This window comes from Pseudorasbora parva, chromosome 5 (assembly GCF_024679245.1).
Source record: "Pseudorasbora parva isolate DD20220531a chromosome 5, ASM2467924v1, whole genome shotgun sequence".
NCBI lineage: Eukaryota > Metazoa > Chordata > Actinopteri > Cypriniformes > Gobionidae > Pseudorasbora > Pseudorasbora parva.
The window spans coordinates 44,439,004-44,583,182 of record NC_090176.1 but is presented as its reverse complement, the minus strand read 5'-3'; the positions used below and the strand labels follow the sequence as shown (position 1 = coordinate 44,583,182).

At 39.1% G+C, this 144,179-nt stretch overlaps 1 protein-coding gene and 1 long non-coding RNA gene across 4 annotated transcripts; one reads left to right on the top strand and one right to left on the bottom strand.

The window, feature by feature from the left end:
- Positions 1 to 33,920: 33,920 nt before the first annotated feature.
- Positions 33,921 to 91,223, bottom strand: LOC137076177 (uncharacterized). Of its 3 annotated transcripts, XR_010905225.1 has the most exons (6): positions 91,143 to 91,223; positions 90,335 to 90,459; positions 82,475 to 82,606; positions 60,338 to 60,441; positions 44,980 to 45,090; positions 38,443 to 38,883 (listed from the first exon to the last, which is right to left on the bottom strand). It is a non-coding gene; the product is annotated as an uncharacterized lncRNA (long non-coding RNA). The 3 variants fall into 3 exon arrangements; XR_010905224.1 differs by lacking the exons at positions 38,443 to 38,883; positions 82,475 to 82,606 and adding an exon at positions 33,921 to 34,134; XR_010905223.1 differs by lacking the exon at positions 82,475 to 82,606.
- A 5,467-nt stretch (positions 91,224 to 96,690) lies between these two features.
- On the top strand, positions 96,691 to 102,101 carry LOC137075877 (uncharacterized). Its single transcript, XM_067444828.1, has 6 exons — positions 96,691 to 96,746; positions 97,290 to 97,477; positions 100,099 to 100,248; positions 100,551 to 100,769; positions 101,498 to 101,641; positions 101,932 to 102,101. Exons 2-6 carry the CDS (start codon positions 97,315 to 97,317, stop codon positions 102,099 to 102,101), a joined length of 846 nt encoding a protein of 281 aa, XP_067300929.1. The 5' UTR covers positions 96,691 to 96,746; positions 97,290 to 97,314.
- The last annotated feature ends 42,078 nt before the right edge of the window (positions 102,102 to 144,179 follow it).

Sequence of the window (144,179 nt, the reverse complement as noted above, 5' to 3'; positions counted from 1 at the left end):
TGGTAAATAATGGTAGCCTGGTCCTGTCAGAATATTGTACATTTAATTTGTACAGAGTCTAGCTACTCCATTTACAAGCGTTAACTTCCTTAAAGGTGGGTACTCTGTTGAAGTTTAAAACTATTGGATCTGCCCAGAGCCACTCTGAATCTGCCATAACCAATCACTAAGGCCGGGGACACACTGCAAGCGTGCCGTGAGCGTCTCGGCTGCGTGGCGTGTCCGTTTTTATTTCGGCTCCCATGTTAACCGGTTAGCGCTTGCATACTGCCTGCACGGAAAACGCGTGCATGCTTCAAAGAGAAGAGACGCCTATTTTTCACACAACACGCGAGCGTGTTGGAAGCGTTTCTAGGCAAAATAGCATAGGAAAAGATGTTTATATGCCATTTTGACACGAATACATATTAATAAATGACATTTTCATGTTTGAAAGTCTGTAGGTTAACATAAATGCAGAGATAGGCCTAATTGTAATAATAAAAAACAACATAATTAGCGATTTTGAAATATTAAACCTGTCAATACAGAACGAAATATTCTGTAGCCTATTTTGCCGTCAATACCATAGATATGTATGGCCAATATGGCCAATAGGCAATATATTTATATTTAACATGAAGTATAGGGCTTCCCTGTACATTAATAGCTGCACCGCGTCAGACACGCTTCTGGTGTGCAATGACAGAAAATGCCAGGCAACCGCCCTGCGGCTGACACGCAGCAGAAACGCCACGCTCACACCACGCTTGCAGTGTGTCTCCGGCCTAATGTTTGGTAGTGACACGTCATCTCAAACCATAGACTGTAGTGCACAACATCAATGTCATCATTCTCAGCCACACTAAATCATCTTGCATCTCGCAAACCTCACTAAATCATCTTGCATGATTCATTTAAAGGGGTCATAAACTGGCTTTTTAAACTTTTTTATATTGTCAACTTATGTCCACATGGTTTTTACTTTCAAAAACATCATAATGAATAAGTAAAAGACTATTTTCTACCCTGGTTTTGAGCCTCTCTCCTGAACGCTTGGTTCTTCTGGGCATGCTGCACTGGAGATTAGTAAAGGCCCACGGCTAGGATTGGATAATATTTACATATTATAATGATCTTCAGCTCCTCTGTCAGTACATGTGTTAATTGCTTTGAAAGCGTGTGGGGAAACGCTCACAGGGCTTGCAAAATGTCTTTAACAAACAAACACAATGATTCATCTCTCATCCACCATTATTTGTCTTTAGTAAATCCTGACAGTAGTTCTTTAACGCCAAAAGAAGGTTTATGCTGGCACAATCTGTTAGTAAACCTGGCCCTACATTTTTTATAACGCTTACTTTTAAATTAAAATCTTTGCAACTGCATTGCAACACACTCAGATGTTTAATACAAGGAGCTGCTGACAGAAATGGCATTTAAGAAGGGACAGAGGGTACTTAAAGCTGAACAGAGTAGGAGTGTATTTTTTTAAGAGGTCTTTTAGGGGTATTGTAGCCTTTTCACAAAAACATCAGTGCCTCCACACATACACAATCAGCTGTTGTGTAGAAAAACTGCAGTGCGATTGAATCTGACAGTGATTGAATCTGACAGTGACTCGTAACAGACCAAAATATTGCGTAACCCGGCATTAGCATTATATATTTGAGAATGGTTAGCAAACATTTCATTCAACCCTGCTTGCATAACTTGAACCATAAATCCCCTGTACATCTTTTACTTTTGGTTTAGGGAGAAAAAAATGAAGCATCAATCAAGCTTACATCAGCTGACTCCAGGTTTATCTATATATAGGAATACAACGCCTATTACAACATCTCTATATATAAGGCCCATTCAGTATTATCAGCAACTTTATCGTGGCTCTCAGGAGCCAATTACCCTCCTCCATCCCCAGCTCCTCCAATCGTCCAGTCAAGTCTTGGCCTTCTGATATACAGTACCTCGTGTTCAGTCCATCCGCTCGCAAATGAGATGGTGCAACTGGCTTTTAAAGGGAATGGGTGATGAGACTCTCCCAAAGTGCCTCTCCCACGATTGGCTTAATCCACGTTACGACCATTAAGAGACTAAGTACAACCCTTTCAGACAATGCGCCTGGTGCGCTAGCTGACTATCGTTTTCTGTCATTAAACCAGCAAAAGGGGATATGGATATGCCCTAAGTGCACCTGCGCTATGCTCTTCAGACCCTGCGCTAAGATCGTTAAAATAGGGCCCTAAATAACTGTTGCTAAACTACATGCAATTGATTTTAAATATATTATCTGATGGAGAAATTGCTCTCTATTATGCTATGTTTACCACTTAACAAAATAGTGTTGTCTCTGAGGACAAAAATGTTACTCGCAGAAAACAAGCGATTCAAACAATAAGACTAATAGTTTAGCGCTGTATAACAATGATTTGTTTTCTGTTGATACATGTATATCCAAACAGTTGCATGTCTAATAAAATACATACTATACTAAAGTGTCTTTGGTGTTTCCATTGTTTCTTTGGAAATCAAGTGTAGCAAGGACACTCCGTAAAACTGTTTAAAATAGTTGATTTCTCTAGATTTAAACATTGTTGGAAACGTTTGGGATAATGCAAGTACACAGGTCAACAAAATATATAACATTGTTCTAGTGGTTTTTGTATTTTTTAATCAAATTTTCTTTTCTTTTTTCTTTTTTACATATTGTACCTTTAATGTAGCCTAGAAATTTAGACGCACCCAAGCCTCAGCAAATGTAATTTGCAGCCAAGGCCATCTAGCAACGTTCCTTTGGCTTGCAAGCTTAAAAAACCAAACTCTATTGAGCCCAATCACATTGTGCATAGAGTTGTCAGGCGGGCTTAACATAATGATGGCGGAGTTGTGGCGGTTCCGCGTGCTACTTGAAAACAAAGAAGCTGTCAAACAGCGCTCTTTCGAATTGGCTTTGGCCATGACTCTGGAAGACTTGGAGTTACGCTTTTCTTTGAGACAATAACAAAGAACTGCACTAAAGTTGGAAAACAAAAAAAAAAGGAAGATGTGTTCGGAGTTTTGCCGAGCGGATATGACGAAAGTTTAATCTATCAACTAGCTCCGCTTCACCTTCATTGCTCTGGTTGGTGGTAGCGCTATCCTATCGCGTGCAGAGGGAGTTTGAAAGACAACCGTTTATCCCGCCCCTCGGATTGAGCCCTGTCAATGGTGAGTTTCCAGACCAAACATCTTGATGTGGGTCTGGCTTGTCAGGCTACCTTTAATGATATCTGCAATGCATTATTGTTGGTTCTGTTCTGTTTACCCTATAAGGTGGGTTCTCCCTGCTCTTATCCCTGCATGGATGGGAAGGGAGTGATTGCCCAGAACAGAACCATACCACCAATCCCAACTGTATGCTAATAGTCAATCATCTTTTACGATAGTAGTCCAGGCAGAAAAATCAATTATGCAACCATAAGGGATGAGTTTCTCACTTGTTTTCATTTGCCTTGGTTGCTCTCTGCTTCTCAATGTCGACTCAATCAATCAAGAGTCAGAATCCTCATTTTCCAGGTTTTACTTTTCAACAGGTGGACAATGGAGCTTTACCTTACTGATTCACCTTGAACGCAGGTGAAACCTCTGTGGGATCGAGTGACACTTTCAGCCGTCTTCCATGTCTCTCTCTGTCCCAGCTGTCTGCTGAGACACATGATACTTCTTTTGGAGATTCTGAGTGGTTTAGTGAAGTGGTTTAAGTCTTGCACGCACAGATCACGTGAAGCATTGAATTTCAAGTGGGGACAGAGATTGCCTTGACTGTGACAACATCAGCAGGTCCTTTTGTCAGCACAGTGGAAGTTCAATAACCATTCAATAGCCTGAATTACTATTGATAAACAGATCTGCGGCGTGGTTTAGTGTTTTTAGTGGCTTTTTTTTGGTAGTGTTTGTGACTATACACTTTGATGTTCACTATAGAGATGTGGCCAAAGCCTAAATCCGAAATCGGAAAGGTACAGAAAATTAATAATGTATTCTACGGAACCCCTAAAGGGACATCATTAGGCTTGCTGCGTTAGTCAGTTACATTACAGTACATCAGATTTTAATTATAAAGTGAAGATAGTAAGGAGAGATGACTGAGGAGGATTTGGTGTGCGACAGATTCTGAGCATCATTGACAAATACTATATCTTATCTTGTAAAATGTGTGGTCAGTACCACCGCTCCTATACACTTCTCTATACACAGAATATGGGTGATCACGAATTTGAAAGTGAAAAGCGAGCACGCATTCAAAAACAATGCCCAGCATATTTATAGCAGCTCACTGATGCCCACAAATTATATACAATATACTGTAATTACCCAACTATAACTGTGAGAGAACATAAATGTCTCTATTTTTTCCTCTCATCTCATATTTCTTTCCATCACCTTGTCCCTTTAGGAGCTCTGTAGAATGCATAATACCCTCCAAAACACAATATCGGCTTCAGGCACATCCCTATAGTTCACTCAAACATGTAAATTATGTAACTTCAAACCTGTATGACTTGCATTCTTCTGTAAAACACAAAGGAAGATGTTTTGAAGCACCTCCAAACTGCTTTTTTTCTATCAAGGCTACCAATGCATTGTTGTACCTTCTTGTTGTATAGCTTTATGTGAGAAACACACTGAAATCTGTTTTTCATATTACTTGTGCTTGTTTAAAATGGCATTTTGCAAATAAAATTTGAGAGTCCAGTAACCCTTAAATGCATGAATGTTTAACCAATCATTATTACATTTTCGGGTCTTTAGCGACCGCCGACCGGGATCTATATCTAACACAGATGGATCTCCACCTGTCGTAATAATATGAAACTCTCCTGATATTAGAGTATCGATTACAGAATAATAAAACAAGCATATTTTGTTACCTTTTAGAGTTTGGAAGGGTTCAGTTTGAGCAGATGTTTTATACCATCATCACTGTCATCGTCAGAGCTCATTTCCCAGTACATTCAGCAAGTGGTTCATATTCGAACATATTCTCAAAACTATCCTTTTCAACATCTTCAAAATCAATATTTTAATCGCTGACAGCTTCTTCACCACATCCACCATCGAGTGACACTAATATCTGATTGCGTTCAATACTTGCTCTGCAGTAAATCACTGAGGCATTTCATTTTTTTGCTGATGATATTTCCTATTCTTTTGTTTTATTCTTACTATGCGGTAAATATGATTGAAACATCACTTCCTCATTGTATATCAGACATCTTGTGAAATAAATGTGATTTGCACTTTAGTCATCAAAAATTGTATTACTGTTGTGGAGAAAAAAAACATATACACTGTAACACACCTCAGTTTGTTAGCGACCCTATACAATTTTTGCAAAAAATGAATGGGAAAACAGGCATTCTTCTATAATTGTATTATTTTTCTTAGCATATTGTTTATAATAAATTGGAAGGTTGAACAAGTGAGAAGGAGGGTAATGAATGTGTATATAATGTATATTTATGTGGATATATGTATGTACGTATGTGGTCATTGACTAACCTAGAAATTAATTTGAGGTCGCAAGGTGGCAAAGAAGACCAGGCAGTCAGACGTTCCTCATGGCTGGCGAGCTGAACCTCCTGGCAGGCCTGGCACTGTGGGAAGGAACATAAACACAAAACTTGTCTCCCCTTCAACTTCACTTACACTACAAACTGTCACAAAGCTGGTAAACAACAAGACTCTAAGTGGCAATATGCTACTCCATAAACACTTCTCCTTCACTCGCTTCAACAAAGCTGCCGAAACGTCTGGCTTACATGCAGGGAACAATTCAAAAACATCATATTTTGGCAAGTGCGGCTGTGGTCTGTCAGCCATGATGCCAATGTAAAAAGAGAGAGAGAGAGAGAGAGAGAGAGAGAGAGAGAGAGAGAGAGAGAGAGAGAGTGAGAGAGAGAGAGAGAGAGAGAGAGAGAGAGAGAGAGAGAGAGAGAGAGAGAGAGAGAGAGAGAGAGAGAGATTGTGAAGAAAATAAATAATGGGGCTTTTGAGACTTTGCCCACGGGGTAAGTAAATATATAAATAAATCGCCTAATATTTTTTTATAATTTTTTATTTGTATTAAAGTCAAACAATTTAGCATAGCCTGAAGCTGTGAAAAAAACATGGTTGCTCAACCTCGTGGTCTTGTACTAATTAGCTACATCCTCAATGTGTTTCACAGAACATGGTGCTGCAGGCTGGGTGTTTCCAAGGATAGAAGAATACCGTTAAACAATGAATAATGATGTTTTACAAGCATTGAGGCAGAAAATACTGAGGTTTGCGTTTTGTCTGCTTAATTAGTCAGAATAAGTGAGAATTCAACACTTCTTAGTGCAGACATCATGCATGTGCAAACCCCTGTAGTGTGTTGTAATCTTAAAGGGACAGTTCACCTGAAAATAAAAATTATTTCATCATACTCACCCTCATGTTGTTTCAAACCTCAGTTATTTTCTTTCACAAAGGGAAATGTTGGGCAACTAAAATAAATAGTGATTTATACCGTCAAGCTCTGAAAAAGACAAAAAGCATAATAAAAATGTCATAAAACAGTTCATAATTCTTCTGAAGCCATAATTGTGTGGGTACAAAAGACAAAGCTCTCAAATCAATTCCATTTGGTATCAATAATGTTGCCATTTTTAAATACAATATTGCACAAAATGCCTGCTCATAGCATGAATGAGATTTTAAAGCTTTGGCAGGGGGTTATCAGGAAATAACAGATGGAAACGAGCAGTGCAGTTTGAGTTTTAAAGAAGAAAGAAAAATAATATAAGGTCATGGCAAAAGTGTTTCATTTTACGTGATCTATTTGGTTCTCAAAAGCGCCTGTCTATATGCAATGTACTAACTTTCAAAGGCACCACTTTTAGGACCAAATATGGATTTTAGGGAGAAATTAGACAATTATTATTTTGTTTTTTAACTTGTATGGCACAATACATGAAATAATCTTGAAATAACCTAAGAACAATTTTTTGAGTAAATTACAATCATCCAACATCATGTCATTATTGGCCGTACACTAAACGCAGACTCAGACTCATCATTCTTTAAAAATCATCTGCCTGTAATCATGTCATTTAGGAGTATTTAATTAATTCCTGCAGTTGAGACCAACCCCTGTGTCTTTTCTAAATTAGATTTCTACATGAAGTGCTTGTGAAGGTAAAGTTCTTCATTGTGTAATTCTTCCAATTTCCCCATTATCATCTAACAATAACGACATGAATGAAAAAGAATCAGTTTCACATTTGACATCCATCATTTTCGTAACATGTTGAGACTGTCCTCAGAATAGCATTGATTTCTAATGAACACCATAACATGCACTGTACAAAGTGCCAATACGGACAGCGCGAGGATTCAGAGAAAGATATTCCCTAGTGTACAATTCTAAACCCTTCTTTTGTTTCTTAAGAGCTTTCAGATTGTCTCATAAAACCAGAAGGATAGTAAATGTTCATGCACAGGCAATAGGTGTGGGAATACACTCCTGAAAGGGCCAACCCACAAGTTGCTAAACACTAAGCTTGTCTTTCTTAACCACAAATTATTGGTCAGGAAATTAGCAAAATTTAAGCAAATGCACTACTTAAAAACCTATTGCTGTCTTAGAAAAACGTCAAAAGACAGAATGAAGTTTTTTGGCAGAATATGCAAAGTTTGATTCAGAGTGGTTCAGTTGTTTGGAGTGATGAATCACAATGAAACATGAGTTGCATTGTGATGCTCAAGAGGCATGTGTTCGAAAATCTGCTGAGAAAAATAATAATAAATGTATCTCTACCACACTGAAGCATGGAGGAAGAGGTGTTATTGTGTGGGGAGCTGCTTTTTAGCTGCTGGTAATGGTGAAGCTGTTTCACTGTGAAAAGTCATTTAAAGATTTGGAGTGCAAGGGAATATTGCAGAATGGCTTGCTTCCCACAAAGTTGTTATCTAATGATTAGATGCTATTGTATAACAAGATAATGCTCCTGTCCAAATTGTAAACACAACCTTGAGAATAAGTTCAGAGTCCAGATTTGAACCTTAGAGTGAATACTAACCTAACATTAATTCAACTGAACTTGGATACATTTTTCAACAAATTAACAGTTTGAAGCAATTAACTCTTTACCGAGTAGACTCATAATTCATAAGAAAGAATTCCCTGCCATTGAAAAGTTTTATGACTTTATGTTTTTGTCACTGTTATACAAAGGGTGCGTTACGCATCTCCTGAACGATTACAGTATCTCCAGATCAAAACATGAAAAATAATGTGATCATCAACAATAAACAGCATATAAATCAAAACGGCATAATGTTACAAAGTGGTTATGACTGTAAAGTTTTGGGGGTGTTGATGGACTCAATCTACTCCAAATGTTTTGATCATCCTTCTAAATCTGATCCAGGCAAAGTCTTTGTCAAAAACACGACACAGATGCAAATTAATGTAGAATAAAACGGATTCTTTCATATGTTGCATGTTCAGATATTCGTACAACTAAATATTTTGGGGCCATTACATTTTTTCTGTAATAGCCCCCAATATATATATATATATATATATATATATATATATATATATATATATATATATATATATATATATATATATATATATATATATATATATATATATATATATATATATATATATTTCTAAAGTAACCGCATGTTTTTTCTTTAGGTTTTTTTATTCAGTGCTGTCTTTTCATTTCTGTATCTCAATGACATGTTCTGTCAATAAAATACATTACAAACAGTAAGTACTGTGTAAATTTGAATCTTTTCCATTCTCTTGCAATTCCACTCACAGATACACTAAGATGTAACTTACAATTGACAATAATTGTCATCAAAACTTTAGCCGTAGTTTCTATCAGAACATCCCTCCAGAGTAAACTGTTATATTGACAACATGACTAAACAATTCGACTGTCTTATCCGTACACAATGACACAAGGACTTGTCATTCTGATGGCACTGACATGTTCATTGACACAGATATTTACTTTTGAGAGATGAACTAAGGATTTTGAGCAAGAGAGTGGCTTTTGCAGGTTATCCATGGTGTTTTGCCAGTTGTACAAATTGTTTTGAGAAATGCACTTACTGTTTTGAAAATGGGAGTTTGATTTGAGAAATGTACCAAAGCGACTGAGAAAAAATGTAAATATAAAAGGATTCCTCTCTGGAGATAGTTTGGTCTTTCCGCTGTGTAATGTAAATAGCTGGTAGGGAAAGAGTTAACATGAGTGGAACAACATTGACTGTTCTTCCTGTAAAAAGCTGTCTTCAGGCCGGTAAAGGCTACTTGTTGATATTTGCAATTCTTGATAATCAAGTCTTGATAATTTCCTGACCTGAAGACTGTTAAAAGAACTCTACATATTGTTTAGCTTGGCCCATTTGTTTTTGCCCAGGAGTGTATATGAATCATGACACAGGAAAAATTCTTATTATATTACACCAGAAAATGTTTACATTTCACTTTAAAAAAGTAGAATACTGCAAGCAGCGATATGCAATGGAAAGCCAGATGATTGAAAACAGCAGAAATGGAAATGACCACATTACATACAATTTTAAAAAGTTGTCCCACACAGGACTCAAATCCATAATCTCTGTGTCTGGAGCCTGCTGTTTATCTTGTTGCGCCACTGGGAAAATGTTGGTACATTTACAGACACCAGAATTATTAATTACTGACAAACTGTTCAAAAGTAATGAGCAAAAAAAAAAAAAAACCTGACCTGTATGCGGCGCTCTTCCAAAATTCAGTCAGATCTGTGCGGGTCGGTCCAAAGATCATCTGATGAAAATTTGGAGAAAAAAATTGGAAAAAAGTGAAAAAACAGATATTCCAGAAAACGAAAGAGCTACATGGACACACAAATCGGATCTGAACAGTTGCCATACGCCGTGTGGACAGTCAAACAGCGACATGATCGCTTTATATGATGAACAGATTGAATTAAGGATTTTATTCTAAAGATGAACAAAAGTCTTACGGGTTTGAATCAACATGAGGGTGAGTAATTAATGACAGAATTTTCATTTTTGGGTGAACAATCACTTTAATATCTTATGCTATTAAGTTGTAAGGCTGTTTAAATATTTTACTATTTTATTAATGTTGCCCTAGAAACATAATTTCTGTGTCCGGTGACGTGAATTGATCCCAATAACTTTACAGAATAGAATTAGCTCATGACATGAATGTAGGCCAGAAGCATACTTCATGCAATACACCAAAGCAAACGTCAGTGCTTGGATGTTAAAGTCACATTCCAGTACAATCCGGCACACTTTTGAAGGGAACGGCTCCTGCAACAAGTTTAAATAAAGTATGTGCATTCACATATTTACATGGATTCTTTTTCAGGCAACTTTACATTGCAAAGACATCATCATAACGCAGGACCGAGCGCCACTATTTCTTTCAGGAAATGCTAATTTAGAGACGCTTGTCATCATATCAAGCGCTGTTGTGGAATCCTGCTGTCAGTTCCTCCTTGTCTTGACACATTGTGGAAGTTGATATCCATCTGACACTGTTTAATCAGAACACCAAGTGCTTGAGGGTACAGCCATAAACAACCCAACCGGCGAGTGAATGCCGTAAATGAGCTGTTATTTGGTTAGTTTTTTTTTTTTTAAATAAGGAAAACAGAACATTGGGTGTGCCTGCTCATGCCAGGTGTGATGCAAGTCATGCTACAATGCCTTTATTTGGATAAGAACTGCTGCAGCGTGTCTCTGAGGTTCATATCAGGATTCATAGCTACCACTGCAAAACAACAACATTTTATGGTCGTTGCTATGCAAGTGACTTCAAAGTAATGGTCTTTCAGCAAGTGAGCAGCTTTGAAAACCGCACACACACACACACACACACACACACACACACACACACACACACATATATATATAAATATACGTATACCTACAGTATATCAGCACATGGCTATTTTGAGGTTATTCTGTCTGATTACAAGAATTATGAATACCCTCTATAGCAACACAGCAAGAACTGTTCTATTGCCTTTTAAGGTCTCTTTTAAGGTCTAATAGCTTATGCAACACATCAGACCTGTGGAACCAGAGCAAAAGTGGAGCGAACATTTTCTTTGCCCCTCAGCTTCCTTTTCAAAATCCACCGAAGGCAACGATTTCCTCCAGAGAGAAAAGCTGAGACCGGTAGGATTTTTCAATAATGGCTCCTTAAACACAACAGAGACATCAACAGAAGCAAATGATATCATTATTCTCCATGAGTGAATCGTGCACACACACATTTTCCAGTTTATTTGTTTAGTCTACTCCGACTCATCTATATTGGCCGCATCCTACTTAACCTGGGGAAATGCAATCCCTCATCAGGCTTGCAGTCTATCTAGCTGCGGAAAGCTGACCTCGGCAGTCAAACTGAGTGTTTATCAATGACTCCCACCGGTTCTGTGCCCACAGGCAAAGAAGAAGCCGCCTCCGTCATCTGTCAATCAACTGCTTTATGAGAATAAAGTGGCCCGGAACGCTGCTGGAAAAGTACGCCTGACACCCCAGCACGGATGGTTGATCGACACAGAGTGTTCCTGCGCTCATTATTTCCGTCTTTAAAACATGAAAATTCCTGCCTGTGAAATTTATGAGCCAAACCGCACCTCTTTTGCACAAACAAAAATGTTTTCAGGTGCAGATTGAGAATCGATGCAGAGATCAGACGCACCATGCTTAAAAACTCATAACCCAAAATTGCTAATGAGTTCTCTTTAATACAGTATCTGAATAGTTTCACCTTAGCAAACAGACTTGAGGCTGTAACGTTTAAGATATCCAAAATTCATCAATATGTTGAATATCTTGGAATGAACTCCAGTATTTCTCATGGTATTCTTATATGCATCCACATTCATTTTAGAGCTCTTACTGCAAGTCAACAATTGTCTCATTTGTGTCTATTTTTATTCTTCCTAAGGAATTTCAGGAGACACATAACATTTTGCTCTTGGAAGGCAACCTGCATGACAGACTAACCTCAGGAATGAAAAAAATCATGGTGATGTTTGTTATATTCCAGTGAAGAAACTGCCCTTTCCTTTTAAAGGCAACTAATTACATAGGAAGTTTTGCATCAGTGGCCATACACCAAGTTTCCAGATTTTTTTCATTTGTTTACTGCACCAACAATCTAGTACTAATTAGAGGTTGAGTTCAAGACCAGAGATTGATTCCATACGGACCACAAATCATTTCTCATAAATTCTCATAATGTAACTGTAAACATACCGTGTTCAGAACAGACGTGAAGTGGCAGCATTCTTCTTTCATATACAAAGATAAATAGCAAATCAATAAATCACTGTTCAAACATTTGGGTTCAGTAAGATTTTCTGGTAACACTTTACAATAATGTTTATTGTGTTAAGATTAGATATGTTACAGGTTGAGTGTGTGTAAACAGCACAAAGATGAAGGAGAATCAAGGTAACAGTCTTTTAATGACAAAACTCACCAAAGAAAAGGGAGATTTCCAAGACAAAATCTGACCAAGGCGAAGCCTGTGGGATGAGGGAGCCCGGTGAAATCATTAGGCTGGAGGTTTTTGGTGGAGCCGAGGGAGGGAGGAACCAAGGTGAAGCCGGCAGGCTGTGGTGGATTGTTGGGTACTGAGGCTGGAGGCAATGCCAGGGGATTTTCTGCACCAGGTAGAGCTAGTGGCCTGAAGCACTGAAGCAGATCCTCCACACAGTTCAGTGCAGGAGATGAAGGAGGATAAAGGGTACCAAAGGAGGCAGGGCTGAGGAACTGACAGTTAGAGGAAGCGTAAGAGGGATCACAGGATATACAGGGCTGGATTGAACCAACTGGAACACTGGAGATTCAAGGATGGACGGAACCAGCAGGGAAACAGGAAGTTCAGTTTGGGGCACAACCACCAGGGTCTGGAAAAACAAGGGAATAAAATCCACAAGAGAATGTTCCAGCAACCATAGCGAACACATCCACCATGTGGGTTGTAGGCGGGGCTTGCCTCCCAGTCCTTGAACTCCACTAACACTTGGATGCACACAATGTAGCAGGCACATGCACCTGATCAGACACACCTCATGGTTAACGCTCCGGGGCGACAACTCCTTCTGTCCAGTCTGCAGGCTCGGGCTCGTCAATCACGGCAGGCTGAATTCCACGATTTGTGCTGGATTCTTGTATCTCCATCTTGCCGGATGTCTGAATATAGAGTGAGGCTAGACTGCACTCTGGACCTCTCCCGTCCCACTCCCATACAAAAAATCCTGTCCCATCCCAACCCCACAAAAAAACTAGGGAAAATTCTCGTCCCGTCCCAATCCCAGAAGAATGACTCTGGTTCATTTCTCGTTTTTTTCTTGTCCGGAATCTGTCAGTTACAGTAAAACATTCATTACTGATCACAGCATGCCCATGGCCAGTACAATACAATTCCAAAATGTTGTTTTTGTTTAAGATGGCTTTTAGCTCAATATAATAACGATGCACACACATTAAAGGTCCACTGAAGTGCCTTGAAACGCGCCGCATTATTCAATGTGTTGACGTAATTTCCCCTGAAACGGCTCTAGCTGTTAGCAGCTCCTCCCCTTTTTTGAAACAGCCAATAGCGTTTCGTTAATATACACTTTGACTAGAGGCGCAAGCGGCAAGAGCGGACCTTTCTGTTTGGTAAAGCCAGTTTCCTCTAACACTGTTTATCATCATAATCTCCTCCATATCGCTTTGATATCCAGCATTCTGTGCAGAATTAAAATGGGTCGATATGTTTGTTGTCTGCGCGGACTCGCGTATATGATCCGCACTGCGCTCTCGTGTCTGTAGTCTAAATTTAGACCAGAGCCGTTGGGGTGTGTGGACGCTGCTGCGGTAGGTGAACATTGTGACTTTATTCGCCTCAAATGAAAGCATATTTACACTGAATCATTTCCTATCACATATATAGTGTGCTATGTGCCTTTCACCATGTAGAAATTAGTAAATGTGTGTTAACAACTCATGACCGATTTCAGCCTTAGCTTCAGCAGTGTAGGGGGCGGGCTTTAGATTCTAGAGAGTATTTTGATTGGACAGAACATTTGACGAGAAAGTGAAGTCTGCGATGATGTCACCAAAATCTGAGATTCATTTTAACGGAAGTGGGAGACTGTAAATTTTGAATGCTTATATCTCCGAAATGCAAATTTTGCCATAGTTTTGGAACATACCAGCTTATTTATAACTTTAAGGCTAACACAATCATACTAAAAGCTAAAAAACTTAAATGTTGATTTCAGTGGACCTTTAAATGCCACGTAAATCATCTACGCAAACACAGGCACACGCACATGCTCACGCAGTCAATTTATTGCAGCTTTTTTTTTTTGTGTGTGGTTACTTTAGACTGCCCTAAAATGTCGGTGAGCACAACTGAGGTATCATTTTCCAACAGTAGTCGTTGCAGCGTAGCTTTCATGTCTGACTCAATTTTGATGATGATTTTCGCGGCTAAAAAGTGCATGGGGAATCCTCCTTTCTCTTATATTATTGGTTTCCCATCCCGTGGGATTCCTGTGACCCACGGGATTCCTGAAAAAATGTCAGCCTCTAGTCCTCAGCCAGGCCAATGGTGAACTGAGAGCAGTTGCTCACCAGCACCCACTCCATTAATGCGACAAAGTTTTCCCAGGGACCTTCTGCTGGAATGCATAGTTGAATGAACAGAGCAAGTGGTCTAAATAAGATGGAGGAAGTCCCGTGTGTGTTCTTTAAGCAGACGGTTTCCCTGCTCCGGGCAGAGAAGCTGGACGGCGGGTATAGGAAAAAAAAAAACGAAAGTCAAACAGGAAAAAAAACACAGCAAAAATATACCTGAACTGGTCTGTTCTTCTGTCATGGGTTGCGAGTGTAGACAGTCCGAAGACAAATCGTGGTAAAAGTATTTTAAAAAGCAGGTGAAAAGGGAGATATCCAAACTGCACACATCATAACATAAATGAGAACAGACTGAGAATGAGGGAGAACACACAGGGGCTGCGTCTGAAAACCTAGGCTGCGGACTCGATGCCTCGCTGCCTCATCAGACAATGACATGTAAGGCAGCGTTTTGTGCATGAAGGCACCTCACGAAACTAATTTCGAACAGAATTCTAAGGCAGTGTAACAGTCTAATGATCTACAGCTAAATAGAGAAGGCATTTGAGAACTAAACACATATTTAATTACTACAGTAGTGATTTCTTGCTAGAAATTACATCAGAAGTGTAATATGTTGGTAAAAATCGTACATTTACACACAAACTGACCCGCAAACGCAACTTCTGGATGCCATCTTTTTCCCCAGCTCAACTGTCACTGAATGGAAAGCATAGGATTGTGGGATATCAAAGGCAGCGAAGGACACGTGTGCTACCTTCAATAATCGATCAGATGACGGTATCTAAGGAGACAGGAAGTGAAGCAAACATTAGATTCGGACACAGCTTGATGCCTTCCTGCCTTCAAATGTGTCCTCCGAAGGCAGCATTTTCCAGGTTTTGGACGCAGCCAGGGACTATCATAAATACACAGGGACTAACAAGTTAAATAATGAGCAACAGGTGAACTAAACATAACAAAACATAATATTACATAACCATGACAAGTTAACTAAATCATAATGTATTTGGTAACAAATGTGTTGTTCATTGTTAGTTCATGCATTAACTAACCTTAAATAATGTAACCTTAACATGAACTACAATAAACAGTTGTGTTTCTATGAATTCATGATAACAAAAATTAACAAGTACTGTAACAAATGTATTGCTCATTGTTAGTTAACATTATTACACGGCTCTGTGAAATACTTGATTCTGATTGGTGAATCGCGCATTCCAGCGGTATGTTATTTCCAGATAACAACCGCTCATCCGGGCACTACGAGTTATCTTGACCGGTACTACTTCTATGCTTAACGCTGGCGCCATCTTGTGGCTTAAACAGCCGTGGGTTAACAATGGAAGACTTCAAGTCAGGTTTCCTTTATAACGTTTTTAATATAGATCTTTTTCTTACATAAACGCATCGATTCGAATCAGAAGGCTCTATTAACCCATCGGAGTCGTGGAGCACGTTATTTGACGGACAGCTGCATTTTTATGGACTTCAAACACAACTACAACTACTGCTGGGATTAACGTTAGCCTGGACTTTTTAAATATAACTCTGATTGTATTTGTCTGAAAGAAGAATGTCATATACACCTATGATAACTTGAGGGTGAGTAAATCATAGGCTTGGTTTCATTTTTGGGTGAACTAACCCTTTCAGCATTCATTTTCAACATTTAGCAAGGGCATATTTGTCACATGCCTGTCCTGTCTTGTGTGCACATGTGGGTTTTGTCATTCTGAGCATGTGCTCATGTAATTGTCTGATCCCTCCCCCTTGTTTTCTGATTAGTGTTGATTTCTCCCACCTGCCACCTGCTCCTTCTCAATTTCTTCCCCTTATAAGCTCCTTGTGTTTGTCAGTCTGTGTTGGATCCTTGTTTCATGTATACGTCTTCCGTTCCCCCAGTGACTTCTGTTGGTATGTTTTGAGTTTTAGTTTATGTTCTATTATGTGTTTTGCCCCCTCGTGGGTGTTTGTTTTGTATTTATGTTTTATTTTGTTAATAAATTATCACTTCTTCCTGCACTTGAGTCCTCGCACCATTTTCCCTTGTCTGTGACGTGACAATATTGCAAATCTTCAGCAATAGATAAAGGCTTAAAGCAGTTTGAAACTGTTTTTCTTCGCGGAAGCTTTGCGTAAGAGCTAATACAATATTTAATCTCAAAACAATATTTTGTGTCTAATAATTATTTTTTTGAGACTAGTAGCCGTGTAATAAGCGGGATAATGTACACCCAGCCGGTTGTTCTTGCAGAATAAACCCCTTCAGAGTGATGCAAGACCCTGATCACTCTGTCAGGGTTTATTCTGCGATAACAACCGGCTGGGTGTACATTATCCCTTACTTAATGCATTAAACAAACAATAACTAATGGAACCTTATTGTGAAGTGTTTCCAAATTTCCACAAGGCTGCATTCATTAGATTTTTTGGTTTAAATATATGTTAAGCAAAAAAAAAAAAAAAAAAAGAACTGCTGCTAAAATGTATATTTTTGTAACAATGTAAAAGTCTTATTAATTTAATAAAAAATGTATTTTTATTTTATAAAACTAAGTTTTTTTAAATTATTATTGTAAGGTTAATCAATAGTATGAGTCAATATGTTTTAAGGAATCCTAAAATTGTTATGATGAAATATTTGAAGTTCTGGAGCTTTTCTGGAAAGGAAATATAGAAACGAGAAACTTTAATAGAACACCGTTATTCTTGAATCCTCAAAAATTCATAAATTTCAATCAGTAAATTTAGGGGACAACAATATGGAAAATATAATCACCTCATGACCTGTCTTAATAAAAAGGTCATGAAGAAAGCTTTCAACATCTGTGCTCATTCTCTGCCAACAACACAAACGTGCTGTCTGTATTCCAGTGTTTTCTGCTGTATCCTTGGAGACAGACGTAAACCAACTTGAGAGTGTATTTATATTGACTGATTAATCACAGTGCAGTGGCCACAGCGGAACTGAAACTAAACTAGTCCTGTCTCATATAACCATCTTCTATGGGTCACCAGGAAGGGGGTACTAAAAACAGAGGTGTAAAATATCACAGCCACATAATTTCTCCGTTGTTTCCCAGATACACAGGCAATTAGGTACAATAATTCAACCCAATGATTTGTTTATTGGAACAGTTCACCTAAAAATGAAAATTCTGTCAGAACCACTATCGTCATAGATGATAGACAATTAGCATTTAGTTTAGATTGGCGACATGGTTCTGTTCTGGGAAAGAACTCCCTGCACGTCCAAAGAGGTACTGTAAACAGAAATGTACAACCTAATTCGGGAAGTCAGTTTGATTAAGGAGGAATCAGAAAGCCAATTCCTGACTGGATGAGAGGAGGAGCTGGGGATGGAGGAGGGTAAGTAGCTCTAGATGAACGCGATTGCTGCTGATAAGGATTTTTTTTTTCTTCTTAGATTCTTTAGAGCCTAAAGACTACAGCCAGTAGAGGGAGCTATTTCCACATATTTTTAACCCGCACAAAGGGGAGGGAACATTCAAAAGACAATGTTTCAATTTTTCAATGAATTCCTATGAAAGTTTAGCTTCCATAGGCATGATCTGAAAATGGCAGACTGGACACACGCTTTAAATGACTGCCGCGCTTACCTCAGCTCTGCACTCTTGTGATGAATGAAATCTGATTCCTGCTGCACTTGTCCTGTGACTTTCGTTCTGCTCACTTACACGTTATTGAAAAGACACGTTCAGTTTTTAATTGTAGTGTTTATTCTCTAACTGAATGAAATTATTGTATTACTATGAAAGCCAACAACATTAGGGGCGGTTCCGGTGCCACGGTTTGATATAACCAGTAGCGGTGGCTTTGGGAGTGGCCTCGTTGGGCAGCGAAGCAAGTGCATTCTGGGAGTTTTTGTCTTTCATCCCCATGAGACAAAAATACATTTGTTGTCTTTTCTTAGTCTAGAAGGCACCAAATTCAAAAATAATTTCACATTTCTACTACATAATGACGCAGTTTAAATACAAAGCTTAATGATAAATCTCTAAATTAACCCTTTAAACAACATAAAGGGGAAAATACACCAGTCTCATAAAAATATAATTTATTATGTAATATACTATAAAATATATAAAATTACTATATTTAAAGACTTGACATTATAGTTTGTTTAGGCTATTTTAAATGTAATTGATATTACTATTAAAGAGGCTATATGATGCTATTTAAAAGTTCAATATTTAGTTTCTAAACATGCTTTAATGTTCAAAAAAACATTATTTTTCACATACTGTACATCATTGAATTATTCCAGTCCATCTGAAACGCTCTGATTTCTACAAAGCCCCTCCTTCTGAAAAGCCCTGAGTGCCCTAATTGGACAGAAAACCCAGTGCGTTGTGATTAGCAAAACACCTCAAGCGCGTGTCAGAAATGTAACACACCTAACCATAATCACCTTCAGCTTTCCAACTTCTAAAGCAACTGTAACACAAGCAGTTCAAAATGTCGTCGGTTTTCACAAACCAGTCAGATTCTGAAAATGCGGACGTTCAAGCTGACCGATCGGAAACAACATCGGAACGCCACGACATGACGTCAACACTACAATTTACTGAAGCCTTGTCTTTCTTTTTTGCATACTTTTCCTTTTTATGGGTTAATTATCCCTTTAAAAGTCACTAGCATCCATGTCTATGCAAAACTGCAGACCATGATCTTTAGCACTCTTTGTTTTACAAGAGGCTTGCAGTCTCAACACAACAGAGATCTGTGTTAGCTACCCAGGCAGCATTTCTTTCTGTGCCCTCCCGTTTCCCTGGAGAGACGAGAGCAAAGTCCACTTTATCAGTGTCAAACTCACTGCAGCAAACAGAGCAAGAACACCAGCAATCTCTGCACCAACCACCACGGACACGAACAAGACGGAATCATCTGTGTATCTCCTCGCTGAATTTCCAGGCCGTTGCACTGAATGCCAAAGTTTAGATGCCAGAAGGCAAAACAGCATGTTAGTCTTGATTTAGGGGTTGCGGATTACTTTGGTTTTCATCTGCTGAATTCACATCGGGACAGCAAGGTTCTAACTGTTTACATCTGTCTCGGGTGATTTGATCACAAGTGGTCAGCTGAGACACATTACTGTTTAAATGTGGTATTACCGTGTTTTTAATGCATCTCCTGTGACCACTAATGATCAGATTTTGTCGAGTGGAGTGCTTAATTCATGCAAGAATATTGTAAAACCAACTTGTCACTTCAAGGGAAATTGGTGCAAAATAGCCAATCATTTGAGTCAATGATTCAGTCACATGATGTTTTTATTTATTTTTTAAACGAATTTTAATAAATGTGTTTCTGTCATAGTTTGAGATGAAACCACGTGTAGGCTATTCACCACAAGAGAGTTTTTGAAAAGTCTCACCAAGGCTGTATTTCTTTGTGTGTATCGGTTCGCGGTTATATTCATCGATCGGACGGGCCAAATAATGTTAATAAAAAATAACATTCCAATCAATCGCGGCTGGATGAGAGATGAATCGTGTTTGTTTAGTAAAGACATTTTGCGAGTCCTGTGGGCGTCTGGGCGATTCATTCCAGTTGTTGTTTCCCCAGTGATCACAGGGGAGCTGAAGCTCATTAAATATGCAAATCTTATCCAATCCTAGCCGTGGGCGTTTACTTCCAAGTTTTCAGTGCAGCATGCCCATTACAACTGAGTGCTTCTTGAGAGAGCCTCAAAACCAGGGCAGAAAATAGCTTACTTATTCATTATGATGTTTTAAATGTAACCATGCGAACACCATAAGTTGACCTCAGACAACAGTATAGAACTTCAATATTTTTGAGGAAACATTCTGCATTCTTTGATGAATAAAGTTAAAATAAACAGCATTGATTTTAAACAGAACTCTTTGGTAACATTATATAAATGTCTTTACTGTGTTTTTTGATACATTTAATACATAATTTCTGATTAAAGTATTAATTATTTAAACAAAAACTAAAAATCATACTTATCCCACATTTTTGATAGGCTGTGTATTCAAATTTTGACAAATTTTATTTGCATCTTGGTGTTTTTATCTAGCATCCACAAAAATATGTCAATGAAAAACCCAACTGGAATCCCAGCGCTATCAGTTCTAGCCAACTTGAATGTGAACTTGATTTCTAAGCTAAATTTTATTTTATTTAAGTGCCTGTATTAAACTGACTTCAGATGCATTAATCCAATTTATGTCACAGCATGCAGAATACTGAAGATGTTCTGTAAAGTCATTTTGACCTTGTTTTCTCAAAAGTAAGGCTATGGCCCTTAACTGTTGAATGGGAAACATCAGATATGATTCGCATTTAAAGTACACTACAAATACTATGTATTTCTAAATACCTGCCAGCACCTGAAATTAGTGTAGAATCACAAAAAGTCTGTGCACTGTAAAAAATAAATAAAAAATCAGGTCTCCAATTAAACATTTTCTAGTGACTGATCGCATCTAAATTTTTTAGTTTTCCAAATTGAATTTCTGTGACTTGATTTCACAGAAATTAAATTTGGCCAACTGAAAAATGTAGATGTGATCAGTCACTAGAAAATGTTTAATTGGAGACCTGATTTTTTTTTTACAGTGTGTGTACTATACCACCATTAACCTCAACACAAGTGCCGAGGTGCACTCCAAGGGCAGCTCTCTTGTGATTCTGTAGAAGAGGGAGAGTTCAGAATCACAGAAGCCCGGTATTGATTAATCTTGGTGCTGTAAAGCTCTGGGACATGTGGATCAGCTCTGAACTGGCAGTGAATCTGTAGCTGAGAGTGACGGGGCTTTGAAATAGGGGCCAAAGTGAAAGCACTAATCTTCTCACAGCAGGCCCTTCCCCTACAGGTCTGGCACCCTACAGTCAGGGAAGAAGCTCCTTTTCGCAGCACACAGAAACCCCTTTTTTGGCCAAAATGCACAAACCTCTCTCAAAATTTATAAACCTCTCTCAAAACTACCACACGATTTTGCCAGTGCAGAGCCAAATTATCCAGCCCAAATTATCCAGACCTTTTCTTCTGTGGAAAATAGTCAAAATTATGGTTATGATGTCCTTTATGCAATGGAGAAAGTGCGTCTCAAAAATTGGATTTTATATTGAGACATGTTTTATATTGTTTATCATCCACTTTGAGCCAGACCTGCCGATCAATCCTGACAGAAGTACAAAAATAATTGAAGAAATGGATGGAAAAAGCAGATAGCCATTTTTGTTTTTTATTCTTTTTTTAACTTAATGAACCGTTGACTTTGTGCCTGTAATGGGAAAGTCTTAAAGAGCTGTGTGTGATGATTCCTCTGGTTTCTGTTTAATAAACTCATACTGGGTTATGGACATAAAGTAAGATCCATGACCACACATAGTATGTGTATAATCTGAAAGAGTTATTCTTAAAACATGCTGACTTTTTGAATTAAGCTCAGTTCAGTTTTTCCATAAAAGCAGATTTATTGACATCTTTAGGGAAAACCAATACTAGGTTTTAATGTTGTCAAGACTTTGTGGCTTGAAATAAAGGGACAAACAATGTTTTATAAATTATTTGTATTATTATTTTGGTTTGCTTTTTTGCACAAAACTCCTTCATTTATACTTAACATAAAACACTTGACAATAAATAAATCTAAATGTGTAAATCAATAGTCAAATATTTCATATTTGATCTAATATAAGGTTATAGAATTGTATTATTTGTATTAGTAAGCAATGTAAACAAAAAGGTTAAACTAAGAAAAATAAATAAATGCAAAGTCAAATTATTTAATATTTAATCAAATATTAACGTATAGAATTGTGCCCCTTTTTGTCTGAAAAGGCAAGGGACATATTTCGAGAACTTTAGAAAACCAATACACGTTGTCTTATCTCAAGAACTTTTAATATAACTTCTCAGTAACTTTTAAATGCCCAAACACCACATAGTGGAAACACCATTGCTGCTGGTTCATTGCTATGAATTCCTCATAAAGAAGTTTCTGTCTTTGCACTTGGAAAACACTCCAATAAAAGAAAAGCAATGCATATTCCAGTCGAATCAAACAGAGCAGCATGTCTGTCTGAATGACCTTCAATCACTGCGCAATGAAAGATGCATGCTGCAAAACAAGCTCATGAAAAATCTTTCCTCTGTCGAGAATGCTGCATCCTGTTATTGCGAAGCAGAAGTCTTCTATAAAAGTCACTCTCAGTCTCACACACACCAACACAAGCACACACCTTTTGGCTGGTCTGTTCCTTTCTCCCCAAGTGACAAACAGGCATTGTGCAAGATTTGTTATTCTCTGGCATGTTCACACACACGCATGCTTCTGCTGCTGAATGTCTTACCCCTGTGTGATTCACAGCGGGGCACGCGGGAGGCGTCAGAGAAGCAGTGAAGCGTGTGGTGGCTGCTGCCCCAGATAGTGACGACAAAGCACCCTGAGTATTGGGCTGCAACGCTGCTCATTTGGAGACGAGCGATTAATTCAGTTCCAGCACAAAGGGAAAAACGTCTACACAACTTCCTCAATTTGTCTCCAGTGCCTCTGTGTGAACACACATCATCTTCATCTGCAGTACCTGTGCTGAGGATCTGCAGTGGAGAGGTTGGAGGTCCGATAAGAATTAATCTCTCAGATTTGTCTATATCAGCTGTTGAAAGCTCTGTCATCATTTACTTGATCTCGTGTAGATGCACAAGAAAAAGGTGAAGATTTTTTCCTCTGCAATGAAGCAATATGCTTTCAAGCTTCAAAAAGGTCCACAAATGTATCATAAAAGATATTTAGCACTGTATTTGAAGTCTACTGAGCCATATAGTTTTGTGTAAGGGAAAATACCAAAAATTGATGTTTAATGCTTCAACTGATTCAGACTAGCCCCCAGCCCCACACATAGAGTCTTTATTGGTGAAAATTGCCATTAAGAGATCATGTGTGTACAGGACCTTTTCAAAAACATCAGTAAAGTGGTTCCGGCAATTTACCACTTTCAGAAGCTGTAACATTACCAGTAAATTACTGGTATAATGCTATGTGTGAACAAAGAAATAATATATGGTATGAGAATGTTTTTATGTAGATGATGGATTACTCCGCGCTGCAAAAATGTGCTCTGTGATCATGCCCTTATGCCAGTCCCAATTGAACAGGTAGTGAAACTAAAGTGCTTCTTCTCATGTGGGCGAATGAAGACAACAGCGGAGCGCTTAAAGAGAATTTCCGTTGACTGACTTTACATAATATTACAGCCTTAAAGGAACACTACACCGATATATCCCAAGTAGCAGTGCTTCCCCATAATAAAGTCCCAAGTCAATATCTGCCTATAGGAAACCGCCTAGTCTTAATCTGCATCGCTATTTTTACTCCTCGTGAATACGCAGGCCACAAGAAGTAATTAGGTGATTTTTAGTTTTTTTTGATCACTTTTACTTGGAACATGCTAACTGGCAACATAGGATTCCAATCATTATGCTAAACTAAGCTAGTGGCAACCCTGTCAAATGAAAACAATGAGGCAAAAAGCCATTTGCCCACATATCTAAATTTATTTTGATTTGTTCCAGAAACATGGTCGAAAGTCTCTCCACATCCTGATAGCAATCACTAACTGAAGTGGTCTAAATGTATTCATATGTATAAATATAATCTGTGGAAGACCTAAAAATGTCCGTACAATCATTGCATTCAATCCGAAATTTGGAAGAGATGGAAACTCGGAGCGGTTCATGACTCGAATGTATGCGTTTCAAAGGCAACACAACGGCGAAATGAATTCTCAGCAGTCAGGTGGTACAGGTCAGTGCTCTTAACTTGTTTATGTTCAGTATTATTGTAATGTCATGTGTATTGATATATGAGGTAATTTAATGGCGTTTCTTGTCTCGTGACGCTTTGGAGGCATTGCAGACGCTCTGAAGGGAAATCTCAGGCTTTCAAAGCTAGCCTATTAATAGCCTCTCCGAAAATAACCTACCCTACCTTTAACGGAAAAAGCAGAGCTGTTTCTTGTGTGAACAGCATTTTTGTGTATTTAATGGTAAAGTCATTCTGGTAATTTTACGGTAATTTATTGGTATTAATATGTGAAAGTGGCCAGAGAGTTAGATGGAACTTGAGAATCAGATGAGATCAAATAGTGAATTAATAATTGTGTCTTTGTGCACATGAGCTAGAAAAGATCTGATTCAAAAAAGTGGAACAAAGGGAACATTGCTGCTGTCATAAACTCTCAAGAACATGGCAGATGTTAGCCAGATGTTAAGGTTTTCAGCCGATATTAACTAAAAATTCAATATGTATAGTGTTATTCTATCATTGTTTAGAATGTATTAATGTATTTTTCCGTGTAATTTTTTTTTAAATAATTAATTTTATGTTTTTGTCTTTTTTTTATTATTTAAAAAATATACATCTTAGTTAATGATAATAACCTTGATCTATACGACAAACTAAGTTATATCATATGATTTTATAGGCACTAGAATATAGAGGTTGAACAAATTTTATGATATGGACAATTTTTACTTTTTACAATACTTTTATGGTGCTTTTTTAATTTAGGGCTTGGCAACACTAGGCCTCATTCACTTTCATTATATTTACGTTATATTATATTTCATTATAACAACAACGAGAATATTCTTAAAAATTCACTTTTAGTGATAATAGAAGAAAAAGAACGTCCTTTAGGTTTGGAATGACCTGCATGCTGACAGAAACAAGAAAAAAAGCTACAGTGAGCACATAATAAGTTGTACAATATGTACAACTGTGGTGGTAAAAACCCTTAATTGCTGAATTTGTTCACCAACAACTGGCTAATGGTCCTCATGTAATTTGAGCTTGAGACCAATGCATTGAATCACGGAGAGAAAAAAGAACAGTTCACTCCAAAATTAAACTCACATTGTTCTAAACCTGTATGCTGTCATTTATTTCTGCAGAACACAAAAGGAGATTTCTGAAAGATTAAATAATAAGTAAATAAAAACAGAACTAATTACATTAGTGCTTCATTTATTATTTGAATTATAAACATTTTTTGAATTAATACATTGCTATTTGATTTTAAACAAAACGCACAAACAGTACATTGTGATTAACATATAAGCTCCTTATGAGACACTCGTAATGCTTATATGATTATACAAGTAGCTTAAGCTCATTAGTAACAAGACACAGGCATTAGAGGGTAACTCCTTTAAAGCATAAATAAGTCATCTAATCTATACAAAAGCATTACTTTGATTTCTGTTTTATAGATGAGTCAGAATATCTTTGGTGGAGGTGTGAGTGACTCATGGTCATTTCTCTCTCACAGCAACACCTCCATTATGGAGCGTATGTATCATTTGTAAGATTTAATGGACTGAAACAGATTCGGCCATTCCCTCGTTCAATTCAATTCTGTTCTCTAAAAAAGAATCATTTGTGAGATCTGTCGATGGTTATACTGCGACACATTTTCTGATTGCACCGGTCGTCAACCTCAATCATTCTCAATATAGAGACCAATACACACCACCACCCACACAGGAGAGCACATACATGTGCACCCCCTGGACCGACTGTTTAAAGAGCCAGACCCCGCGTCACCTTATGCCACCATCAAATCTGTGAAATCTCACTGCCGTTGTCAGTAACTGTAGGGAGAGAAATTAATTAACGGCATGCGTATTCACTCTGCAATGAGAAGCTTCAGCCTGACTGTGAGTAAAGTGATGTTTCAGCAGTTATCAATTCCTCTGAAAGATTCAAATGAGATTATGGTTGGGATTTATCATCAATCAAAACTATCACTTAGCCCAAAGATAGAGAGATTCTGCTGAATGAATAATGAATAATATGAAGATCGATAGACAGAGAGACAGACAGATAGATTGCTTCTGCTGGCTGACTGACTGACTGACTGACTGACTGAATGAATGAATGAATGAATGAATGAATGAATGAATGAATGAATGAATGAATGAATGAATGAATGAATGAGAGGCAGGTAGGAAGACAGACAGACTATGAGGATTGAATGAATGAATGAATGAATGAATGAATGAGTCAGGTAGGCAGATAAACAGACTATGCGGATTGAATGAATGAATTGAATGAATAAATGAATGAATGAATTAGACAGGTAGGCAGATAGACAGACTATGCGGATTGAATGAATGAATGAATGAATTAGGCAGGTAGGCAGATAGACAGACTATGCGGATTGAATGAACGAACGAACGAACGAACGAACGAACGAACGAACGAACGAACGAACGAACGAACGAACGAACGAATTACAAACAGATAGACTATATTTCCAAAAGTTCTGGGACACCTGCCTTTGCATGCACATGAACTTTAATGACAATAACAGCTTCAATTCTTCTGGGGAAGGCTTTCCACAAGGTTTAAAAGTGTTTATGGGATTTTTTGACCATTCTTCTAGAAGTGCATTTGTGTGCTCAGGCACTGATGTTGGACGAGAAGGCCTGGCTCAGAGTCTCCACTCTAATTCATCCCAAAGGTGATCTGTCGGGTTGAGGTCAGGACTCTGTGCAGGCCAGTCAAGTTCCTCCACACCAAACTCGCTCATCCATGTCTTTATGGACCTTGCTTTGTGCACGGGTGCACGGCCATGTTGGAACAGGAAGGGGTCATCCCCCAACTGTTCCCACAAAGTTGGGAGTATGAAATTGTCCAATAGGTCTTGGTATCCTGAAGCATCATTAGTTAATTTCACTGGAACTAAGGGGCCAGGGCCAAGCCCAACCACTGAAAAACAACCCCACACCATAATCCCCCTTCACCAAACTTTACACTTGGCACAGTGCAGTCAGACAAGTACCGTTCTACTGGCAACTGCCAAACTCAGACTCATCCATCAGATTACCAGACAGAGAAGCGTGATTCATCACTCCAGAGAACATTTCTCCACTGTTGTAGTCTGTTTTGCATTGCAGTGGTGATGTAAGGTTTGGATGCAGCTGCTCGGCCATGGAAACCCATTCCATGAAGTTCTCTACACACTGTTCTTGAGCTAATCTGAAGATCATATGAAGTTTGGAGGTCTGTAGCTATTGACTCTGCAGAAAGTTTCCGACTTTTGTGCACTGTGTGCCTCAGCATGTTCAGTGATTTTTATGTGGTCTACCTCTTCGTGGCTGAGTTGCTGTTGTTCCCAATTGCTTCCATTTTGTTATAATACCACTTACAGTTGACCGTGAAATATTCAGTAGTGAGGAAATTTCACAAATTGATTTATTGCACAGGTGACAACCTATCACGGTACCACGCTTGAATTCACTGAGCTCATGAGAGCGACCCATTCTATCACAAATGTTTGTAAAGCATCTGACGTGCTTGATTTTATACACCTGTTACTATGGAAGTGATTGAACACCTGAAATTAAAGATTTGGAGGGGTGTCGTGATAGATAGATAGATAGATAGATAGATAGATAGATAGATAGATAGATAGATAGATAGATAGATAGATAGATAGATAGATAGATAGATAGATAGATAGATAGATAGATAGATAGATAGATAGATAGATAGATAGACAGACAGACAGACAGACAGACAGAAAGACAGACAGACTGCCAGACAGATAGACAGACAGACAGATAGACAGACAGACAGACAGACAGATAGACTGCCAGACAGACAGACAGATAGATAGACAGACAGATAGACAGACAGATAGACAGATAGATAGATAGATAGATAGATAGATAGATAGATAGATAGATAGATAGATAGATAGATAGATAGATAGATAGATAGATAGATAGATAGATAGATAGATAGATAGATAGATAGATAGATAGATAGATAGATAGACAGACGGACAGACAGACAGATAGACTGCCAGACAGACAGACAGACAGATAGACAGACAGATAGACAGACAGATAGACAGATAGATAGACAGACAGACAGATAGACTGCCAGATAGACTGCCAGACAGACAGACAGACAGACAGACAGACAGACAGAGTATCATAAAGCAGTAATTTTTAATTTCCAATTCTTGTATCTCCATGAGAGCTTGTTTTGAATCTGTATGTATTAAAAGGTAAACACAGCAGCTCCAAAACAAAAAATAGTATTTCAGTCATATTTTGATACAGCTAAAATCAATATTCAACCTTGCACTACACACTAAATCTTTGACAGATCTATCTGGAGGATTCTAAGAGCATTTATGTGGTTTTATCTTATATATCTGACTTGCTGCACCCCTTTTTCTGCACCATTTACTATAGACATGAATGACATCTCTAGTCATGTGGGTTGTTGGTGGGAGGTGTGATTACTTTTCTAAGCGAATGATTTTAGCCTGACAGACTATTAACATGAGCAACTTACACTGAAGGAGGGAACGGAGCCATAGACCAGAATATGGTCTGGAGAGCAACCACCCAGAACGCCCAGCAACGGCAAAGCAGGCATATACAGTCTAGCATAGCAAGTCTTGCACTGGGAAAGCACCACTAATTTTGTTTTTAAAATCGAGTTGCATAAATATTATTTATTTATTACATTTATCTTTCATGTGTCTCTTGGAACTTTTCCATTTATAAGAGTTTTTATCTCTATTTAGAGTGTTTTTTTTATCTACTGGAGAGCTCTGCCTCAATGTTGACTCTCCCTGCTAAGATGAATTTGACTTTGATAGCTTTTATTCTCTCTTATCCAAGCAATGACCTTTTTCCTTAATCCGTTCCATGACACAAGATATGAATTTCAATATCAGTCCTATTATGTTTTGCTTCATTAATGCATTTGCCTTGGATAACCGCAAAAACGTTTTTTAATGGCTTCACACAGATTTGCTGCGAAACTAACTTCCATCTACTGATGTGACAGAATATGAGAGAGAGAGAGAGAGAGAGAGAGAGAGAGAGAGAGAGAGAGAGAGAGAGAGAGAGAGAGAGAGAGAGAGAGAGAGAGAGAGAGAGAGAGAGAGAGAGAGAGAGAGAGAGTGGGAGAGACTGAGAGAGAGAGAGAGAGAGAGAGAGAGAGAGAGAGAGAGAGAGAGGAGAGAGAGAGAGAGAGAGAGAGAGAGAGAGAGAGAGAGAGAGAGAGAGAGAGAGAGAGAGAGAGAGAGAATAAACAAACATTAAAACAGTACTTTTACACACTTCTCAAAAGTACTTATTACTTTATTATTATTACACGGCTCTGTGAAATACTTGATTCTGATTGGTCAATCACGCATTCCAGCGGTATGTTATTTTGAGGTAACAACCGCTCATCCGGGTACTACGAGTCATCTTGACCGGTACTACTTCTATGCTTAACGCTGGCGCCATCTTGTAGCTGTTAAATACTTAAACAGCCATGGCTACAAAAGGAAGACTTCAAGGCGGGTTTCCTTTATAAAGTTTTAAATATGGATATTTTTCTTACACCCGTGTGGAGCACGTTATTTGACGGAGAGCTGCATTTTTTATGGCCTTCAAAAACAGATAACGTTACAACTACTGCTGGGAATAACGTTAATCTGGACTTTTTAAATATAACTCCGATTGTATTTGTCTAAAAGAAGAATGTCATATACACCTATAATGACTTGAGGGTGAGTAAATCATAGGTTTGGTTTCATTTTTGGGTAAACTAACCCTTTCAGCATTCATTTCTACAGCTTTTCTTAAACTTCTGCGGGAACCAATCGAAGACCGGCTTATCCACCTGGTGTACGCTATTGACGGGTTTAACACTATGACTGATAAAGAAACGATGGGCTGCTGCCCGTTGATTGAACGTGGTCTGAATGGTTGAACGACTATCCAATTGCATACAGAATCATTCGAATAATGCTCGTTTATCACGCCTCTTCTGCAGTAGAAAATACAGAGCAAACTCCCCAGACTAATGTTCAATTTTAAATTGAGCTTGGTCTGGTGATAAGTAAAAAAAAAAGGCCATATTGTGAAATATTATTACAAGTTAAAAAAACTGTTGTATTTGAATACATTTTAAATGTAATTTATTACTGTGATGCAAAGCTGATTTTTCTGTACTCATTCTAATATACTGATTTTGTGCTCAAGAAATAATAATAATAATAACAACAACTACTACTACTACTAAGACCTTGTATTTATATTGAGCATGCACCACAAACCCAAAGTACTACAAAAGCAATGTAAAAAATGCAATATAATTTACAAACATACAAAGAATACAAAATATAATCAAATATACAAAATATAAATATAAATACAACATTTTTATCAATGTTTAAAATATTTGATCTGCTTTATATTTATATGGAAACCGCTCAAAGTTCAAAGAAACAGCATTTATTTGAAACAGATTCTTTTGTAACAATATAAAAATCTTTACTGTCACTTTCACGTTCAAATTAATTAATCTTTGCTGAATAAAAATATAAATTTGTTTAAAAAATAAATAAAAAACTCACTGAACCCACATTTTTGAACAGAAGTGTATAACAGATAGTTAGAAATAAGCATGTGCCTGGTCAAAAATCAAAAAAATATCCCTAGATATGTTTGATGTAGAGTAGTTTAATGTAGTTTTCAATGAATCGCCATCATGGTCAGGCTGAGATTTACCAAATGTGCGTGGCTTGCTTTTTTCCTTTGTAAAATCCTTCGTAAAAGTTCATAAAACTGTTCAACTCACAAAAGTGGAAAATCAATTACAAAAAACAGGCTCATTTTAACACTGAATTATGCCAATACACATAAAACAGCACTAGTCAAAAGCTTTCATTAGTCAAAGTGAGCAAAATTCTGTAAAATTCCCATCTGTAGGGAAGACCTAAGCACCCATGATGCTCTCTTCACTTGAACTTTTCTTTTCTGATAACTCTTTTTGAGATTTCTATTCTGAGAAAAGGGTGTCAGTGCAGGTAAATATCATTGTTTTATGATGAGTTTTGCCACGCTAACTGAGTCTGCAACAAGAGATTTAAAACGGATCTCTGTTACAGAAGGTCAGCTCATCTCTCAGCCTGCTGTAATCAGCTGCTGGGATGATAGGGCCTCTGTGGTTTATTTGCGATGCATGGTACAATTAGTCATGTTGACGATTATGTACGGTGTGTTCTTAGGGACATTAACTTGAAATGGATTAAATTATAGCCCTGCGTGGTTTTAATGTAATAGGGAGGAGATCGATACAGGTCTTAATTGCAGCAGGAGTAAATATCTGCCTGCTATGTGGCTTTATTTCTATTTAGAGATTCAATATGAGCCAAAGACCACATGCCGCTTTACCCATTTTCTTTTTGTTTATCATTATATCACGGGGTACGTATCTGAAATACTTCTTTTGTGCAATTAAATTTTAATGGATATTTTAATCGTGCTATATCACATTATAAGATTTCCAATTAAGGTCTAAAATTGCACAACACTGATAGCCTGACGTGATCATACTCAAGTCTAGTCAGAATATCTGACTAGACTAGAGTCTGAAACTGCTCTATTGGGCTGTGATTATGGGGCGTGTTTCAACTGAACCAGACCTCAACTGGATAGACCTACAACCAATCAGAGCAGTGGAGTGACACTTAACGTTAGTTGTCAAATGTCAAGAGAACTCAACTGCACTGTGTTGCCAAGTCTGCTTTTCCCCCCGGGTTGTTTTCCATGTCCGAGGGTTAAAGAGACCTCAATTATGTGATATCTAGACCCAGGAATGTGAATTTTAGCAGGCAACCTTGCCAAAATAACACACATTTTACCCCCCAAACTCTGGAGAGTTTTTTCTGGAGAACCCCAGCGAGGATCTATTGAGCTTATTTTGGGCTAGTAGTCGGCAGGTTTTGTTGTAAAAACTTGGCAACCCTGTTTGCACGCACGCTGGAATAAACAATCTTTGCCGGTGTTGTAAAAAATTTTTTTAAGGATACACAGAGTACTTACCCAACATGATCCTCATTTCTGAGAGAAATAGTGAAGGCAAATGCATATACAAACAAGTTCTCCATTTAGGATTAGAATAAATTCAACCCAAGCCCCTTTGATGACGTGCATGATTACGTTACTGTTGATCATCTGTCCATTATCGTCTAAAGCCCGCCCTGATGATTTCATTGGTCCGAAAAGTTTCTGTTCGGGCATAATTACTCCTCTACGGATCAAGTCCAGACTGAACTAATGTTGTGGGTGGGGCTGAATTCGGCTAGCATCCAGGCTACAACACTAGGAGAGTTTACATGGAGCACTGTAATCGGTTTAAAAGTCCAATCCAAATGAAAATGCTCCATATAAACATGCATGAAATCAATCAGAATAAAAATGCCCAAACTGAATTAAATTGTAATCGGTTTGAGAGGGGTGGGATAAACCTTCTCATGAACTGATCAAACGAAAAATTTAACCATGTAACCGACCTGACCCGATTACTTTTCAGTGTGCGTCCTTATATGACGTGATACAGCGCTTCACCACTGAATGCGCGCTGCGCTCACACGCAGGCTATAATGTTGAGAGGAAAGTTAATTTTTCTGAGGGGTAAACTTTTTATTTCGTAAGAAGTTATGAAGATAATGCTGGCATAATTACACAGACATAGCCCGGGCTACACCCTAACAGCGTTTGTCCCAGGCACTTTTTACTTCAACAGCGCCTGACAGAAGATTTTTTTGGGTGAGATGAGATGATTACACTTAACAACAAATAAATAGCTTTTATAAAACTGTATAAGTCCTGATGGCCATTGAGAGTTGCTATGGCATCCGTAAACACATTCCAGCTGCTGGAGAGGACAGAGTCGACATGATGCGTCAGACAAACTGCTCTGTGATGTTTGCGATTGAAAGTCAGCACATGTAAACCCCAGATTGGTTTAGATAACGTCTCATGTAAACAGTCCACTGAATCTTTCAATCGGAATTATTTTAATCGGAATGACAAAAAAGTGTGCATGTAAACAGGGGTACTGAGCTTACATAAAATCAGCAGTGCTGCCACAAATCAATGCCAAACCGCAGTAAATGAGAAGAATTTCTGCAGCAAACTCTATCTCTATCTATTTTTTTCCCTTTCAATATTTTTGACTAAAAAAGGGGGTTTGAATAAAATGTTGGAAATAGTGTTGTTTGCCAAATTATTTAAAGGATTTCTAATCCTGTAGAAAACACTGAAGTACTCCAGCAATATTTGTGCTTGCAGGGTTAAATTAATTTACAGTTCAACCTCCCCCCGCATCTTTCCTAACCTTGTTGTTTCTCTGTCTAGTGCACTCTCTTCCAAAGGCAAGGTGAATCCATCCCGCTGCACAGCATGAGGCTCTGACGACACCTGCGTGAGGGGCCTGCTAATGGGCCTCCGCCATCTCTGTCTTACCCAGAGGAAGTCCAGTCCACGGAGCCGAGAAAACCGCAGGGCAGGCAAGGGATGAGTACTGCGGTGAGTGGGAGGTTATCAATCAACCTTGCCGGCACGTTCTCTCTGCGCCTGGGCGGAGAACACACCTCGGGGTTCTACAAAGAAAGCCAGAGAAGGAAATAATTGATCTCACATAATATATTACGTCCAGATCTAGCATTGATTTGCCAAGGTTGAAATAAAATGTAAATTCAGAGATGCAAGATGTGTTGTTTTGACCTTCCATATGTAGGCAGACCTTAGCTGTTCTGAAACCTGTGAGCTGCCAAACTAGACAGGGTATTAAGGCATCACAAAGGTGGTTTCAAATGGTAGGCTTATGCTGCCTTCTGAGATACTTTTTTTTTTTTTATACCAAAATCAAGGGCAGCATCATATGTATTCTTCATGAATAAAGCAATGCCAGAATGGACTGCAACAAGCTCATTGAAAATAGTTCAGCCTAACAGAAAAAAATATATATTTTGCCAAATATCTTTTATGCTTATAAGAATACTGACATGACAAGTTCCTGCATACACTGCAAAGAATGTTTTGTCAGTTAAGAATGCAGAATGTAGAAATAGTTCTTCAATACCATGATATTTTATCAAAATTGATCCAATAAACGTTTTGCGAAGAAAAACTACCAATCAAATTTTCAGTTAGATTTTTAAATAAGAAATGAAGTTAATACTTTTATTTGCATTCAACTGATCAAAAATAACAATAAAGAAATGCATAATCCGGGTGTGACAGTAACTTTTTTGCTCACCAGCCCCTGTGGCTAGTGGTTTGGTTGACAAAAGTTACTAGCCACTCAGCATTTCTGCGGTCCACAATTTTGCTGTTTGGAAATTACATTTTATATTATTAAAGTTGACTTTGGCATGCTTAAATTACTTGAATTTGAGTCATTTTACTTTGTTTAAAATATTTAAAACCTTTTAAACTTTCAAATGCAGAGTGACAAATACTCAAATCAAGAGTACATTGTATATCAGCTCAGCTGGTATGTGCAGGGGGGCAAGGGGTGGGCAATATGAGCATAGGCTAATATGAGAAATTTAATATGATATGAGTTATTTTTATATATTTTTTGAACAAAGCAAATTACAAAAAAACTTAAAATAAAAAAATAAAAAAACATTTTTCAGATACAGTAGATTTATTTAATATGTATACATTTAAATATCATCTGTAGTTGTTTGATTAACATTAATGAATAGAATTCCTATTAATGATAGGAGGGAGATGATTCGATGTGGCGACCACTGAAGGGAACAGCCGAAAGAAAAAGAAGAAGAATGACAGACAGGTATTTAATGGCTGCTGAATGCATGGATGTAATATCCTGATACATATCGAGTTATTGCCCACCTATTTACGTACACTTAAGACATAACCGACTGTGTTCACGTGAGATATTCCACACGATGGGCATTTGACATCTGTGTGCGCGTGTATTTGACTATTCAGACGCAAGGAGAACTGATCATGCGTGCGACAGAGAGAGAACGCTTGTGTTGTGTGTCATTCAGTGCGATTCCGCCAATCCAGCCTTCACTAACTGCAAGTTAATCTACAAAGAATTGTAATTTTGTGATACGACAGTCTTGGCATTTAATTTGACTGTAGGCTAAAATTATATTCAACCTGCTAAAGTGGCTAGAGAGTGGGTGCCTTACCCCGACAGCCGAAATCTACCCGCATTTGGCAGGCATTAATGTAAAGCCCTGCGTATAATGTTACAAAAGATTTCTATTTTGAGGTTGATTGATCTTGAGCAGGAAATCATCATAATTAGAATGATTTCTGAAGGAACATTTGACACTGAAGACTGGAGTAATGATGCTGAAAATTCAGCTTTGGGTTAGGGTTATAATAACATCACTTGAAAAAAAAAGCATTTTAAAATTAATTTAAACAGAAACCATTTATTTTAAATTGTAAAAATATTTTTTACAATATTACTTGAATTTCAGCCTTGTTGAGTAGAGATTTGTTTAAAAAATATTGAAACATCTTACAGATTATTACAGATCGTTTTTTTTATATTATTTGTAATCTATCTCTTCCAGAAAACAGATAAAACATTGGACAAACTGTAACAACAGCAACACTATTGGCTATTTTAAAAGTTTATCCAATCCAATCCAAACCTCCTCTTTCACAAAGGAATACATGAACAGTGAACACAGAAGAAAAAACTCACTCATCGAGCAGTTTTTATGTTAACAAGGGCCTGCATTCAAAATTTCACAGTGAACGTTTCAAATCAGTCACTTATGAAGGATCATTTCAGTTAACATGCTGCCTTAGAAGGACAACAGCAAGGCAGCTCAGGTTCTGAAAAAGAGCTAAATGGACTGAACTGAAGTCATTTATTGCGAGTGTATTCATTCGGCTCCAGGCTGGAGGTGCACATTTGCATTGGCAGAGCCCCTAAGGGGGAATGGCAGGAAAGAGGAAGGTGAGCTTTGGCATCCTGTGTCTCTGGCATACAAGAGCTCCTTTCTGCTGGGTCAGCCTCTGCCTCAGCCTTTGAACAAACAACACACTGCCCCTGCGAATGCTGTCCACCCCTCTATACAGCCATATATAATAGAGGGCCCTCCCTGCCAGCCAAAGAGAAGAAACAAGAGAGAAATGACCCCTGTTCTTCTAAGATAGCGCTGAATCCCACTGCACTGACAGCTAAGTCAGGGATGTTTAAATGCACAGTTGCACAACAAAAGCAAAGGACAAAATGAAGGTCATGGTAAAACCGAGAGCAAACGTCAAGTCAGGTGCAAGGCACGCTGGGGCACAATGCCATGCCTGGAGCAAATTTGCTTGCCTCTTTGAATATGTAATTAACTACAACTGAAATGAGCATGCATAAAATAAATAAATAAATAAATATAAAGAGCAATTCAGCAGGAATTGAAAACTGTTGTAAGGAAGCAGATGAAATGGGCTTAGAAAGGCAGAATAATTTAATACCTGATATATTTCATGTGGTTGAATACTGCTTCCAGCGTATTTTTCTATAGACATAAAAAAAAAAAATCATGCATTTGCAGTAAATAATAATATTTTAAAAATATGTATTGTTTATATTTTAGGTTCCCAGATCTCAATCGATGAATGGAGAGACTATCTCATGTTTTTCCGTGGGTGCTCGAGCGCCTATAGATGCCCATGCCAACTTACCAAATCTATAACATTACAAATAATACAAATACTGTATATTAAGACATCATTTTTTACTAAAAGAGGACCTTATGGAAGACATTATTACTGCAATATTTGTATTGTAAAGCTGCAGAGAAGCAATGTGCATTGTGAAAAGTGCTTTATAAATAAAACATCTTGCATGACATGCAAAAAGTAAAAAGAAAAATCTCAGATCGATTGCTCCTCGAGGCAAACTGGATCCCCATGAGGAGATGAACTCTCTTGTTTGTTTCTAGACTCTAGACGTTTTGAATATTGCAAATGTAACCACTAGTTGCTAGGCAACAATAAATCTCATACATCCCAAAATTACCAAACTTCAGTTTATTCCTCACAGAAAGATGTTGCATACTTAGTCTGTTATGATGTTTTTGGAGCTTGACAGCTGTGATGATATGAACCCATCAAGCAATTTTGTGTTTAAAAGACGTATAATGGCCGCTCAAACACAGCCCTGATGTCTAAACAAGGTCAAATTTGGGCTGTTAGTGAGCATTTAACAGACATCTAACCACAGCCCAAGTATAGATTAATCATCTAAAACATGAACATGTCAAAGAAATTGAACCCTTGTGAAACACCTTGTGATCACTGCTGACTTTGCTTACATGATGGAATCATACATCTCGCAAGTTACTTTGGCAAAAAAAACAACATGTAATCAAATTCAAGGTTATTTTGGCTAGAAGGTGGTTACCATAGCCAGATTATATAAACAGCTCGGTTCTATAGCTAACCGAGACAGTGAAATGATGGCTTTTGTTTGCTGGGAACTGTCATTGTGAGCAAAACAACCATGTCAAGAAAAGGAAAAAATCTTCTTAACTGTTTCATGGACAATTATGCGTTTGAAACTTCAGTTATTTCAATACAATTTGAAAGAATAAATAATGTTTAAGTTGACTTTAAGTTGTTTAAAAAATGCAATACCATATAATTTTCCCTTCATTGGTTTCTGAGATTAGAATACAAGTGACTTTCTGGGCTGCCCTTTAAGAAGAAACAAGTGTCAAATATACACAATATCTATTGCAAGCCTCATCACAAAGTGTCTGACAGTCTTGATAGTCTTTTAAGTTAACAGGGCGTTTGTTGTCTAAGCAATAAACTGAATGCAAAAAAGTTATAAGTTACAGTTACAGTCATTAGTCCAATTGGTTAGAAAAATAATAGCTAACATTTTCTGAACAAGTTGCGTAGTTTTATTCAAATCCATAGCACAAATGTTACAGGATGAGCCGAAGTTTCACATCCATAAGAGATAAATATAAAGTGTGAGGGAACAGCAAGCTGATGTTCACACTGAGATCCTGAAGTACTGACAGAACACTTGACCTTGAAGTACACGATTGTCCTTGACCGAAGTTTGTTGGAGGCCTTTCAAGAGGCAGCTCACTTGATTGTGCTTCAGATGTTATATAACAGTGCAATTTAGTGCAGACGTCTGATTTTCGGTCCCCCGTTAGCACTACAGCATGACAGCAGACAGTGCCACTGGGTATACTGTCATGCTTCGATAACATTTAATAGCATTAGTGTGTTGATAAGTTGATAAAACAACTCCTGGCTTCTCCTGGCCTGGTGGGTGGAACTCAATGAGAATCTAATGTGACTCATAACAGATGCGTTTCTGAATTGCACAAAACCTGCCCAGGTCCAAAAAAAGAAAAAGAGAAAAAAGAAAATATATTTAGTATACAAAAAAATGAAGCCTATTTAAGGACATTACAGATTTTTGCATTATGATATTATCACAGCAATTAAGGACATTATCCCCAAACATTCTCATTACTAGAGTTTTATCATTCCATTGTTGTCAAGGGTGATTCTTATTATAGTCTTACAAAGATTTGAATTAATAATAAATTAAAAGCAGTCTAAAGGCTCAGTAGCAACTCATAATGTAATAACTGCACATAATGTAACAAGTATTACATTATTAATGTTCATAATGTAAATGTAATAATTAACTCAAAACAAAATCTTGAGCAGCAATAACAATTTTTGGAACAATTGTAATAGATTTTTTAAAACATAATTTTTTTTTATTCCATTACAGTACATTTTAAAGGGGTCATATAATGGTACATGCACTTTTACAAGCTGATTTTATGGAAATGTGAGTTGGCAGTGCCTGTACACAACCATCCTATAATGATAAAAATCCATCCAGTGTTTTTTTCTAAATCTTCTTATGTTTTCTCCTGTCTCAAATCAAGCTGTTTGACCGTGTGATGTCACACTGTCGGACGCCCCTCCCACGACTGTTGATAGACAGCAGCGTTTCACCTCAGACCGGCCCTTAGCGAGCTGTCATAGTCCGCCATTGTTGATACGTTGGAGCACAATGGCGTCTAAGCGATTGTGGCGTTCTGTTCTTGGGTATAATAATGAACACAGCAGTCATTCTGATGTTCCTAAATCCGAACCGCTGAAGACGCAGTGGCTAAGTTTGGTTTTCTTTAATGCTTTTACGTTTGCGAGAACCGCGAAGCATTTCTCACCAGGCCGCTTTATAACCGCGGGTCAGTATAAAGCAGGTTTTTCTAAGAAGCTGCTCCTGAATGGAGGATCTGTACCAACTCTTCGTGTTCCTGCTGCCCCTCCAGAAGAAGTGAGTGTAGTTTGAAACGCTTCACGATGAATGCGGCTAAAGTGGGTAAGTTAAATTACGGCATGCTTTCTATATATATGACGTTCTCAAAATTATTCATAATCCCACGTTTATAATGAACAACGTGTTATGGTTATTGTGTTACTACAAACTGTGTACGCTGGTTTAAAAGTTAACATGGATGTGGTAACACTAAGCTTTATTATGTAGATGGTTTATAACGGTGTCTGTTACTGTAAAAAAAAAAAAAAAAAACAGTGTTGTAACAGTCATTACAATGCATAGATAACGTTATGGATCACTGACATTACGTTAACCAACCATTCAGAAACGTCCTGTATAGCCTTAATTGTTGAATTTCGTTGGAGCCGTCATCTTGTCCCAGGTCTGACTCTGGTTCAAATTGAAACGGTTGCACAGATGTGTCCTCAGAGCTCCCGTCACCTTTCTTACACCTCTACTGTTGTCAAGGGCAACAGCTAAACATGCCGGCTCACAGAACAGAGGGGCGGGGTCATTATCATTTAAAGCCGTATGCACTGAAATGGCTTGGTGAAAACGCAGCTGTTTTTGACCAGGTAAAATAAGTGTTTTCTTACAATACTAATGATAATTTTTAATTAAAGTATATTACAAAGTTTTCATTTAGACACTAAAGAATCATATTAACTTGTACAAAAATGGCATTATATGACCCCTTTAAAAATCTAAATCCAGTCTTAACCCGCCTATTAAATTCACCAGATTACTGATACAAATATTTTACTCCATCTATAAAACATAATATAATATTCCAATTATTATATATATACAGTCCCTGACAAAAGTCTTGTCGCTTATCTATTTTCTAGAAATACCTGATATTAACCTGACTTTTAATTATTTAGAAATAGCTCGTATGAAAAGCTAAAACCCTCCCAAATGATGTTTAATGCACTGAAATAAATAATTTTCACAGAAAAAATATTTATCATTTAATCAAGACAGAAAGGTCAAATTTTGGCAAGACAAAAGTTTTGTCGCCTATACAGAAATTGAACAAATCTACTGCAAATACAAAAATATGTCAGCAAATTAAGTTGTGGTGCTGTGAGATCCAAATTTAATATCTTGTATGACTTCCATGAGCTTGAAGGACTGCATCCATGCGGTTTGGCAAGGATTCATACAATTTATTGATGAAGTCATCAGGAATAGCTAAGAAAGCAGTCTTGCATGCCTCCCAGAGTTCATCAATATTCTTTGGTTTCGTCTTCCATGCGTCCTCTTTCATCCTACCCCACATATGCTCAATGATGTTTATGTCTGGTGACTGGGCTGGCCAATCCTGGAGCATCTTGATCTTCTTCGCCTTGAGGAACTTTGATGTGGAGATGGAAGTATGCGATGGAGCATCGTCCTGCAGCAGAATTTGGCCTCGTTTATGGTTGGGAATATAAGAGGTAGCTAAGATTTCTTGGTATTTTAGACTATTGATGTTGCCTTCCACCCTGCAGATCTCTCCCACACCCCCATACTGGATGTAACCCCAGACCATGATTTTTCCACCACCAAATTTCACTGTTTTCTGGGTGAATCTCGGATCCATTCGGGCACCAGTAGGTCTCCTGCAATATTTGCGGCGACTGTGGTGTAATTCAACAGAAGATTCATCTGAAATATCCACCTTCTGCCACTTTTCCTGCGTCCATCCTTTTAGCAGGCCATTTCGAGACAGAATCCGACAAACTTTTCTGGTTGACACAGGGACTTCAGGTGACCAGGTCTCGTGGAGCTCTGCTGCAGTGGAAAATGGGCTGGCCTTGGATTTTCGAGCCAACAAACGGTCCTCTTGAGTAGTTGTCTTGCGGGATCTGCCTGACCTGGGCTTGTCAAAAACGTCTCCAGTCTCTTCAAATCTTTTTTTTATCCTCTGTACTTGACGCTGAGACACATTGAAGGTGTCTGCCACATCAGCAGTGGATCTGGTCTTCAGCCTCTTGATAATCAAAACTTTAGTCTCAGGGTGAATCTTAGGCATGTTTGCAGAGGTCTAGTTGCAGTTGATGTGAAGGTCTAGTGTACTGGGGTTCTTTTTATACACACTTGAGAACTAATTGATCCATTATTAGTCACAGGTGAAGCTCAAATGACAAGGTGACAACACTAATGTCTTTGCAAAAATTGACTCAATGGGCTTTACCAAGCTGTGAATATTAGAATACTTTTTGAAAGTTTAGTTTTTCACTGAAACATTATCACAAAAGCTGGTGGGATTAAAATGAGCCATTTCTTGTAAAAAAAATCTTCATTAGAATTATATTTCAGCGGCACTTTAGGTCAATTTGTACACAAGCGACAAGACTTTTGTCAGGGACTGTATATATATATATATATAGTATATACTGTATATAGAAGTGTCATGAGATTCACTCATACGAACTGATATCAACTATATATCAAAGAGGTTTATCAGTTTTTGGTCAAGAGTCCAACACTCTGTAAAGTCTCCTCCAGCCACCTCAACTTTACTGCACATGCCTACATTTTCATAATTTAATATAAGCAGAGAGATATATGAACCTTTTATTTTATCTGCTTCAAGAAAGAAAACTTCCTGGATGTAGCAAACATCAAACACAACTCAAGTCTGAACAAAGCAGAAGACAGGACAATTTAGAACTAACAAACACCAGTAAATACTAAAAGCGCATTAAGTTACAACAATAATGCTCACATTCGCACTCACGTGTGCTCAACTTGCAGCCTCGCACACACACACACACACACACATTCTCTCACACTCACAGACGCACTCACATCGCACACACACACACACGCTGTAAATGTTAAAATAATGGGTGCATTTTTTTTATTACTCTTTTTTTTTGTGATTCGCCTCCCTCCGCCATTATATAAGAAAAAAGCGTATATGACGAATGACGTCAGCAAAACGTCAGTAGGCTATAATCGATTATGGTCTATTACTGTATCGATGCAGTGCAATGATTCATTTCAACACGCCTAGTAATATGTCTTATATACAGGTCCTTCTCAAAAAATTTGCATATGTGATAAAAGTTCATTATTTTCCATAATGTAATGATAAAAATTTAACTTTCATATATTTTAGATTCATTGCACACCAACTGAAATATTTCAGGTCTTTTATTATTTTAATACTGATGATTTTGGCATACAGCTCATGAAAACCCAAAATTCCTATCTCAAAGTATTAGCATATCATGAAAAGGTACTCTAAACAAGCTATTAACCTAATCATCTGAATCAACTAATTAACTCTAAACACCAGCAAAAGATTCCTGAGGTTTTTAAAAACTCCCAGCCTGGTTCATTACTCAAAACCGCAATCATGGGTAAGACTGCCGACCCGACCCTGTCCAGAAGGCCATCATTGACACCCTCAAGCGAGAGGGTAAGACACAGAAAGAAATTTCTGAACGAATAGGCTGTTCCCAGAGTGCTGTATCAAGGCACCTCAGTGGGAAGTCTGTGGGAAGGAAAAAGTGTGGCAAAAAAAACGCTGCACAACGAGAAGAGGTGACCAGACCATGAGGAAGATTGGGGAGAAGGACCGATTCCAGACCTTGGGGGACCTGCGGAAGCAGTGGACTGAGTCTGGAGTAGAAACATCCAGAGCCACCGTGCACAGGCGTGGGCTACAGGTGCCGCATTCCCAGGTGCAAGCAGCACTGGACTGTTGCTCAAATTTTGCATGTTATTCGGAAATCAAGGTGCCAGAGTCTGGAGGAAGACTGGGGATAAGGAAATGCCAAAATGCCTGAAGTCCAGTGTCAAGTACCCACAGTCAGTGATGGTCTGGGGTGCCATGTCAGCTGCTTGTGTTGGTCCACTGTGTTTTATCAAGGGCAGGGTCAATGCAGCTAGCTATCAGGAGATTTTGGAGCACTTCATGCTTCCATCTGCTGAAAAGTTTTATGGAGATTAAGATTTCGTTTTTTAGCACGACCTGGCACCTGCTCACAGTGCCAAAACCACTGGTAAATGGTTTACTGACCATGGTATTACTGTGCTCAATTGGCCTGCCAACTCTCCTGACCTGAACCCCATAGAGAATCTGTGGGATATTGTGAAGAGAAAGTTGAGAGACGCAAGACCCAACACTCTGGATGAGCTTAAGGCCGCTATCGAAGCATCCTGGGCCTCGATAACACCTCAGCAGTGCCACAGGCTGATCGCCTCCATGCCACGCCGCATTGAAGCAGTCATTTCTGCAAAAGGATTCCCGACCAGGTATTGAGTGCATAGCTGAACATAATTATTTGAAGGTTGACTTTTTTTGTATTAAAAACACTGTTCTTTTATGGGTCGGATGAAATTTGCTAATTTTTTTGAGATAGGAATTTTGGGTTTTCATGAGCTGTATGCCAAAATCATCAGTATTAAAAAAAAAAAAAAAATGAAATATTTCAGTTGGTGTGCAATGAATCTAAAATATATGAAAGTTTAATTTTTACCATTACATTTTGGAAAATAATGAACTTTTATCACATATGCTAATTTATTGAGAAGGACCTGTACTCACAGCATTGTACTGGTATATGTAAAGGCAGTAGCAAGTTCATTATAATAATTTATACTATATTATATTATATTATATTATATTATATTATATTATATTATATTATATATATATATATATATATATATATATATATATATATATATATATATATATATATATATATATATATATAGTATATACTGTATGTCATGAGATTCACTCATACTAACTGAGAAAATGTAGTAATTAAATAATAAGTAGTAATATAAATAATAATAAGTGTAAATGTAATAAAAACCTATTTTCCACTTAGTAATGAAATTATACTGTGTCTGATGTTGGTCAATACAAAGATAAAAAAAAAGTAAAATACGACGGAACATACAATAGGAAATACAGTGCAATCCTTCTCATTTGTCACTCAAGCATATCTTTGAAGTGTCGTTTTAGACATCTTATAAAGTGCATTTGCTCAACCCTTCCTGCTGTTTGCCCATCATGCTGATGAGAGCGTACAGCAGAAGGAACAGACAGCTCTTTGAAAGATGCTGACAGTATAACAGAGCCAAATAAAGACAGACATACGGATCAAAACTCAATTACCTTCAAAGACGAGAGAGGCATGTTTGCAGGTGAGACCCATCACACATTCCAGTTTTTCGTTGCTTCATGTTGAAGTGGAGTTCTCTGACTCCTACTGATGACGGATCATAGCTTTAAATAGACAGAGAAAAGGTTGAGTGTCAGTCATCAAATATTCTTTTTTCATCACTGGGGATTCAAAAACATAACGAATACCTTTCAAAAATCGACAAAAAAACAGAATGAGAAACCGTAGAACTTCAAACCTCATTGACACTCTCCAGTTTTAACCAGACTTAACACTGTAAAAATCTCAAAATGACTTTAAAGTTGTTTAATATATGCTTACATCTTATTGTGCATGATTCATCTGTGCTGTGCACATTATTCCAAAAAAGCAACGCTTGTAATCTTTTGTCAAAGTAACTTCTGCTTTGTTTGGTTTTATTTAAGCCCTGTGTGCCTTTACGTTTCAGTTCATTGTCATTGTTATGTTGTGTTGTGTTGATTATTTTGTTCTTGAGTATTTGAATTTGGTTTTGAATAAAGACTGCTGCACTTAGATCCTCCTCCAGAAATGAAGCCAAGCCACGCTAACCCTGCGTCCCAATTCGCATACTATCTCTACTAAATAGTATTTGAAAATAGAATTAGTATGTCCCAAATCGTAGTATGTTTAAAAGATTATTCCAAAGATACCCGGATGGTTTACTATTTCCGGTCCAAATTCGAAGTATGGATCGTTGAGCACTCTAACGGCTGATATTGCCCACAACCCATTGCGAGTTGGATGAGGATTCGATTAGAACTACAAACGCGGATAAAAAGCGTTAAAAACTACAAACATGACAGATGTGCGAGTCCTATGGTTAAGAAAGAAGTTTAGATAAAGGGGTTTGAGTGACCAACTATCAATATTTAACATGTCAAAAATATATTTATTTAGTGTTGTCCACATTATATTTCACCTGCAGCAGCATTGTGAACTTTTGTAATGACACGTTTGGCCATTAACTTTTAAATGCATCATTATATTTCAACTGCATGAGGAGAGTCTGTGCATTAAAGACCCACGAATGGCAGATCAACGTGCGGCTACATTTCTCTCCGATACGGTAGGAGATTAAACTGAATGTGGAGGATTTGAACTGTGACGAATCTGACGATGCCTTACAGGGCAGATAAACGGTGACGGGATGCTCTTAACTAAGCGACAGAATCTGTTATAGATGGCGAAGTTGTATGTCCCGAAGCTTGCATACTTTTCTGCGATACACTCAAAAGTATATACTTTTTCATCACAAAAAAAGTACATACTTTTAGGACGTAGTATAAGTAGGCGAATTGGGACGCAGCATAAGTTTCTAGTATGCCTAAGACCTTTAGCTGTTTTAGTTGTGTTTCATTGGGGTTGGAGCTAAACTCTGCAGGACAGTGGCCCTCCAAAAGAAAGGATTGGACACCATTGGGCAGCCATTGCTATATAATAATATGCTATATAATGCTATACAATGCTATACAATATATAGCATTATATACGCTCACTCGAGCCTCGAGCCAGAGTGACTGGGTGTTAGGTGTATTGCTCAAGGGCACCTCAGTCGTGGGTATTGAGGGTGCTGTTCATTCAGGTTACAAGTCTGACTCTCTAACCATTATGTCACCTTTGCCCTAATAAAACACTAAAATGAAAAAGCAGAATATAGACTCACAAAATGGAAGGACTCTCTTTACCGGACTCTCTTCACTCTGTGTTTACTGTATGGGCGTTACTGATGTGATATCATTTCGCTGAGCTATCACCCACAGCAAGTGTATATTATAGGGGCGCTTGAGTTAAAAAGTATTTTGTCTCTCAGAAAGTAAGCTAATAGCACTTCAGCATCATGAGGAATCGGGCCTTTCTCGCACGTATCATGCTGTTTGACAGCCCTGCTGTGTCTGAGCTCTATATATGTGACATATGCTGGCAGTTTCGTCTCTCCCACCTTCTCTGTCAGCCCTCCCAGGCGCATCACTACAACTATTTCTGCATGCCATCTGCTAATTTGTTCACTATTCCCTGAGAGACTCTGACAATACGATTCCGTTTTCTTTCCCAGCTGAGTCTGTTCAATGTTCCCGTGTTGTTTTTAATTAGGCACACAGAACGCTGCTAAAGTGAAGGACTGAAACGCATTGACATGCTGTGTGGCATTAATCTGCATCCAGTTTAAGAAGAGTGTAAAGGCATGTCAACTTAGTCATAGACGGAGACACCTTCTTTCTACCCACTCATCTTATTTCATTATTTTACACCTCTTCTGCTTGAGGGAGCACATTAGTTAAATGAATATTTCACCCAAAAATGAAAATGTCATCATTCCCAAAAACCTGTATGACATTCTTATGCAAAACAAAAAGTGTAATGAGAAACACAACAAGTTTTCAATATCCTCAACACTTTTCAGTAAAATGAAAGTAAATGAAGACTATAAAATGACAAGAACTCATCATATCATCAACTCATCAAGGTGCCCTAGAATGATTTGAAACAAAATGTTAAATTGTTCTTTAAAATGTAAATGGAGGGTTTGTGTCTTATTTAAGGACAAAAATGGCCCAGATACAGTTTTACAGGTCCATTTACAACCATAGAAATTGTCCCTAGGATGTAATGCTCTGTTTTTACCTTATTTGGAAGTGTCGTGAATATTAATGTTGAGCTCTGCTCTGATTGGTTGTTTCACTCCACTGCTGCTCAATGACAGCTAACACATCTATAACCATCAGTCATGGCAATGATTTTACAATGATAGCTTCTCAACTTTGAATCATGAACTGAACTGGGTAGCGTGTAAATATGTTGTTTACAGTAACGTTACAGTTTGACAGTACAGTACTGATTTAAAAGTCAATTTATTTAGCCAAACAAAGTAATGTAGAAGCCACTCAAAATAGTCAGTGTCATGTTTACTACTCATCCACTGCCAAATTATCATACTTCAGTTCTCAAAAATGTATATTTATTTAACAAATTGACTAGAATCCTTGTCAAATGACTATCGTTTCAACTTAGGTGATGGTGAAGAAGGTGACGTTAGCCACAAGGCTCGAGTGAGCGTTCTCTAAGCAACTAAACAGTAGTGGTAAACGTAGTTAGTTTCTGAGTTATGTGTTAATGATGAAATATAGTTTCATTTAGATTTCAATCCGTCAAAAGGGATCGACATACAGTACGTATCAGCTGTTGTATTTTAAGACAACACTGGCAGGAAATAATATTAACCTTTGTCATATTAACTGTTATGTGAGCTACTTGGAGTTTCCAATTGTTACTTTAGCATCTTGCATTCGATCTAGACAACACAGGGGATATTATCGTAATGTTATCTTACTAAGAAACTTTCAATTTAATCCAAAATGGGTTCGACAGTCAATAAGTGGATAAAATTACTACTTACTGCTTGCAGAAATACGGTTGAAATCGGCTCTTTCTTCAGTATCAGACGCTGAGCGAATCCTGCTATATTGCCCCAGGTAAAAAAAACTCTCCGTGGTGGGCTGAGCAAACGAACAACTTTGAATTACTTTGTCGCGGTATCCAATTATAAATAAACATCAACCATGACTGTTGACATTGTTTATCTGTGGGAAGGCTATGAAAAGTCATCATGTCCCCTGCACAGCCTTGAACATGACATTTGTGTCCATGATCTGCTGTTTTCGCTGCTTGTTTATCTGCTGAACTCCCGACGGCTGTGTAGTTCCGCCTGACAATGAACATGGGCTGACATGCAAATGTTAGCGGCGTACATTAAGGATCTCAGCGATTGCGTCACAGTTGGTGTTATGTTGAAAATAGCCTGTTTTTCCGTGGTATTTTTCACAAACAAGATTTACATATAAAGGAGGTGGCATTGATGTTTAAGACTGTGATGTCCATGTACTAACTCTATGTATGTGATGTCCATGTACTAACTCTATGTATGTGATATCTATGTACTAACTCTATGTATGTGATGTCCATGTACTAACTCTATGTATGTGATGTCCATGTACTAACTCTATGTATGTGATGTCCATGTACTAACTCTATGTATGTGATGTCTATGTACTAACTCTATGTATGTGATGTCCATGTACTAACTCTATGTATGTGATGTCCATGTACTAACTCTATGTATGTGATGTCCATGTACTAACTCTATGTATGTGATGTCCATGTACTAACTCTATGTATGTGATGTCCATGTACTAACTCTATGTATGTGATATCTATGTACTAACTCTATGTAGGTGATGTCTATGTACTAACTCTATGTAGGTGATGTCCATGTACTAACTCTATGTAGGTGATGTCCATGTACTAACTCTATGTATGTGATGTCCATGTACTAACTCTATGTATGTGATGTCCATGTACTAACTCTATGTATGTAATGTGTCCATGTACTAACTCTATGTATGTGATGTCCATGTACTAACTCTATGTATGTGATGTCCATGTACTAACTCTATGTATGTGATGTCCATGTACTAACTCTATGTATGTGATATCTATGTACTAACTCTATGTAGGTGATGTCTATGTACTAACTCTATGTATGTGATGTCCATGTACTAACTCTATGTATGTGATGTCTATGTACTAACTCTATGTATGTGATGTCTATGTACTACATGTATGTGATGTCTATGTACTACATGTATGTGATGTCTATGTACTAACTCTATGTATGTGATGTCCATGTACTAACTCTATGTATGTGATGTCTATGTACTAACTCTATGTATGTGATGTCTATGTACTAACTCTATGTATGTGATGTCCATGTACTACATGTATGTGATGTCCATGTACGACATGTATGTGATGTCCATGTACTACATGTATGTGATGTCTATGTACTAACTCTATGTATGTGATGTCTATGTACTAACTCTATGTATGTGATGTCTATGTACTAACTCTATGTATGTGATGTCTATGTACTAACTCTATGTATGTGATGTCCATGTACTACATGTATGTGATGTCCATGTACTACATGTATGTGATGTCCATGTACGACATGTATGTGATGTCCATGTACTACATGTATGTGATGTCTATGTACTACATGTATGTGATGTCTATGTACTACATGTATGTGATGTCCATGTACTACATGTATGTGATGTCCATGTACTACATGTATGTGATGTCTATGTACTACATGTATGTGATGTCTATGTACTAACTCTATGTATGTGATGTCTATGTACTACATGTATGTGATGTCTATGTACTACATGTATGTGATGTCCATGTACTACATGTATGTGATGTCTATGTACTAACTCTATGTATGTGATGTCCATGTACTACATGTATGTGATGTCCATGTACTACATGTATGTGATGTCCATGTACTACATGTATGTAATGTCCATGTACTACATGTATGTGATGTCCATGTACTACATGTATGTGATGTCTATGTACTACATGTATGTGATGTCTATGTACTAACTCTATGTATGTGATGTCTATGTACTACATGTATGTGATGTCTATGTACTACATGTATGTGATGTCCATGTACTACATGTATGTGATGTCTATGTACTACATGTATGTGATGTCTATGTACTAACTCTATGTATGTGATGTCTATGTACTACATGTATGTGATGTCTATGTACTACATGTATGTGATGTCCATGTACTACATGTATGTGATGTCTATGTACTAACTCTATGTATGTGATGTCCATGTACTACATGTATGTGATGTCCATGTACTACATGTATGTGATGTCCATGTACTACATGTATGTGATGTCTATGTACTAACTCTATGTATGTGATGTCAATTTACTAACTTGTTATTTCACTATGGCAAGGTTAATAAAATGTTTCATTCTAGGGCACCTTTAAATCAAAATGGCCAGTTCTTGAAATTTTTTTATGGAATATTGTAGTATTTATTATAAATGATTTCTCTATGCAAAAAATTTTTTTTTAATTCATGTCCTCTCATAATCCATATCCATCCAATTTCAGATGGGCAAAATCAAGTCCCGATCTACATTTATTTCTTGTTGAAGAAGCCATTTTACTCAGATATATGTCACAATAGGGAAAAAGAGACTTCGGCTACTTCCATGGCGACTTTAAAGTATCATTTATAATATAATATTTAAGTCATTATTCACTGGAAAACTTGACACTGATTCCATTTCTCCTTCTTGAAAGTTCATGAAAGAAGAAATCACTCTTGCAATCACTCTGTATTGTTAAGGAATCATTTGATCCAGTTCGGATCCACAAAACTTAATGAATCTGACCAGTTCACAGCATTTCTTGGAAGATTGTCATGACTATTAGGAAAAACATCTTCAATTTTGGTCTGTTCCTCAGACAAAGCTACCGAAAGACTTCAGAGAACCTGTAATAAAAGAAACTTGAAAACTCCAGTACACATTGGAAAAGCATACCAAGCATAAAGGGTGTTTTTTTTACAGAAGAAAGAAATTTACACAGGTTTGGAACGGCATGAGGTGGTGTAAATGATGACAGCATTTTCATTTTTGATAGAACTATTGCTTAAACGCCAGAGACAATATTTTCCAAAAATAAAGATGAAAGAGGGATGCAGTCAGTCATTGTTTGTGCTTGTGTGTGTGTGTGTGTGTGTGTGTGTGTTTCAGGCAGGTAATGATGTAAGAAAATGCAAACAGCACTCAGAAGGCAGCTGTCCCAGAATATCCACACTGATTTGATGGATTATTGCTGTTGACTGTCTGAGGTTCAATCTTGGATTGAATGCGGACAGTTTGCTAGCAAAAGTTAGTTTGCTCAGTCTCTGAAAGTTTAGATATAAAAGGTAGAGAAGGATGCTGGGACAGTGTTCCATATCTACAGAATGAGTCACGTCTTGGTAAGTGAGAGATTGCCTGGGCATTTAGGGATTCAATTAGAGGCTTTCTGCAGTTGGGGTTAAGAGTAAATTACCTGAGAATAAAAGGGACAGTTCTAAGAAAGTTCTGCCATCATGTACTCACCTTCATGTTGTCCCATACAAACCATATGATTACCGTTCATCTGTGAAATGCATTTACACTGAGGTGGCAAACAGGAAGCAGAATAGCAATCCGGCATATATATACATTCAATGAAATTCATAGCTGCTGTAAATTAAGTTAAAAAAACAACAAAAACATTTGGACCCACTTTATATTAGGTGGCCTTAACTACTATACTAACATTGTAATTAATAATTTGATAATAAAAAATAATAAGAAATTACACTTATTGTGTACATACATATTTTTACATTGTACTTACATTTAAAAGATACCTGCATGTAATTACATCTGTAATACATTTCTGTAGTTACATTTGTAATTACACAATTGGCACTTCCATTACCCATAACCCTACTCTTAAACTGACCCATATCATCACAACTGTCCCTAACTCCACCCGTATCCCACCTCAATATCAGCAAAAGTATTTTGCAATACAATTTGAACACAGTAAGTACATTGTACTTATTTTTTGATGTAAGTACATAGTACTTAAGCCCACCTAATATAAAGTGGGGCCAAACATTTTACCTAAAATGAATGATAACACTTTAATTAAAGGGATAGTTCACCAAAAAAGTTTATTCTGTCATCACTTACTCATCCTCATGTTGTTCCAAAGCTGTATGAATTGACTTCCATTGTAATTTTCGCCCATACTATGCAAGTCAAGGACTACCATCAACTGTTTGGTTACCAACATTCTTCAAAATATATTCTATTTTGATGCAGCAGAAGAAAGAAATCTGATACCACTTTAGTATGGGGAACATATTCAATCAACTACGACTTTTGGCTCAATAAACTCTTATTTCGGCAATTAAACCAAATGTTCTCATTATATATTACAATAATCTTGTGTTTGAAACAATTATTATGTGGACTAAACATATGTGCAACTAAGGCCCTGTCCACACGAAGCCAGCGCTTTCCCAATCCGATCTTTTTTTTCCCTTGTTTCAAGAAATATCTGCGTCCACACGAGATTACAAAAACGGACTAAAAACGATGTAGTTTGCATGCCAGGCCAGTGTGTGGCGCTGTAATTCTGCCACAGAAATACACTAAAAACGGAGAAGAAGAGATGTGGCTAGGCAGTGGTCGGAGGTGAGGCAAAATCTCACAATAAAATAACAATAAATACATTTGCTACTTAACAGATGTGTTTTATTAATGCCTACACCTACCCCAACCCAAAACATACCCTTACAGGTATGCAGATACGGTAATTAAATGAGGCGATATTGATGTGCGCATGCCCAGTGCCCGTAGTTGTATCCCTTACCTCTTTCACCGTGCGGGACGTAGTGTGATGACATCACCGTTTCAGAAAATATACGGATTCGCTGTACACACGAAGACGGAAGATGATCGTTTTCAGATTTATCCGCTTTGGGACCCGGTTTAGAAAAATATCGGATGCATGCTTCTAAAACGCCGGATCCGTGTGGACGAAACGCTGATACGGTAAAAAATTTATACGTATACAGCTAAACGCGTCTCCGTGTGGACGGGGCCTAAATGAAAGCAAGAATGACTAGTTACAAGTGTGTTCAGTTTATATACCTTGCTTGTAAAAATAGTATCAAAGCAAATAAAAAACGGTAGATTTTCAGTTTACTTTTCTCAGAAATATGTTAATGTTAGAACTGAATTTTTTTTTAGTAATTCATTTTAAAAATATCTTCATATTTTCAACAGTAATATATATATGAAATAACTAGAAACATTTATTCAGTATAGAAATGTTCACAATTTAAATTGTATTCATGTGCAGACCTGGAAATAACTGAATTAATGAATAGACAATGGGGTTTTACTATTAGAATATATAATATATTTCCATATGAATTTCGAATAAGCATGTTATTATTAACAATGTTGGAAGATAAACTTCTATAGCCTATACAAATTAATAAAAAATAAATAAATAAAATCACCTAAGAAGTTCTCTGTTCTTGCCCATTTTTTGTTTGTTATGTGACCATGTTGAATCACAACTCAGTAAATGGCTCACTCTTCCAACTGTAATTCGACTTCAACATCCTGCAGGGCATGGATTATTCGATTCACATTCACTACACCCATGAACTGAAAGAGAGACGATTGTTAACGGCTGCAGTGAAAAGTTACAAACATACAATCTCCCCATCCTTGTTTTCTCCACCTTCTTCAACTTTACCATCTCCTATCAACTACTCCATTCTATTGTTTCATCCTCATTATCCTTCCTGTCACAGCTCTTATCGTGAACATCCTAAGCACAGGGATTTGGGGGTACGACCACTTGTAAAGGCAGGGTTTATGTGACTGTATGTGAGAGAGAGTGAAAAGGACACATGAACAGGGATCTAGTCCTTCTCTTCATGCACGTCTTTCATCTGGACCAGCTCAAGTAGAAATAGACTGCTCACCGAGGACTCCAGCTTAATGAATTATAGAAGCACAGAGCTATTCTACTCTGCCCTTTTAATAAACACTCGCACAGACATGCACAAGCCAATAAAAAATGTAATTGACCATAGTGACTCACACCCAGCCGTGTGAGCCCAACCAAGACATGGTAAAAACACAGTAAGTCACGACATTCTAGACTCGAGGACTAACATATGGGGGAAGCTCATTGGAAAGAGTTTGTTTGGGTGCTCCCTGGGACCTGAGGCACAGTACTTTTGTCGGTAACACTTTATTTTGATGGTCCACTCATTCTACTAACTGTAAGTAATTAACTTTGTAACTACATGTCAACTTATTCTAACCCGATATCTAACACCTAACACTAACCTACTACTGCCTGTTTACACCTGGTATTAAGATGCATTTTGGTCGACACTAAACACAGTTGTAAACGGAATCTAAAACATTTTGAGCTTGTCCACTTTCGACCAGTTCGAGAGGTAGTCGACAATGCATTTGACCGGATTGCTTTCATAGTGCAAATGCGGGACGATATATAACCATTTACACCTGGTGTTTATGTATTTTTTAAAATCAGAAATGGTGAGAGAACATTGTGCTTGGTACGTTTTTTCATCTTCAAATCAAATTTCTGTCTACAGCCGACAAAGTTTAAATCCCGGGCCATCTGGCTAGCGCTCTTCCAATAATGTTAACGCAGTAGGGGGAGAGAAGGCGGTCTTTTGTGGCTGTTCGAACACATTCAACCACATGAGTGTTCACACTATGAAAGCAATCCAGTCAAATGTGTTTACGACGACCTCTGAAAGTGGTCAAAAGTAGAAAAGCTAATTGTAAACCCAGTTTACACTTGTACTTAGCGTTGTCCAATCATTATCCGATGTGCAACCAAAACACATCTTAATGCCAGCTGTAAATAGGCCCTAAAAGTCTACTAATACTCTAATGAGAATAAGTGATGTAGTTAGACATGCAGTTGCAAAGTTACTTACACCCATAGTAGAAAGTCTAAAGTGGACCATCAAAATAAAGTTGAACCATTTTGTTCAATGCATTGTTTACAGGAAATTACTGTATTGATATTCCTCTAATAATATATTTTAGTGATACTTTCTAAACAATAAACCCTAGTTAATTTCAGATTGCAAAACTTGTCCTGCTATTTTAATGATATCAAAATTGTGCATCTTGTTAAAAAGAGGTGCGCTATAACAATTTTAATCTATAAAATGTTCATCTGGAAAACAATAAAACTTAAATACATTGAAGGAAAAACCCAAGTTATATCTTGAGACCAGAAGCATATACATTGGTCAGTAAACCACCACTTGGCAACCAAAACCGTAAAGCAAAACACTAAAAACCCTCAGAACACCTTAGCAACTATTTAGAAACTCCCTGGCAGAAAAACGGTCTGAAACAGAGAATAATGTGTGAAATTCATTATGACCACCACCAGAGTAAAAGCTTGGTGGCAATTGCTCTCCATCTGTTCTGTTCAAATGGACCTGGGGCAGAAGATCTGGCTCTTACAACTCCAAAACGACCCATCAATTTACAGCCAATGAGTAAGAACAATGACCACCAAGCTCATCAGAGATAAATCTTCCACGCGTGAGGCAGCGGCTTTCCATTTATTATGCCAAATTATCGGCTCATCTGGAATACAGCATTTTGTTGTCTGCGGGACAAATGATCTCAGACAATCCAGCCTTTGTTATTCGAGATGTTTTAATGAGTTTGGGTTCGGGCCTGCATCATAATTAAAAGTGCAGCCGGTACATCTGTCAGGCTATGCTAGGTTGACTCACAGGGACCTAACACATGCTAGAAACAGAGTGATGCTTGTTCTCTGAAAAACACATGATCTACATCTGTGTAAATGCAGTTCACTTCATTAAAACAAGTCTTACTTGCAACCAGTCACTGTTCATTTGCACCTCTTTAAAGAGGCTATAGTAAGCTTTTTTACATTAAATGTCTTTAGTGTGTAATGTTGCTGTTTGATCTCCAAAAGGAGTCATTTTCTGTTAGTTAGCGCTGTTTTCTTCTAGGAACATACATGTCACAATATTCCTCATTTAAAGGGATACTTCAGCGATTAGCATATGCCTTTGTACAGTGTTGGGGTAGTTACTCAAAAAATAGTAATTAGTTACTAGTTACTTCTGTGAATTGTAATGAGATTACTTTACTAGTTACTGCATTTGAAAAGTAACTTCACTACTTATTACTTTACTTTCCCGTTTCTTAATTTAGAGTACATGGACAGACATCATAGCCCTATCATCACTTAGCCTGTCAGCATAGTGTTTACTGTATAAATGTTTACAAAATGCCACGTAAAACCATATGAAAGAACAATATCCCTGTCTACACCAAGAAATACTGTATTTTCCGGACTATAAGTCGCTCCGGAGTATAAGTCGCATCAGTCAAAAAATGCGTCATGAAGAGGAAAAAAACATATATAAGTCGCACTGGACTATAAGTCGCATTAGGGCAGAGCGGGAGCCGCGCGCGCATGCGAGCACCCGCTCGCGTGCACTCGTGCCCGCTTCACTGCATAACCGAGCGAAAGAAAGAAAGTTTGAAGTGAGTGAGAAACTTGTAAGGGACTGGCGAAAAGCAGAGGTTACTTTAACTGTAATGAAGAAAGAAAAGAAAGCTACTTGCGGACTGTAAGCAAGATGGCCAGCCCAGAACTGAAAGGAACGAGTCCACAGATGCTTGAAATCTCTGCCGGGAGAGGCTCAGCCGCGCAAGACGAACGCTGTGTGAATCATTCTCCGCTGCAGTTTACTACATGCAGTTTGTAATTTGCAGAGTAAGATTTTCTTTATGGGGGCATTTTGTTTGTGTTCAGTCTTTCTAAGTTGTTGTATTTAAGATTTTACAACAGATAATATTTCAGATTTAAGATAATATTTCAGTTATTTTTTTCTGGGGTAGGCTACAGGTGCAGCATAGAGCGCCCTCTCGCCACTATATGTTTATTCTTGTCAGTCAGTATGAATTAAATTTGATGACTGAATTTACGAGGCAAGCTGACTGTTTAAATAAAAGCACTGATATAAAAATGCGCTGTTTATCTCTTAATCAGTGTAGGGCCATTCGCAGGTCGCATTTTTGCGGTTAAAATGTGTTATGCAGGTCTAGAGATGACATTTTTTAGTTTATTTTTTTACTTGGGTGCCGTGTTTATAAAGTCGCATCATGCATGCATGATACCATGCAAACGTATGAAAGAGATACAAGCGCAACAGTCAAACGGCCTGGTAATGTTTACATTAAAAACGAAAGAAGAGTAGCGCAATGGAAACACAATGGAAACGCAAAAAAAAAAAAAAAACATCCTGCAATGTGGCATTTAATTGCCCCTGTCTACGCAATTAAGGTTGCATTCGTTGCTATATTAACATGTAGGCTTCCATTCTTTTTTCTTTCCAAATTATTACTGGACCATAGAAAAATGAAAATGTTAATCTAAAGTGAAAGTAATGTGAAGATCGCCACTGTCCCCGTCTCCCTCTCCTCGCACCAGGAGCTACATCACTCAAATTGAGTTCTGGCAACGTTGCCCAGGCAAGCACACGCAGCGCATGCACGAAGCACGTAAACAGACCAAGACTTCACACACAGGCAAACACAACTCGGGTAACGCACGAAAGCGCATTCCTATAGTCTAGTAAAATAGTGTAGTTACGGATATTTTAAGTGTAATACTTTACTTCGTTACTCAAAAAAGTAATATCGTTACTGTAATCCGTTACTATGTAACTTGTTACCCCCAACACTGACTTTGTATCAGTAGAAACCCTGGAGTATATTCAAATTATTGTGCTCCCCCACTCATATCCCCCTGAGACAACAGATTTATGCATTTTATTTCTGGAAAAATTCCTCCGATGATGCAAATATCGTCAATTTGCATCATAGGAGGAATTTTTGGCTAACGGCTAAAGACTTCAGCCAGCAGAGGGAGCCATTTCCGCATGTTTTCAACCCGCAGATGGGGGATGGGAGAGCGCACTCACAGCGTTCAGCTCGCAGCTGCAGGTATTCATGTAAACGGAGCGGTGTGGAGCAAAGTAAGTCTTTCAACTTCTCAAATTGATTCCTATCAAAGTTAAGCTTCCAAAGGCATGAACTGAAAACACGCCAGACTGAACATGCGCTGTTAATCTATGCCGCGAGCGTGGTCGCGTTTACCTCAGCTCTCATCACAAGCTCATCCATGACGATGTAATCTGACTCCTGCAGCGTTTGTGCCATGACACCCTCAGAGGCTAAATCAGATTATATTGAACACACACCTTCAGTTTTTAATTGTAGTGTCTGTTCTCTAACTGAACTGATTTTATGAAGATGAACGCGGTCGCGGTGGGAAAGTGAAAGTGATTCAGTAATCCAGTAGCGGTGGCCTTGGGACGGGAGTGGCCTCGTAGGGCAGCGAAGCATTCTGGGAATTATTGTCTTTCATCCCCATGAGACAAAAATACATTTTCTGTCTTTTCTCAGTCTAGAAAGCACCAAATTAAAAAATAATTTCATATTTCTACTACATTAATTACCCAGTTTAAATACAGATTCATCTTCCCAGTGCTGAAGTACCCCTTTAAATAAGCCCACCTAAGGAGTATGCAAAAAAAGGTAAAAGGCTGTAGCATTTCTGAATCATGCTCAAAGAGCTCACAACACACTGGTCCAGCGGACAATTCCGACCACAGTAACACTTAAGTAGGAACACATATTCACTACTAACTATGCTTCAGTACACTCCTAATTTACTGTTTTTAATGATTAGTAAGGTCGTTTTTGTAGCGTTTAAGTTTAGGTATTGGGTAGAATTAATGGATGTAGTCATGCAGAATAAGGCATTAATATGTGCTTTATAAGTATGAATAAACTCACAATTTCCTAGTAATGTTCATGCTAATACACAACTAGTTAGTTAATAGTGAGAATTGAACCCTAAAATAAAATGTTACCCATCATAGAGACAGGAACTAAACAGTGTTACTGACAGACTGGCACCAAAGGTGCTGCAACAATGTCAAAAAGGTGAAAAATCTGTCTTTAAAAACTGATGCAAGAGAATGTTTCATTCCACCGAGAATCCCATTTCCTTGGCAGCTGAAAAGGGCCTGCAGATTTGAAATATTTCACTGTGTTCTTTCAGCCACCGTGCAAAGTTTACTGGGAAAGAATTATTAGATCCCAGGGCTACCAAGAGCATGAGAATGCTAACAGTGTACATGGGCCAAATGTAAATACAGTCACTAATTCAGGCCCCAGAATCCTCGGCGGCACCCACAGTTGACTGCTCCAGTTGTTCCTGCAACACATCTGCTGTGGTAAGGAGAAAAATGTGTCACACAACAAGGACTATGCCGGAGCTGGATGCAGCAGGACGGTAAATGAGGCCAACAATACTAACATTGTGACAAAATAATACTAACAATACTAACATTGCCCAACAATACTAACATTGTGACAAAATATACTCTTAATGAGCATGGCAACAAACAGCATAAGAGTACAGAATATGCATCATAAGAGGGATGGTATATCTATATACCCTATATGGCACAACCTTCTGTTTTCAGCTGATATTAGGAAGAATACGATGATACCTAAGTGATTTAGTCTTTCTGCTGTTATAGTTTTTTTTCACTGGCGCCAATATGAAAATAAAATTTAACCTTTCACTGAAATAAGTGTCCTGAGGAAATCACACCTTTCAAAAACCTGTCGGCTCCATTCTAAGTCAGCATATATGCATTAAATGGAATCTCATAAGTGGCTTATTTGGAAATCTAGCAACCCTGTGTTCCTCACATGAATTGCACAGGAGTCTAGACTCACAATTGATTTCAACAGGGTTTGACATTGGGCTCTATAATACCTTGATAATACCGTTTGCATTCCCATTCTTCTCAATGGCAGTTGCCCGACCTGGTTGTTGCATCATGGGCGGTCGTAAATGTCCTGTGATTAATCACTCTGGAGCTGCGGAAAAATAACATTGACACCGCTGATTAGTGAATGGAACCAGAAGAACATAAACAGTCCTAAACTCCTCTGGCTATCTTGCATCAAAGTCCATTTCATACTTGTAAAGGCTAAAAAGGCTTTAAAAAATGTACAACTAACATAATAAAATATTAGTGGTTTATTTATCCGGCTGTGGTGGACACCACTGTCTAATATTGTGTTTAATATCTGCCTCAAGTTTAAATGCACCTGTTGTTAACTGAACGAGACAGCTATGGCTTGCCAGTGTAGCTTTAGAGACCATTAGAGCCCACTAGTTTGTCTTTGATTACATTCTTTCAGTGAATAATAGCAATTCCGTCTAACAAGTTTAAACTACAGCAACTCAGTTGTCAACACATGAGTTTTCACTGCCGCAGGCTTCAAGAAGTTGGGCTGGGCTTCAAATCAAGGCTTTGAATAAATGCAGTGATCAAAGCCAGAAAGAAATGTTTAAACCAGATGCTTGTGGAATAGAAATGCGGCCTTATAACAGGTGCAAATGAGACTCATAAAACTTTACATGCAGGCATAGATTGAATTCCTGTTCATTATGCAGCTGGTGGTGGAGAAATGGCAGTATGGCTACATATTCACATCATAAAGATCTTCTCATTGTAGCATTGATAACCTCCTGGCACCCAGCAATTCATTTTTGTTTAGAGGGCATTATTATTATTATTTTATTATTATATTTATTGCTACACATGCAGCAGTCCTGGGTGTATTTTAAAGAGGTTAGGCCATGACAACTTCCTCGCTTGTTTTAAATATCTGACATGGCAATTTAGCAAAGGGCAAAAATTATCCATCTTTGTGAGGTCTTATGATGCTAGTGAATGGCTGATGCTCGTTTGATGCTTAAAAACTGCACACCGCGATCATGGCGGTAATCCATACGACAATGGTGAAGGAATAAATGTCTGCTGTAGAGAAACTATATAAAAATACTAATATTTGTAACTTTTTAACTATAAATCAATGCTTCCAGTCTACTGTCATATATTATTCACCTTTAAGTGCAAGGTATTTGACTTTTTTCCATAGAATATATCACTATAGTTTCATGCATGTAAAAAAAACAATAAATATATGTACAGCAAAACTATATATAGTGTGTGTGTGTGTGTGTGTTGTAACGTATATTATACAATGTTAAAATATGTAATATGTAAATATTATTATATTTGATGCATTTACTTATTTTATTATTTATATTTACATGTTTTCATACATTTTACATAAACTTTACACTGATGCCCAAGGAAATACTAAATACCAAAAGGTTTCAGTTTAGGGGGTCCCAGGTGGTTATACAGAGAAGGATTTTCACAACCATTGTTATTTCAAAGAAATAGACTATTGCATTATATATGAATGTCATTACAAATATTATGAAAAAAAAATCATAGTGCTTTTACCATGAATGAATAAACCAAGTAAAACCATATAGGATCTTGATTCCAATTCCTTTTAAACAACACCGCCACAGAGAAGCAAATGTCTCTTGAGAACAGCACTTTCACAGGCAAACAAGCTGATTCAACCCTGAGAGAAAGTGCATCCCCATCACTATGTTTATTTATTTATATTTTTTATTTTAAATAATTCCTCAGGCAGAAAAATCTGTTGAAAAGAGGAGCACAGAGACAGCTGGGCTCATGAGATGCCAGTGTGAGAGCAATATGTTTAGAAATGCAGAATTCAAAAGATTGTACATATTGTTCAGGGCAACATGCAAGTCTGATATTTATGATCAAACAGGATGTATGATTGTCATATTACAATTGTTACAACTGTTATACATTTTCTCATCAGACCAGGCCACCTTCTTACATTGCTCCGTTGCGCTATCAGAGGTGGACAGGGGTCAAAATGGGCACGCTGACTGGTCTGGGGCTATGTAGCCCCATACGCAACAAACTGTGATACACTGTGTATTCTGACACCTTTCTAACAAAACCAGCATTAACTTCTTGAGCAATTTGAGCTACAGTAGCCCTTCTGTTTGATCAGACCACACAGGCAAGCCTTCGCTCCCCATGTGCATCAATGAGCCTTGGCCGCCCATGACCCTGTCGCCAGATCACCACTGTTTCTTGGAACACTTTTAACAGACACTGACCTCTGCTCATCACGAACACCCCAGAAGAGCTGTAGTTTTGGAGATGATCTGACCCTACTATTAAATAAAGCCAAGCTGCTTGAATTTTTTCGCCAGGGGTGGCATAAAGTCATTCAAAAGCAATGTGACCGACTGATAGGGAGTATGCTTGACACATGCAAGCTGTAATATTGATTTCTGAAATCTTTCTAGGTTAAAACATTAATATTGTGGTTTAAAAAATGTATATAAATATAAACTCTATTTGCGTTATTCAAGGTCTGAATATATATAAGGCAATAAGGCTGGACACTGTGGGCAGGATTATCCAATGGGCCTAATGGGCATGGGCCATGGGCATGCATACTGCTTATGCAAACACTTTTTTGGTGTAAAAAAAAAACTACTGTCATTATTTAGCACGATGTGAATAACTGGCACTGAAAAGGTGTGGAAAGTTATTTTTGCAGGTGACTATTGCATAAGATTTGTAAGAATTTCCTTTCAAAGGCCAAATTTATGGGAGGACAGTGTTTAAAGGACAACTCCGGGGAATTTTTAAAGGGGGGGTGAAATGCTGTTTCATGCATACTGAGCTTTTTACACTGTTAAAGACTTGGATTCCCATCCTAAGCATAGACAAAGTTTCAAAAACTAATGTTGGACGTTTGATGAGTATTTCTGTGTCAAAAATACTCCTTCCGGTTTCTCACAAGTTTCAGAGAGTTTTTTTCGAGTATGGCTCGACTTGACGTTAATAAGAGCGGAAGGTCCTTGTATGGGCCGTACGGGCTCTTCTCCCGGTAGGGTGCGCGTACGTGACTAGAGAGAGAGTAAACACTCTCAACTGCAGATCCAGTCGTCCGTGAACACTTATGTCGGTTATAGTCCGCGCCGCGCTCCACTTTATTCCTATGGGTGACGTCGAGCGACTTCAACGCTTCAGCACAGCATTCCGGGAAGGCAGCGCTGCATTTGAACGCAGAAATGACGGGAAGCTTCACACCATCACTTCAGTCGCGTCTCAAAGTGGATTTCCACGCCACTGCTGTCACAGGACTTCACCAAATCATACCAAAGAAGTGTGTTTTTGACGGAGCGATCCCAGCGATAAAGGTTCGGTCCTGCTTTGGAAGCAGCTGGTGAGGAAAACTGCTTCAAATGTCTGTGCTGTTGGCTATCGTCGTGTGAGTAAACATCAGTAAACGACACGATCGCATGCTTCGTCATTCAAATGCGCTAACGGTTCCTCCATTGCTGTTCTCTGTATAACGTTACACTAGTCTGACGTGCAAAACCATTTTGCTTGCTAAGGTCTAACGTTAGTCGCATACAATAGTCCATAAACCGAATCATGTCCTCATAAACTTCTAGTAAAGACACACAAATGTTGACAGGCCACTAAATACAGTACATACCACAGAGACGGACGTCCTGATTTTGCTGTTTCTCCTGTTCAATTTATTTCTGCCTCAGATTTGATTCTGGATCATTATCTGTATTAGCTGAGATAGCCATGGGTTTCTCCACGCTTGAGGACGTCACCGCTTTGTTCGCGATCGTCATTCTTTAGCTCCGCCCACACAATACGCCTCCAGGCGCTCGTTTTTTTCCGGAAAGACTCGGTACAGCCTATATTTATTTTATAAATCTAATAAAAATAAAGACTTTTCAGAGATATGAAGGATGCAATACTACTCTATAGGTACTCAAGATTGACATGAGATTGACTGAAACTGAGTGTTTCACCCCCCCTTTAAGTTTATCTTGATCGTTATACCTTTTTGAGTACAGTCAATAGAAAAAAAACGACTCGGATTGGTGCTTGCAACATGGAGCTATTACAGTTAATGCCCAGAGCCCCCACAGCTAAAACGGCAGCTTTGGTGTGTGTGTGTGTGTGTGTGTGCTTGTTTTTGTGACATATCAGGACAAAAATGTGTATAATAACATGTGTATGACACAGGTATTACAGAAAATGGTGACATATCAGGACATTACCCCATGTCCCCACTTTTCAAAATGCTTATAAATCACACAGGAGGAGTTTTTTTGAAAAAGTAAAAATGCAGAATGTTTCCTGTGATGGGTAGGTTTAGGGGCAGGGGCAGTGTAAGGGGATAGACAATACGGTTTGTACAGTATAAAACCCATTACGCCTATGGAATGTCCCCACAATTCACAAAAACAAACATGTGTGTGTGTGTGTGTGTGTGTGTGTGTGTGTGTGTGTGTGTGTGTGTGTGTGTGTGTGTGTGTGTGTGTGTGTGTATATATATATATATATATATATATATATATATATATATATATATATATATATATATATATATATATAAAGAAAAACTCTAATCAATACTACTTATAATCAACACTATCAATGTTGATCAGTGGACATAGATAGCCAGTGATTCTTTCTTTTAAAAGGGCCCAGATCGTTTCAGTCTGACCTTCACAGTCTGGGTGACACATCAGCGATCCTGTCACAATGTAATACAGGCTTTAAAAATAACCTGTTATTGATGGATTGGATCACAGGGGTCATATCATGATTAATCAAATTCCCCTTGATCTTTTGAGATAAAAGAGCTTGATGTACCATGAACACATACTGTTAACGGCAGAAATCAAGACTTCCTCTCCAAAAGTCCTTTTATTGAAACTGAGCTATACAGAAAAACTGTGTGTCACAGATGTAGCCTGGATTGTTTTGTGAATCTGTCGCAATGCAGGCTTTGCAAGAGACTGTTTTTGAAGATGGGGCATGTTAACTAACTATATTTGACACAACATCAAACACACAAGCAAAAGTGGAGAAAACATCCAATGCTGTAATGTATTTCGCATGCAAAGGGAGTGAACACAGCCATTTAAATTCCCAACCTCATTGGAAATACGTGCCTGTGGCGACATTTCTACAATATGATATTACACTGATTCTTGCTCGTTTCGTGGTACTTTCAAAGACAAATGTGCAGTGAGTGATGCTAAAAGCATGTTTAGTTTAATCTAAAACAGATGAATGTGAATCTGGCAATGTTTTATTATGTTGGTTGTTGTGTGTAATGCAGAAGTTCAAAAAATGAAATGTCCAGTGAGTGGCACTAAAAGGTTAATGTTCTATGCAAATAATGTATCACACTAAACCCTAACATTTTAACAATCTTAACACATCGTCTGAAGTGTGTGGCGCAGGTGCACTTAGGGTATGTCCGAATCAACTTATACTTTAACAATGTTAAAAACAGTCAGCACACTACGTGCATGGTCCAAAAGGGTTGTAATCTCTTAATGAGTCATGGGTGTGTTTTGTGTCTCATCTCCCATTCCCTTTAAATTACTATTGTGACAAGTGTCCCGAGCGCTCATCAGCGTCGCCCTGGAAACAAGGCGGGAACACCTGCACCCGCTCATCACAGGCTGAGCCGTCACAGCTGCAACTCATCAGCGGGCGGCTTTATAAGCCTGCCCGCCGCCCAAAGAGGTGAGAGATGTCTCCAGAAGACTCGGCTAACTGTTGTCTCCATTCTCCCTCCAGAGAGCAGCGTGTGACGGCCAGCACTCACTCTGAGCACGGATCCAGATCACCGCGAGCACCGAGGACGCAAGAAGAGACCACACCGAGCACGGAGCACCGCACTCAACGCACTTTCACTTTCACTTTGTTCAATAAATCCACCCTTCGGGGAAATTCACCTGCCCTCCTGTGCCGTGTACTTCTTCACCCCGTCACACTGGTGGAGAATGCGGGCAAGAGTGTGAAGAAGTACCGACATCAGGTTCACGTGGAGTGGTTCCCGTTTCCCCGAGACTTTTTCCCTGGATTTATTTTTTCCCCACACTCATTGGTTTTTTCCCTCTGTTTCCCCAGGTGGCGCTCCTCCCTGCAACGATGGACGAACTGTTGAAACACCTCACCGAGGTGAGCATCCGCCAGCAGCAAATTATGGAGCATATGGCCTCTCGACAAGACACTACCGAGCGGGAGCTGCTCACACTGCGGGCGGCCGCGGCCCAACGCGCTCCGCTGCCTGACCCTCGCGCCCAAGCAACCCAACTCATGCCACGGATGACCGAGCACGACGATGTCGCCATATACCTGGAGATGTTTGAGACCATCGCTACCCGCGAGGCGTGGCCAGAGGATGAGTGGGCTCGCATCGTCGCCCCGCTGTTGACCGGGGATGCGCAGCGGGCGTACTTCGCGCTTCCCCCTGCGCAAAGCACTTCGTATGCGGTGCTAAAGAAAGAGATCCTGGGCCGTGTCGGGCTATCCGCGATCAGCGCTGCACAACTCTTCCATGACTGGTCCTATGACCCACGGCGCCCGCCCAGACTCCAAGCCGCGGATCTCTCCCGTCTGGCACAACACTGGTTGCTGGCCGAGGGTTCCACCGCCATCCAGGTAGCGGAGCGCGTCGTCATTGACCGCCTCCTGCGCGCGCTCCCGCGTCACCTCCGTCAAGCCGTGGGGATGCGGAAGCCCACCACCAAGGATGAGCTGGTCGAGGCTATTGAGCTGGCGGATGCCACCTTCCACCGGGAGGTCGGGGAGCGAGCGTCGCCTTTTCCCCGAAGGGTGGTCCAGGAGCGACGCACGCCGGAGGGTACCTCGCGACCAGTAGGCAGGCCGGCGGTTCCCGGGCCTCCGGACGAGCCCATGCCCACCGAAGCCCCGCGATCCCCTGGACGAGCATGGCTGGCAGGCTGCGCCGTGCACACAGAGAACGCGCCGCGGGCGGAGGTGAAGATTAACGGCCGTCCCTTCCTGGCTCTCCTGGACTCCGGCAGCGCCATCAGCCTCGTACAGGCGGCAATCCTGCCGCCGCGAGGAGATTCGAAGACCTCCGTCCCCATTGTGTGTGTGCACGGCGATACCCGAGAAGTCCCCGCACGTCGCGTGTCCATCGAGGCCGCCCCGGGCACCTGGGCCATCGAAGTCGGGATCGTCAAGGATCTGCCGGTCCCCGTGTTGCTCGGAAGGGACTGGCCGGGGTTCGACCGTCTCCTCACCGCCGCCACTCAGCCTGTCAGCCAGCCCGGGAGCCGCCCAAAGCGCCGGACCGCGCGGAGACCCAGACGGCGTCCTGTGCTGCTGGCTTCGGACAGCCCCCGAGATGGTGAGTCCACCCCCCAAGCTGCTAACCTATTCTATGATCTCTTCCAGCAGGTCTCGGGGGCCGGGGCGTTCGCCCGCGAGCAGCACGAGGACGACCGTCTGAAGCACTGCTGGGCTCAAGTACGGGTCGCGGAGGGGAAGGACCTACAGCCCGCGCCGCACCCTACGCCCCACTTCAGAATTGAACAAGGCCTGCTCTACTGTGTCGCTCAGCGAAGGGGGGAGGAAAAAAACCTGCTCGTCGTGCCCCGCAGCAAGACCGAGGCAGTGATGGAGATCGCCCACGCACACCCCATGGCAGGCCACCTCGGGGCTCAGAACACCATCCAACGGATCCGAGATCGCTTCCACTGGCCCGGCCTGGAGGCCGAGGTGAAGCGCTTCTGCCAAGCCTGCCCCACCTGCCAGCGGACATCGCCACGAGTTCCTCCCCCCAGCCCGCTGATTCCGCTGCCCATCATAGAGGTGCCCTTCGAGCGAATCGGAATGGATCTGGTGGGACCGCTGCCGAAGTCCGCCCGGGGGTTCGAACACATCCTCGTCATCGTGGACTATGCCACCCGCTACCCAGAGGCCATTCCCCTCCGGAAAGCCACCACCAAGGCCATCGCCCAGGAGCTCTTCCTTCTGTGTAGCCGGGTGGGCATCCCCGCCCAGATTCTGACTGACCAGGGCACCCCGTTCATGTCCCGGATGATGGCAGATCTCTGCAGGCTCCTGAAGGTCCAACAGCTCCGCACAACGGTGTACCACCCCCAGACCGACGGCCTCGTCGAGCGGTTCAACCAGACGCTCAAACAGATGCTGCGGCGGGTGGCCGCCGAAGACCCGCGGGACTGGGACAAGATGCTGCCCTACGTCCTCTTTGGCATCCGGGAAGTCCCTCAAGCGTCCACCGGCTTCACCCCGTTTGAGCTCCTCTTCGGCCGGCAGCCTCGCGGACTGCTCGACGTGGCCAAGGAGGCCTGGGAGCAACAACCGGGGGTACACCGTTCCACGATCGAACACGTGCGGCAGATGCGCGACAGGATCGACCGCGTGATGCCCATTGTCCGGGAGCACCTGGCCAAAGCCCAGCAGGCCCAACGGAGGCACTACGACCGGGCCGCCCAACCCAGAGAGTTCCAGCGCGGGGACCATGTCTTGGTCCTGGTCCCGACCGCCGCCTGTAAATTCTTGGCCACCTGGCAGGGTCCCTTCACGGTCGCCGAGAAGGTCGGGCCCGTCACCTACCGGGTCCGACAGCCTGGGAAGAGGAGAGCCGACCAGCTGTACCACATCAACCTCCTGAAGCGCTGGGTCGGGACCGGGCCCCAGCTCTCCGCGTTCACGGACTCCCCACCCGTGATGGTAGACATGGACCCCCAACTGTCGGCGGCCCAAAAGTCGGAGCTGCAACACCTGGTCAGTCAGTTTTCTGCGGTGTTCTCCCCTCGCCCCGGGCGGACTCACGTCTTGGAGCACGACGTCCGGACGGCCCCAGGAGTCGTCGTTCGGCAGCGGCCCTACCGTGTTCCGGAGGCTCGGCGACACGCCATTGAGGCAGAGGTACAGGAGATGTTGAGGTTAGGGGTCATCGAACCATCACGCAGCCCATGGTCCAGCCCGATTGTGATGGTCCCAAAGCCCGATGGCACCTTCCGCTTCTGCAACGACTTCCGCCGACTCAACGAGGTCTCGGAGTTTGACGGCTATCCCATGCCCCGCGTAGATGAGCTGCTGGACCGCCTGGGGAGGGCGCGGTACATCTCCACCCTCGACCTCACGAAAGGGTATGGGCAGGTACCCCTCTCCGCTCAGGCCAAGCCAAAGACAGCCTTTTCCACTCCGAGCGGCCACTGGCAATACCGCGTCCTCCCTTTCGGCCTGCACGGAGCCCCCGCCACCTTCCAGCGGCTCATGGACATCCTGCTCCGACCCCACCAAGCCTACGCGGCGGCCTACTTGGATGACGTGGTAGTACACTCCGAGACCTGGGAGGACCACCTGGACCGGCTGCGGAAGGTGCTGTCGGAGTTGCGTCGGGCTGGGCTGACCGCCAACCCCCGGAAATGCCACCTAGGACTCGCGGAGGCCAAGTACCTCGGCTACCAGGTGGGACGGGGCCTGATCCGACCCCAGGAGAAGAAGGTCTCGGCAATTCTCTCCGCTCCCCGTCCCGCCACGAAGACGCAGGTACGAGCCTTTTTGGGGTTGGCGGGTTACTATCGGTGCTTTATCCCTGACTTCTCCTCCTTAGCCTCTCCCCTGACAGACCTGACCAGGAAGGGGCTGCCAGAGAAGACCCAGTGGAGCACCGAGGCGGAGGCGGCGTTCCACCGCATCAAGTCGGCCCTCACCTCGGCACCGGTCCTACGAGCGCCCGACTTTAATAGCCCCTTCCTGCTACAAACGGACGCCTCCGACACCGGGTTGGGAGCCGTCCTCTCCCAGGTCACCGACGGCGAGGAACACCCGGTGATCTACATTAGACGAAAGCTGACCCCAGCAGAACAGCGCTACGCAACCGTGGAACGGGAGGCGTTGGCCGTCAAGTGGGCAGTCCTGGAGCTCCGGTATTACCTCCTGGGCCGCCACTTCACCCTGACCACTGACCACGCACCACTACAATGGATGGCCCGGGCCAAGGAGACGAATGCCAGGGTGACGCGGTGGTTCCTGGCGCTCCAGGACTTCAACTTCACCGTCCAACATCGTGCCGGGACGGCCAACGCCAATGCCGATGGTCTTTCCCGGATGTGGTCAGCTTTCGCAGGTCTGTCAGGCTCCACTCCCCAACCCCCCCCAGTTTCCCCGCTTCTCCGCAGGACCAGGACGTCGCTTAGGGGGGGGGAGTGTGACAAGTGTCCCGAGCGCTCATCAGCGTCGCCCTGGAAACAAGGCGGGAACACCTGCACCCGCTCATCACAGGCTGAGCCGTCACAGCTGCAACTCATCAGCGGGCGGCTTTATAAGCCTGCCCGCCGCCCAAAGAGGTGAGAGATGTCTCCAGAAGACTCGGCTAACTGTTGTCTCCATTCTCCCTCCAGAGAGCAGCGTGTGACGGCCAGCACTCACTCTGAGCACGGATCCAGATCACCGCGAGCACCGAGGACGCAAGAAGAGACCACACCGAGCACGGAGCACCGCACTCAACGCACTTTCACTTTCACTTTGTTCAATAAATCCACCCTTCGGGGAAATTCACCTGCCCTCCTGTGCCGTGTACTTCTTCACCCCGTCACACTATGTACATGGCGGAATTTGCGAGTGGAAAGACTAAACGCTTCTCCTAAGAGGAATCCTTTTATTTTTAAAGCTGCAGTCCGTAACTTTTTGCACTCTAGCGGTTAATAAACAGAACTGCATGCGTATTGCGGAAGAACATTGCAGCCGGAGCTACTTCTCTCTGTTTATGTCTATGGTGGATCACGCAGGGACTGTACTCCTCCACAGCGGAACCTACCAGTCTGGCCTGAAATAGTCCCTATATAAATACTTATTATAAATGTACCATAATGATTCAGGGTAAGACAAAAAGTGCAGTCGTTTTCAGTTGCCTCAAAATAGCAATGTGCCACCTAAAGAAACCAGCACGCCCATGGGTGAACAGATGGGTACATTTGCTATTTAAACAACATGGCACTGGACATGAAAATGATAACTGCATCAGGCTGAAACTAGCAAAAACCCTTTGTGTTGGGTGTATGATAGGGCCCATAGTGTTAACAAAAGCAACCAGAAAAGAAAAAAAACAGATTTGCTGAAGCAACCATGCCATTTTAGCTTGCTTCTACAAGTCTTTGAGCTCTTTTATCGTGACTCGTATTCACTGGACTCGTACACAAATGCTCCACATCACAAGTGCAGTGCTGTATCAGGTGAGCTACTAAGCATGTTGTTTACAAGTAATGCACTATGGTAAAATGGTTCTGAGGTGAAAACATAGCATTGAGCAAGTAACTGTGCAAAAGTAGCTTTATTAATCGATCTGCCCTCATTTTCATTATCTGTGTGAAAAGAATAAATATTGTTGGTGTTTGGGGCATAGAAGTGCCTGTAGTTGAAGAAACACTTACATAAGAAACAGACAATCACTTTTAACAACTCCCTCACGGTTGACTTGGCACCCTTTGTCGTATATTCTGAGGCACACAAAAAACATCTGCAATCTGCGCCTCTATTTTGAGTCTCTGTGGGAAGTTCTTTCTGGAGGAAAGGTTTACATTTAGCTAGTCAGTGATTCTTTCTTTTAACAAGAGCCCTGGTCGTTTCAGTCTGTCCTTCACAGTCTGGGTGGCACACTTCAGCAAAGATTGTTTTGTGATTTGTTTTCTGTCACAATGTTGTAGTGTTTTCCTTCCTCTGGTGTTCATTTCAATTGGAAACTGCAGCGAATTGTATGTGTAGGTATTCTGGGAGTTTTGGGAAGAAAAAAAAGTATTTACGTATCTATACGTAGAGCAATCACATTTATTTTCTAAAATCAAAATAAATACCTCATTCACATTCTCTTGCATTGTAACAAATCTTAATAAATATATTGTCTTTTGTCTATTTGGTATGTTGTGTATTTTTTATACATTTATTTTTATTCACCGTCTTGTCGCTGTCATTCTGTCTGTGCACTGCAAACTTCTGTCACCAAGCGAATTCTTTGTATGTGTAAGCATTGCCAATAAAGCTCATTCCATTCTTATTCTGATAAAACTGAACACCTTAATATGCAATAAATCAAGGTCATTACAACAGACACTCAAGTCTCAGTTAAAGGGGGGGTGAAACACTCAGTTTCAGTCAGTGTCATGTCAATCTTGAGTACCTATAGAGTAGCATTGCATCCTGCATATCTCCGAAAAGTCTTTATTTTTTTTATAATTATATAAGAAAGATGCGCTGTTCCGAGTCTTTCCGAAAAAAGCCGAGCGGGTGGGGGCGTGTCGTGTGAGCGGAGCTAAATAATGACGTGTGCGCGCTGCTGCTATTGTGTTGAGTCGAGTGCGTCGTAAAGCTGTGTCATCCCTAACAGCGGGAAAAAAACTTTATTCAAAATAAAAATATGGCTTTTAATCAGATACAGCCATACATCTATGATCCGGAATCAGACCCAGAGGCTGCAGTTGAACAGGAGCAGCAGCAAAAACGACTAGAGCAGGACGTCTCTATGTGGTACAAGTTATACACTAACTATATAATATGCTTAGCGACTTGTGTTATTTACATATTTATACTTGAATTATATCGTCGTATTTTTGTCTTTGAAGGTGTACATGTGGGAAGTGCAGTTGTGCACGTGTGTGTGTGTGTGTTTACGCGTGGTTTGTGTAGACGTTAGTAAGCGGACTGGTTTTGCACGGCAGGCTAAGTTAGTGTTTACATAGAAAGACACGGAATAGTAGCGCATTTGAATGAAGAAGCGCGCTTATTTAGTTCAACATATTTCCCCACTCTGCGTGTATTGTTGTTTGGAGTGCTTTTACAATACACAAACATAAAGTTACACATATAGTGGCCAGCTAAACAAATGTACACGCACTACACATCGCATGCTCCATTGATCAACTAACTATACGTGATCATGTTTGGGCTACTTGATGAGCATAGGCAAAAACACAGACATTTGAAGCAGTCTAACTCACCGCCTGCGGTTCTAACGTTGGGACCTTTATCGTTGGGACTGCTCCATCCTTCAGCTTTAGGCGATCGGGAAAATCCGGCGTCGAGCTGGGCCTTGTTTATGAAACAGTGGGCACCGAAATGCAGCGAACAGATATAAACATTCGCGCAACTCAGTTGCTGATCCGGAAAAGCAAATTACATCCACTGTTGCCTTAACGCGGGGTTTTTGGGGAATCTGTGCAGGACTGTCTTGGTCTGGCAACCAAAAACGCACTTTTTTGGTGACATTGTAATTGTGCACATCACCTGTGCAGCAGCCTACGAGCCAGCGCTTTGATGGGCGTAGCCTGTTACTTTCGCTCTCTCCCTCTCTCTCTCTCACGCGCTTCCGGTAGAATTGTCCGTACGGCCAATTAAAGGAAATTCCGCCCCCATTAACGTCAAAGGGGACGCATGATCGCAAAAAACTTGCCGAAACTTATGACTAACCGGAAGTAGTATTTTTGACAAAGAAATACTCCCATCAAACGTCCACCTTAACTTTTGAAACTTTGTCCATGTTTAGTATGGGATTCCAAGTCTTTAACAGTGTAAAAAGATCAGTATGCATGAAACAGCATTTCACCCCCCCTTTAAGCTCAAGTGCTCAACAATTAAACAAATATCATTCAAAAAGATATCTTTAATATAACAGATAAATAAAATAATGTCGGAGAAGTTTCGCTTCTTTGCCGTCTTCTGTGTGTCCATGGCATAAAATGAGGGCGTGGGGAAGGCAGAGACTTGAATATATAGGGGCGTGTTATTCTAAAGACGATCGTTTTCAGCTGCGGCATTTATCAAGGGCAAGTATTGCATACACCTGGATTGCAGAGGTGGGCACTGTTGTTGGCATAATCTTACGCCAACATATACGCCCGTTTCTACGTAAGATTGATAAATGAGTGCCATTGTGCACACAGACTGTGTCACTCATGGCCAGGATTAGGCTGGGACTAAAGGTTTTATTCCTCATATACTGTCTCTGTCTCTAAAGCCACAACCTCCCTTTACCGCTTCATCTTGATCCTTTCATTGATCCTGCTTCTTGGCAGGATGACACCACTCATGCAGGAAAGCAGAGAAGAAAAGTGGCATTACTCTGATCAAAGTTCAGAAGGATATTACTGTCCCCAAATGTATACATTTTATATCTGTCATTTCGATTAATTTCTTTGCAGCACGTCAGTCATATTAGGGGAAATCATGTACCTGTCATGACAACTCACTGAGTGTTTGGCATGGTAATAGATATGACAGTATTAATATGTTTGGTCTAGGCAGAATAGATCTGCTACACTGCTGCTGCTCCTTTAATTGCTGCTGCAGAGCAAGTACAAGACTTGCTACTGCCAATACATACACCACACACTGCTGTGAGCAAGTAAGACAGGCTGCTGCTGTACAATAATATAGCGTACATGAATTGCCCTAAGTAGATCTATACAGGTTGAGCTGGGAAAGGTGGAGGGTTTCTGAAAGTGTGCTGCACTGCTAAGGCAAATGTTACCTTCAAGTATTTGAAGATGATTACAAGCTGGACCACAAAACCACTCGCACGGGTATATTTGTGGCAATAGTCAACAATTCGTTGTATGGGTCAAAATTAACGATTTTTCTTTTATGTCAAAAATCATTAGGATATTATGTAAAGATCATGTTACATGAAGATATTTTGTAAATTTCATACTGTAAATATATCAAAAATGTATTATTAGTAGTAATATTCATTGCTAATTACTTAATTTGGACTTTAAAAGGCAATTTTCTATTGTTAATGAACAATAAGATATTAGTTATTTTAAATAACGGCCAACATACAAACAAAATTGATGAAATAATGTGCAAAATAAAGACTGACTGCTGAAAGCAGTCTGACTGCTGAAAAAAAATCAGCTGGAGTTGACTAATCAAGGCTGCAAATAGTGGAGAAAATTGTGTAGTAAAGACTATTGTCATCAAACGTCTCGGGAGATCTCTGCTCAGGCATGCTTAAGTGTTTTGTGAAAAATTAAAAAAATTATATTAAGCATACATTACATGCCTGATCGTTTTCAATTTGAAAAAAATAAAATTAATAAATAAAAGGGTGAAAGATGTGGCCAAAAGAGGATCCTGCTGGGACTAGCATCGACCTGTCTGCATTCGGCTGGAGAAAGACGAATGGAATCAATACCTCAGCATTTCCATGACTTTGTAAAATGAAGTGTCAGGGCTCCAGTGAGCCTATTTTGGGATGTTGATGGGATTGCTTTTGTAATTAGCCACGCCAGAGACCTTGACAGCCACGTCTGGGTATTCAGGGTGAATGAAACCTCATCAGCTGAAGGACGATAGCCTGTTCCCCCACGTCACTTCTCTGTTCAAAAACAGAGCAGCTAAAACCAGTCACCTCTTATTTGCTTTATCAAAAGCCAAAGCCTGTGCTTTACCAAAAGGTCTGTTAGTATTCACCTTGCTCGAGTGAAAAGCTGGTATTGTCCTGCTCCTGGTCTCCCTAGGATGCTGTTCAGAGTGGCGGTGATGGAATAAGAGGGGCAGAGTTTCACTGCCACATCTCTAGAGGTGTCCTAACTCATATCCATTACATTGATTGATGGCTTCTGTGGGGGACTCGTTTTCGCTCACGGTTGTGTGCTAAAAAGATTAAAAACAATAAATTTGTGAATGTTCCCTCCAAGGTTGGGACATATCATTCTTATACATTAGTAAGGTTACTGCAGATATAATTAAAGAGAAAGTTTCCTCACGCAGATGCTTTTTTGAGGACATTGTGCTGATTAATAACAGGGAAACATTTCAGTGTTGGCCAAATTAGTTTGGCAATAAAAAAATGAACAAGCTTCATAGCTAAAATGTTAGAGTTTGCAACAGGGATGATGTATTTTTGTTGGTCAACAATATAATTTTTCAATTTCCATTTTGTATTATTGCCAAAAATAAGCTCTATAACTGTCAAAATCCTGTGCTTTATGTATGTTTCTTATTTTGAAATTGGCCATTCATGAGTCCATGTTCTTTTGCAGTTTTTTTATTGCCTTTGTTGTTATTTTGTTTATGTTAATTAGTTTCAGGTGTTTTTATCTAATTGTTTTCTCAGTTATTTAACCATGTGCTCAGTCTTGCCTATGGTAAATTATTGTTTGTGTGTATGTGCCTTTAATAGTTAATGGTGGTACAGGTCAATGTCAAGAGCTACATTTCATGTCATGTGTTTCACGGTCAAAGTCACGGATGTCACGTTTTGAACCATTAAACGTGTTTTATCTGCATTTAGAGCCAAACTCTTGCTTGACTTTTGAGACCTTGTTACAGTGACCAACTAAAGTTTATGATTCCTACACGTTTTGTTCTTCATGATAATCTTCACAAATTAATACAACTTTATGTATTTTGAGGCCTACACACGAGTCAAAATACACAGAAGTAAAAATCTAAATGTAGACAAACAAAGTACACCAGACACATGAATTCAATGTCACAACTTTTCCAGAATTTATTTGCAAAATCTTTTACCTCAAAGTTTGAGTTAGATTAGTTTGCAGTAGTGTGATTATAAACACAATGAGGCTGTAAAAGTCAACTTGTGTGTAGATGAGATTACCTGTTTTATGTGATGATGTTTAATGTCCTAGATAACCTTTGTAATCTCATTTAGCCACTTGTTTAGCAACTGCCTTTTTCAAGAAAAGAAAAGAAAAGAAAAGAAAAGAAAAGAAAAGAAAAGAAAAGAAAAGAAAAGAAAAGAAAAGAAAAGAAAAAGGCAGCATTTTCCAGGTTTCGGACACAGCCACGTGCTGTAGGCTGCATGAAAAGAAGATAGAAACGCTTTGACTGATTAAAGGGTTAGTTTACCCAAAAATGAAATTTATGTCATTAATGACTCACCCTAATGTCGTTCCACACCCGTAAGACTTCCGTTCATCTTCGGAACACAGTTTAAGATATTTTATATTTAGTCCGAGAGCGTATCTAAGTGTATGCACACTATACTGTCCATCTGTCCATGTCCAGAAAGGGAATAAAAACATCGTAGTCAATATGTGACATCAGTTAGTTAGTTAGAATCTCTTGAAGCATTAAAAATACATTTTGGTGCAAAAATAACAAAATCTACGACTTTATTCAGCATTGTCTTCTCTTCTGCGTTTGTTTTCAAACCTCAAATAAAGATTCAAATGGTTATGAATCAGCGTATTGATTCATGATTCGAATCACCAATCTCATGTGATTTCAGCAGTTTGACAAATGATCCAAATCATGAATATGCTGATTCATGACCTTTTAATGTTATATGTTTCAACTAGACTATCTATACAAGTAGTTATGTCTCTTTGTATTATTTGTCCTGTTAATGACGTAATGCACGTCATTGACAAAATGCACAACCAAATGTTAGAATAGTTCGAATATTCATGTATTTTTTAGAGGGAATATTCGGATGTAATTTTTAAGCAATTTTGACAGCCCTACATTAGGGTGAGTCATTAATGACATAAATTTAATTGTTGGGTGAACTAACCCTTTAATGAAGACAATAAACACGACTGCAAGATATGGTGTGTTTGAGTTCTTCGAGCCTTCTCGGGTATTTTCATAATTATAAAGCATGCAGTGCTGATAGACATAGACTTCATCACTGTATAGAATACTATAAAATAATGCATTTTCTGCCTCGTTCTGTGATAACACACAAACACGCGACTGACGATATTAAGCGAGTTAAAACATGTTATTAAGCGTTGTCGGAAGTAGTAAATGCTATAAATGCTTCGCATTACTTATAAATGCTTCGCATTACTTTATAAATGCTTCGTATTACTTGTTTATGAAGAAGTTTGCAGCCTTCGTGCTTTCATAATTGCAAATGAGCCAAATCGCGATTGCGGTTCAATTTTAATTAATTGTGCAAGAATAAAACAAGAATGGCAGTCAAACCAAACAACAATCATGATAGTAAACTAACCATTATGATCTTAGGTAAGACAAGAATGTTTTTAATGTACTGGAACAATAGTAGATTTCGAACTAAAAATTAAACTCTTCTTTCTATTATTTCCCTCTCCACCATAGCTCTCAAATCTCATTTTCATTCCATGACAGTCATGTTGTTTTCCAATATATTACATGCAGAATCAATGTATGACATCTATGACATAAAACCCGGTGCGACGGATTTGACATGCAAGGTCATTAACCTCAATCTTCAAATGACAGCAGTTCTGGGATGCAGGACACGTTATGCAAATCTCTGCCTATAAAAAACATATAAAAATGTCTCAGGATGTTCTTTTTTGTCTACTGTCAAGGTGGAGTAACAGTTTGAGAAGCATATTGCCAAGTATATTTAGCTAAATAAGCTACCTGAACAACAACATATCTGGTTAAATGACAGAAATTCGAAAGTAACTATCACATCCTTGAGTATACGGTCATGAAAGTTTGCATTGCACAGCATCAGGAAAATCAGGCAGTTCCTTACGGAGCATGCAACACAGCTTCTTGTCCGAGCCCTGGTAATTTCTAGACTTGACTATTGCAATGCGCTTCTGGCTGGACTTCCATAATGTGCAATCAAACCGCTGCAAATGATCAAGAACGCTGCGGCATGTCACACCTCTCTTCATCTCTCTGCATTGGCTACCACTCGCTGCCCGGATCAAATTTGGATCAAATTCCGGCTCTGACTCTTCCTCTACGCACGACAGAATCACTCACTTTGTTCAAAAGCCAGGTAAAAACTCATCTCTTCTGTGAACACTTAATCTTATCATAAAAAATAAAAAATAAAAAAATTCTTCCACCTCTATTTTTCTAGACTTGACTATTGCAATGCGCTTCTGGCTGAACTTCCATAATGTGCAATCAAACCGCAGCAAATGATCAAGAAAGCTGCGGCACGTCTTGACTTCAATGAGCCCAAAAGGGCTCATGTCACACCTCTCTTCATCTCTCTGCATTGGCTATCACTTGCTGCCCGGATCAAATTCAAAGCTTTGACTCTTGCTTATGGTATTTTTCTCTTTTCCCTCCCTATTCTAGTTTTTGCTACTCTGAGTAATCTCCAAATCTTTGTATTTAGGGCACTTTTTGCATTTCTTCACCTCTTCATGAAAGATCGCTTCCTGTACTCCTTGGTTGTAAGCGTCTAAATGTATAAATGTAAATGTATACTTAGTTTGTCATTGTCACAGTAATGCAAGAATGCATGCAAAACCACAATGTCTTGACCAAGGCAAAGATACATGTACATGAAGGGTTCTAGCCTAAATTGGTCCAGATGTCAACAAAATTATCTGAAGAAGCTGAAATCTGCCTTTGCAAGCAAGGAAATACAAGGACCTTCATACTAGATTCTCAAATCCCTCATATTTCACTGTGCTTAAATGACAGATCAGACACTGAATCCTCTGCCCTGCATTTTACCTCAATTAATTCCAAATGTTCATGTAGCGCTAATATACTGACACATCTGTCTAAGCAAAAACATCAGGTTTCAAATGACTGAGAGATGAAGTGATGCTTCCTCTTTGCAACTGTTCAGGCTTGAGCAGGGTTTAACATGGCTACAAAAGATATGTCTTAATGCTTGGGATTTTACAAGCCTCTCTCAGCATGATCTCCCTGCTCAGACGTAAGGTTTAGATAAAATCTAAAGATGTTTCATGAGGTGTTTTATGGAGGACCACCCTGTGTGGTGTTTTCAATGTTCTGTTCTGTTGATGTTGGCACGGTATGCTGCATGTTACGCATGATAATGCGCATCAGCTTAAGTGTGATTTTGGGCCTGAGGTCAAGTTGAAGTGGAGGAGAGCCATCATTCTGGAGTAAGTAAAAACAAACTCAGAAAACCGTTTTCCCATTTACACAGCAGGAATTCTGATAATGCTCCAGCATCTAAGCCCGTCAGCACTGTGAATTTCAATGCATCAACAACAATCACAGCTTTACCGCAACAAAATGCTTCTAGCAGAGTTTGTTTTTTAGCCTCAAAGCAGACTGGAAAAAATTAGCAGCAAATGGATTTTTTGTTTCATATGGTAATAAAGAACAGTATTTAGCTTTCCTAGAAGTTTTATAAAAATGCAATAAATTCATATGTAGTTGAATATAAGCACTATACTATATAAATCACACTGTGCTTAACCTGGTATTGATATCATAATTATTTAAGACATAATATCAGCACCAAATAGAAAAACAATAATACATTTCAGACCCTGCCACCTCCTGTTAGACCAAACAGATAGTCCTGCCCATAGACCGTAAAAAAATATGGACGACTCGACATCATCCGTTTCCGCTTGGCAGATTTGAAGCTTTTAGGCGGCCTGCACGGCGCACTGGACATCTTGGGACCGAGTCTGCGCAGTAGCGATTTCGGGACCGGAGTTGCGCAGTAGAGCGCAGGAAGTAGAGCAGGAAGTACAGCAGTGATATCAAAAGCCCGCCCACACTCTCGCAGATGCTGAACTATTAATTATGTTGGTGTGAAATAAACAGTTATGGAAATGTAGAAATTAAAGCTAAAGCTCCAATCTGCTCACAAAAAGTTCGAAAAAAGTCAGTTAGTGCCTCAGTGACAACTTCACTCAGAGAAGCCGTCAGTCTCAGCTGTCAATCATGACGTCACACCCCCCGTTTTTATAGCATCAAATAACTAACTAAAACTAAACTTATTTTAAAAACGAACACTTGAAATGAAATCATCGTGATGATAACTGCCTTCAGTGACATAAACTAACTTTGGGGAAAAAATATTTGAAGTGAAATTTTATTATTTAGTTTGCCTCGCGTCCATTAGAAAACACAGAGGGGCGGCTATACTGGGACCGGTCACCGGGGGGTGATCGAGGCGCGAAAAAGTCAGTGAGAGGGAGACTGCAGGCTTGGTCCTGCCCCAAACTTATGTCATTGGTTAAACCAATGATTCTGGCTACATACAAAAATGTAGGCAGCTGACTTGATGCCTTACTGCCTTATCAGACAATGACTTGTAATGCAGCGGAAGCACACAAAGGCACCTCACAAAAAGAAAACACTTCTGAGGAAGCATAACAGTTTAACAATCTACAGCAAAATAAAAGTGAGCTTTGCTGAGAACTAAGTAGTAATTTCTCACTACAAATGACATCAGAAGTGGAAAAAACGCTGGTCAAAACCAAACATTTACACACACACAGACCAGCAACCGCAACTTTCAGACACTATCTTTCTTTTTCTAGCTCATCTGTCTTCGAATGGAATGCATAGGATTGTGGGAAATTAATAGCCTGGATGCCAGCTGAACTTAGCCACTCCCACACATTTTTTAGGTCGGGAGGTTCGGTCTGACCTCGATCCATAGAGGAGTAATTATCTCCAAACAGAAACTGTTTGGACCAATGAAATCATCAGCGGGGGCTTTAGACGATGATGGACACATGATCAACAGTAACGTAATCATGCACGTCATCAAAGGGGCTTGTATTATATTTGTTCGAATCCTAAACGGAGAGCTTGTTTGTATATGCATTCACCTTCACAACTGCTCTCAAAAATGATGATCATGTTGGCTAAGTATTAAATTCTTTAATTTTTTTACAACAACAGCAAAGATTGTTTATTCCAGCACGCGTGCAGACAGGGTTGCCAAGTTTTTACAACAAAACCTGCCAACTACTAGCCCTAAACAATAGCTTCTCGGGGGGGGGGGGGTTCTCCGGACAAAAATGGCGTTTGGGAGGTAAAATGTGTGTTATTTTGGCAAGGTTGCCTGCTAAAATTCGCACTCATGGGTCTATATATCACATAATAGTCGCTTAAACCCGCGGACATAGAAAACAACCCGCGGAAAAAACGCGGCAACACAGTGCAGTTGAGCTCTGTTGACATTTGACAATGCGTCGCTTCGTTGCTCTGATTGGTTGTAGGTCTATCCAATTGAGGTCTTTCCTGGTTCGGTTGAAACACGCCTCATAATAACAGCCCAATGGAGCAGTTTCAGACTCATATTCTGATTAGAATTGAGTATGACCACATCAGGCTAGGATATTAAGGCAGCAAAGGATACATTTATGCTGTCTTCAAAAATCGATCAGATGAAGGTCTCTTAGGAAACAGGAAGTAAAGCCAACATTGGATTCGGACGTGTCTGGATGCCTTCCTACCTTGAAATGTGTCCTCAGAAGGCAGCATTTTCCAATTTTCGGATGCAGCCATAGTCCCAGTCAGGCTGGTCAAATCAGGGAATTTGGCTGGTTAGCATGATCCACTTAGCACCTGCTGGTGGTACTACAGCACTATAATGGGCAAAAATTGTACTATTGCATCAATATTAGCCATTTTTTTGCAAGCATCCAAAATGAATCAAAATATACAAAGAAATTATAATTCACTTGGCTGCCACTAGTTGAGAAATAACAAGCTTAATCCTAAATACCCCCTGTGGTGAAAATCAAGTTTTGAATGTTGTTTATATGTCTATTTTAATATGCTTTAAAACAAACCATGTTCAAATTCATAAGTCAACAGCATTGATGAGTATTTTCTCCTAAAAACAGCAGTGAACTAAAGACAGTCTAAAAAAACACTGTTTGAAATCGGAAAGTCTATGGAAACAAACTACCTTGCAACCAATCACATCAACATGCAGACAGGCTTTAGCATATCATAGGACAACTATTTTCTGAAGTCTCAAGAGAATCTAATATGAATAATATGGTACATTTAGCAATATAGGTGAATTATGTATATCAGCATCCTTCGAAATGCTTTAAACATGATAGAACATCAGTGGAGAAATGCATATAGTTCAACATCGTAATATGGTGTATATCAGCATTATGATGAACTATATGCATTTCTCCACTGACAGCGAACGGGTTTGTGTAACATTAGCAACACATTATTAGCTGTTTGATGACAGTCAAGCCAAAGGATAATCAATTATTGTTATGTGTCAGACGTTGTAAAGAGTGATAGCATCGTGCAATTGTTTATTACAGTAAAGTTGACTGAGTGGTGTGAGTGAGTGGAAGCAGGAAGCTCAAGCTTTAAGACATACATTTTTGTTTTTTTTTCACAGGAAAAAACTTTAAATGTGTAATTATGGTGATTAAATATGAGTTTAAAGGGATACAATTACTGACTACAGGGGGACTTTAAGAAAAAATAAATTACACAACCTGAGAAAAAGAAACTGAGGAGCTGTTGAAAATCTAGAAAATATTTTAGTATTTCCACTTTATATGTTGGAAAGAAAAGACGTTTGTTGATGTGGGTGCACAGCACAAAATGGGATCAAGGTTCCACACAATTATCCCACATATCCAGGAATGTCTGGAAAATGCAGTACATTACAGATAATATGACAGATATGTTTATCACCTGATGGTAATTATGGGTCGTATATAGTCACGGTAAACCTCAGAAAATGCCTTGGCCTCCGGTTATTTTCCTAAACTAATATAAAATATTGAGCCCAATAAGAATCCTTTTATTCATCTTGGCCTGAGTTTGGGGAAGTCTGGTGTTTATTTGGGTTTTTGGACGCCTGTAGTATGTTGGTTTCTGAAGCATATCATTACAGTCAGGCAGAACAGGACTATTTCAGTTCGAATCATTTCTTGGGGATCAGCTGTAAGCCACAAAGGGTGTGTGCAGCTCACATACTAATTTTGCAAACAGAAAACAACAAAAACATTTTTTAACAAAGTATATAAAAAATTACATAAAATTAACTTAAGTCATTCATTTAAATGTCAAGTATTTCAGCTAAGGAAAATGTTGTATTTTTTTTACACGCATGATGAAATCTGTGATTAATTAAATTACAAGTGTGATATATTTTTTTACACAGTTTGATAAAAAATGTTTTTCAAGTAATCATTTTTTATTTAATCGGTTCAAATGATTATTTTGGCTCACTCACAAGGACAGTAGTCTTCTTTGATATGAGCAAAATCTGTGCAGAACTGATCACAGGCAATCATTAGGTTAGAAAGGGTATGGGATCTATTTACACTAAGTGTTAACTGCAACTAGATTTTATTTGCACTACGTGAAAATAACATTTTCTTAGTCATATGATATTTACACTGCAAATTATACTAGATGCTATTTACTAAGTGAAATAGGATACTAAGTGAAAATAGTAATATATATATATATATATATATATATATATATATATATATATATATATATATATATATATATATATATATATATATATATAATAGTAATATATGCGTTCGCTATATAAAACAGTGGGTAATGGTCATTAAGATGACTCGGCAGATTTGACTTTCTTTTTGCATGTTCTGCCGACAGGGTGACCAAGTTTCCCTCAGGACTTTCTTTCACTGCCTTCTAGGGCTGCAGCTATCGATTCTTTTTGTAATCGATTAATCTACCACTTAAATTAATATCTAATTTGTTTTCTTTTTAGAAAAATTAAGTTTTTGCTGAAATTGCATACATTAATAACTTTGAAACTAATTAAATGCACACAATTGCCATATTCAGGCATGTGATTGGCTAAGGACAAAAAAGCAGGAAAATATACCATATTTTATAATATAGACCAACCCCACCCCCGCCGCGCCGCGCCGAACAAACTGGTGGCGGATCAATACAGACAGTAAAGCAGGACCCATAACAACTTATTTGAACAAAAAAATACATTTTATTGTAATAACTTTTTTGTACAGTATGAAAAATAACTAATTATTTGGTGGATGCATTTTTACCCAATTTTAATAGCTAAATGTGCAACATGCACATTTTCATGTCAAAAGAAGGCCTCAATTTTTCTATGACTCTTTAGCCTTTGTAGAAAGCTTTTTTAGAGCCTCTACACGTTTCTTTTGGAATTTGCGCCTGGCATGATAAATTAATCTATAATGACGAAATGGGGGTGCAATTCACATTTATTCCACAAGGTGGCGATGTCTGATACACAATGATGAAGTGACGTTTCACTCATAGTTACCTCTGACAGAAAACGAAACAATAATTATAATCTGCAAAACTTGAAATGACTCAGTGATTTACTGCAGAGAGCAAGTACTAAACACAATCATATGTTAGTGTCACTGTCTCTTGATGATGGATGTGGTCAAGAAGCTGTCAGTGAGCAAAATATTGATTTTGAAGACATTGAAAATGAGTTGGAGAATATGCGTGAGATCGCGAATATGAGGCAGATGCTGAATATACTGGTAAATGAACTCTGACGAGGAAATATGATGATGGTATTAAACATCTGCTCAAACTGAATCCTTCCAAGCTCCAAAAGGTAACGAAATAGGTTTTATTTTATTCTTCTGTAGCTGTTACTCTAACATCAGGAGTTGTATATATTATCGCGACAGGTAGAGGTCTAACGCTATCCATGTTAAATATAGAACCGGGTCCCCAATATGTAAGAATGTTTGGCGAAACAGTCATGCATTTAAGGGTTAAGCTATGGAATGGCTTCAGATGACTTTGTCACCCAAACTGACGTGAAAAAATCGGGGGGCGCCGAAAAGCGCGCTGTTTGCATATATAGCTAGTGCTAGCAAATACAAGTAATGTTAGCTGTCAAGTTAATGTTAAATGCAGCTTAAACATCCTGCCATAGTGGAAAATCAATCAAAATCGATCATCTAATCAATCGACAACAAAGTCAAATTAGTAACTTATAGGTTATATATAGACACAAGCAATAGTATACCCAGATCATCAGATCCGGTGATGTTCTTGTCACGATACAGTCCTTGTTGCCCATCCCGCGATCGTGGTTTCGACCCGGGTTACCATGGTGACGGCTGTGAGATGACGGTCAACCCACCAATCCCCCCCCCCCCCCCCCCCTGCCCCCTTTTTTTTTTTTACAGATCTGCATGATTTACGTAGGTCACATTTTCGGGTCGGAAAATCCGGAAATCCGGATTAATCCGGAAAAATCACATCCCTGCATATTATATTAAATAAAAATCTATTTCAAATTACTTTAAAAAGGTAAACATAGTTCAATCTAAAACTAAACCTACAACCAATACATCTAAATAGTAGTAATATAAATAACAATAATGCCAATATAAATAATATAAATATTATATAAATTCTATATAATATAAATATTCTAATATTCTATAAATAATATAAATAACTAAACATTGTATTTATGTTGTGCAACTTAACTTTCATGTTTCAGCTTCAGCTCAGGCATGACATAAGCATTTACTGTCTTATTTACTTCTTTACTGAAGCAAAACATATTGGACAGGTTAACCTGATAACCGTCACGAGGACGAGGACGTGCTGAAGCTCTCTTTGCTTAAATTAGCTCAAAATTACTATCAGATGTAAGTAATTACATTCTTGGAACAAGAGATGTGCGGATCAGCTATCGTCACCGAATCAGCTGTTAGAAGCAAACCATCCACCCGCACCCGGTATTCACAACTTCAAATCCTCCGTGGTAAGCGCGATGCTATCGTTTACATTAACCAGGGTCGACAACCTATACATCACACGGAGGAATAACCGCTAGAACGTGATCAAACGCGAGATATGTTTAATTCAGTTACAGTACATCACACATGCTGATCTTTTGAGCTAATCATTCATCATTGTAACACAGCTTGTTTTAAGTTAGTAGCTATAAATATGATTAAAGTGTGATTAAATTACACAAATCAATGAAAGCACGCATGCTCTGAGCTCTGAAAGCACGAGCGCTGCTCATCACAAACGCGCGCGCGTTACAGCTTGTTCTGACGTTTGTTCCGCCTAGTATTGAGAACATCTAATGGTGCATTTCGAAGATATTATCAAGTAGGATATATAAAGTCTCATTAAAGATTTCACACACATCACAATGACGGTGATCCATGTGCAAAGCTGCAAACTCCATCGAGTTCATGTGTTTGGAGTCGCGCGTATCTCCTCAGCTGACGCGTGTAGAGCCGCAAATGAAACTTAAATGTTCAGCGTCGCATCCTGAAGCTCAACACGCAGTTGTCTTCATTTAAAAACAGCGATATTAAATGATATTACCAGTGCTGATGCCCGCCCGCTCTCTCTCTCTCTCGCATTGCGGTCTTTGATCTCGACATGAGCTGAAAACGAAAGTTAAAGAACGACACGCATTCATTGCGTTTTAGCGTGAAATGAGAGTTCCGCATCTTTATTAAAATCAACATAGTAACAATTTCTCTCATCCACCTGCAATTTTTGGGATGTTTACGCACCTGAACCGCGGATATAACCGCAATCCGCTCATACTCCGAGTCCTTACACAAAAAATGTCTTTCTGCAACATCTGTGTGTAGTTAAATGGACTAAGCGAAGCATCGAGGCAGGTGATTTTGCCTCGAGGATATTTTTGATTCGATTAACTCGAGTTACTCGATTAATCGTTTCAGCCCTACTGCCTTCCCTCATTCAAAAAACAACACTGTGGGCTGCACCTGCTCCAGACTGATGCTGGCTGGACAGGATTTACAATGAGTTTTCAAAATCACGATAATCTAACACGGTTTTAATGACAATTCAATTTTAAATGATAATCTGTACAATTTATCGTGGTTAATCCTGAAACCTGTAATCATCACATTCCTAATCCCAAACAAACGTAGCCCTAGCTGCAGAGAGATTTCGTAGTAAATCAAAGTAGTAAATCGTGCACATAAATTGTAACTAGTAAATTGTGCGCATGATTTATAAATCAAGGGAACGAATTTGTAAATTGTGTGCATAATTAATTTTTTTTTCATGCAGGTCATGTGCGGGGATCCATACAATAGAGCCAGTCGTTTCATTCATACACAAACGAATCCGTGTTTTTGAACGAATCGGTTGAATGAATGATTCAAATGACTCACTCATAAAGGCAATCACTTGCCACCACCTACTGGTGTAAATATGTAACATACAGAATCACTAAAAACACCAATACACAAACTGACAGTGACCTACACTGCCAAGCCAAAAAAAAACCCGTTCTGATTTAAATAGGCAAATGCTTAAGATTCTATGATTGGATCATTATTGCAGTGATTATTATGTTTCTAGCATGTTATATGTTTGGCAACAGTTCGTCAAAATTGATAGCTTTATATAGTGTAACTTTTCATTTCTTAAACAACTATGTAGGAAGACACAACACGGCCATATTCCAAGATGACAATGTCAATATTCATCAGGCTCAAATTGTACAATTATATTTGCCTATTTAAATCTAAACAGTTAATATTTTTATTTTATTTTTTTGGCCGGGCAGTGTATAATTATGATACATATTGAAGTACTATGGAATATTCATCAGCACATGGTATTAAATCATATACTTGCTTTCTGCAATTTTATTATAATAAATGTCTTTGGCATACAGATAGAATATAACCCTTCCTCCACCTAATGAGACTCAGAGAGCTGATCTAAATGTCACCCCACTGGTTAGCAATCTGTTCTCTATCTCAAGGCAGCCTGTGCACCTAAAGGGTCTGGTCTCATACACAGTGTCCTGAGGTGTGTGCTCCAGTACTGCTGAATTCAGTAGCACCTTACAGGACAGCTTTCATGCCGTGGGCAGTGGAAATCACACCAGAAAGGTGTTTCCATTGCATTGATGTGTCAAAAGAAGTATGTCCAAATTCACAGCACACATAAAAGTGGACGCAGATGATTTACTACTTCCGACAAGATTCTAAAGTGTGCATAGGATGGACACTTTATTATCCCATTATCCCATGAAGCCACGGGAGTGGATTTGTGAATGGTGGTGAAGCGACGCAAATGACACTGGTTGGCCACATGATAATGACAGCACGGTTAATATAGTACACCCAGATTGCATTCATACTATATAGAACGTCTTATACATATTTGTTTTTGGCCTTTCGTTGTATAGGACAGTAGAGATTCTGTGTGGGGTAGAGAGAGTGGAACGGAATCGGCAAAGGACCATTCGCAGGGAATCGAACTCAGGTCGCCAGAGGCGCAGTTGCACTATATGTCAGTGCACTAACCACGATTCTATTAGCACAGGACAGGTTATATATATTTTTTATTAATCATTATTTTTTTAGGATTATTATCGCCTAGAACATTTGTCTCTAGTTGTGAACTTGCCATTCCCATGACAATGTGTGGTACTGTTTGCATGTGTTAATTTTGTTTTAATAAAAAAAATATATATATATATATATATATATACACAAAAAAGTGTGATCAAGCCTGAAAAACAAAAGCAATTTCACAAGACCTTGAAATAGCTAATTCTTAAAAATGTTTATGGTTTATCTTTAACATTTTAACCCTAATTTTTATTCAAAGTAAATGTTTGTATATGTTTACCTAACAATATTTGCCTATCAGGAATAATAATAATACCGTAAGCCTTAAGAATTAGAACCAAACAACCCATTGACAAGTTTTATGAATATGTACATTACATTACATTTATGCATTGGGCTGATGCTTTTATCCAAAACGACTTACAGTCATTCATGCAGATTGTATATCCATATATTTTGATGTAAAGTTCAATATCAATAGTGCAAGTTATTTTAATTATTCTTATTTATTATTCATTAAACATGATAGCAATACATATTATAGGTCAACATAGTGTGCAGTGTTTATTTAGATGATCCACCCTGGTAAATTCAGATGTGTTTGTTGAAACTAAGTGGCTTCGGATGAATGCATTATGCAACTGATCACATTGAAGCCACCAGGAAACGTCAGAAATCACAGTCTTTTCACAACTCAGACAGCAGCATGTAAATATTGGCTGCTTTTGAGTTGGTAGTCACCTTTTAAGTGTTATGTAACAGAATGTCAGTTGATACAGAAATAGTCCACTGTTCCTCCCACAAAACATATGAAGGATGAGACTCATCTCTATCCTGACACTAGCTGCCATCTGTACCATGAAGCATGCATGCTAGTGATGAATAGTGTTCATTAAAGCCTTCAGCTCATGAGGTTTACTTTGAGGTCATGTTCCAACTAATTACAAAAAACACACTGACCTTCTCTGTCCACTTCTCCTACAACCTCTATGGTCATGCATAACGGCCTTGTTTGACTTGCACATACTGTGGTTTTCCTCCAGGCATGTTTTGCTGCTCATTGCCTTCTTGTCGAGCTGTTAAACCTGAGGGCATGGAGAAGTGTGAGGTTATGAGGAGGTATGCTATAGTCAAAGACACTCTGCTCGGCAGGAGTTCAGAAACACACATGGAAGCAGCTTCATGCTGGGAAGATTTTCTGTCTGTTTTCCAGGTGCGGTAAGTTAATCTTTCATTTTGTTGAAGCTGTCTGTTTTCCCTGTTGGTGCCTTTCTAAATTGTGCTAAGAATGAGGTTGGGGAAATTTTGAAATAAGAATTGACTCCTTTTCATTTCAGAAGAGGAATTTACTGTAATACAATTCAACACATTTTGTCTTTAACAAAACAGGTAAGAATAAAATAAACAACTTCTTAAAATCTTGCAATCCTGATTCGTGTTGTTTGACTTGGGAGTCAATAACCTTTTTGGTTTTATGTAACTTACCCCAACAGCCCTAGCTTTGATTGGGAATAATTGATATGATCCAATTAAATATAAATATAACATATATATATATATATTACATAAAAGGGGCCGTGATAATCAAAAGTATGTGATGTTTACGTGTGCTCTCTTCCGTGAATATATTACAATGTTCAGGATAATGCCGAGCTTGTCTCATACAAAGAAAAGAGTTTAATTCAAACTATAGTCTTACAAATCCAGATCTAAGAGTCTCAAACATACATTATATTCAAACTTTAATGACAGTGTAATTTAAAATTACCTCATCTGACGACATGAGCCCGGTGAATTGCAGAGCTGATAGACGTAATCCACATCGAGCACGAGGCACGCGCAGTAAATTTGTTGCTGGCAGTTCACCTAACGGCCACCGGTGGCGCTAATAACAAGGGATTCTGAATTCTACATAGCCCCTTATGATATATTCATACATAAATGCATATTTTTATAGAAATTAAAATATAAACACATAATATAAGTGCCATTTCAATCATTGGTAATTAAAATAAAATAAAAATCATTAAGCTGGTATTTGAGCTCAGATTATAAAAAATATATATTTTTTAATTTATCATCCTACTTGATGTCTTAACCAATTGATGTGTTTGTTACTGTATACCTCCTGAAATTCCAAGCTAATCAGACCAATGCATATTGAGATACAGGTATCCATGTGTTCACACTGGCTGCGTCCGAAAACCTAGGCTGCTGACTCGTTGTCTTGCTGCCTCATCAGACAATGACTTCTAAGGCAGCGTTTTGTACATCAAGGCACCTCACGAAACTAATTTCGGACTGACATCTGAGGCAGTGTAACAGTTTAATGATCTACAGCAAAATAGAGAGAGCTTTGGTGAGAACTAAACACATATTTAATTACTACAGTAGTGATTTCTTGCTAGAAATTACCTCAGAAGTGTAATATGTTGGTAAAAGTCGTACATGTACACACAAACTGACCCGTAAACGCAGGGGCGTAGCCATCTTTTCAGCAGTGAGGGGGACAGATTTTTTTTTTTGGACCAATATCATTTATCGCATCTCTTGCTTTTAATTGGGCAAGATATCAAATACACTGCTGAACAAGAACCACTAATTAATATCTATAATATTATTCTCCTATTTTTTATGCCAATTTTATGATTGGTTTATATACTACAAACACTTGTGCATTAAGACTCCATAGATTTTATGCAATTTATTCCTGTGATCAAAGCTGAATTTATCATCATTACTCCAGTCTTCAGTGTCACCTGATTCTTCACTAATCATTCTCATATGAGGATCTGCTGATCAACACACATTTATGATTATTAAGACTCCATAGATTTTATGCAATTTATTCCTGTGATCAAAGCTGAATTTATCATCATTATTCCAGTCTTCAGTGTCACCTGATTCTTCACTAATCATTCTCATATGAGGATCTGCTGATCAACACACATTTATGATTATTATCATTATCAGCCTTTTTCAGCAGGCCCAACGGAGGCACTTCGACCGGGCCGCCCAGTCCCGGGAAATTCCAGCGCGGGGATCACGTGTTGGTCCTGGTCCCCACGGCCGCCTGCAAGTTTCTGGCCACTTGGCAGGGCCCGTTTACAGTCACAGAGAGGGCCGGTCCCGTCACCTACCGGATCCGGCAGCCCGGGAAGAGGAAGGCCGACCAATTATATCATGTGAACCTCCTGAAACGCTGGGTCGGGACCGGGCCCCAACTCTCCGCGTTCGCCGATCCTCATGGACGTCTCATGGACGTCCTACTCCGGCCACACCAAGCGTACGCGGCGGCTTACCTAGATGATGTCGTGGTCCACTCAGAGACGTGGGAAGACCACCTAGATCGGCTGCTAGATGCTGGGCTGACTGCCAACCCTCGCAAGTGTCACCTAGGACTTGCTGAGGCCAAGTACCTGGGCTATCAGGTGGGATGGGGCTTGATCCGGCCCCAGGAAAGGAAGCTCACCGTGATTCTCTCCACACCTCGTCCAGTTACCAAGACACAGGTACAAGCCTTTTTGGGGTTGGCGGTTTACTACCGGTGCTTTATCCCTGAGTTCTTCTCCTTAGCCTCTCCCCTGACAGACCTGACCAGGAAGGGGCAGCCGGAGAAGGTCCCCTGGGGTGCCGAAAACGAGGCGGCGTTCCAGCGCATCAAGACGGCCCTCACCTCGGCACCAGTGCTCCGAGCCCCCGACTTCAATCGCCCCATCCTGTTACAGATGGACGCATCCGACATCGGGTTGGGAGCCGTCCTCTCCCAGGTCACTGACGGCGAGGAACACCCGGTGCTCTACATCAGCCGAAAGCTGACCCCAGCAGAACAACGCTATGCGACCGTGGAAAGGGAGGTGTTGGCCGTCAAGTGGGCAGTCCTGGAGCTCAGGTACTACCTCCTCGGCCACCACTTCACCCTGACCACCAATCATGCCCCACTACAGTGGATGGCCCGAGCTAAGGAGACGAATGCCTGGGTGACACGGTGGTTCCTGGCGCTCCAGGACTTCAACTTCACCGTACAACATCGAGCCGGGACGGCCAACGCCGATGGTCTTTCCCAGATGTGGGCAGCTTTCGCAGGTCTGTCAGGCTCCACTCCCCGCAAGTGTCCCGAGCGCTCATCAGCATTGCCCTGGAAACAAAGCCATCACACCTGTGCACGTTCATCACGGGCTGAGCCGCCACACCTGCACCCCATCAGCCAGCAGCTTCATAAGCCCGCCAAATGACCAGAGAGGTGAGAGATGTCTCCAGAAGACTCGGCTAACTGTTGTCTCCGTTTATTCCCCCAGAGAGCAGCGTGTGATGGCCAGCCTCACCACGGGAGGAGCACGGATCCACATCACCGCAAGCACCCAAAAGGGAGAGAGAGAGAGGCACGCCGAACACAGAGCACTCTTCACGCCGCACTTTCACTTTCATTGTCAAACCCCCTAATAAAAATCCACCCTTCGGGGATTCACCTGCCATCCTGTGTCGTGTGCTTCTTCACCCCGTCACAGTATATATACTGCCTTTACCTAACTTCACTTAATGTTGTTTTTCATTTGTATTATTTTTTTAAAGAAAGGGGATGTAATATTCACGTAAACTGAATATTTAAGACACTACGTAACAGCACGACAACAGGTTGCTGTGGGTGATGGGCTTGGCACCAGTTGTATGTAACAAGTGAATACGGCTGCACTTTGTCGAGTAAAAGATCCCAGTTTGTTCGGTACTCGTTGTATGTCTCCTCATTTAAAATTGCACACCCCCGTGCAACAAATACAAAACAAAACATAAGGCATGGACATACGGCAGCACTCGCATGCATTGAGCATAGTTTACAAAGAGAGAGCGTTTTGCACGTTTTACTTTTATTATCGCTGTTGTAGTGCATCATTGAGAAGCCAGCACGCGTATCCATCGACAGAAACATACATAAAGCATTATTTTCAAGTTACAAGACGGAAAGCGTGACAGACTCATCAAACCGTGACCGGTGGAGTGACAGCCGCGAATAACGCTGACGGAACGTGTGACAGGCTCATCTTACCGTGACCAGTGGAGTGACAGGCGCGAATAACGCTGACGGAACTCGTGACAGGCTCATCTAACCGTGACCAGTGGAGTGACAGGTGCGAATAACGCTGACAGGTTGCGAGGCAGCTGCTACTGGCGGTGACCGGTCAGGCATGTAAAGCAGTGACAGATTTAGTGACAGGCACGCAAAACAGTGACAGGTTGAGTGTCAGGCACGTAAAGCAGTGACAGGTATCATTTGCAGATGCCCCTGCAACAGTTTAGTGTGGCAGGGGCCACACTAAGTTCAAAAGTGTTAGTTCAAAAGTGCTCATATTTGGAGAAATACTGACATATTATCACGTTTGCAAAATATTTTGTCATACAGAATACCATTTCTATTCATTTCTCACTGAATTATTCGATATAAAAGAGTTAAAACGGTTAAAACATGCACTTAGCTCTCCTGTTAATGATATGCATCAGATATCAGTCGTCATGCGTTCATTCGTCCTCTGATCTGTCAATCTTATGATACTGCTCAACACCGCCCTCGCATGATGAGCTCCTCCTGTGTGAACATTTTCTCGCTCTGTGAAGAACGAGTCTATTCTACATTTCTATGCGTGAACTAAGAAGCTAATAAACACATGATAACTATGGAATAAGGTTTTTGTGTGATTTGTCATGGTAAATGGACTGCTTTTATATAGCGCTTTTAACAGACCCTATGGCCATCCAAAGCGCTTTACATCTTGCCACACATTCACCCATTCACTCTCTCATTCATACACCGACGGCGGTGGCTGCCATGTAAGGCGCCATCTAGCTCGTCGGGAGCAGCTGGGGTTAGGTGTCTTGCTCATGGACACCTCGACACTTGGTCAGGTGGAACCGGGGATCGAACCACCAACCTTCCGGTTTTTAGACAATCTACATGAACCACTGAGCCACTGCCGCCCCAATGGAATTTTGGCTATTTTATATCAATATTGGATGTTTACATTATGATTGCTAACATGTGTAGCGATTAGCTCCATATAAAATGATAAATATAACATGTTTTACCATCACCATTTGAATGAAAATCCCATTAAATCGCAACAGGAAACTAATAAAAACACTCGATGGTGGTCTAAAGTGAGATAAAGAATGAAGGTGTAATTTTAATGTTTTAAATTGTGTTATGTAGCTTAATGCTAATTGAAGCTCTAGCTGATACACCTGTTGGAGCAGAGCTTTGTCTATTTATGGTACAATAATTCACAGAATGTGCTTTTAGTTATAGTTATTTTTAGAAAGACAAGCTAATGTGGAGTACTAAATGAAATACTGTGCTGTTGATGGGTAATTTAGGCAGGCATACATAATGGGTTTGAATAATGGCTGTTAAAACAACAAAAGATTCACAAAAAAAGGATAATGAGGATTATGTCTCATACATTTAAAAGTGTGAAACAGTCGTCGAGTTAGCACATTGAAGCATTAATTGAGCTGTTCTCCTCGCCAGACATTAGACAAAAGACTGCAAACCTGTCTTCAGGCCAACAAACTTATTTGATAAAAAAAGTCTTGAAAATGTTTCATAAAATTCAGTTTTGGACATAACAGCGTCAGATTTTAAATAAAGCATGACCACACCTGTGCCTTCAATTTAGTTGTAGTTATAAGTCCCTATACTACATTCACATAATATTGTTATACATGAAGAAAAATATGTATTTTTTTATGTTTTAGCCTATATATCTCTATTAATAACTGTCTGAGTAATTCTGAGTATTCAGCTGTAAACTCTCAAGTGTTGACTTTCTAAATATTGGTTATGTATATTCAGAATACGAGCAGCTGTCTTTATACTATGAGAATGTCTAAGGCTCCATTTGCCAGATCGGGAGATGGTAGGTAAGGGGTTAAAGAGAATTATAAAGAACTATTTCCGTCCACACCAGTGGACAATATCGTTTTGTATTCGTTAGAGCTGATTCAAGATTAAAACCAGTGTAACGTTACGTGAGTGAAAATAAAACGAGTCATGAAAAGAATCTGCTCAAATGAGTCATTTGCTCGTGAATCGGACGACAGTACACTTGTTTGTTTTGGTGTTCATGCAGCTCACGATGAGGACTGGACAACAACTTGCAAGGCAATTTATTGATTTACGCGATGTTTTTATCATCCCATTTAATTCAGCCTTCACAATTCAGCCTTTAAAAAATCTAGTAAATAAATGTTTTGTGTTTTTGTTTGTGTGTTAAATATGGTGGCGCTGGAGGGAGAGTCTGCATCGCAAACACTGACTGGAAAACTGGTAACGTTAAATCTTCTATATATTGTTACCCACCCCTAAGGTGATTGAAATCCAGTAAGTAAATGTAATCTGAGTATAGGAAATTGTGTTAAATTATTTATTTTACATTAATAATTATATATAGATCTAGTGAGTCAGCAACAACATAAACCTGCTACTGTCAATCAATCCGTTTCTATGGCAACCATGGAGCGTCATGTATGATTGCGTCACAGACAGCGCTTGCGTCACAGACAGCATTTATCGTTACTATAAACACTCACTTGCAGTTTCTTCAGCACAGCGATAATCCGAGCGATTTTGAGCTACACATCTGACTACCGATATCTTACAGCAATAACCTACCGATACTAACTTTACAAACGACTTTACAAGCACCATAATTTACATTCAGCGCGTGCACAGAATATAGACTCGCACTGTACAGCCACACACAGTGTGCTGTGCATCAAACATACAGTTTTGCACATCTGATCAGCTGATCTCATTACCTTTGGATTTGATTTGATTAGTTTACAAAACAATGGCGTCAAACTCAAACTGCAGAGAGGTGCCTCTGGAGGTTTACGTGAACGGCGAGTTGTTCTTAATTGACAGTGTCTGGGTCCCGGATGAGGAGAATATGCAGGTGGACTTAATGGTCACCGACAGCATCTACGAGCTTCTCGGGTGCTTGCCAGGCGACATAACCACACAGCTGCAGGTGGACGATGAGTGCATGTCAGTCAGTCACGCCGCTTTAGAGGGCGAGGATCTGCAGCTCGACATAACCTGTTACCCGACAGGTGAATGCTCAATATGCACCACTCACAACTTTTCCATATAACTTGCTGTAATCATTACGGTCATCATAACTTGTTTTAATGAAATCATTATTTCTGCTTAAATGAATACATGATGTTAGCAAACTGCATGATTTGTATTGTGTACATTTCTGACATATGGACATTAATTGGGCTCGGTTTACACCTGGTATTAAGATGCATTCTTGTCATTCGTCATACGAAGGAGACACATTCCCGTTTACACCGTGTTTGAATCCGTCTCTTTTGTCCACTTTCAACCACTTCTGTCCTGATTTCTTTGAGGGGAGGGTCTGTGGCTGGGCGGGTTTTAGATGAAATATGCTCACACAATTTACATATGAAACCAACCAGATAAAACCAAAGAACATTCGCAGAGCACTGCTGCTCTGACAGTCGCGACGAATTGTGCTTGGTATGTTTTTTCATCTTCAAACCAAGCTTGGGTCTCCACTTAAAGTTTAAATCCTGCGCTTCCCATAATGTTAACGCATTAGGACAGATGTGTTTCTGAATACCTCCAGAAGTGGTCAAAAATGGACAAGCTCAAAGACTGTTTACACCTGTAATGAGTGTCGTCCACTTGTGATCTGATCGACTGAAACGCATTTTTATACCAGGTGTAAACAGGGTCTTAGACACAGTCACCTCTGATAGCAGTTTACTCTAAAGTGTAATGCAGACACATCTACAAATAAATATAAATTGAATGTGAATGTCAACCTGGGTTTGGGATGTAACTTAGTTATGTGTTTAAAATACAACATTTATATTTTAAATAGGTGGTAATTAAATTAGTTAATGTCACATCCAATATTTTCTTTAGATTGCCACAGTGATTGCTCGTCATTTATTTCATTTAAACATTAATTTAAAGTGTAACACAATTAATGTAAAAAGCAATTGGGGATTCTCAGACTCTGACAGTCTGCAAAAGCATCCTAAGATACAGTTCTGCTCATACTTTTTCATACTCAAGTTTCATACGCCTTGCAGAATATGCAACATTTCATTAATTCGTTTCACTTTAATATTAATAAAATAAGAGGGATCTAGGATCATAAAAATTGCATGTTACTTTTATTTAGGACTGTCCTGAATAATCCAATTCATATAATAGATGCTTACTTATACTCAACAAGACAAAATTACTGAATTTATACAAATTTATAAAAATAAAACTATCTCAGAATGTCTATTTATGTCTATTTTATCTCAGAATTATGACGTTATAACATGCAATTGTAAGTTAAAATATCACGGTTCTGAGAAAAGGCAATTATAAGATAAAAATGGTGACATGATGTGTAAATTTATCTTTTGTTGTTTAAAGATCTTTTTTTCATTGAGTACTGCCCTCAGAAACTAATAACGATGTTTCCCAAAGACAAAATGAGTACATTTACCCTGTTTATCTAATTCAATGGATTTTAGTGAAATACACTTTAAAGCAGCACTAGGTAACTTTTCAACCTTCATAATATATTTTTTAAGACTCTTGTGATGATAAATCGACTTACAATAGGTTGAATGACACGTCTGCCATAGCCTGATGGTGTCTGTATCGTTTTTAATCGTACTTTTAAACTTCGGGTTTCGGGTAGTAACCCGAGAAAAAGAAAAGAACTACAAAATTCGACTGCTTTACGGCATATACGTCACTTCCACCAACACACACACTTCCTTACATTCGGACGTGCGAGCCCAACTTTGTTCGTCGGATAATATAGTCATGTCCGAAGCAGCAGAGACAAATAAGAAAGAAAAGGTTTTGTTGGAGGAAAGCAATAAGAGGAAATGAAAAAATGATGGGATTAAAGGCAGGACGAGGATCAAAATGTGACAGGGTTTGCTCGTCGGCGTGAGCTGAAGGAGGCGTGGCCGACCGATGCTGTCCTGCTTGTTACGGTGAGCTACCACTCAAACATTGAACTGAAGTATCATATAGATTCTGTAAAACGGTAACCAATAGACTACTATAATGACGCTGGCTTGTAAACGTGAGCATCGTGATTATTTGGCGTTTGAAAAAAATAAAACCCATGAAATTATATTCATATGACATGCTGAAGCATATGCCACTGACTGTAACGTTACCTGGGATGAAGACATTTCACACGCGCCGCCAGAAGAACTGTTCAGGGGAACTGTTAGTGCTGCACCGACCCGCGGGGACGCTTTTATGAAGTTATTTGGCCCGCACCGCATCACTGTATATATTTTTACAACACGCCGGGCACCCGCGACCATTAAATAGACATACGGGGTCCGCGGGTTACGAGACGACCCGCGCATCACTAGTTCAGGGCTATCAGGGTTGTCATGTCAACAAATGCACGCGCGATGGCATCCCCTGTTGTATGATGACTGAGCTTACGACAGTAGTTGAGGACATTATTTTTTCCAAACTGTAGGGGGACCCCGAGAGCAAAAGTAGCCAAGTGGGGCTTTAAAAGTGTCCTTCCCAACCCTGTTGTCAACAGAGCTTTTGAGATGCAACATTACAATGAGTTGCAAACAGAAATGTCTTTCCAGTCAGACTAATTATTCATGTCTAATCTGCGGTTGAGATGTTTCTAATAACTCATTATTATTTTTTTCAGAAACTACCACAGAGTGGATGGTGAGAAAGATTAATGGATTCATCAGAACACTTTTTTGGATGGATCCGGCTCCTGAACCTAAAGTGAATCTGGTTACTGTCCGCTGGCCAGCAGAAGTGCCAGAGAACGAAAAGTACAGCCCTAAAAGAGGTGAATGTCAACAGAGCATTTGAGATGCAACATTACAATGGCGACGTACAAACTGTAAAGTTTCAGGAGTGACGACCACATTTAACGTCATTAACAACTAGTTGTTCAGTTTAGTTCCAACACACTGTGTATAGTTTTTGTAAATGTGGTCGTCAATCCCGTAAGTTACTGAACTGTGTGTACAGAACGAATAAGATGCAAACATAAATGTATTTCAAGTTGGATTAATTATACATTTTTGATCTGTGGTTAGTGATGTTTCTAATAAAAGATTATTTGTTTTCTTCTTCTTTTTACTAAAGTGATTAAGAAAATGAGTGCTTGCCCAAAGTATTTTCCGATCGATCCGGCTGAGCCTTTGTGTGATCCCGTGACGGAACCTGAATTGGATCCGGTCGAACCCAAGGAGTCGTGTGTCCCAGATGCAAACGTTCCTGACACTGAACCTGTGTCTGCAGAAGATCGGAAGGTGGATGTCGGTGATGGCATGAATGCTTCTCCTGAAATGAGCGACCCAGGAGGTGAATGTCAACAGAGCATTTGAGAGTCAACATTACAATGTCCACGCACACACTGTAAAGTTTCAGGTGTTATAAATACATTTAAATGCAGGAGTGAGTCCCCAAAATGATCATTCCATGTGTATACGGACCACAACTTACTCCTGAAACTTCAGAGCGCACTCTCGCTGTGTTGCCATGTCCAAGCAGTTTTTATTTCATTTTATTTAAGCTTGGCTCATACAGCGTTCGAGTTTATGCCGTTATAAATGTCTTCTGGTGTGGGTTGCAGTATTTAATTTATTTAGTTTTTTTATGAGCTTTTCTGCTGATTTGCTTGCAAGATCTGGCAACACAAATAAGTCCAGGCTCATACCACTTTACCGTTGATTTCTTGCGCTGCACATACAGACGAGATAAATCTCTGGTCTTATCATCTGTCATCTCTTATATGTCTCATTGTACATCATTAACAACTAGTTGTTCAGTTCTGTTCCGTACAAACTGCGTAAAGTTTTAGGAGGGACGACCACATTTAACGTCATTAACAACTATCAGTTCTGTTCCGTACACACTGAGTATAGTTTGAGTAAATGTGGTCGACACTCCCATAAATTACTGAACTGTTTGTGTGCAGAACGAATGAGATGCAAACAAAAATTTCTTTCAAGTTGGACTAATTATACATTTTTGACCTGCAGTTAGTGATGTTTCTAATAACATATTATTTGTTTTCTTCTTTTTTTCAGAAAGTACTAAAGACAAGAAAATGAGTCCTATCTTAAAGTATTTCCCGTTGGATCCGCCTGACACTGAACCTGTGATTGCAGAAGATCGGAAGGTGGATGTCGGTGATGGCATGAATGCTTCTCCTGAAATAAACGGCCCAGGAGGTGAATGTCAACAGAGCATTTGAGAGTCAACATTACAATGTCCACGCACACACTGTAAAGTTTCAGGAGTGACGACCACATTTAACGTCATTAACTACTAGTTGTTCAGTTTTGTTCCGAACACACTGCGTATAGTTTTTGTAAATGTGGTCGTAAATTACTGAACTGTGTGTGTGCAGAACGAATGAGATTCAAACAGAAATTTCTTTCAAGTTAGACTTATTATTCATTTTTGACCTGCAGTTAGTGATGTTTCTAATAACATATTATTTGTTTTCTTCTTTTTTCAGAAAGTACTAAAGTGAAGAAAATAAGAGCTTTCTTCAAAAAGTATTTCCCGTTGGATCCGCCTGACACTGAACCTGTGTCTGCAGAAGATGGGAAGGTGGATGGCAGTGATGGCATGAATGCTTCTACTGAAATGAGCGGCCCAGGAGGTGAATGTCAACAGAGCATTTGAGATGCAATATTACAATGTCCACGCACACTGTAAAGTTTCAGGAGTGACGACCACATTTAACGTCATTAACAACTATCAGTTCTGTTCCGTACACACTGAGTATAGTTTGAGTAAATGTGGTCGACACTCCCGTAAATTACTGAACTGTGTGTACAGAACGAATGAGATGCAAACAAAAATTTATTTTCATGTTGGACTAATTATTCATTTTTGACCTGCAGTTAGTGATGTTTCTAATAACATATTATTTGTTTCCTTCTTTTTTCAGAAAGTACTAAAGACAAGAAAATAAGGGCTTTCTTCAAAAAGTATTTCCCGTTGGATCCGCCTGACACTGAACCTGTGTCTGCAGAAGATCGGAAGGTGGATGTCAGTGATGGCATGAATGCTTCTCCTGAAATAAACGGCCCAGGAGGTGAATGTCAACAGAGCATTTGAGAGTCAACATTACAATGTCCACGCACACACTGTAAAGTTTCAGGAGTGACGACCATATTAACACCATTAACAACTAGTTGTTCAGTTTTGTTCTGTACACACTGCGTATAGTTTTTGTAAATGTGGTCGTCAATCCCGTAAATTACTGAACTGTGTGTGTGCGGAACGAATGAGATGCAAACAGAAATTTCTTTCAAGTTAGACTTATTATTCATTTTTGACCTGCAGTCAGTGATGTTTCTAATAACATATTATTTGTTTTCTTCTTTTTTCAGAAAGTACTAAAGTGAAGAAAATAAGAGCTTTCTTCAAAAAGTATTTCCCGTTGGATCCGCCTGACACTGAACCTGTGTCTGCAGAAGATCGGAAGGTGGATGGCAGTGATGGCATGAATGCTTCTCCTGAAATGAGCGGCCCAGGAGGTGAATGTCAACAGAGCATTTGAGATGCAATATTACAATGTCCACGCACACTGTAAAGTTTCAGGAGTGACGACCACATTTAACGTCATTAACAACTAGTTGTTCAGTTTTGTTCTGTACACACTGCGTATAGTTTTTGTAAATGCGGTCGTCAATCCCGTAAATCACTGAACTGTGTGTGTGCAGAACAAATGCGATGCAAACAGAAATGTTTTTCAAGTTAGACTAATTATTTATTTTTGGCCTGCAGTTATTGATGTTTATAATAACATATTATTTGTTTTCTTCTTTTTTCAGAAAGTACTAAAGTGAAGAAAATAAGGGCTTTCTTCAAAAAGTATTTCCCGTTGGATCCGCCTGACACTGAACCTGTGTCTGCAGAAGATGGGAAGGTGGATGTCAGTGATGGCATGAATGCTTCTACTGAAATGAATGACCCAGGAGGTGAATGTCAACAGAGCATTTGAGATGCAATATTACAATGTCCACGCACACACTGTAAAGTTTCAGGAGTGACGACCATATTAACACCATTAACAACTAGTTGTTCAGTTCTGTGGTTAGTGATGTTTCTAATAACATATTATTTATTTTCTTGTTTTTTCAGAAAGTACTAAAGACAAGAAAATGAGTGCTTTCTTCAAAAAGTATTTTCCATTGGATCTGGCTGAGCCCTCATGTGTTCCTGTGTCGGAATGAGAATCAGAGCTGGATTAAGAAACCCAGAGAGAATCCCCAAGTGCAATCTGCAATTATAGATCCAAGCACACACACATGAGTGAGTGAGTGAGTGAGTGAGTGAGTGAGTGAGTGAGTGAGTGAGTGAGTGAGTGAGTGAGTGAGTAAATGAGTGAGTGAGTAAATGAGTGAGTAAATGAGTGAGTGAGTAAATGAGTGAGTGAGTGAGTGAGTGAGTGAGTGAGTGAGTGAGTGAGTGAGTGAGTGAGTGAGTGAGTGAGTGAGTAAATGAGTGAGTGAGTAAATGAGTGAGTAAATGAGTGAGTGAGTAAATGAGTGAGTAAATGAGTGAGTGAGTAAATGAGTGAGTAAATGAGTGAGTAAATGAGTGAGTAAATGAGTGAGTGAGTAAATGAGTGAGTGAGACAGTGAGTGAGTGAGACAGTGAGACAGTGAGTGAGTGAGACAGTGAGTAAGACAGTGAGTGAGTGAGTGAGACAGTGAGACAGTGAGTGAGTGAGTACGTTTACATGGACAACAATGCTCCGATATTAATCTGATTAAGACAATACGATTTCTAATGACCTTAATCCGATTAAAGTCATAAACGAACTTAACGCAAATCAGATTAAGACACGTGCAGTATGCCTATTTTAGTCTCATTCTCGGAGAGCATTACAGACATGTACACACCTTAATCTAACTATTAATGTTGTATCGGAGATTTCGCCACATTTTGTGACAGCACACATAACGTTACGCCCACACTAGTGCAAAGGGGAGGCTTTGAGGGTTCGAGCCTCTGACCTTTTTGAAAATTAATCAAAAGTGCCCCTTTCAACAATTATCAATAATATTGTGGCCAATAAAACAGATTTTGAATTATAATTAATATAACCACGTGTACAAAACAACAAATGGCGGAAAAGTCCCGTTTATCTTTTACGTATCTGTAAGTCTGAAATGTCGTTGCCATAACGTGTTGCTATGGGCGGTGTGTGTTTTGCTTGACTTACTCATTCTGAACACTGCATCCTCTATATTTTTTATTTTTGTTCTAATTATTATGCTCGTTGTAAAAGTAAAATACAATAAGTTTGTATCTGTAATCACGAACCAGATGGGTCATTCAGTGAACGCTGTGGCTCGACGGCAGGAAAAACAATCCAAACACGATTTTTAAACCTTTTTCATCATTAATCAAAGCTATTATTCTAAATGTAGGCTGTCAAGAAGGAGCAAAGAGGGGCAGAGTCTCTTCATAAATCCTGAGAGACAATACATAATATTACAAAAATAAAATAATGAATGTATATAAAACATAAAAACTAGTGATTTTTATACTTTTTAATGTAAAGTAACACTGTCCAACAGCGACACCCGCAGGTGAAGTTACAGCGGGTTTCCTAAGCCCATTACATTTTAACAGACCTGCTAAAGTCACGCTATGATTGGATGTCGGACAACGTAGCGTGGCATGGGGACGTAATGACGTGCCATTAATCGATCTATGTTCTATAATGAGCATATGAACTATAATGAGAATATGTAAAAAGGGAACATGAACGAATTATTCAAAAAGCAAGTCATGTAAACACCATAATCAGAATATTGTCTTATTCAGAATAAGGTCAATAATTAGATTACTGCTGTCCATGTAAACGTAATTAATGAGTGTGTGTGTGTGTGTGTGTGTGTGTGTGTGTGTGTGTGTGTGTGTGTGTGTGTGTGTGTGTGTGTGTGTGTGTGTGTGTGTGTGTGTGTGTGTGTGTGTGTGTGTGTACTTAATAAACATTTTAAGGAACATTGTGGCAATGTGTGGCAATTAATATCTTATAAAGTTGTTGGTTTAACTACATGTTAAGTTCATAATTTATTGCTAGTGAATTTATGCTTAACTAATGTATAATTCTGGACCCTTCTGGTTAAAGTGTTACCTGTGTTTTAAGTGTTTTTGCTCTGTAGTGTCCAGATTGTACTGGGTGGTTAGGACATTGCTAGGAGGCAGTGCTCAGTAATGAGAATGAGAGTTTGGCCAGTTAGCAGAATACAGGTTTTTTTTTTTATTCATTAATTTTGTACATCGAAAAAAAAAAAAAAGCTGTGCCCTTATGAAAAAGAAGCACACTTTTGTATGTATGTAAAGCATCCATTTGCACAACTGTTTTGATTAGACGTGTAAATAATATACAATATTATTTAAATTAAAGGCCACTTAATGCTGCAGTCCGTAACTTTTTGTGCTCTAGCAGTTAATAATTAGAACTGCATTCTTGCGGAAGAACATTACAGCTGGAGCTACTTCTCTCTGTTTATGTCTATGGCGAGTCACGCAGGGACTGTACGCCTCCGCGGTTCCTACCAGACTGGTCTGAAGTAGTCCCAATATAAGCACTTATTATAAGTGCATCATAATGATTCAGGGTAAGACAAAAACACGGTTTGGAAAATGGATTCATGTTGTACATTCTCATTATATAATATAAAATCGCCCCCTATAGCTGTCAATAGTGCATTATTTGAGGGAACAGCCATTTGTAGTGAAGCCATAGTGGATGTTTTTGAGTGCACTCATTCAATAAAAAAAATCCTGTTTTTGGTTCATTTACATGTCTTTGGTCTGCTTTGTGTTCATATTACTTTTGAACGGCATCAGAGTTCGCTTGGAAGCGGCACCAGGGTTCGGATGGCTGCGTTCACACTTATTGAAATGAACCACGCTAACAGATAACAATCGCACAAGGGTTCGCTTTAATCCAACCAAGTCCAATGCCAAGTGTGAACTTAAGTTCTCTTTGGGAGCTTGAAAGTTATGGGTTATTTTTTGTTATGCCGAAGAAAGAAGCCAGCAGCGTTTCGAATGACATGAGCATGAGTACATTATGACAGACAGCGTAGCCATCTTTTCAGAAGTGAGGGGGACAGAAATGTCGTAATACCAATTTTTTTTTTTTTTTTTGAACAAATAATTTATTGCATCTCTTGCTTTTTAAAAGACATCAAATACACTGCTGAACAATAACCACAAATTAATATCTATAATATTATTCTCCTATTTTTTATGCCAATTTTATGATTGGTTTATATACTACAAACACTTGTGCATTAAGACTCCATAGATTTTATGCAATGTAAAAAAATTTATTAGCATTTTATTTATTAGCTACAATGTATTAGTGTAGCAATGTATATTCTGATGTAAACCATGCTGTTCTCTATGTGAAGATATAGTAAAGTGTAATTTATTCCTGTGATTAAAGCTGAATTTATCATCATTACTCCAGTCTTCAGTGTCACATGATCCTTCACTAATCATTCTCAGATGAGGATCTGATGATCAACACATTTATGATTATTATCAGTTGTGCTGCTCATGGTGCTGCTTATTTTTTGTGGAAACCATCTAAACATTTCTAGTAAAATTAAAAAAGAGAAATTAATACTTTTATTGATCAGACATGCATTAAATTGATCACAAGTGATATTTTTAATATTACAAAAGATAATAATTTATTTAATAAATGCAAATAAATGCTGTCCATTGAACTTTCTATTTATTAAAGAATCCTGAAAAATAACATGTAGGCTATCATGGTTTCCACAACATTTTTAAGCAGCACAACTGTTTTCAACACAGATAATAATCATACATGTTTCTTGATTATAAAATCATCATATGAGAATGATTAGTGAAGGATCATGTGACACTGAAGACTGGAGTAATGATGATAAATTCAGCTTTGATCACAGGAATACATTTCTATATATATTCACATAGGGAAAAAGCTGTTTTAATTTGTAATAATATTTCAAAATATTACTGTTATAACTATTATTTTTATATAAATGCAGCCTTTACATTATAAGCTGCATTATTCATATGATATAGGCCTACTTTATTGTCAATAAATAGCCTACATTGAGATGGCTTGAAAAACACACATAAAGCATATATTGTTGCAATCGTCTGATTGTCGTCGTCACGTTTCATCACTCATAACGATTGTTTTCCTTTAGCTGCAGCTCCAGCGTGGCTGGGTATTACCTCTACGAATCCACTTTTGGACTAGATTAGAGAAAGCTGTTTTAGCATCGCTGTTAACTTGCCCGCTGCCGCGCAGGTAACGCCGGTTCGAATCCCGCTCGGAGCGGGTCGACTACGATCGGTGAGACCCAGTAAACGTGCGGGGGACGAAAATACATTTTATTAAAAGTGAGGGGGACACGTCCCCCGCGTAATCTACGCCCATGCGCAAACGCAGCTTCTGGACGCCATCTTTTTCACCAGCTCAACTGTCACTAAATGGAAAGCACAGGATTGTGGGATATCAAAGGCAGCGAAGGACACGTGTACGCTGCCTTCAAAATTCTATCACATGACGGTATCTCAGGAGACAGTGACGCAAACATTAGATTTGGACGCAGCTTGATGCCTTCCTGTCTTCCTGCCTTCAAATGTGTCCTCCAAAGGCAGCATTTTCCAGGTTTCGGACGCAGCCATTGTCTGGCGGCCATTTTGAAAGTCGTCTAAAAAGTTTCACCAAAAGAGTAGCCCCTTAAATATGCATTTTTTAATATGTTTGAGCCTTTATTTTAGATAAGTATAACTTCATACTGCAAAATTAAGAGATTCATATTTAGACTTTTGCATAACCTAGAACCTGTATGTGGGAAATAATTACAGTTAGATCCAAAAGAACTACAGCTTCAGTTTGATATCAATGAGAAAAAGCATAATTTCATTTATATTTTCTATAATAGTAGCTGTTCATATTTAAACATGTATGAACTTGATACATGAGCTAGATTATTTATTTAGCAGAATTGTCCTTTTAAATGTATAAATTTAATAATTCTATATTTTTAAATTTATTTTTGCTGTTCCAATATGCTGAGTCTGCTCCCTTGAATCTCATTCGCATTGAACATACTTCATATGTAAATACTTCATAAACAGACTTTAAATATTAACTGAGGGGTATCACTTCAAGTTAATCTTTATAAAATTATTCTTTAAAAATCTTGTTTAAAATAAACAAGACTTTTTCCCCAAAAAAGCACGTTGTGAGCTTAATGGGAGCAGAGGTGTGCTTAAAGGGTACCGACATTAAGCAAAGTCAGACTTTTTGCATTAAATGATGTATATCTTAATTTAAATGCTTTTGTCATTTAAAATAAAATATTATTGTGTGATAGATTAATATTTTATTTTAACATAACTTCTAATTTAACTTCTACCAAACCCTGTGCACTAAAATGTCTCAAAGTAGATTTTGGTGAGCATAATAGGTACGTTTACCCTAATGTGTCTAACCCCAGATAGAAAAAGGAAAAAAATCAGATTTTTTCAAATTCTACTTCTCTTCTTTACGTTAAAACTACAAATCTTCATCCTGAGAATTTAATTCATATTCAGACATTCTTAACGGAATTGCTACACAACCCTCTCTAAGCATTGGATGCAATTTAGGAAGGCAGTTTAGGTCAAGTTTTATACTGTATTTCCTGGGTCACGGCTGAATGACCCATGAAAAAAGGGGCTGAGCGTTAACACCAGCTGGGTGTACCATCTGTCGCTAGGCAATGCTGTGGACGGGCTGGGCAGATGCCACCAGTGAGCTGGATAGAAACCAAGCACAACAAACCGATACGAAACAAAAACAAGCCGGACTCTGGAAGGGGTGGCATGGTGGGACTCAAACTGGGAAGTAGTGAAATTACAGCTATTAAATATGAAATCAGGAAGGATATTGCCATTACAGAGGTGATGGTAATCTTAAAGACAAAGCATATGAGGAAATCATAGATGTGGCAAGCCAAGGACGCATTGGGATGAAATTAGCTTTACCATCAGTATACCAGCATGAAATGAGATTTTAGAGCAAACCCCTTTAATGAGATCAAGTAGACCAGGTGCAGGTCTTATGCAAGCCTCTGGGGTTTTCTAAAATGGTGGGCAAACTATCAAACCATTGAAGTAATGAATACTGACTGGTCGTTTGGTGCCAACTCTCCCCCTGTCATGGATAAAACAGTGGAGCAATTAGAACAGCAAGCACTCCCTTAATTCTTCTTTTTTAATTACTGCACTCTGTTCATCCTCAGGGTCTGTGAGGCCTTTTTTAAGGCTTTTTTTTAATGCAACACAGCTCTCCTGTGCTTCTGACTTCACTTTTTTTAGTAAAGAGTGCCTACCGGCTGCTTTGGTCACCTAATCCTCACACTAGGGCTTTTTTATGTGTTCAGTTCATTCAGTTGGTGTGAAAATATGCACCAGCGAGTCAACTTGAAGTGGCATTGTTAGAAACTAAGTTAGCTATAACAACTAGCAACACTATAACTTAAATAAATGTTTCAGTAGCATGGCACAAGTTAAATTGGAATGACAGAAAGAGGAATTAGTGTTCTTGTGTTGTCTTCCTCCCGGGTCCACAAAATATACGTTTATTTATTACATTTTGGCATTTCAAACTCCATCCATCTATCTTTAAGGCCAGTAAACCTTCAAACTTCAAGCAAGGCCTTTTCTTTCTTTTTTACAATGTCTGAATATACTTCACACATAAAAAGTAGAAGGCCTCCGTAAAATTGTGTCTGAGTTCGGATATCTGAATGTATAAAACAGTAAAATAGGTATTGATGACCTCCTAATTCTGAAGTGCGCAATAAGTACAATAAGTTGAATCTACTACATTTTGATCACAGGGATTCTGTCTTAAACTGAGTTTGATTCATTTTAGCGAATCAGTTCGTTTGGCTCATTTCAATCAACTGGTTCCAAAATGAATCATCAAAACCATTTGAATAACAGGAATAATTTCCTGCTCATTGCACAGCATCTTACATTGTTTTGGTTGTAAAATATATATATGTTAAAGGGTTAGTTCACCCAAAAATGAAATGTATGTCTTTAATGACTCACCCTAATGTCGTTCCACACCTGTAAGACCTCCGTTCATCTTCGGAACACAGTTTAAGATATTTTATATTTAGTCCGAGAGCGTATGCAAGTGTATGCACACTATACTGTCTATGTCCAGAAAGGGAATAAAACATCATCAAAGTAGTCCACATGTGACATCAGTTAGTTAGTTAGAATCTCTTAAAGCATCGAAAATACATCTTGGTTCAAAAATAACAAACTCTACGAATTTATTCAGCATTGTCTTCTACATTTGTTTTTAAAGCTCAAAAAAAGATTCAAACGGTCATACAAACGGTCAGTGAATTGATCAATGATTCAGATTGCCAGTGTCACATGATTTCAGCACTTTGGCAGTTTGACACGCGATCCAAATAATGAATCAATACGCTGATTCATGACCATTTGAATCTTTTTTTTTTTTGAGGTTTGAAAACAAACGTGGAAGAGAAGACAATGCTGAATAAAGTCGTAGTTTTTGTTATTTTTGGACCAGATTGTATTTTCGATGCTTCAAGAGATTCTAACTAACTAACTGATGTCACATATGGACTACTTTGATGATGTTTTTATTCCCTTTCTGGACATGGACAGTATAGTGTGCATACACTCGCGTACGCTCTCGGACTAAATATAAAATATCTTAAACTGTGTTACGAAGATGAACGGAGGTCTTACGGGTGTGGAACGACATTAGGGCGAGTCATTAAGGACATAAATTTCATTTTTGGGTAAACTAACCCTTTAAAGCCACAGTACATCACAAACGAAAGTATAATGTAATGTGTTGAAGATAGAAATGGGGTTGAAGTGAATGAACAGCTTTAATTGCTTGAAGTTTCTCAGGCTACTTTGATTTATGTAATGGGATGTGATAGCGCCTCTAGTCCCAGGTAGGCATCTGGGCTGGGAAACAGTGTGGCAAAGGGAGTTCAGCTGCATCACAGAGCATGCCCCTTAAACCCTTTCCAGCCTGTTTAATGAGATTCACAGACGATGAATGTGTCAAAGTCACACTCACAGCTTCAGAAATCTATGTTCCCTGTGCACACACCCTCCCGTGAGCCACACCATCACACGCTCTAAATATACTTGGATATCGTCTACTATAATGTGTTAATGCAATTTCCACTCCTCGGTGCGATAATTCTAGAGTCATTCTGAAGAGCACCTGAGCGTTTACCGGGAAAACACTGTCAGTAATTAAGAACTGGTTTAAAAATCAAATCACCAAGTCCAATTGTTTCAAAGCAGCAAACTAAAGCAGAACAAATCACATTTTTGGTGAGGGTGAGATTATCATTAGTTAGTTTTTAACACAATAAAATAGCCTACATTCCAGACACAATGTTGTGTCCCTTTGTCTATTATTGATTTGTCAATGAAAACAAAGTAAGCCACAGCAGATGAGAAGCTTTGTCTCCAATAGTGGTGTTAATTTTGTGATTTTGAATGGATTGGTTTATTAAATCATTTAAAGACTATGGCTGAATATGAAATAGCATTACTAGTTCTTCCATATGAGGATAACAAGTCACGTTTCTGAATGAATCTGTGTTTTTAAAAGAAATCTGATGAGTGAATGATTCAGTGACTCATTTGGTCACAGTCACTTTTTTTGTTCTTGAATGAATGCTGTGTCCCAATTCACAACTTACTCAGTATAATAGATGCTTTATTAACATGTATTCCTACTGTAATTAATGATTAATTAAGGTAGCGGTAAAATATTTCAGTTAAATATTTTTGTGAGCTCATCTAAAGTGAGGACTATTTATGCTTCGTAAAGCTGTTACAAAGGAGCTTTAAAGGCTCAGATTTCTTCTCCAATGCTGTTCTCTAATGTTTTAAAGTTAGTACTGAGGTAGTTTTGACACTGCAGCATATTTGTATTATTTTTTTTAATCCAAATTGTATTTGTTGTATCTTGCCACTCCTGTAATCCTGTATAATCCCCAGGTCAATTTTTATTCAGCAGTTTATAGAAATGTATTTTTATATCAGTTTGCAGAGACTTTGTTTCATTTTAATGCAGAGTTATGTTTTCTGGTGGTGTAAAAAATTCTATGTTCTGTATCAATCTGTTTCCTTTTTCTGTTTCTGAATAAATAATAAATAATTGAGCCTTTAAATCTCCTTTTGAAAGCTTTATGAGACATAGTCCTCACTTTAGATGAAAAAAAAGTTAACTGACTACTACTAAATGTTTTATAACAATTACAGTAGGAATACATGTTTATAAAGCATTTATTAACATCCTTTAATTACACTTTTTAAACAACCTTACGAACCACTGACAACTTCTAATTAACTGTTATTTAAATAATTTAATACTTAATATAGAAATTATAAAGTGATATAATCACGCACACCAACAAGAAAATATTATGCTAAACAAAGTCGCAAACGCAGCAACCTTGCGGACATCATAAGGTTATGAATCAGCATATTCATGATTCGAATCGCCAATGTCACATGATTTCAGCAGTGTGACACATGACTCAAATCATGAATCAGTCCGCTAATTCATGACCGTTTGAATCTTTATTTGAGGTTTGAAAACAAACGCGGAAGAGAAGACAATGCTAAATAAAGTCATAGTTTTTAATAAGTTATTCAACTAAATATATAAATTATATTTATTAATTAGGTCATATTCTATAAACTATCCAAATCAAACTAGCCAAATCAAATTTTGTTGCAATATTGTCCTATTTAACACGCTGCTTTGAAACAATTGTCATTGTAAAAGCGATATATAAATAAAGTTGATTGATTGATTGATTTTTGTTATTTTTGTACCAAAATGTATTTTCGATGCTTCAAGAGATTCTAACTAACTAACTGATGTCACATATGGACTACTTTGATGATGTTTTTATTCCCTTTCTGTACATGGACAGTATAGTGTGCATACACTTGCATACGCTCTCAGACTAAATATAAAATATCTTAAACTGTGTTCCGAAGATGAACGGAGGTCTTACGGGTGTGGAACGACATTAGGGCGAGTCATTAATGACATACAATTCATTTTTGGGTGAACTAACCCTTTAACTAATAATTCATATCGTGCAATTATTATAAAGTGTTAACAACAATTGTGTCTAAATTCACAATACTAAAAAACAAAATAGTAGGCAAAATTTACCTATGACCAAAAAGGCCTACTTCTGGTGAGATTCTGAAGGGTGCAAACGATGGACACTACTATCCTATGAGGACACGGGAGGAGATTTCACTATGAAAGACTGTGAAGCGACGCAATTGACGCTGATAGGTCACATGACAGTGACAACATGGTGAATGGCTTGAATATTTTCTCATGGCATTCACCTAAATATAAAAATGCTGAAATCCTAGATTGAAGGTTAACTAATACTGATTCACAAATTACAGGACTAAAGGAGCGGGAACCCTGTAACATGTAATCACAGACAAATGAACAGTGTCTGTAATTATTGCAATTAACAGACCTCGACTGACTCCACGGGTGAGTGACAACAGCATAATAACAACACCAGCAGCTGTTACAAACAAACAAACAAGGAAATATTCAATGTCAGACACACTTTATCACGGGCCAAAGGGTTACTTGTCCACCTGGAAACAAAGTTGGTTTACAAGATACCAGACAGCCATGAGTTCTAGAGGTAGAATTATTCAATAGATTTGCTTGATTTTGGAATGGAACTAAATCAGGGATGCAAAATGTCATGATGCATACGTTCTGTCCATGATGACATAACGAAAGTGGTTATAAATAGAGTCAGGATGTCTCTGGATATTACTTTGCACTAGCTGTTTGAGAACATGTTGTATAACAACAGATTTTGCATTTGCAAAGCAGGAAGCACTTAAACTCACACTCCTTTTTCCCCCCAAAATCCCTCAAAAATAACACCACACAGGGCTTTCAAGGGGTGCAACAGATGAAAAGTGTGTTTATCAGAAGATGCCACAGATAAAAGCCATAAAGTAACAAACTGATGGATGTAATGGAGAGATGCTAGCCTATAATGCATAATTGATGCGCATGCTATTTTTAACAGACAAGGTAGCCAAGAACATAACGTCAAGGAAGAGAAAAGATTGCATGTGTTTGATAAAAAATAAATAAATAAATAAATCAGGCCTCCAAAGTGCTTTGAGATGGGAAATCTTTGGAACCTTTATTTTTAAGAGTGTAAGTTGGGGCATTTTCTCTCGAGGTGGGAAGAGAGGTAGTGCATCCTCGGTAACAGTAACACATCCATTATGCATGCTTTGCTCATTGTGTTCTTGTCTTGTCAATAAAAAAGACAGAGAAAAGCGAAATTGTCCAGTGAATTCCAGGAGGACATAGCATAATTATAGAGCGTAAACAACCCAATTGAAACAATCTTGAAACAGATTTTAGTGACTACTCAGCTATTTAAATTAGAAACATCATTATATTTTATATTTGCTGTGTTTACTGAAGATTTGTTAACGAAGTAAAATAAGACGCTTAAAATAGGCTTATGTTAAAAGCAATGTAAAATGTTAAAAATTCAATTAAATTGAAAAGAATTCAATTAAAAAAAATCAAATTAAATATTAATATAGATTATATCTTCTGAACACAAATTAAGATTTTTAACAAAATCTGAGCGATTTCTGTCCCTACATTGATAGCTATACACAACTATCACTTTGATGCTTCAAAATGTTTCCATATGATCCATATGAATTAAGGTTTAGTTCAAATTTTCTGAAGCAGCACGATCACTTTATATGATGAACAGATTGAATTTCGAATTCTTATTCATATATAAACATTTATCAGCAAAGATAAACAGAAGATCAAACCGAACCTGCTTGATCTGCCAGAACAAACATCATTGGTTCTTGAGGAAGCTCAAACGTGCTGCTGCGTAACGAGAATGAACCTCATTGGTTCTTGAGGAAGCTCAAACGTGCTGCGCAACACAAGAATGAACCTCATTGGTTCTTGAGGAAGATCAAAAGTGCTGCGTAACACAAGAATGAACCTCATTGGTTCTTGAGGAAGCTCAAAAGTGCTGCGCAACACAAGAATGAACCTCATTGGTTCTTGAGGAAGCTCAAAAGTGCTGCGTAACACAAGAATGAACCTCATTGGTTCTTGAGGAAGCTCAAAAGTGCTGCGTAACACAAGAATGAACCTCATTGGTTCTTGAGGAAGCTCAAACGTGCTGCGTAACACAAGAATGAACCTCATTGGTTCTTGAGGAAGCTCAAACGTGCTGCGTAACACGAGAATGAACCTCATTGGTTCTTGAGGAAGCTCAAACGTGCTGTGTAACACGAGAATGAACCTCATTGGTTCTTGAGGAAGCTCAAATGTGCTGCGTAACACAAGAATGAACCTCATTGGCTCTTGCGGATGCTCAAACGTGCTGTGTAACACAAGAATGAACCTCATTGGTTCTTGAGGAAGCTCAAATGTGCTGCGTAACACAAGAATGAACCTCATTGGCTCTTGCGGATGCTCAAATGTGCTGCGTAACACAAGAATGAACCTCATTGGCTCTTGAGGAAGCTCAAACGTGCTGCGTAACACAAGAATGAACCTCATAGGCTCTTGCGGATGCTCAAACGTGCTGCGTAACACAAGAATGAACCTCATTGGTTCTTGAGGAAGCTCAAACGTGCTGCGTAACAAGAGAATGAACCTCATTGGCTCTTCCGGATGCTCAAACGTGCTGCGTAACACAAGAATGAACCTCATTGGTTCTTGAGGAAGCTCAAAAGTGCAGCGTAACACAAGAATGAACCTCATTGGTTCTTGAGGAAGCTCAAACGTGCTGCGTAACACAAGAATGAACCTCATTGGTTCTTGAGGAAACTCAAATGTGCTGCGTAACAAGAGAATGAACCTCATTGGTTCTTGAGGAAGCTCAAACGTGCTGCGTAACGCAAGAATGAACCTCATTGGCTCTTGCGGATGCTCAAACGTGCTGCGTAACACGAGAATGAACCTCATTGGTTCTTGAGGAAGCTCAAATGTGCTGCATAACACGAGAATGAACCTCATTGGCTCTTGAGGAAGCTCAAACGTGCTGCATAACACGAGAATGAACCTCATTGGCTCTTGTGGATGCTCAAATGTGCTGCGTAACAGAAGAATGAACCTCATTGGTTCTTGTGGATGCTCAAATGTGCTGCATAACACGAGAATGAACCTCATTGGTTCTTGCTGAAGCTCAAATGTGCTGTGTAACACAAGAATGAACCTCATTGGTTCTCGCTGAAGCTCAAACGTGCTGCGTAACACAAGGACAAACCTCATTGGTTCTCATTGAAAGTTTAATGAAGCTGATGAAAGTTTAAATGTGATTTAAAGCCTAAATTCAATGGCATTCAATCGAAACATTTACAATGGAACAAATAAATCCAATCCCAAAGATGAGATTTGCTTCCTCATTTCAAAAGATCACCACAGACTAAGAGTTCATCAAAGTCATCTTTCCATGCGAATGGGATTAGTGCATCTGTCTGCTCATTTAGTGGACTCAGATTAGCCCCTCCCCTTCCTCTTTGACTCCCTCTTCTAGCCTCAGTTTCCCCTGAGGATTTGTAGAAAACGGTTTAACTAGTGAATCAAATTTTCTTTTTACTCATCCTCTGCCCTTTTCATTCTCACTGGAACATGCATGTCTAGACAAAAGCCTGTGAATTCCTGAGAGATAGCATTGAATCCTATCCGAGCGACACCACGGCCACAGCCCTCGGGAATTAAACTAGCAGATCAATTCATTTCCTGTCCACGAGTAATTACAGATTTTGACACACACAGTAATATCTATCCGGTAGAAGGTAGAAGCCGACTGGCACCAGCATTGCTGGAATTTGTAGGCTACTCCTCAACAGGCCAGTAGAACACTAAAGGAAATCTTCATATGAGATTAAAAAAAGATCATAAATTAAAGCGGCAGAAGGAAGATGATATTTGTTTTGTGGATATTGACCAAATGTTGGGGCTGGTTTGAATAATCCTATAAGAGTGAGATACGCCTGAATTCATTGCCAAATTGCCTTTAGATTAACTATGGGCAATATGTCAAGGAATGCTGATAGTGATTTATGCTTGTGTCGTGTAAAAATCAGCGGAGTATTAAACAATGACAGATAAAAAGGGGGAAAGGAGAATTCAGCCATCATGTTGATATTCATGGGCTTGTTAATGTAACAAGACAATCTAAACAACAATTACTTTTTGCAGAGTGCTACAAGCGGTCTTACCTCTCATGGTGAAATTCCACCAGATTCACAACAGGTGTGTCTGCACATTTGTTCCCCTGTTAATGAATCCAGTTTATTCTAAATGAGGGAATATGAGTCTGCCATTGGTAATTACCATAAGACACACCCACACCGTCTCCATATAAGGACCCCCGTAACAATCTATCTTGTCATTTGCAAACCATGCAGTTAAAAAAACACATTTACACAGGAACAGACTATAAGTGTAATGGTACTAACTAATAGATTCTTTGGGGAAAAAAATCTCTTTATAACAACCTGCAATTATACATCATTAATTCCCTCTGGAAATTAGTCTTAGTTTTACTAAACCAATATCTTTTATAAGGATTTAACACTTCTTTTCAGAGCTGTGTTACAAAAACACAAAACTGACATGCGGCAGAAAAACATTACACAATCGAAAGGAATCCGGAGGATAGTCGCACCAAGGGGCACATTATCTCCGAATACACTGGAGAGAGACAGAGGGAACAGCCAAAAAAGGAAAGCACTGGCATTTGGTGTTATGCAGCATTACTGCCATTAGCTTGTGGCTGGCACAGGAGAATTACCTCTGCCTCCCACGCATGGCTGTGTGGGTGGCTGAGAGTCACGCTCAAGGATCCTTTTGGCATTTTCATTCCTCTCCGCTCGTTCGGTGAAGTCACTTTCGCTCTGCGACTCTCTTATTGAGACAAACAGAAAAACCCCGACAGAGATCACAATCACAGCTCACTGCTGCAGGAATACTAATGCCCTGTGAAGAAAATGGGCTCAACACCTGAGGATTTGATATCATTGCTGTTCTATCTGACACACTGTGAACAGAATAGTAAAAAGCAGTTTATGCTTTATATTATCCTTTCAAATAAGTAATAAATAAAAGAATATCACTAATGAGTCATATAGCTTACTTGACAAACCTGCACTCTGAATTGCGTTTATTATTCACTAAAATAATTGATTTACCTGAGATGAAAGGATAGGCCTCCAAATTTTACACAATGGATTAGTGTTGCACGATATACCGGTACTAAAAAGTATTGCGCAAAAGTATTGCAATACCTTGCTACTACAAACGGTACGATATGGAATTTTATTAGTACCGGTACTTTAAGGAGGACAGTGCTAACATGAGCTGTATTCTTAATTTGCGTGGACGTGTGACAGCAGGTGTCAACACGTGTGCGGAACTCTGCTTCCACTGTTCACTAAACATTGGAAGTAGAAGAGTTAAATATATACGCGCAGCACATGATAAAGAAAACAACAGAAATATGCACGCATGAGAAGAAAAAGCGTGGCGCGTCCCGTACAGCCTCACACACACACACACACACACCTTTCAGACAACATGCGGTCGCGATTCAGTTCCTTAGCGGATTATTGTTTGGGTTTGAATGGTCAAACATATGAAAAAATGCACGGTCTGGTGAGTATTTATTTGAGTTGGGTTGCTAGGCAACGTGGGGGAGAGGACGCTGGCGTCGTCTGTTCGCCGCTTCTCCACCCACAAATCATGTTAATGTACTATTAGATTTAGATTTTATTTTATTTCCTTATGTTTGTGACTAGTCTAACAGTCAGAGCTACAATTGGGGCTGTTGCTGATTGCTGGCAGCCACTGAGAGGACGTTGTTCGTCGTTTCGCCGTTTTCCACCGCTTCTCTAATGTTTATGTTTGAATTGCTGCGGTTGGTTCTGGTTTGGAGGACATTTGATGTTTCTCGCCGCGACTGCTCACTGGTGGTCTCCTTTTGGCTTAAGCTGCATGGTGGCTGAAGTTTGCACCGGGCTAGCGTCATCTGGGCCATCGTAATCGGCGTCCGGCATGATGTTGGGATGTTCCGCTTCTCGGCTGCGCCGCTGTTCCGTCCTGCATTGCGGCCGTGGAGCGGCTTGGACTTCTGCGCCGACCCCGGTGTGTCCACAGAAGTGCCCGGAAAAATGTTCTGCCTCCTGCATGGTGCTGCGGCGATCTCCATCGTTTGAATCGTCATGAAGACCCATCATCTGGTCTTCAGCTGTCCTGCCTCGGCGATGTCATCAGGACACACTGCCGCTGGGAGAAATTTAAAACATGGAGTGGACCACAGTGTGCTGCGGAGCTAACAGAGACTTCCACCATCAGCTGTTTTCTGTTCACCATCAGCTCTGCTTCTGTTCACCATCAGCTCTGTTTCTGTTAACCATCAGCTCTGTTTCTGTTCACCATCAGCTCTGTTTCTGTTCACCATCAGCTCTGTTTCTGTTCACCATCAGCTCTGTTTCTGTTCACCATCAGCTCTGTTTCTGTTCACCATCAGCTCTGTTTCTGTTCACCATCAGCTCTGTTTCTGTTCTGTTTTCTGTGTTGGTTGATTGTTTGTAGTATTCTATATTTTTAGTTGTTTTTCATTGTTTTGTTTTGTTATTTTTCCCCCTTTGTTGCACTTTGAGATTCTTCGGAAGGAAAAGTGCATTATAAATAAAATCTATTATTATTATTATTATTATTAGTATTTATGGAGGACCAAATTACTCAAAATGAAATAATTCAATAAATAAAGAATTCAATAAAACAACAATTAAATGTACCAGTTTATTCTGAAATAATGTATTTATTAATTTAATAATCAAATAATTGATTTAATTAAATATAAATTTAATAATTAAATAAATAAATGTATCTATTTATTTTGTAAAGTTACATGAAAACACAACATTTATTGTTTAATATATTTCACAATTACCTCTTCCACACACACTGTTGTTGTTTAAAAATCAATTTTCATAATTAAATGTGCTTTTTCAAAAAGACGTTTTTCATAATAATATGCTGCATTTACGAATAAGGTCTATTTGACAAAGCATGCATTTCCAAAGCACGATTTTCCCAAAGATTTTTTTCATAATAATAGAAGACATTTCACAAATGTCAATCAACAGGCAGTGGGCGGAGCTTGGTGCTGATTGGTTTGAAGAGTCAGACATGACAGATCGATCTGTGTGTGGTGTGGTGGCATCACGGAACTCCAAGGGTGCTTCTCATTTCTTACTTGTGGCTGAAAATGTATTTTGACTTTATAAAATTTTCGAAAAACCTGAAAACTGTGGCTGTGTTAAGGCAGTGCTTTTTTTTATCTTGATCAATTCTTACCACCATATTAATTTCCAATCAATTCCCCAATGTCCACTAGCCACTTGCCAGACCCAGACAGAAAAAAGTTACCAATTTGAAAGGATTAACCAATCAGCACCAAGCTCCGCCCACTGCCTGTTGATTGACATTTGCGAAATGTCCTCTATTATTTTGAAAAAAATCTTTGGGAAAATCGTGCTTTGGAAATGCATGATTCGTCAAATAGGCTTCATTCGTAAATGCAGCATATTATTATGAAAAACGTCTTTTTGAAAAAGCACATTTAATAATGAAAGAATGGATTTTTAAAGTGTGTGGAAGAGGTAATTGTGAAACAGATTAAACAATAAATGTTGTGTTTTCATGTAATTTTACAAAATAAATAGATACATATATGATACATTTATTTAATTAAATTATTTATTTAATAATTAAATTAATAAATTAAAACTTTAATTAATTATTAAATTATTTCAGAATAAACTGGTACATTTAAATTGTTGTTTTATTGAATTTTTTATTTATTAAATGACTTAATTTTGAGTAATTTGGTCCTCCATAAGTATTCAGGTAAACACAGTTGGATATGTCTTTAGTGAACATATACAGCTGAGGTAATTAGATCCGTTCAGGTCTTAAGCCAGACCTAATATTCTGTGTGATTAATGTTAATTAAACACCAGTGAAAGATAGGAAACCACCACATGCTTGGCTAAATAACTAAAATATATTTATTAAGAATCAGTTTATTGTTAAATTTTAGAATGAAGACTAGTAAGCAGTTTTATATTTGATGATTTAATTTCTTTCTTGACTTGCTACTGTTAAACAGACCTAATGTAGCTGAAAAATAAAACACTGTTTTTGTCATATTGTTTTTAAATAGGCATTTTTGCTTTAAAAACAAAACAAAAATACAATTAAAATCTATATTATAATTATAAAATTACACTTAAAAAATATTAAATTACTCATATCATAAAAATAAGATTTTGGTCATCCCGAGAAGTGAAAGGTTAGTGAATGATAACATGATTGATAATGATGATCTATGTAAGGATGTTCACACTGGCATGTAGTTATTATAGCAATAAAAGGAGGGAATGGGCTAAAACCAGGGCAGGAACATGCTGGCCAAGTTAATTTTTAGTAAAAAAAAATAATAAAACGATGAATAATAAGTTTTGTTGTCATATAATTCATATTATCTGTTTTTGTTTTATGTTTTTACCGTGGTATCGATTTAGTATCGGTATCAAGGCATTTTGATCTGGTATCGTATCGAAGTCAAAATTTTGGTATCTTGACAACACTACAATGGATTCAAGACGCCAAATTTGTAAAAAGCTTGAGAGAACATGTTTCATTGTCTGCCATAGACGGCATCTCATTCACCGAACTCTTCTGTGATCATGAATATTGAGTTAAGGTGCTATAAAAGGGACTACCACCTGCAGTTCATTTTGATATTATCAGCTGGCCAGAATTTTGAGATCACAATAGACGTGAAGGACTTTAATGTGATAAGAGCTCGCTCAAGTACTGGAGAGCTAAACTATTTAGTTCTTTGTAAGAATAGTAACATATGAGTCACACCTGTGACACAATCTTTTATTTCCTAGATGGTAATTGGATAATATTCATTTGACAATGAGGCATATTGTTTAAAAAATGTTTCATTCTGAAAACCGCATAAAATGCCTCTATACTATACATCATATAGACAAGTGCCACATAGCCTTTAGTGTGTATGCACTCTAACACACATACTGAGAGGCATCTGTCGTCACTTGCTGCAATCTGTCCTTTGGCATAGCGAGGGCAATGCAGGACGTCTGGCTCTGTGAGCTGTAGAGAAACCGAGCTGTGTGGACACTAGCATGCCAGCACCTCCAAGTGGGCTCAAGCTCCATCACATTCACAGCCTAATTATGACTTCAATATGAGCAGATACTGTAGGCTACTCATTAGCTTTCAATGGCATTGCCAGCAACATGTCTTATGTGTTACACCAGCACTGGCTCACATATGGGCAGATGTTAATCTGCAGTTAGCAACAAGGTTGGCAACAACACAGTTGAATCAAAAGATAATGTACTGGAGAGAAAAGAAAGAGTTTGCTTGCTGGATATTCTGCTTTACGAACAGCCTCGGTTGGCTTAGGAACAAAAGATAGAAGGCAACACTGTTTGCTAAAAATAAAGGCGTTTAGTATTTATAGTTCCATGAGGAACCTTTAACATCCATAGAAATTTTTCCAACGCAAAAAAAGGGGTTTTAATAGTGCTAAAAGGTTATTTAGATTATTAAAATGTTTTTCAGACTAAGAAAAATGTTGATGAACGGTTCTTTTAGGAACCTTATTATTTTTAAGAACTTGCTAAAATGTCGTTGGAGGGTGTGCATTTGGGAAAAGAGAAAACATTACTTATAGCACATATCAGATTTGAGTCTGTGTACAAGAAGCTGATCCTAAACCAGCAATTAAGGGTCGGTTTAATCTCTCAGCAGCAATCGGAAGCAGCAGGCAGTGAGGAGAATTCACAGAGGATCTTCTATTGCAAGCATATTGCTAGTGCCACAAGATTCCTCCAGGATCTCATTCGGAAACTATTTAAAGCAAGACACTGTGAATTAGCCTGTGGTAATTAGGACAAATAAGGCCAAGGTGCAATGACATACTGATTTGCACATTTCAACTTCTCCCATTAAGTCTGCATAGTTCAGGGGTCACCAAACTCGGTCCTGGAGGGCCACTGTCTTACAGAGTTTACCTCCAACCCCAATCAAACACACCTGAACCGGCTAATTCATGTCTTACTAGGGCCTATAAAGGCATTGATTAGCTGTTTGTTTGATTAGCGATGTGTTTGATTGGGGTTGGAGCTAAACTCTGCAGGACAGTGGCCCTCCAGGACCGAGCTTGGGGACCCCTGGCATAGTTCATTCAGGTTGCGAAGGAAACAAGAAGTCTGTTGTGAGTATACGGCAGCTCTTCTTCAAAATGTACCTATTTGCGTCATTAACTTAGCGACATGCTAACATCAAACTCTGCTGTAATAATATTAGGATTCTTCATATTCAGAGCATGACACATGAAGCTGTTTCCTATAGTTCCTAATAACTTTAGAAGGAATCCGCCTATGTAGTTTAGGAACACTGTGGGGTCTGTCTGTCATACACTGACAGTAGCAATGTGTGTGGTTTTGTATTATTTATTATCTTGTTTGATGGTATAATGGACCGATAATGTTATGATGGACTGGTCGGTGCCATAATGGAACACTGATGGCTCTTGACCCAGCATTCCAATTTATTTTAAATTGAAATCTTATGGAGGAAGGAGACATGGAAAGACAACAAATTAAGAAATGGACACATTATTTATGATGCACTGTCATTTTATGTACTGTCCACGATTTTACGAAGCTGTGCCAAAAACTTCCTCTTATAACACACCTTTTCCATTACTGTGTCCAGAGCCGGCTCTGCCAGGACGGATGAGCACAATTAAATGATGCATGAGATGCACAAATAAACGAAATGCTCATATTAATCTTCATCCTCGATTCTCAGGAAATATCATCTGGGAAAGATTAGGATATATGAAAACAATACATTCAGAAAGGGTGAGTGCATCTTTTCCGTGGAAAGTCTGATTTGAATTTACAGATTAACTTGCCTAATTGTGTGCTCAAGTCGTGTCGGAAAGATCTTTGAACATGAGTTAAACACACATGAAGTCATAAATACCAGTGGGAAGATTTCTTCCAGCCCCAAGTTTACATATCAGGGGCATATCAGTGAGAAATATGGCAGAATACCACATTTTACATTTACAGCAAAAGATAACCGCCTGAACAAATTTTGATAGCATTGTAACAATTTAATATGTAACGATAGTAAATGTTCACAGTGGTTTCATGCATTAATTTCTGTCATGACAACTCTCAAAGATGGATATGGCAATGTTAAGGTATTTGGTCTTGGTGGAATAGATCTGCCACGTAGTTGCAAAGCAGGTAGCAAGACTTGCTCCTGCCAATACATTCACAGACACTGCTGTGAGCATGTAAGAAATGCTGCACATGTAACATACATGAATTAACCCCCTCTAGAAGATATGCAGGTGGAGCTGCAGTAAGGTGGAGTGTTTCTGAAAGTGCACTGCAGACTGCTAACAGCAACACTACCAGAGCGGTAGTTGCGCCGTGTAATTGACAATGAGATTGCTACAAAATGAGTCAAGGAAATATCAGCCTGTGCTAGAGCCATCTAGAGTTTCACGCCAGAACTTGGGCTGTTTCTCAATTTCAAGAACGGACACAGAATGCATCCTTGTGAGAATTGAGATGCGATGCGATCTTATTGCGCAGCTGGTTGCCGCAGGTAGTTGTTCCTAGTCATAAACCCCACCCCCTCTATGTATTCTAATGACACATGAAACAAACTAAACAATCAAAATAACACTTCAAATTATTTTTTTTCCCATAGATGGTTCCTGTCATTTTAGGTAGCTTTTATCACACTGACTTGAGTTTAGTTAGTTATTTGATGCTATAAAAAATGGGGTGTGACGTCATGACCAGTCTTAGATCGAGTCATTTCAATCAGAGGGGTCGATTTGGATGGTTTCAGCTCCCGCTGAAACAAGGGAGTGTAGAGGCTCCTGAATGTGTTGATGAGCTGTGAGGTGGCTCTTCACACGTCCCACACCCCTTTCCAGTAACTATGACAGGCGTCTTCATGTCTCCTCTCTTGTGATGGATTGCCCAGTTCTTCCTCTCAATAATTCAGAGCAGGGAACTCTCTATGGGATGCAGAGACAGCACAAACACGTCCCTCTCAGGGACAGGACATGACTTCTGCATTGTCTCTCCTTCACAGCCACTAAAATCAGCGTTGCCAGATCTCACAAGAAAAATGAGCAACCTGACCTGAGAAAAATAACTTTCCTCAGCATGCATATCATCTAAAATGAAACTACTATGGAATTCTATGGATTCATTTTAAGCAATCAATGGAGTCACTTTTAAACAATAGTTGAGTTAAATAAAACTACCCATTAAGTTGGGCAAACATTTAACAACTGCTGGGTTAAAACAACCAAATTGCTGTTTTTTCCCCAACTTGTTTTTTTGTTTTGTTTTTTTTATCCCAACATTTTATTAGTGTTGTTTGTCAAAAAAAATTATATGATATTTTGTATGTTACCGCCTCCTTTTATTTTGCTGTTGTGTGTGTGTGTGTGTGTGTGTGTGTGTGTGTGTGTGTGTGTGTGTGTGTGTGTGTGTGTGTGTGTGTGGTAAACCCTACATTACGACACTCTCATGTTGTGAGAGTGAGAGTTGTGTTCGCTCTCATGAGACAACTCATGTTGGGTTGAAAATGGACAAACCCAGAAATTGGGTTGTTTAAACCCAGTGAATGGAACCATTCAAAAAACCCAATTTCTGGGTTTGTCCATTTTCAACCCAACTTGGGTTGTTTTCAACCCAGCATTTAAAGTGGAGGACAAAATGTCCCAAAGGTGACAATATCTAAAGGCCTTGCATGAACTCGGTTTATAGAATGATTTTCATCAAACCATTGAGACCCCATATTCTCTTTTGCAGATAATGCAAATCCCATTTTCAATGAGTAATTGACACCAGCTGAACGACCAGCTGTCTTGTACAGACAGAGATTCAAAAGACAGGATGGGGAAAGACAACATTTCAACCAGAAACAAAGGAATTCTCCTGATAGCATGTGTTTCTGTGCTTGTGGACAGGAAATAATGTAGATATCTGGATCTTATTTTCTGTCCACAAGTACCTTGATAATGAGATGAAATATGTGCCCTGCAGATTTCAACAAAACCAAAAAGACCTTCACTTCTTCAATAGTGCTATCAACTTAAAATGTTTTTACCTAAAACCAGTTTGATAAAATGCAATCAAATTCAGCAGATTATGTCTTGGCTTAAAGCATAAATTGTGCATAATCGCATTGTTTTATGCAAATCTGTATCACTTTAAAGGAGCCGTGAACGTTTCATTAATATCCGTGTGTTATGTTTGAAGCATCATATCCTGGTGTGATTATGGATTGCTGTGCTCTTGTGTACATTAGCCCCAGTGAAGATGACCTCATTTCTGCCTGGAATCTCAATGGTGAATTCAGACCATGTCGTTCCACATCAGTGACATCAGTATGCTCATTTGGGGGACGGGGGCTGCATTGATTGATTATCTAACACTGGCCGCTCAATGGACCTCAAAGTTTCCAAGTTATCCTTTTGGGAAAAGCCTTTGCACACTAAAATGAACAAATAGAGATACAAAAAGTCAGAGAGAGAAAAAACAGAGAGAGAAATAATACTATTTCAGCGCAGTCTTTCTTTGTTCCATTGATATGCTGGCATGAGGGTTATTCAATAACAAAACACTGCCTACTTAGAAGGAAAAACAATCAAATCATAATGCAATTCAATCTTCTCACCGAGGCACAGAACAAAGATATTACATCCTCAAGGACTGATTAGAAAACACTTTAAAAACAGATAAAGTGTAGAGCATAAAAATAAACAGTGGAGAGGAAGACCAGGCATCCTAAGGGCCCTTGCACCCTGGGGTCACACCAATTGAACACATTAAAAGACAATTATTCCTGAATGTGACTGATATAAAAAAAAAAAAAGGCAGAGAAAAAAAGGGAATTGGTTTAAAGCCATTCATGCAAATACAGTGAAATTAAATATAGACTACTATCCAAAAGATTTGAGGTGGCAAGATTTTGTAAGTAAGGGATAATGTACACCCAGCCGGCTGTTATCACAGAATAAACTCAGGACTGAGCATCATTAGTGTCTCTTTAGTGTCACATGATCCTATAATATGCTGATTTGCTGCTCAAGAAACAGTATTATTATTGAATAACTGATTAAGTTATGAACAGTTTATAGGGAAAAAGTTGATGTTTAACTTACAAGACAAGTCTTAGCGGTCTATGCAACCGGCCCCGGATCTGTATCGACCAGATTTGTAATTATAGTATGCCCAGTGTGCTGTGGTATGTTTATAGGAATTAAAAAAGGGCCACACAAACAGTTGTGGTAACAAACAGATCGATTCTTGATCAGTTCTCAATCTAGTTAGTTGTTAGCAAACATTTGGGTGCTGCTTAGTAAGGCTGCATATCTCGGCTGCCACGTCATCAAGCTCAGTCAAAGGTAGGATTATATTGCTTTTTTTAGTTCGTTTTTTATGATAGCCGGTGCCAAATCAATAATTTTAAAACGGTACCAGTGCCTAAACCGATACTTTAAAATGACAGTGGATGACAACTTTCTGTAACTTTTCTGTAAAAACCTGTAAAGGTTTTTAAAGCCGCACTTGGCTACTTTTGCTCTCGGGGTCCCCCTACAGTTTGGAAAAAATAATGTCCTCAACTACTGTCGTAAGAGCTGTCATCCTACAACAGGGGATGCCATCGCGCGTGCATTTGTTGACATGACAACCCTGATAGCCCTGAACTAGTGATGCGTGGCTCGTCTCATAACCCGCGGACCCCGTATGTCTATTTAATGGTCGCGGGTGCGTGGCGGGTTGTAAAAATATATACAGTGGTGCGGTGCGGGCCAAATAACTTCATAAAAGTGGCGCCGCGGGTCGGTGCAGCGCTAACATTTCCCCTGAACACTGCAAGAGGAGTTCGAGTTCTTCTGGCGGCGCGTGTGAAATGTCTTCATCCCAGGTAACGTTACAGTCAGTGGCATATTTCAGCATGTCATATGAATATAATTTCATGGGTTTTATTTTTTTCAAACGCCAAATAATCACGATGCTCACGTTTACAAGCCAGCGTCATTATAGTAGTCTATTGGTTACCGTTTTACAGAATCTATATGATACTTCAGTTCAATGTTTGAGTGGTAGCTCACCGTAACAAGCATGACAGCATCGGTCGGGCACGCCTCCTTCAGCTCACGCCGATAAGCAAACGCTGGTTTCATGTTGATCCTCGTCCTGCCTTTAATCCCATCACTTTTTCGTTTCCTCTTATTGCTTTCCTCCAACAAAACCTTTTCTTTCTTATGTGTCTCTGCTGCTTTGGACATGACTATATTATACGACGAACAAATTTGGGCTCGCACGTCCGAATTTAAGGAAGTGTGGGTGTCGGTGGAAGTGACGTATATGCCGTAAAGCAGTCGAATTTTGTAGTTCTTTTTGTTCTCGGGTTACTACCCGAAACCTGAAGTTTAAAAGTACGATTAAAAACGATACAGACCCCATCAGGCTATGGCAGACGTGTCATTCAACCTATTGTAAGTCGATTTATCATCACAAGAGTCTTAAAAAATGAATTATGAAGGTTGAAAAGTTACCTAGTGCTGCTTTAATATAAAGAATATTTCAAATGATAATTTTAACTGTATTTTCGCAACGTGACTACAGGGGTGGGAACATTTATGGTGTATATGCACACTTACAAGTTTCTTTCTAGTGTTTGATGCCGAGTAGGACTCTAGCCTACAGGCCTCCAAAGGACTGGACTACACTCTCATAAAAAAGGTACAAAAGCAGTCACTGGGATGGTACCCTTCAAGAAGGTTTTAATATGTTCCATTTAGGTACTAATATCTACACTTATCATGGTACCAATATGTACCTTTGAGAGACTCATTAGGTTTAAAGTTGCATCTTTTGAAAAGGTACCACCCCAGTAACAGCTTTTGTACCATTTCTTCTGAGAGTGTAGGAAGGACAAAGTCTAGGATTCAGTCTTCTGTTTGAGAAGCACTCATATTTCTCCTTTTGAATTCCACAGGAAAAATAGCAGGTTTGGAATCAACGATTTCTAAAGCAACTCTAAGTTTAAAATCACCCAAAAATGAACCTCGATTTAAACTCAACATCAGTTACTCTCCAATTTAAACACAGTAATGATGGCAATCCAGACTGAAATTCATGCAAGGGAGACCAACTGAATGACGATATGTGGATTTACATAATGTTTATATAGCTATGCAGAACTGTAACAGTCTCTGTAATGGAAACAGCATTGACTCTGAACTTAATTGTAACTGTCTGCAGGGTACTGACAGAAATGATAAGCACCATTAGCATATGAGCTCTCATTATGCTCAGAGGTCATTTCAATCAATAGCTTGTACTGTGGGCCTGTTTTAACAACACACTGTGAATAAAGAGAGAGAGTGATTAATAGGTTTAAAAGAGAGAAAGAAAAAAGAAAAAGAGAGACATGGAAAACACTACACTTTCACTACATATAGTTAACATAAAATATTATGTTATGTGTTTATGTGTTGGGGGTAACACACTCAGATTACTTTTTTTAGATTAAGTAACTAGTAAATTGACACATTACTTTTAAATTTACAACAAAATATCGGAGTAAAATCTTTTAATAAGTGACTCAAGTTACTATGTTTCCCTATTTATTAACAATTTTCCTGTCTCCATGTTGAGAGACATCAGGAGTAAGATGAAAAGACATTGTGTGTGTGTGCGCTGTGTGAACATTATGGTTATTGTAGTTCTAGGCTAAATATGAGCATATTTACTCATCTCACATGCTCAAAAACAGATACAGCATTCCTAAAAATGAATAAACAGTGACATCTAAACTCAAAATACTGCAAACCTGCAATTATTAAATGTTAAATAATATGTCTGAGGCGCATGGATATTGTACTCAATCTGCATCTCAAATTCAACTGAAAGTCCCAAGGGTATACTCAGGATTGTTTTTCTTTTTGCTCCTTGGGTTTGGAATGAAGTGCAAAATGTACACTGTCTAGATAAACCTTCCCCTTTTTGAGCACTTTTTAAATGTCCTTTGCAAACCGCTGTATTGACCAGGACTTTGAAGAAGTGATAGTAATATCCTGACTAAATAAAGGATACATAAATAAATAAATACAAATAAATGATAACCCTCTTGCAGATTATAACGCCTCTAAATACACTGGGAATAAAATATGTTGGGTTTCATTCTGTCGCCCTGCATGGAATAAAAATCGGATACGGGTCTAGAGAGCCACTCACTGCCCCGGAGGGAGAGAGGCTAACGGTTAACAGTGGAGATGGCAAGGAAGTAGCTGCGCAGACAGATTTCAATAAAGCTAACAGGGATTCCTTGCGGTGGTTTTTGGAATTAATAGTCCAGTTAAGGAGAAGGAGCAATCATTCCAGTGGAGCTGTTGGAGCGTGGCTGCGGCTACTGAATAATGAATGGTGGAGGGGCAGACGGTGTTGAGACATGGAGCAGAGCTCTGTTAGACCTTCCTGTTCTGCTCAGCTGTGACCTTGACAAGCTGCTGCCACTGCAGACAGGTGCGAGTCAGTGCTCAGATGGGACTCCAGCAAAGAAAACATGTAAATGTCATGGAGAGAGTCAGAGGACTCTGGGCATTTGTGCGATACAAGTTCATACATTTCGGAAATTACCTTTGAGGTGTGTTTTTCAGCTCACTGCTGCATCAAAACATTTGTCACTGTAAAAAAGCAACTGAAAAAAATCAAGTCAACATGCATTGAGATTTTTGAGTTATCTTAAGGCCGGGACTAGACCAAACCTAGAGTAAACCCAGCCTGATTTGATTTCGCCCTGCAGCTCAGTCCTGAAACCTGTACATTCATTTCTACTGCTTCTGTTACACTTTAGCTGGAATTTACCAATCTGAGACTGGCTTATCCACCTGGCGTGCTATTGGCGGGTTTAACACGATGATGAAAAGAGAAGCAATGGTCCGATGCCCGTTGATCACGCCTCTTGTGGTCTGATTGGTTAAAGAACTATCCAATTGCGTACGGAGTCATTTGAATTATGCTAGTCGATCACGCATCTTGTGCAGCAGAAAATACAGAGCAACCCCCCCAGACCTAGCCTGGATTTGATCCATAGAGGCAGGGCCGTTTCTAGCCTTTCTGGCACCCTAGGCAAGATTCATGCCCAGAACAATTTTTATTCTATGATGTACATATGTGTATTTTAAGATGTTCTGAAGGCCAAAAAATTAGCTAAAAATAGTTTGAAAAACATGTCACTCAGTGCCACAGCCGAAGCCTTGCGCCAGTTTCATGTTTTTAAAGGTTAATCACATTTTTTTTTTTTTTTTGGGGGGGGGGGGGGGGGGGCTGAGGCATAAGTTCATAAAAAAGTGCCTAGTGATGCCCATGGTTATGATAGTATTACTTGATCAATTTACACTAAACAGCTATCTCTGATGTAATGTTTGTTTAAAAAAATTCAAATTAACTATGCTATAATGTTCTGCAAATTAAATAAATGAGCATGGCATGTGGTCCTTCCAGTACTAATATTCAGTTTAATGTTTTGCTCAACGTTATGATAGAGCGACCAGCTTAGTAGAGAACAAGTATCTAATTTACCTGTATATTTCGCTGTCTTTTTTATATTTCCTCTTTTTTCTTTTTACGATACTGAGCCCCTGATGGCTTTGACCTTTTCATGATGATGAAACTAAAGCACGGATGACGACGTTCCCTGCCGCCCTCTACATGATCTCATTACAGCAGCGCCACTATACCCATGGCGACTTCACTCCAATAATCGCAACTAATCATAATTCCTCGAAATAGCAAAAGTACGAAATATTAATAATAAAATATATATGAAATAACTAAAAAATCTTGTTGGGGCGGGGGCTCACTGGCGCCCCCTAGCTGTTGGTGCCCTAGGCGACCGCCTAGTTTGCCTTTGCCTAGAAACGGCACTGCATAGAAGAGTAATTCTGCCCGAGCATAAACTGTTCAGACCAATGAAATCATCAGGGCGGGCTTTAGACAATGATGGACAGATGATAAACAGTAACAATCATCCACGTCATCAAAGGCGCTTGGGTTGAATTTGTAATAATCCTAAACGGAGAGCATGTTCGTATATGCCTTTACTATTTCTCTCAGAAATGATGATCATTTTGGTAAGTACTCTGTGTATCCTTAAATTCTTTTTTTTACAACACCGGCAAATATCGTTTATTCCAGCGTTCATGCAGACAGGGTTGCGAAGTTTTTACAACAAAACCTGCTGACTACTAGCCCAAAACAATAGCTTCTCGGAGAGTTATCCGGAAGAAAATGGCCTTTGGGGGTAACGTGTGTTATTTTGGCAAGGTTGCCTGCTAAAATTGGCATTCCTGGGCCTATATATCACATAATTGAGATCGCTTCAACCCTCGCACATGGAAAACAACCCTCGGGAAAACCGCAGACTTGGCAACACAGTGCAGTTGATTTTTGTTGACATTGACAACTAATGTTATGCATCTCTCTGTTGCTCTTATTGGTTGTAGGTCTATCCAATTGATGTCTTTCCTGGTTCGGTTGAAACACGCCCCATAATCACAGCCCAATAGAGCAGAATCAGACTCATATTCTGACTAGAATTGAGTATGACCACATCAGGCTATCCCAGACCAAAGATTGGTTTTAAAAGATTGAGCTTGGTCTGGTGATAGCCAGGCAAGGCCAGGACACACCAAGCCAATGGTCAACCATCTTGAAATGGCAGGCAGTATTTGTGTGCCGGTCAGATTAGTTTTCCTGGTGTGTTCAGAACTGCTGGCTCTAGTTCAGTGTTTCTCAAACTTTTTCTGCCATTCCCCACTTTGGAGGTAGGGAAGGGCTCCGAGCCCCACCTGTCACCCCACCTATCACCCCAACAAAATGGTAATTATCTAGGCTTTAAGGTTTCCTGTTAACATTTATTTTATTAACATCACATTTTAACCTTAAATGTGTCAAGTCAACGTTATTTTAGAACTTTTCACCTTTATGTTTCCATTGCAACACGTCATGCTTATCACGTGACTCACCACAGCCGAAATAGCGCTGTATGACAGATTTATCGCTTTTAGTACGTTTTTTCTTTTTTATTCAAAATATTGACTTGCTTACCATTTTATCAACTATCTAATAATCAAATTGTTAATGTGTTTTGCCATTTAAAAACCTTTATAAATGATCTTATCTTGATTTTGGTCTATAATGTAAGATGGGCGCTGCAGCATTTGCTTTGAACAAATGCACTGTCAATCGGATTTACAGCACGTATATTCATCAGTTTCTCCTGGAGTAAGTAAGTGACCGCTGAACTGGGAGAAGAATCGAGTAAACTTTATATAGTTACTTACACTATGTGTATCTGATATGAATAAATAATGTGGAATTCAAAGCAATTTTTTTTTCCTACCTTTGTAGCACTTTGAGATTTTCTTTAAAATGTAATAAATAAAATGTATTATTATTTATTATTGTTATGTCAGCAAGTTATATTTGAATGGATTGTTATTGTTGCTTCCATAGACACCAGTGTGTATTCCACAAACTCTAAATGTATTGTTTTACTAGTACTTATGTGTATTTAAATGCTACCTATTAAATTAAACCTAAAATAAACATTATGAGGTTGAAAACACTGCATGATGTTGTCAAGAGCTGAGCACGTCCGCATCTGGCTCAGCGCCAGCCAAAGCGCGAAATCTGGCAGAAACTGGCAATTATGGCAATTAATTCCAACGTGACTGACTGAATGGGAAATCTGATTGGCTGTTCAGCTCATAGCGAACCAGTCAGTGCACAGAAATAAATGCGAAAATATGAAAGTGAACAACGAACTCAAGACGGTACAGACAGATGGCTGTTATAATCTTACCTGAGCATTCGAGTGCACAGATATTTTCATAATAACATGAGCTGACTGGAATGAAGAAAGTGATAAGTGTATGTGGAATCATAGTCTGTTAACAACATTGATATTTAAACTACCATTCAAAAGTTTGGGCTCAGTAAGATTTTTTATGCTTTTATAAGTAGTATCATATGCTCACTAAGGCTGCATTTATTTAATCATAATAAACAGTAAAAATATTGTAATATTGTAAAATATTATTGCTATTAAAATAACTATTTTCTATTTTAATATATTGAAAATTATTTTATTCCTGTGCTGCTAAGCTGAATTTTTCAGCATCATTACTCCAGTCTTCAGTCACATGATCCTTCAGAAATGATAATACGCTGATTTGCTGCTCAAGAAATATTTCTTATCATTATCAATGTTGAAAACAGTTCTGCAGCTTATCATTTTTGAAAGATTAATCGAATGTAGGTTAATTAGGATGCTGTGATGAATATAAAGTAGAGTTAAATAAAAGTATGCATTTCATAAAATGTAAAAACAACAACATTTGCCTTCTTAAGGAGTTCACCCTTTAGGAAAATGCTGGACAGTGGAGATCTTGGGCAGCTATTTTTTTCCAAACGCCTAAAAGAACAAAAGACACTGATTTGAACGCTATATTGCTATAATAGCTTTTTTTTTTGTCCAGAAGTTAAACTGTTACATCACCAGGAACCCTTTTAGCCAAACTCTCTTTACCATTTAAAGTAGGCACATTTGTCTGCCTCTATCAGGCAGCGGATGGTGACATGTGTCCAGGGAATAGTCAAGTAAGGTCTGGACCACCAACAAGCAGACTGCAGCCGTTTGTTATCTATCCCACCACAGCACAAACAGCACATCTGATGTACCGCCATTACAGAGTAATGGGACGATAGTGATCAGGACAAAGCTGTTATCATACCTCCCTGCCACCAGTGGAGAGCACAGAACCCGATCCAGAGCGCAGGTGGGTTGTGTTTGCATTGATCATGTTTCCTCCACTCACGGAGGGTCTGCCTTGCGGCACACTGCGAAAAATGATAGTTCTCTATTTACAGACCTGCATCCTCTTGTCTGAAGCCACTTGTCATTTCCCCTGTCAGTTTTCGTCTCATCACAGAGTGTCATAAGAATAAGCAGGCCATCAGACCTGGGGACAAGAGGAGACACTGTGGGAATGTTATTTAGGAAAAGTTTGTTCTCATAATTACAAAAGTATTTGATTTTAATTGCTCACAACACTTCCAGGAGTGGCTATACACTTTAGATTAGGGTCCAATTCTCTAAAACTAACTATTAATCACTTAAACTCCGCGGACCCTGTACAGGGATCTGGAATGACATCATTGTGTATAATTTTAAATGTCTGTGGAGGAGCTCTGACCTCATATGTGGTACCATTTGAAAGCTTAGAGTCTCTACTTTCTGGAAATATGCATCATTTTGGCATTTGTTTTACACAAAGTAATGTATTTACACTAAATTACTAACACCTGGATTTGGTCTATAGCCAAGTTGCCAAATTGATAAGCTTCCCATACACACATACAATCAGGAAAAAGCTTCCCATACACACATAACGTGGTCTAAGTTCAAAATGTTGGTATCATTTTACATGAAACCTCTGAATTCTGTGTTATTACAGCTTAGACAACCTATACTTACATGTTTATCACTTTTAGCAGTGTTTTATGTAACTTCAGAGGGTTTCCTGTAAAATGACACCAACATTTTGAATTTAGACGACTGTATGTGTGTATGGGAAGCGTATCTATTTGGGTAGGCCAAATCCAGGCGGAAATCCCAAAAATGGTCCCAGATGGTAAGAGGTTAACTACATATTTTGCATCACTAAACTCATCATTACTGCTTATTAACAGTTAGTAAGGTAGTTGTTACATTTATGTATTGGGTAGGATTAAGGGATGTAGAATATGTTTATACAGAATAAAGCATATATATGTACAAATAAACAGCCAAGTAATGTGCATGCTAATAAGCAGTTAATAGAATTGGACCCTAAACTAAAGTGCAGGAATCTATCAGTCTAAAAGTTCTTTAGACTGATAGATTATTCAAGTAACTTGATTTTAGTATTGTAGCTTAAATTTGCTTCTCCATACACCCCCCCCCCCCATTAATGCTAAGTAATTTTTGTCTTTTTTTGTAATCTTTTTTATATACTTTTTTTTAGTACGTCAACTTACATTTATTTTATTTCAGTTAGTTGCCAGTTTTTCATCGAATAAATATTTCACTCTTTATTTTACAATGTCCTTGTTACACATACTACATGAAGTTACTGTAGTAATAACTGCACATTATGCATACCATAATTGCATGCAACTAAACCAAACTATAATCCTAAACCTATAGAAAGCAGCCAACACATAGTTCATATTATTACTTATCTCTTAATTGTATGATTACACTGTGACATGGACCACTTAAATAACATTTAACTAATATTTTTTTCAGTTAATCAGCTTTATTTATTTAGTTTTATTTTACAGTAGCAACACTGGTGTGGAAAGCCATGGTGAGCTGATCATCAGCTTACATGGATCAAATTAGAGGAAATGGAAAAAAAGGATCTTCTTAATCAAAAACATGGGAGTGTAATTACAGATAAAATGTTAGATCCAAACCTCAGACCAGTTACGATTACAAAGCAGGGCACGAAAGGAAAAACAAAAACATATGGACTACGTAATGGACAATAGATCTGAAACTGCTCCACACACTGGTGCCCCTAGTGGCAGAAGATGTATCCTACTTTAAGAAATAGGGCACTTTTTCTGTGATAGCCTAACTTTATAAAAGTAAAATAAACCAAAACAAACTGAGGACTTTTGATTTAAAAACATTTATGTAAGTGGCCCGAGACAGCAGATTCAGCAAATACACATATTTAAATGCATTATATTTATCTATTTAACCAATTCCAAAGTAAGAGATGCAAGTGAGTCCAGTACACTACTGACAAGATAAGATATAAAGGCCATGTTTAACTGAACACAATATTCTCAGTGGAAGGCAGTGGACTGTATTGTGTTTGTCCACTTTAATTGCAAATGTGCACTGAGCTTGAGAACTGCTTATAAAGAAGTTGAATGTTTATTTTAAACTACCTCCTGGGAATATAATTTAATTGACAGTACAATATTTCATAACCATAATATAGATGCAAGTAGCAATTACAGAGCCAAGCACAATAACTGTGACAAGCCAAATGAACATGTCTGAAGAATCTAACAATGAATGATGAGAACAGACACCGAAATAAAAGAAACACGGGACTGAAATAGACAGACCAAATTAATCAAAAATCATCAAGGACAGGTGCAAATAATATTCAAACTAGCAGAAACTGAACTGGGATACAGAACTGAAATACAATACAAAGACAAAACACACCCAAACATAAATTGAACAAAGCGAATCCTATACAGTAGCCTATATACATTTTTATATTATATATATATATAAATGTATATAGGCTATATATATGCAGGTTTTACCATTATACATCTTCACTGGGACCGAGAGTACAGGTCACATCTAAATCATTTTCTATGAAATTTAAAATATGGCAATATGGATGTCCTCGGAAGGATGGGTATCAGTGTACTCCGTATGACTCTGAAGAGTTACGATTTCATGTAAGTCTGACTAAAAATTTTAAAAATACCTTTTATAATGTTCAGCAGGCAATAATGCTGACCATAAAACATTGGGTATCATTCAACTCTATATGATCCACGCTAAACTAAAATACACATAAAATTTAAACAGTTTGGAGATCACTTGACTAGAAGGCAATGACAACATTTGGCATTTGGCAATGAGTCACTATGTGACTTTTATAATCTGAATAGATTTTAAAAACACTAGGGGCCAGATTTACTAACAGATTGCTCTGGCGCAAACCCTCTTTTTGCATTAAAAAACTACTGTCAGGATTTACTAATGTCAGGCAACAGAAGGGACAGAGATGGTGAGTCAAGCAATAAGACTTTATTTATTAATGCAGAGGTCAGTTGGGAAGCGAGATAAACACAGGTGAGTAGATGTAGATGAGTTCTGGATGTTAGCTGGAGAATGACTTGCGTATTTGTATGCAGATGCTGAACAGAAGAGGAAGGCCTTCCAGACAGATACTGGATGATGGAGATTGCAGACGGATGAGAGAAGACAGGAGACAGAAGACGGGTATAGCATAGCACAGGTAGCGGAGTTCATTTAGTAACTCTGGCCCTATAATCACACACTGGCTGACTTTGTAAATAGATGGTTACAGAGAAGAACTTGACATCATACACTAAACGGCCGAGGATCACACACTACCGACTTTCAAGTCATTCCGCATACAACAAACTCACACCTTGTTGCTAGGAGACACATAAAAGAAAACAATAAATGTCAGATTTACTAAACAGGGCAAATTAGCACGAGTGCACAATTCCCAAAAAGCACAGATGTGAGTGAAAGTTCAACGCGTGATCTACTGACGACACGCAAATTGAACACAGATGCAGCCGGATCATTTCCAATGCAGTCTACCAGTTAGTGTCTGGTTTTGGGGCGTTAAATAATGACGCAAATATTGGTAAATTGACTAGCGTAAACCTTAGTAAAACAACTTGCATGATTCATTGAAATACTCTCCTGCCAAAATGTGAAAGGGAAGATCCTACAAATGCATATGCAGTAAGTTCAGCCACAAAAATAACTGTCCACGCCTGTACAGAGCTATTTTTTCACTGTATGACTTTAGTAAATCCTGACAGTTGTTTTGTAACACCAAAAGAGAGAGAACTTTCCACTCCCCTCACTGCTTTTATGGGATTGGACTCTCATGCTCATTTGTCCTGTTTAGTAAATCTGGCCCTAAGTCTTTTAGAATCGGCTCAAACTATCAAACATGTTTGATTTCCTCAGACTGGATTAAATCCATCCGTGAAGATAATGCCCATCATACATGATTTTCTTTGAAATACGCCAACTCCAACTGCCCTGACTGGCTCTGACCTTTGGCAACTAGCGTCAAAAATCTGTGAAAAAGTCATGTAGTATCATCTGTGAAGACTGAACAACATTTCTGGGTACAGTAGCAGGGGAAAAAAGTTTTTGTTAATGAGAGTGTGTTTGCAGTTTTATTTAAAGAGGTTGAGCTCCTACAGTAATTTGTCCCAAGACATTTCCTTTTGGTCGTGCTGCCAAGACAACGCCTGCAATCTACCACTTGTCAAATGACATCAGTGCCAACAAAACACTGGCTTCTTAGATGCATGTTAATCAGAGGAGCTGTGTGCAGCGCGGAGGCAAATGATATGACCTATATTAGAGAAAAATGATTTTCACACTGTCTACACTGCTTTTTTTCAGAGCTCATAATGAGACAAACATGCTTTGCTTTTTACTAGCAAAATGTCATCTGTCAGAAGACATCGGCGTGTATGCGGCACGGACTGGGGCAGTGTCTGCGTGAAATGCATCATGGACGACTCCAGCACATGCATGATTTGCCAGGCTCTTTCAAACCGTTGCTATCTGCTGACAGCTCTGTCCTGAGATGTGTTAGACAGCGCATTTTTCAAATCTCTCCATTCAGAGCAATACAGTGGCATCGTAAACACCAAACAAACAAAAGTGTGTTTACTGGTAATGCTCTGATGTGCTTGAACAGATGCAATTACACGCATGGAGCCGGTCTCACATGTGGCCGTGAAGGAAGGACGCTGCTGAGTCAGCAAGCAGGCTTTTGCCGCACCGTTCAATCTGGCAAATTGTCCTTGCAAACATTTAAAGTGAACACGGAACCAAAATCGTCCTTCCTGGTCTTGTTGTGTACAATAAAATGTTATTAAAAATTATTATTAAATTTTATTTAAAATGTTATTAAAATAAATGCCAGGTACAATAACTTGCTCTACCTTTGCAATGACTTTCCTTTCGGCCGATGTCACAAAACAGTTGTGGAATATAGATTTTTAATTTTCACGTTGAATATCAAATGCACTTAAATGCATTAATAAATGAGTTAGTACTAATACATTAACTCATGATTATCTGTGCATTAATTAAGCATGAATGCATATAAGTGCACCCGTAAAGTGTTACCAGACGGCCTTATGACGTATGCGGCCTTCGAATGCGACCTCCGGAGGACACAGCCTTCTTAAATGAGACACACCCTACGTCCCAATTTGCATACTATCCATCCTAAATAGTATTCAAAAATATAATTAGTATGTCCCAAATCGTAGTACGTTGAAAAGAGTATTCCAAAGATTCCCGGATGGTTTACTATTTCCGGTCCGAATCGGATCGATGGGCACTCTAACGGCTGATATTGCCCACAACCCATTGCGAGTTGGACGAGGATTCGATTAGAACTACAAACGCGGATAAAAAGCGTTAAAAAACTACAAACATGACGGATGTGCGAGTTCAACGGTTAAGTAGAGAAGTTTAGATAAAGGGGTTTGAGTGACCAACTATCAATATTTAACCTGACAAAAATATATTTATTTAGTTTTGTCCACACTATATTTCACCTGCAGCAGCATTGTGAACTTTTGAAATGACACGTTTGGCCATTAACTTTTAAATGCATCATTATATTTCAACTGCATGAGGAGAGTCTGTGCATTAAAGACCCACCCATGGCAGATCAACGTGCGGCTACATTTCTCTCCGATACGGTAGGAGATTAAACTGAATGTGGAGGATTTGAACTGTGATGAATCTGACGATGCCTTACAGGGCAGATAAACGGTGACGGGATGCACGTCACTAAGCGACAGAGTCCGTTAAAGATGGCGAAGTAGTATGTACCCAAGCTTGCATACTTTTCTGCTACACACTCAAAAGTATACACTTTTTCATCACAAAAAGAGTACATACTTTTAGGATGTAGTATAAGTAGGCGAATTGGGACGCAGCAACAGCTATTGTGTGTCTGCGATCTTTCCTGTCGAGAAAAAAGCCGGCGACACGATATATAAAGTTGATCCTGATTGGTCCTCTTCTGTGTATTGGAAGTGCTGATTGGCTCACGCAGATAGAACCTTATAGAGCCAAGTCAGAGTTCAACTTAGTAGATATAACCTTTTTTTTTTTTTTTTTTAATAAAAAGTCCCAAAATGTACACAACTTAAAAACATCTCATGATGTAAATAAGTTGTCACAGAATAAGAATATGTGAATAACTCAATTTTGACAAAAACATCAGATAGAACCTTATAATTCCAAGGGGATGATATTACATTTTTTTCTTCTTTAAAGGGGGGCTGAAATGCTGTTTCATGCATACTGAGCTTTTTACACTGTTAAAGACTTGGATTCCCATCCTAAACATAGACAAAGTTTCACAAACTGATTTTGGACGTTTGATGGAGTATTTCTGTGTCAAAAATACTCCTTCCGGTTTCCGGAGAGTTTTTTTCGAGTATGGGTCGGCTTGACGTTGATCAAGAAGGGTGACGGCTCTTCTCCCAGAAGGGTGTGCGCGCACGCTCGTGACTAGAGCAAGAGAGCAAATGCACGCCCATAAACACTCGCTCAGGTGCAGATTCAGTCGTCCGTGAACACTTATGCCGTTATAGTCCGCGCCGCGCTCCACTTTATTCCTATGGGTGACGTCGAGCGACTTCAACGCTTCAGCACAGCATTCCGGGAAGGCAGCGCTGCATTTGAACCGATTTGAACGCTGAAATGACGGGAAGCTTCACAACATCGCGGATCTCCACGGTCACTGCTGTCACAGGACTTCACCAAATCATACCAAAGAAGTGTGTTTTTGACGGAGCGGTCCCAGCGATAAAGGTTCGGTCCTGCTTTGGAAGCAGCCGGTGAGTAAAACTGCTTCAAATGTCTCTGCTGTTGGCTATCGTCACGTGAGTAAACATCAGTAAACGACACGATCGCGTGCTTCATCATTCAAATGCGCTAACGGTTACTCCATTGTTGTTCTATGTATAACGTTACACTAGTCTGACGTTACATACAATAGTCGCATACAATAGTCCATAAACCGAATCATGTCCTCATAAACTGCGAGTAAACAAGCACAAATGTTGACAGACCACTAAATACAGTACATACCACAGAGACGGACGTCCTGCTGTTGCTGTTTCTCCTGTTCAATTTATTTCAGCCTCTGGATCGATAGCCATGGGTTTCTCGATGCTTGAGGACATCACCGCTTTGTGCGCATTCGTCATTCTTTAGCTCCGCCCACACAATACGCCTCCAGGCGCTCGTTTTTTTTCCGGAAAGACTCGGTACAGCCTATATTTCTTTCATAAATATAATAAAACTAAAGACTTTTTGGAGATATGAAGGATGCAATACTACACTATAGGTACTCAAGATTGACATGAGATTGACTGAAACTGAGTGCCCCCCCCCCCCCCCCCCCCTTAAAACCTGAATACAGCTGAAATGCTTTTCACGTCATGCAATTTGTAAGAGCCAAAGGCAACAGACTTCAATGAAAGGAAAACACTATAAACACCGCTTGGATCAGTCTCAAAGAAATGAATTCCATTTTATGCAGCTCTTTGGCTGCGGTGCCACTTTCTGCTCCGTCAGCCACTCCTACCCTTTATGCATTTCAAAGCAGTGTGGGTCCAGGCTAAACTACAGGAAGAGGAAGTATAAAAAGCCTGCTTTACACTACAGCTGACCTCTCCATAAAACACACGCTATAAAAAGGAACCTAAAGAGGGATTACATGCCCACTCACAATGCCAATCACTGCTGGACCACAAACATCCTGAGAGGAGAGAGAAAGACAGCAAGAGACAGACGGGGCATTAGCGGTAAAATGACACTGGAGAGACTGTTTTCCAGCATAAAAGTAGGGCCAAAGCTGTCCGTTGAGAGTTTTAATCCATTTCTACATGCTCACATTATCATTATCAAGTTTGGAGTCCATGTGGACAGTGAAAGGATGTCATTCAAAGACTAAGATATTTTTAGCCATGTTCTTACATACCTTTTTATGTAAACTATGATGTCTCTGAACAAGAACTTATAATATATGTATTGTGAAAAGAGTTGAATGGCACAGATCCAGTGAATCCGCCAACAAATGGGCACTTCCCAAGTAGTATTCAAATAGCTGTATGTCACATTAAATGTCTGAATGTGCACTGCATGCATGATGAAATTATGAAAAATAGCTGGTCAATCTTCTGCGTGCAGCCAGTGGACACTTGTTATCCCATAATGCCTCAGGACGAGGATTCATTACGAGGATCAACTAAAAAAAGATCAACTAGATCTCATCGTCCTACAAATTAAGCCATGCTCAAAAAAGATCATATAATATAATTAATATATTATGATATAATACAATACAATACATATTAAAGAACAGACCTGTTAATGCCAAAAGTGCATTAGGCTGAAGACAACTCCATTTGTTCTTCTGAAAAACTATAAGGAGGGAAAAAATATTGCTGTGAGGTACAAATGTACTTTGGTGCCAATAAATATGCTGCGCATCACATGAAGCTGCTCTCAGTAATTAAATTGATCCAATT

Bases quoted from the DNA above. Each gene is read 5' to 3' on its own strand.
- LOC137075877 (XM_067444828.1), top strand. From the start codon at position 97,315: ATGCAGGTGGACTTAATGGTCACCGACAGCATCTACGAGCTTCTCGGG. The intron at 100,249-100,550 runs GTGAATGTCAAC...TTTTTACTAAAG, and splicing joins AAAGTACAGCCCTAAAAGAG to TGATTAAGAAAATGAGTGCT. The intron at 100,770-101,497 runs GTGAATGTCAAC...TCTTTTTTTCAG, and splicing joins TGAAATGAGCGACCCAGGAG to AAAGTACTAAAGACAAGAAA.